Consider the following 144,179-nt stretch of genomic DNA (forward strand, 5'->3'; position numbering starts at 1 on the left):
TCTCTTGGGGGATGAAACCACTACTTGTCCAGCAGCCAAGCCAGAAATCTACAAATCACCCTAGCCTCTTTCTCCAACATCTCTCAAACCAACCCAGTTTGAAGGTCAGTCTACTCTCAAAGTGAGAATTATTAACTGTAACATACAGTGGATTGGAATCAGAGGAAGAAAGCACAACTATATTACCTGCATCTCAGGACAGAATGCCTTTCTGCTATTGTACACTGCCCCTTTTTGAATTATTCCACTTGTAGCAACCGTTCCTATCAAGCAGTCCTACTGTATGTCTAACCTAGATCCATCCTGGGTTTCAGGCAACACTAAAGCCATGAAAACAAAACACACACACACATACACACACACACGGAAATGAGGCACCAGGATGACAGCAGCCAGAGCAGCAAACAGTATATTAAATACTGCAGAGAATTCAGACACTAAAATTTATATAAAGAAGTATAAATGTTTACATATATGCTAAAATAAAATAGAGAATCAAAAGTAGGATTAAAAGATCATAAAATGAACAGGCAGATTTCAAAAACAACAAAATAATTTTTCTAGAAATTAACACTATGATAATTCAAAGCAAGTTGGCCATTGAATTTAAATAAGCTGAAGACTGATCTCAAGTAATTATCCATGATGCAACAGACTGAGAGTCAGCCCTCCCTGAAATTAAGAGCCTAATATTGTTTGGGGGGAAGGTACAGCTATTATTAATAATTAACTTTATGCTGTGCCAATTTAATTATTATAATTTCTAGGCTAATTAATTAGAAGATGTAGACTTTAATTTTCAAATCAGTGGAAAAGATGGAATGAGAAATAATACTTAATCTAGCCAAAAATGTAAGAAATTTTTTTAAAAAGAGAAAAAAATGAGACAAATAGAATGTGGAAAAAAATAGAATTACAAAATAACTTGAAGTTTATTAGTAATAGCATGAAAATATAAAAGTTATTAAAGTATATTTGGAAAAAAAAACGTAAATATGCTTTCAATAAGAGTCCCACCTAAGACACAAAGATATAGAAATAGCTCTAAGTATGTAAGAAATATAGAAAGTCAGGCTGAGCACAGGCTGTGGAGGCCCCTGAAGCTGCTAAGGCTGAGCCTAAACTCTGCAATGTTCCTGCTCAGTAATTCCCCCCCAAAGAGAAATATTGTCATTGCTCAGAGCTCTGAGTTCCTGGTGATCTGTTTTTCTTCACTGACATCTTAGTGTGAGGCCTCCAGTTTTTACTACTATCATAGCTGACCTCACACTGTCTTGAAATGCATTAGATGGCTCATTTCCTTGTAGCAGAAATGTCACAGACTCCCTCGGTCTCTGCCTTCCCCTACGGATGTCAGCAGTCACAGTTTCTTTTATTAATCCCTGGGAGGCAAAAACCGGCTGTGCTGATCAACCGTTTTACCCAGATTCAAATTTGCCGGGGCTGTGCCCAGGGACCACGTTTTAGACTGAGAGTCAGCCCAAGTTCCAGCGGTGACCAAGGCCGTGGCTGCTGTTCTAGGAAGCAGGGTCCGGGAAGGGACTTCGACCAGAAGCCCCCTATTCTGTCTCGACTCCGCCTTTTATTGTGCCAGAACTCTCTGAACTGCAGATTTGGGGGAAAAGACAAATCATCAATAGCTTTGTCCCATCCAACCCCTCAAAAGCCCAGTGAAGTAGGACATTTTTTTAACCCTCTGTTTTCCAGGTGAGGAGCTGAGACTTAGTGAGGTCAGTCGTTCCCCTAAGTCTGCACAGAGAGGGGCCTACCCGGAGCTGAGACGTTAATCTGGACGTGTGAAGCCAAGTCCCGCGCCTGCTCCTGCACCAAGGTGCCCTGTCTGCCCACACTGATGCTGGGAAAACCGAACAAAATGTGTTCAGAAAATGTTCTGAATTCATCAAGCACCAGAGAGATATCCATAACTGGTACTGTCCCCCAGAATCTTGTTTGCTGCTGATACGGATTCTGCCCAGCAAGGTTCATTCATAAGCAAATACATATGCCATGACTCAAGGAAAGTATTCAATAAGCTCCCCCTCCAGCGTTAACATTCTCAAAGGGCTGATGTCAGCAGGGTAACAAGTTCCCTGTCCTGACACTCTGAGATTCTATTCAAATGCGGGGGACAAGGGGTGGGGGGAGTCACCCTTGAAACTTTTTCAGCCATCTAAGTTTAGGAGCTTTGTATGTTCCTAGTTTGATGGGGGAGAGAGAAGAGAATCTGCGTTCTTGAGGCATTTGTATTGGGTGCTGCCACCAGAGAAGGGAACAGACAAGAATGTGGTTCCTGGAAGCGCAAGAAGAGGTCACCTTCATGAGCCGAGCAGGTGACCCCAGTCTGCGGCCACAAGAACGAGGCCCTTATCCGGCATCTTCTCCAGCAACCTGTTCTGGATTGATTAATTACCTCCAGCAACCTGTTCAATTTATTAACTCACTGATCCAGATCTGGTAAGCTTTAGCCCCTGAATGCCAAAAATAAAAGTACAATCACATCCATTTATTTGAAAGAGAATAGAGAATTGATTTATTTGATTGTTATAAGCAGTAATTCATGAATAGTAGCAGGTAACATTTATCAAATGTGTACTTTACTTAAGCCAGGTATTATTTCATTTAATCACTTCTTCATTTAATCTTCACAATAACCTTCAACTAGGTAAATACTATCGTTATGTGACTTTTATAGATAAGAAAACAAAAGCCCAGAGAAGTTATACAACTTTCTCAAAGTCAAGACTTAAACTCTGGGACGCCTCATTCCCAGTTGTCTATACTCTTGACCTTTGTGCCATAACATCAAATGTCACTTGGTGATTACCCAGAGACAAACCCCCATCCTGGTAGGTGGTGTCTTCCCCGGTTTCCAAAAGACTCCTCTGACAGGGTGTGAGGGCACAGGGGAGCTGGTGCCCGCCTGGCCCGCCTGGCCCGCCTGGAGCTCTGAGCTGGACGCCTTCCAGGTCCTCTACCCAGCAGGGCGACTCTGGACTCTACTTCCAGGGCCGTGTGTTGGTTTTCTACGAGGAGTGACACTGACATTGGCTACAGAACTGCAGCGTGTCAAAAGTTAAAGGAAGCCTAAGGGCTTCACTGACAAACTTTTGATGGTTTACAAATGAGGAATAAATAGCAAAAGTGAAGAAAAGGAAGTACAGGAAAAACACCTTCCTTAATTGGCAGACACACATAACAGATGAGTAACAGGAAATGCTGGAAGGAAAGGTTAAATGCTAAAAAGGGAGCATCTCAGGAAAGATCTTTATCACAGAGAACTGCTTCCTTTCATTCTGGGACCTAAATGCTGAAATAAGTAGTCTTGCTCCAAAAAACCTGTTTTCTTAAAGGCCAAAGAGCAAATATATTAAAGTATGGTTAGTGCCTTTGGCAAGTGAGCTAAACGGCAAGTCCTGCCCCTCCTGGATTGATGTGCAGGGACGTACCCATCAGTGTCATCAGAAGAAACATTCCATTGAGTCAAGGGTCAGATTTGACTTCTCAGAGCATTAATTTCCTAACTTAAAAGCAGGGCAATACCTTTATATGGTTGTTGTGGGGAGGAAATAAAATAATATATAGGAAAAAAAACTGTAAAGAGTGCTTGTTATATAAAGAGTCAGTTGTAACGAAAATCCCCCTCCTTCTCTTTGGCTCCTGAATTAAATTCAGCTGCAAGTCTAGAACACAGTTTGGCAGTTACCTATTGATGTGATCTAACTTTTTAAAAGACTGTATCTTAAATATTTCAGTTTGTCAACCTGTTGTGCAGATATCAGTCCAGGTAATCCTAGGTAAATGCTATTTGCTAAAAGATTTCCAACTGGTCTTGTGAAGAGCTAGGAGCCTGAACCAGAGAAGGTGGGCATCTCCCCTGAATATTTTTCTTTAGGAAAAAAAAAAATAATCTGGAAGCATGGGTCTTCTGAAGGTGGCAGTAAAAGCCACAATGTTTGCATCATGCCCAGGGCCAGTTACATAACTTGTGATACCCAGAGCAAAATGTTATTACAGGGCCCCTAGTTTAAAAGTAGCATAAAAAAAGAGTAGGTAAAGGTACTAAAATTTAAAACTTTTTCCTTTAAAAATATTTAATTAACTATGAAGTATGATAGGGATACTAGTGGTAGAGGACTGACATAAACTTACAAATTACAAAAAGTAATATTTCAGTGTCACAATTTTATATAATATAATAAATAATACTTTATTCATGTGATGTCTGCCTTGATCATAATATTTTTATGTCTTGTTTTTCTGCATATTCATTTATTAGGCCATCATGATTTGTACTTTTTGTAACTTTGGTTTCAATCTGTATAATTAAAAGTTGTATCAGTCACTCTTGGAAAATGCAAAATCACAAATGATGTTCGATAAACTTTAATTTTCAGAAGAACCTTTCTGCTGATAAAACTGTTATTGGAGCTATTAAGAGTATTTTATAAGGTTGTAAAGAGAATTTTATAGGCTGTGAAGATTCTGATATATTATTTCAAAAATGTAATTTTTACCTCTAGAGCTGATTCTTACAGAACATTTTTTCTAAAAAGATCTAAATCTTCATACAATCAGTTTCATGGAAGCTTGAATCTAATTTAAAATATAAGATTATGCAATGGCTTTTGAGTGCCTTCTCTGGCATTTCTTACAACTCGTTGAGGTCATACAAGAAACGTAAAGTGGCTTTATGATTTGTATATGATTCAAAGTACCTGTTCATGCATTCTATCATTGTAGTTACAATTGTGATGAAAATTAACTTCAAAATAGTCTTCGTCATCAATAAGTGGTTCATCTGAAGCGTCATATGAAAAAGTGTTCATTTCCACTAAATACAGTAATTATTAAATTTTATCTTTGTTTCTAGGCCTGTAGATATTTGCTGTGCTATGTTGCAGCAGTTTTGAAAACCTGCAAAATCTTTAAAGAGATTCTAAACTCTCTAAGAGTTCTAATAACTGCCTTATATGCTTTATTACAATGCCCATGTATACACTTTTTTTAATTGAGGTGAAAGTCACGTGCCATACAATTAATCATTTGACATTATACAATTCAGTGACATCCGGTGTCTTCACAAAGTGGCATTTGGTTATAAAAGCACCACTTCACTCTAGTTTTCAAATGTTTCAATCACTCCAGAAAAACACAGCAAACCCTTAGGCAGTAACCTCCTACTCCCTGCTCTTATAACCTGGAAACCATCAGTCTGCATTCTGTCTCTGTGGATTTTCCTATTCTGGATATTCCATATAAAAGAAATCATACAATGTATGACTTTTGGTGTCTGGCTTCTTTCACTTAGCATAATGTTTTCAAAGTTCATCCAAGTTGTAGCATGCATCCTACCTGATTCCTTTTTAGGACTGATTAATTGTATGTAGATAACACAATTTGTTTCTCCATTCATCTGTTGGTGGACATTTAGGTTGTTTTTATCTTGTGAATTCAGCCTCTGTGAACACTTGTGGAAAAGTATTTGTTTAACACACGTTTTCAGTTCTTTTGGGTACGTACCCATAGGTAGGATGGCTCATCATATTGTAATCCTATGTTTGATTTTTTGAGGAAACACCAAACTATTTCCACAGTAACTGCACCACTTTATATTCCCACCAGCAAGGTCTGAGGATTCCAATTTCCCCACACCCCTTGCCAACACTTGTTATTTTCCGCTTTTTTTTTTTTTTTATAGCCATCCTAATGGAAGTGAAGTGGTCCTCATTGTGGTTTTGATTTGCATTTCCTTAATAGTCAGTGCTGTTGAATGCATTTTCATGTGCTTGTTGGACATGTGTATATCTTCTTTGGATAAATGTTTATTTTAGTCTTTGCCTATTTGGGAGGTTGCTTGTTCTTTATTGTTGAATTATAAGCATTCTTTTTATATTCTGGATGCTAAACCTTTATCTCAGATATATGATTTTCAAATATTTTCTCCTATTCTGTAGGATGTCTTTTCACTTTCTTGATAACATACTTTGAAGCACAAATGTTTTTAATTTTTATTAATCCAATTTCTCTATTTTTCTTTTGTTGCTCATGTGTTTGATGTAAAATCTACAAAGCCATTGCCAAATCAGAGGTCATGAGAAAGTACCCCTATGTTTTTTCTGTTAACTTTATTATTTTAGCTCTTATACTTAGGGCATTGATTCATTTTGAGATAATTTTTGTACATGGAGTGAAGAAGGTGTCCAACTTTATTCTCTTGCATGTGGTTTTCCAGTTGTCACAGCATCATTTATTTAAGAGACCATTCTTTCCCTGCTGAAAGGTCTTGGCACCATTGCTGAAAATCAATTGGTCATAGGTATTTGGGTTTGTTTCTGGACTCTCAATTCTATTTTGTTGGGTTTATTCTTTTGCCAGCACTATGTTGTTTTGATTACTACAGCTTTGTAGTAAGTTTTGAAATAAAAAAAAATGTGTGAAGCCTGCAACTTTGTTTTGCTTTGTTTTAATATTGTTTTGGCTATCAAGAACCCCTTGAAGTTCCACATGAATTTGAGGATTGCCATTTCAGAAAAATTAAAAAGGCCATTGATAGGGATTACATTGATTCTGTAGATCTCTTTATGGAGTATTTGCTTTACAAAAGTCAGTCGTCTAATCCATCAATACAGGATGTCTTTCCATTTATTTAGGTCTTCTTTAATTTCTTTCAGAAATGTGTTATAATTTTCATTGTACAAGTCTTTCATTTCCTCTCTGCTGGTTATTTTATTCTTTGGATGCTATTGTAAATAGAATTGTTGTTTAATTTTCTTTTTGAACTTTTCATTGTTGGTGTATAGAAACACAACTGAATTTTGTGTGTTAATCTTATATCCCGAAACATTGCTGAATTTGTTTGTTAATTCTAGTAGGGTTTTGTGTGTGTGTGTGTGTGTGGATTCTCTGGGATTTTCTATAGAGAAAGAGTTCATAAATGTAAGTAGTTCATAAATGCAAGTATAGTTTTACTTATATTTTTCTAATTTGGCTTGTTTTCATTTCTTTTTCTTTCTCTTGCCTAATTGTTCTGGCTAAGACTTCCAGTACGGTCTGAATAGCAGGACTGGGCACATCGAGGCTCTATAGTGTTGCAGGATGATGCTGTTCTGTCACTTAACACAGCTTCTCTTTTACATTCCCATTTACCCTCAAATTCTATTCTGACTTTAAGAAATCTTCCTAACGAAGAATTTTAGTGGATTTTGAACTCATTTGTTAAAATATACAAAAAAAAATGCCTCATATTCAGATGAGTTTACAGTCACAATTGGTTGACATCAGGAAAGGCTAACATTTGTAAGCCAGATTTCAAAAGCAAAACAAAACAAAAAAAAATGGGAAAAAGAAAACTTTACATAATTTGACTGAAATATGCTCCTCAAGATTTAAAGAAAATCCAAGAACGCATTGCTTCATTTTGATCTATGTGTCCTTATAAAGATACCTTTCAGCTATAATAACTTAAAAAAAAACTATTAAATATCATGATTCCAAACACCAATTGCAAGTAATTAAAGACTTAAAAAATAAGCATAGTCAATCATACTGTTCTCACTAAAAATGGCATTAATAAATAATTTCAGTTAAACTATTTTATTGAGTTAAAAAATAAATCATTTTAAAATAATGTATCTTAACTTTTAAAATGTGTATTTACAAAGTGAATTAAAATTACTTAAAAATAAATACATAGGCCAGGCGAGGTGCCTCACGCCTGTAATCCTAGCACTCTGGGAGGCTGAGGCGGGTGGATCGTTTAAGCTCAAGAGTTCAAGACCAGCCTGAGCAAGAGTGAGACCCCGTCTCTACTAAAAAATTGAAAGAAATTATATGGACAACTAAAAATATATACAGAAATAATTACCTGGGCATGGTGGTGCATGTCTGTAGTCCCAGCTACTCGAGAGGCTGAGGCAGGAGGATCCCTTGAGCCCAGGAGTTTGAGGTTGCTGTGAGCTGGGCAGATGCCATGGTACTCTAGCCTGGGCAACAGAGTGAGACTCTGTCTCAAAAAATAAATAAATAAATAAATACAATAGTATATCAGGATAAAGGCTCAAATATTTTTTTCCCTAATAGTGCTGAGTGATCAAAAGGCTTTGCAGACTGTTGTCAGAGACATCTATGTGTTTGATATATCTATAATACTACACCACAAAATTGAAGAAACCAGTTCTCATTTCTGATTCTTTCCTTATCCCCACAGCACATGGCATAATATCTTGCACATGGCAAATGATCAGCAATTACTTGTTGAACAAATGAAAGAATAAATACGCATGACTGTGTAGTCACTGATCTACAAGTACTGGTTGACTACCCACCTGCCAATTCTTAGTATAGGAATTGATTTCTTGCTGACAAAACGACTTGGTTACAGTCACCAAGGTCAGGGAACTTACATCACTCCCCCTCCCAACTTCCTTTCTACTCCAGGCCATCCTGTCAACATGCCTGCAGTCCTCCCTCTACCTTGTAGGTATGAACTAAATATATGCAAAATTAATTTACATACACATCCATAATGGGACATATTTAAATATTTCCATCGCAAACACAGACATTTGAAAATTAAATGATATGACAAGAAGAATAATAAATGCTTAAAAGAATAAATGCAATGGACATATTTTCTGCCTTTCAGTTAAAAGCTTTTCAGTAAAAGTCTTTCATCTTTAATCTTTGAGAATTGGGGTAGAATACCCCAAACGGACAGCCCTAGCTATATACATGCTGAGATGCAAACTAAAAAGCCACACATTTGGGACACAGGTGTGTGCTGGGAAATAACTCTTCTGAAGCATTTTTTAGGCAATTGGCTACTGTTGGAGGGAAGGGAAGATTTTTCATTTTCAGTATGAATATGTGAGTAGCTCAGGGTGACGTCTTTCCAACTCCTGTGCTCATGCCTCATTCTTAAGAACAAGATATAATGAAGAATTTTTGCAAAAATTACATATTTCTATTGCTGAATTCTTGGTGACAGGGATTTCTATTTTTAGGAGTGGTGGTATAGGTGATGGGAACCCAGGCCAATTTGCAAATTAGAAAACATCCTTAGCAACATAAAGCCACCCCAAAATGATGAGAGCTATAATAGACAAATTTTAAAAACTTAATATAATAAAGATGCCAACGTGTCACTACTTACCAAAATCATCTACAAATTTGACTCAATATCAGCAGAAATTCCTATTTTCTCTTTTTTTTTTTAATTGAGAAACTGATTCTCAAATCACTTTCAGATGATCTAACATATAAAGCTGAGCAGGTCATTGCCTTGTTTAATACCTTTCAGTGCCTCCCCATTTCCCTCAAGAAAAAGTGCAAACTCCCCAGAGTTACTTCCCTGGGTTGGCTTCTGCCTCCTTCTTCAACCTGGGCTCACCTTCCTGTCACCCGGAGGTGGCACCTCCAAGCTTTTAAAGATACTGTTTCTTCTTTCTGGAGCATCTTCATTGTCCCTAACCCCCTTGCCAAAGCCCTCTTACCTGACCTCTTAGAACTCAGCTCAGGTTTCACCTCCACACAGGACCGTTTAGGAGCCCATCCTCTAGATGTTCACGGCCCCTGTACTTCATTCCACCACAGCAGATACTTTTTGGTGACTGTTCCACCTCCTATGCTGGACAGTGGGCTCTCTGCATTTTCCCAACTGGCACAGGGCTGTCACATAGCAGATGCTAAATAATTACTGGAAGGGTCAATGAATGAACAAGTGAATTAATCCAAGCATTAAAAATATATTGATTTGTTTTTGTTTTCAAAACCAGGAGTCCACTCCAGAAATAAAGAAATGAAGAGGAATGATTTTCGGCCACTGGGTTAACAGTTCCATCCCCTTTTATATTTTGGAAGGCCAAATGCATACCTAGGGGTCTGTCTTTCATCTATTCATCCATGCAGCACACGCTTTTTGTTACTTGCTATGTTCTACATGTTATTAGGTTGAACCGTATGAAATTGCTGATATTAGACCATTTTAATCATGTTCATATGGTTCAACCTCCTTTAACCACGATAGGGGAAAAGTGCCTCTCGTCCTATCCTTGCATGAAATTAGGGAGCAGACACAGACGGTTCTGATACAATGCACCAAGTACAGGTGCTCCTAAAATTTTTCTTATTAAAATCATGTCAAATCAAATGCTATCAGCTCTTTGAATGGCTGAAACATTTGCCTCCCATTCATCTGTAATCAATTAGTTCATAAATGTTGGTTATTGAAGAGCCAACTTCATCCAAGGCAAATAGTGGAAAATAACAATATCTATAAACCAATGGAGAAAACATCTGCCCAGACTCGCCCGCTGAAAAACAGAGTGACGGTGTATTTTAAAACTAAAAGACACTGAGGATAACATTTTATAGAAGACATAATAAGCACTGACAATATGACAGACATTTTATGTCGGTTAAGAGCAGCCCTGTCCCTGCTTAATGAATCTGCAGTGCGAGCTGTGTAGACATTGCAGAAAGAAGACGAAACCACAGCGGAGGGAGGACGGTGCCTGCCGCGAAGCAGCCCCAAATGGCTTCTATCGCAAAAGGGGTTCCAGGAACCTCGGTGCTGCTTTCTGAAAAAAGGCAGCAGAAATGAACTTAAAAAGGTGTTTTTCTTGTTAAAATTATGCCGTAATAGCTCTCTGAATTTCCTTCCAGCCTCCTACCTCATGGACACAGCTGGAAGCCTTGGAAACAGGTCTGCATGCCCCTTTTCATCCCTTTCATCCCCCACCAGAGTGCTATGAAAACTGAATTACAGGCTTAAAAAGGCAGTTTTTCTTGCAGTCCGAGTAGGAGGTGGGGCCAGCCAGATCACTAGATGTACTTACGGGTCCCAGAGGCGCCGTGGGAACAGAGCTTCCTCGTGTATGGAGTGGGGTTCACCGGGCACATGCCCGGGCACAGCCATACACTCAATAAACTGTTTTAAAACCGAAATCGAATTAGAAAGTCATGGGTTCTCATCGCATCGTGGTGTTGTAATAAAGGCATATGGTGTAGAATCAAAGTCCTGGGTTCAAATTCTTCTGCTGCTTAATCATTTTATGGCCTATGCCTTACTGGGCTTAGGTTCTCTTCTGTGAAAGGTAGGGGAGAATGATACCCACCGTAAGTAGCTGTGACTACTAAATAAAATAATTATTTTGGAAACATGTGAACACAGTGCCTATCGTGCAGCAACTCGGTGAACATTCACGGTCAGTAAATGTGAGCTGAATTCAGATTCACTGAAGCCGAATACATCTTCCTCTGGAATAATTATTCTTCTCCTCAATAGCTTTCTTGCATTCACTCCGTGAAGCTCAGTGAGTGAGATGTGACAAGAATGACAATTGCAATTAGAAAACATCATCTGTCTTGGGTGTGAATCCCATACTGACTGTAAAGTGTCTATTAGCTACGATCTTTTGTTGGCAGAAGGATTGCCTGATGATCTGAAAGTGCTTAGAATTGCTTCTCAATTGCATCCTTATTAGAAGGTTCTTATGATGAAATTCTTCAAGATCAAACATCGTAATTGAAGACTGTACTGCCGTAACACCTGGCGCACGAGGAAGACGCACATCTAGCTTTCACTTGCTTTGTACTTTTTCTTTATCACATAAAGTCCTGTCCCTGACATACATGAACAAGTAACAAAACCACTCTAAGCCCTGGTTTTTTAACCTTAAGGTAGGTATGATGATAGAATTATGAGGAATAATTAAAATAACGTATATATAAAATCCTTAGAGTGCGTGGGACATGTTTGATTCTCAGTAAATGACCATTATTGTCGTCATGGTTTGAAAGCAAGTAAATCTAGACACATATTCTGATTTCATAATCAGGCCTGTGACACTAGGTAAGTAAAATGTTTTCTCATCTACAAGAATATGATAAACGATACTAACTCTTTAGGATTGCTGTCAGCATTAGAGAACATGGAGAAAGTCCCTAGGCTTGGGGTTTCCTGGAGTCTTCCTTTTTCCTTTGTAATCCCCTGTCCCCAACCCCCCCGTCACAGGCTCTGAGTTTATCACCCTCAGGATGTCCTTGAGAGAGTGACTCGGCAAAGCGAGCTCCCCAAGAAGGCCCCAACCAACACCCAGGGAGTTCAGATAAGGACACACCATTTCCCACAGCACTAACAGAGTCCCAGGCTTTTTTCTCCCTTATCTTAAGAGCCACATGTGTGTTAAAAGGGGTCAGTTCACGGTGGTGTCTGCCTCTCAGGGATTCCTCAAGCTCCCAAGGTTTGGCTCCGGGTTATAAAATAATATTAAGTTCTGACAGTATAAGACGCGTGCCCGGAAAAATAACCCAGGCAGGAAGGAGCGGAAAAGCATTAGACGGGTGCAGATGGGTTTTGCAGCTGGGGAGAGGAACATTAGCATCAGACGCGGGGAAACGTCAACTACGCAGCTGAGTTTCCCTTCACACAAAGGTCACCATCCCTTCGCTGTGAATAAACTCCTGTTGCAGGTATGATGTCGTTGATGCAGTTTACGGCTCCTCCATCCCGAAAGGTTTTCAGCTTGGCAGCATCTTCCCCTGTAAGAATCCAACTCTCCTTGGAAAATGTCATTCCGCTTGAATTTCCATAGCTCTGCCCTCACGCGGGCACCTGGGATTTCTGGATCAAAGCTGCTGATCCAGCGAAACTAGGTACCAGTGGGTATCGCAGAAGCAATTCATTACTGTGGGTGCCCCAGTGGGTTAATTTCAAAGAAATGTCAAGCCGTTTCTTTTCTGGCTGTTTTCCTTGGCTTACTTTATTTTTCTGCATAGGCAAGGAAGTCTATCTCCGGTGGTCTCTCTTGGTTAAGCAAGACCAGGCGCTGGGAACCTTTTCATGTTGGAAGCCGCATTAATTTAGCTCTAATCAAATAGGCCGAATTCAAGAAACTTTAATTAGATATACTTAAAAATTTACATTATTTTGTAAAAATCTAACTGCTATGTTCTTAATAATTTCAAAAACTGAAAACTATTTGTTAATCTTAAAGTTAACTAACCTTTCAATGACTTTGTTGTGTCTGCTTTTAGTTGGAAAGCATTTGGATATTTGGTTGCAGCATAGAGGTCCACAGTTTCAGTTGATCCTCTACATGGGTATCAGTCATTTGTGGCCTTAAGAGGGTCTTGATTTGGGTTAGGGAGGAGAATGTCGATTCGCAGCAATAAGTGGTTGAAAAGCAAGAATGTGTTTTTCGGGCATGTTGCCAAAGGCGTGGGTCTTCTACTGCATTTTTCCTTATTTCAATTGAATCTTTCTTAGCATTAAACAATGACTTTAAAATGTCATCTACTGAGAGCTCAATAAATTCCATCTGTAGTTTTTTAGGTGCCTTGGTGATATCAACTAGATGAGGCTAAAATGCTAATTTAAGTGTGATATTATGATTCTCAAAGTCAGTGAACCTTTCATTGTATTTTCCAATTAATAGGTCTATAACAGCTGCCTATTCTTCAAATGATTCCTATATATCAACCTGCTTATCAATGATCTTTGCTAACTGGGGAAACATTCATCTGAAATTTTCTTTTGAAGAGGATATTGGATTTTTTGCTATGAGACAAGGAAAAAAACAAAACCAAAAACCTAATATGCAAGTAATTGAAATCCTAGAGAGAAAAAAAAGAGGCAAAACCAATATTTGAAGAGACAATGTAGGACAATTTCCCAAACCAATGGAAGACATTTTAAGAAAGAAAAAAACACAAAGAAAATTCCTTGTAAGTCCATCCTAGTTGAACTTCTGGTAAACAGAAAAAATTTCTGAAATCTGCCAGAGGGGAAAAATGCACACGTTGCCTTAACAATAGGGGCAATGGAGACACAAGACCAGAAAGATAAGTGGTAAAAACGTGACTGTCGACATAGGATTCTATAGCAGTGAAAAAATTCTTCAAAAAACAGGATGGAAGCTTAATATATATTATGACAAACACTACTGAAGTCATTCTAGGTAAACAAAGCTTAGTTAATTTATCAGCAGCAGAAACTCGCTTAAGGAAATACTAGAGGGAATTATGTTGGAAGAAGAAATATTATCCCCAAAGAAAATTCAGAGATGTAAGGTGGAATGATGAGTAGTGGAAAAGAGATAATAAGTAGGTAAATACAGGTAACAATGACTGCAAAAAAAAAAAAAAAGAAAGAAAGAAAGAATGTCTGGGGATATATTGAAATCATAAAATTAAAATATATAACAATAAAAATACAAAAGATGAGAAATCTCTAAACAGATCAAAGTGTTCTTAGGTTCTCAGATTATGATGTACTTAATATATTTAATGTTACTGTGTTAAGAATGAATCATGTAACCATTGGGCAAACATCAAAAGAATGATAAAGGCATAGATAACTAACGAGCTTGGGGTGGGCATTTAGAGGGGGATGCTTAATCCAACAGCTGGAAAAAAAGAACACAGAAGAAAATAGAAAAGATATGAAATACAGAAAATAAATACTGAGATGGAGGCTATAAAACTAACTATAACAGGAATTACATTAAATATGCATATAGCAATTAAAAAGCAAAAGTCAGATTATATTTAAAACAAACTATGCGTTGCTTATAAGATACAAAGAGGAATTACCCTAAAATTAATATTAAGATGAAAACAGGAAACACTAATCTATGCTAACGGGAGTCAGAGTAGTGGGTACCTTGGGAAGGAAGGAAGGAATAAAAGAGAGAATACATTAAGAAAGCTTCTGGATCCTTGCTAATGTTCCATTTCTTGATCTGGGTGGTAGTTACATAAAAGTTTCTATTTTTGAAGTGTTGTTAAGTTATAAATTGGGATTTGTGCACTTTATGTTGGGATTTAAATTTTTATCTTCAAAGATAATAGATGGCATTTTAGCAAAAGGATGCTGTGGTTCAAAGGAAGGAACTTGGTAGGACAGTATGTATTGCTCATTCAAGGATTCTGCAATCGTAAGGCAGCTTTGCAGAAGAATGAAAAATATATAGACTGTTAATGGGTTTCAGGATTATGGAACAGCAATTACACACATGTAAATGTGTAATGGCTTTTGAGTCAAACAGACCCCAAAATTGAATCTTGCTTTTGCCACCTAGAAGCTTTGCAACTATGGGCCAGTCGCTAAACCTCTCTGTTTCATTTTCTTTATCAATAAAATGTAAATGATGAAGTCCACCTCATAAATTTGTTGGAAGAATAAATAATTATGGTACACGATAGGGGCTGAAATAATCACCAGTATGTTCTCTTATTATTGCGATAGCTTTTCAAAACAATGTCCTGAGCTATTAATATTGCAGAATATGCATTTCATCAGTCCTTCCTTATTGGTCTTTCATTTATGCAAACATCCATAGAGTTCTCAAAAACCAAGGCAAAGCAAACCAAATCAAGCAAAAAAGAAATGGGATGAGTAATATTCTCTGGTGGTTTTGTAATGCTCGGCATCAGTGAATTTGTTCATGGAACTAGACTGACAGGAAGAGTGTGTATGCACGGGGAGACAGGTGAATATTGCATTAAAGTATCTCACTGAATTCAAGGCTATTCACTTAGGAAACGAGGCAGAAATGAAGTGGATATCTTTCACAATGCAAATAAGAAACTTTTAAAAATTGCTATTTCATTTGTTGCTCCACATATTAGGAAATAATTTCAAGAATGACTGAGCATCTAATTTTGACATGGTAAAAAAGAAAAAGCATTAAAACCTTTGATTTGAGCCAACTGGTGTTTCTTGTCATTATTTGTGTTTTCCTAACACCTGTGCAGAAGTTTTTTGGTAGCATAATGTGAGTCTCGTGAGGATCACCCATCTTCCTTATGAAGACAAAACTATATTTCCCATGAGGGCTCTAAATAGAAAAGTTGTCAATCCTAAATCTTATTATTTAGGAGACTCTGCTGAAGTTTACTATTGCATTTCTTTCTCTCTTAGAAACTAAATTTGCCTAGGCCATTGAGATAAATAAATTTCTCTCAGTTCCCAAAGACCTGTCTCACATGAGAAACTAGGCTAGTCACATTTCCAGTCTTGGTTTTATTACCTTTGTCTGTAAAAAAATAAAAGTGGTTAGACTTCACTGATAGTATCTGAAGGCTTGGCTAGACCTAAAATCGTACATGCAACTGATTTCCCTGCTATGATCAAGAATCTCTTCCCTACTCACTTCAATTTATGGTTAGCTTCTTAGGTTAGCTTGACAAATGTTTTCTAAACACCTATAATGTGAAAAACATTGTAGACATCCACCCTAACCTAGAGTTAACTGTCAAGTGGGAAGAAAGGCAGGTAAACAGATCCTTATAACAGTGTGCAATGTGTCAGAATGACGGTGTCAGCAGGAACGGTGGTCTACAGACTTCCAGAAATACATCCCTCCATAAAACCAATGTGCACACTCACAAAAATCAAGGTTATTCTTCATTAAAATTAATTTTTTCAGAACTCTGAAGATTATTCAAAGGCTTGCAGCAATCTGGGGAGAATATTTCAGAAAAATGGCTGCATCTCAGTAAAAAGAGTAAATTTTATGGCATTGTAACTGTCCCCTTCTCCAAAGTTTTTTAGTAGTCTTCAAAAGCAATAATTTCACAACTGGATTAGCTATGAAAACCAGCATGCTAGCAATGACTGGAATGAACATACCAGGTTTGGAGCTCCCCAAAAGCCACATTGCCCAGAGAATTGTCACTTTTCAGCCTATCTGTGTATCCTTGAAAAGCTTCATTTTCAGAACTTACATTCATTTGATCTGCCTCAAAGATTGCTCTGAGTAAACAGACTTACACACAATCAGTGGCCATGGTTTAACATAACAACTGTATGAAAATATGATACTTGTTAGAACTAGCAAGAGGAAAACAAAGAAACTTAAAACATTGTAGAATGAGATGTCCATAAAATCTCCATAAAAGATGCCCATAAAAGAGCTTTGACAAGCTCTGAGGATCTAGAAAGCCGCGTGCATCTTCAAGGCTATGTTCTCAGGTAAGAAATGAGAAGGCTCTGATCTCTCAGTTGTGCCTGACCTTGAGCTCCTCGGTGTTTGTTGCATCAGTTACTGAGAAAAGTATCTTGCAATCTCCAACTATGATCGTGCACCTTATTATTTCTCCTTATAGTTTTGTTAATTATCACATTATGTATTTTGATGACATGTTATGTGTATACAGATTTATAATTATTATAACTTGATGGTGAATTGAAACGTTTATTATTAATAAATGTTACCCTTGTTGCTAATAATGCAATAGTGCCAATGCCTTAAAGTCCGTTTTGTCTGATAGCAAAATAGTTAGAATCACTATATTTTGGTTGACTTTTGCATGGTACATCATTTTTATCCTTTCACATTCAATGTTTCTTAATCCTTGCTTTTATAAGCATATTTCAAGTGGTTTTTGGTTTTTTTAATCTAGTTTGAAATTCTTCATTGTTATTTCAAGATTAAAATTACATGTAATTACTGATACATTTGCGTTGAAACTACTATATTTTCAGGCCATAATGAAGGTACTGAAACCAAAATAGCTCTCCCACCATACAAGACTATAAAACTTTATATATTAACCATTTGGGGACAATAGGCAGCTAAAGGCTAAAATTATCTGAGAAGTGTGATTCAGACGGTGAGCTCCACAGTTCCCCACCTCTGTACGTGGTGACAATTTCTTGACTGACATTTAGAAACTGAGATATGAGCAGAGCACACCAGTCCTTCTGAGCTGGGTGTGCGTAGATCATACTTTGGACAGCTGAAGCAGGCGGAATCAGCAGTGAGGAGTGTCAGAGAGGAAGGAGCTAAAAGCCCCAGAAGCATGCGTAAGGGCACCCACGCACCCACGGCTAAGGGCTGGGCTCACGTGCATGAGGTAAGCCCCTGGCTGTTTCACCAGACAGCAGTTGCTCTTGGGAAGAAAGTAGAAGAGAGACTGCTGAGAAAACCTCATGATGGGGCCAGGGATTGCCTGAGTGGGGAGGTGCTTTAATGCAGGCTTTACATCCCAGCATGCAGCCGAGACACCAGAAAGGCTAGGCCTTAATAATTACCTTAGTAATTACCACGCCCCAGAGTTTGACCCACCCTAGTCCCACCTTGATGAGATACACCCAAAGGAAAAGCATAGTTTGGAAGTCGAACCTTATCAAGTCTAAGGGCTTGTCATTTTGTTTTTATTGTTTCTGTTAAAAAGTCAGCTGCCAGACTTATTGCTGCTCCTTTGAGTGTAATTTCCCCCCACCTGGATGCATTTGATATTTTCTCTTAGAATTTGTTTTTAGCAGTTTGTTATGAGGTACCTGGGTGGGATTTTTCAGGGGGAGATTGTTACTCTTCTGTGATTTGTAGCTTCATGTCTTTCTTAATTTTTTAAAAAACTTCAGTTATTTACTCTTTAAATATTGTCTCTGCCTTATCCTCTATATCTTCTCCTACTCAAACTCCACACAGACGTATGTTAAAACTTCGTGTTGCATTCACTCTTCCTCCTAGCCTCTCTTTTGCATTTTCCACTCTTGTCTCTGGGTTTCATTCTAAATGTCTCTCGACCTGTCCTTGAGATCACTAATTCACTCTTCAGCTTTGTCTAATAAGCTCTTGAAACTATCCATCATGTTCTTAATATCATTTATTATATTTTACAGTTTTAGATTTCATATTCAGTTCTCTTTTACAGTTTCTACTTCTCTACTGAAATTTTTAACTTTGCCTTTCATCTCTTTGATCATACTTAATGTTGTTATTCTAAAATCCATGCCTGATGACTTTATTTTCTGTGTCTTTGTTTCTATTGTCTGTTATGTATCCGTGTTGTCTTTTTACGTACTTTGTTATTTCTTATTAAGCACCAAACATTGTATATAAATATTACAGAAATAATTTGAGGCTCAAAGTGACCTTACTTTCCTCTAGGCAAGATCTAGAGGCAAGTACTAAGATCATGAATCATGGGCTGTCTTGTGTCCCCCCAAAATTTATATGTTTATATCCTAACTCCTAGTACCTCAGAATGTGATTGTGTTTGGAGACAGGACTTTTAAGGAATAATTAAGATCACATGAGGTCACATGGTGGGTCTCATCCAGTATGACTGGTGTTCTCCTAACAAGAGGAGATCAAGACACAGACACACACAGAGGGAAAACCATATGAACACTCATGGTGAGTGTGGCCATCAGAAAGCCAAGGAGAGAGAGTTCAGGAGAAAACAACATTGAGACTCTTTGATCTCAGATTTCCAGCCTCTAGAACTGTGAAAAATAAATGTCTATTATTTGAGCCACCCAGTCTGTGGTATTACTACTGTGTTATGGCAGCCCTAATAAACTAAAACAAGCAGCAAGAAGTGAGATTATTCAGAACGAAGCTTCAGTCCCTTTGTGGGCCATTCGAGGTATAGTTCACCCTTTTTCCTAGTGCTGTTCGTTTGGACCCCACCTCAAGTTTGGTGGTTACGAGGGTTCTGTCTCATTTGTAGAGGGTATAATTAACATTTTACAGATAAAGAAATAGGGTTTCAAAACAGATAAGTAAGTTACTCAAGGTCACGGGACTATTAATTCAGGAAATGATAAAGAGAGGAAGGATAGAGAAAAAATTACAGGGAACAGACCATCTTCTTGACTTGTAATTTACATTTTAATTCAAGTTTCTGAAATTTCAGCCACATGAACTCAGTTTACCACAAAGACTTTTGTACAAGCGCCATCTCCACATGTCACAGTTTGCATTAGCAGGGATGACAACTTGTCAGTGACACATCTCATCTCCCTTTCATGTGCCCTCTGCAGAGAAAGGGGATTCACACTGCCATGCCTTTAAGGTCACTGGATAAAAAGGAAGTGATTATATCAAGGCATTTAGAACTTGTTCTTCTTTTTTCAGATTAGGGAGGCAAATTTCTAACCCAAGCAGATTATTTTTCCATAGAACAAAAACATACTTCTCTTGATTATAAATTACATGTAAAATAAGTTTAATTATATTAAATAAACAGCTCAAATAGAAGGACTACATTGATGAAGTGAAGCACATCTCTGGTGTACTGTGTGATATCAGAAAAGTTACTCTACCTCTCTGGGCCTTATTCTCCTCCTCTGAAATATGAGGCAGCAGACAGATATAATCACTAGAAGGCTAGGATGAAGACAAATGTAAGTTCTGTGTTAGCCAGTGGAGGGTGGCCCGACAGAGAAATGTGAGACTCGACAATGCTCAAGGAGGAAGGGAGTGTTGTCCAAGTTTAATGTTGAAGTATGAATAAGTTTAGCCATAAGAAGAAGTGGAGGGAACAATCCCTGGGAAAATGGAAATACCGTGTTAGACGCTGATTGCTCTAAGTGACCAAGATTGCAGGTACCTGCCCAGGAACCCACTGCCACTACAGGTGTTCCTACTGCCCCAGCCCCAGAGCCTCCTGTGCCTCTACCTTGATGGGGACCACAGAGCAGCCAAGTGGACACCTTCTGCCCTCCAGTCTAAGGCCCGGAGGAGAGGCTGGCCTCGTGCCCTGCTCCTTCACTCCTTCTGATGGAGCTAGTGCTCAGTCTTTGACCTCACAAATTTAACATTCCTCTTTCCTTTCTCTAATCTTCATCCTCCAGGAACCCTCTAACAGACCCCTCCCAGACAGTGAGCTGCTGTGTTGGAAACACACGCAATGACCTGCAATGAGGCACACCCTTGTGCAAGCCCTCCCTTGGAGCGGGGAGGAAACCTGTGACTTGCTTCTAACCAGCAGAAGATGGCAAAGGGTATGAAGCGTCACTCCCATGACCACATCACTTGACACAAGACTGCTCCCTAGTAGACTGGAGAGCGCAGTTGTCCCGCTGGCTTTGAAGAGGCCAACAGCAACACTGGGCACTGCCCATGGAGAGGGCTGTGTGGCAGGGAACGGCGGTGGCCACTAAGACATGAGGGCAGCTTCCAGCCGACAGCCAGTAGGAAACTGATGCTCTCTGTTGTACAGCTGCAAGGAAGTGAATTCTGCCCACGATCTGAACGCGTTTGGAAGTAGATCCTTTTCTAGTTGCATGTCCAGATGAGAATGCAGCCTGGATGACACGTTATTTGCAACCTTGTGAGACACTGAGCAGAAGGCCCAGCTAAGCCATTTCTGAACTCCTGATTCCCAAAGAGTGTGAGATAATAAAGCTGTGTTGTTTTAAGCCACTAAATGTGTAACTCAACAACAGAACTCTAACACGGCAACCCAGGCCTCTCTCATCGCACCAGTCACCCAGAGATCTGAAAGAACGAGCAACCCCAAAATGATGAAGATTATCCTCCTCTTCTCAAGGTGCTCTAGCTTTTCCTCAGCTGCCCCACGTTGGTGTTCTTCTTCCCAGGATTAGAGGGACAGCGGTGGACAGGGAGCCCTGTGAGTGTTAGGATGGCCCCTGTATGAAAACACATAGAAAACATTGTAGGAAAAGACGTAAGAAAGTACTGGAGTTGTAGGACAATAAAAAGCATAGCTGACACAGAAGAGATGTGAGGTTCACGACAAAGGCAGAGGACAGCCCTCAAAGGACAGAGTAAGGTTTGCCTCAAACGGGCAGCCATGGAATAAAATTTTATTACTCATCCCAGTTCAGAGTCTTTTTTTGCTTGGGTGGAGTTTTATGTTAGACAAGGAGCAGGAAAGTGAAAAGTAGACACTGGTCTCCAGGCTTCCATGTGACGGGAACATGAGGAAGATGACCCTGTCCCATGGAATGGTTGGGCTCTTCTGCCCTCCACCCCGTTGAGAACTATAATAGAATGAAGTTCCTTTTATGCCAGACCGTAAGCATGTCCTGTCGACCTTTTAGTATATGGTGATGTCTCCTTCAAGTGAAAGAACCTTCGATAGAGTGGCCTGCTGTGGTCACACAGTGCCCATGTGACAGAATGCAGAATGGGGTCTAGATATTCTGACACCAAACCCCCTGCTTTCTCCTTGAGCACAGCAGTTCCCCACCCTGGGGGCTTTGGAAAGCTCCACCCGGGCCCTCCCCACACAATCAGAATCTCGGAGAGTGGGGAACAAGAATTAGCTTCTCCTCCCTTTTTTTTCCCCTACTTTTTAAAACTTTCCAGAAGATTCTAACATCCAACTCAGCTTAAAAACATTTGCTTCACACCTTGTTGTCATGTGAAGGTAACATTGTCAAAAAGCAAATCCCAAGAGATATGTGAGGGAGAAAATAATGGAACTTACAAGTTTCAGCACTCTTTTCTCCTACTACTCACTAATATGCTCCCCTACACGGCTTTACAGCACGCGTGCACGCACACACACACACACACACACAACCACACAAACACACACACACAAACACACACACAAATACACACACATTTTTTACTGGAATCTGGATCATCTAACATTTCTTTTCTCACTTCTTCAGTTTCTCGTCCAAGCTAAGATCACAAAGTCATCCACCATATTACTAAAAAATAAATAAAATGTGAAGTCTCTCAGGGGATCAGGCATATTTTCTTGACCAAAATCTGTTACTAATAATTTGTATCATCCTGGGAAAATCTGCCTAATAAATGTGAATTTCAGAGTTTGAAGCACTAAAAAGTTGACCTTGCTAATCATGAAAGTCTTCCCAAGTCCTGAATCTCTGACAATTCAATATAGAAGAAAAAAAAAAATAAGAATGACACACATATGATGTAGATGTAGCTGATGATACAATAAATGGGAAATGTTTTATAGAATATTTATCACTGATAATTATTATTTGGATATTGCTGTGTGAGTGTGATTATGTGTGTGTTCTTTAGTGTTGTCTACATGTCACATGAAAAGAGAAAAGGACCCTAGGACACTTCCATCTCGGCACAGTGCTTGGAAACTCAGTGCTCACGGGGCCGTACATATGGGGTGTAACGGCGAGGGCTCTGGAGTCACACAGGCGGCACCCACCCTCTGCTTTCCCATACAACAAGAGCATGACCGCCAGGCTTTAACCTCTCCCAAACTCTGGTTGCTCATTACTAAAATTGGCTTAACAATAATTCCTACTTTAGAATGGAGTGAGACTCTGATGAGTTAAACAGAAATTGCTCGATACAATGCCCAATATATACTATAGTCAATACCTTTTCGTTGTCACTATGTGAATGTAGTAAGTTAATGTTCCCCAACATCCCAGGACTGGTAACTAAAATAGAGAGGTGAGAGGTGACAACGTGACAGAGGTAGAAAAAGGTTTGCTAGAAAATGTTCTCTTACTCTGTGTTTTGCCCAGGTCAAAGAATTAATTAGTCCACTTTCCCTGCTAAGAAATATGTCATTGTGTTTGCAATTCCCAAAGCACAGAACACAAGTCAAATAGGAATTATTCTAGAGAAAAAAAAAAAGAATCCTTTAGTTTTTTTTTTTTTTTTTAAAGCATGAGAAAATTTAGCCCAACAGTTCTTAAAATGTGGTCTGCAAGTATCTTGGGATCCAAGGACCTTTACGGGGGTGCACAGGTCAAAGCTGTTGCCATGATAACACTATGAGACCGTTTGCTTGTTTGGCTCTCGTTCTCTGGTGACTTTGCTGCTGGCTTCTCTAAGGGCTCCATGACTGGTGATGACATCGTTACTCAGACGGCCAGTGGAACGTGTGCCTGTGTATTCTTCTGTCTTTTTAAAACAATTTCTCAGCTTCAATTTCTAGTACAGTAACTACCGCTAGAAACAGCACACATAAACAAGAGGACTTTGGAATCTTGACTAGTTTTTAAGGGTGGAAAGGGCTCTAAAACCAAAAGTTTTGATAATTACTATTCTCACTCATCAAATAAAATCCATGTTAGTATATGCTTTGTGATAGCAAAAAAAATCTGTCAGTCAAGCCTCTGTGTGATATCACAGGCCACTCCCAATCATTCCAGGTCAGTGCATGTCCACCTCGATGGTACACCATAACCACCTAGAGAGCTTTAAAAACTGCTGATGCCTGGCTCTCACAGCCCCCTGCCTAGACGTTCGTATTTAATGCATCTAGGGTTTTGCCAGGGGATCTGGAGTTTTAAAATCTCTCCGGATGGTTCTATCATGCAGCAAAATTTGGGAACCACTGTTCTAGGATGGGTGATCCTAGGAACCCGCTCTTTGGAGGGCGGGAGAAAGAAGAGGCTGTCATCGACCCAAGTGGATTCCCAGGGCTGAACTGAAGTGGAGACAGGCTATTTAGACGGGGCAGTAGGAGCTGTTCCAGGGCTCCCTCCCAGGGAATTACTTTAGAACCTGTGCTGTTAGACTGGGACGTGAGCCCAGCAGACTGAAAGTTCGAGTCTGGATTCTAGGATCAAGCACCCCTCAGACGATGGCCTTTATTCATTCCTTCTCAGCCTTCCTTGCTCATGCAGTATTGTAAAAACTTTGCCCATTAGTAATCCTAACCCTCCCCGCTGTGCTGTCTTCTAATCTAAATTGATAAATTAAGGATCCACATGGAACAGAATCTTTTTGTAGTCTGTTAGGTCAGCACCCCTGCCAAGACCAAGCCGGCTGGATCATCCTACAGCGGTTCCTGAGTGCCGCTCCCCAGAAATCACAGCCAGGCCTGCAAACTTGCTGTCTGTGTGTCAGGAGATAGAAGACACCTGGGCCCAATCCCATGGTTGTCATGACAGCCAAGTCTAAAATAGACTTTCAGACACAAGAGCTGTTTGGCTGACTCTGACCTACATGTAAGCATAAATATTATTCATGTTAGAAAGGAAGCGATCTTCTATTTTATTCAGAGAGGTATTTGAAAATGCAGGCTGTGGATTTGCTCCACGGAGATATTATAAAGTTTGAAAAGGCCTCCTAAATTGTGAAGATGATAATAGCTTGTACTTTTTAAAACAAAGTCTTTGTGCACTAATGTTCTTTATTGCCACCTGATTGCATGTTATGTATTCAGTCTGTACATAGAGAAACATGATGTTTTCAAGCCTTGGGGTGCAAAGGTGAATTCTGTTATCCATACTTTCATTCACACACCCTTTGTGGCCTCTCCCCATTCACAAGAAAAGAAGAAAATCGAGAGCCAGGAAGGGGGAGGTGGAGTATTTGGGGTAAGAAATGGGAGGGACTGGAAATAGCTTGGAATTAGGAAACCCAAAAATCTTTCATCTCTGCTATGGTTTGGATATTTGATCCCCTCCAAGCCTCATATTGAAATTTGGTCCCTAATGTTGGAGGTGGGGCCTCATGGGAGGTGTTTGGGTCGTACGTATGGATCCTTCATGAATAGATTAATGCCCTCCCTGGGGGTGAGTGGGTTCTCCCTCTGTTAGCTCACACAAGAGCTGACTGTTAAAAAGAACCTGCACCTCCGGCCTCTCTCTCTTGCATCCTCTCTCGCCCTGGGATCTCTGCACAGGCCGCTTCCCTTCCCCTTCTGCCATGAGTGGAAGCAGCCTGCAGCCCTCACCAGGTCCCCAACAGAACCGTGAGTCAAATAAACCTTTTATTCTTTATGAATTAACCAGTCTCAGGTATCCCTTTATGGGGACACAAAACAGACTATGACAACCTCTCTTCCTCCTATCTCTGCTCTTAATTTCATTACGTCTGCTCTATCCATGAGAGTTCCATAATCATCTATAATATTTCTACAAGCAATAATCCTGGCATTTTCCTCTAGAACTTTCTGCCAAATACTGTACTGGTACAAAGCTCAGTCTCTGACTTGTGCTGTCCAGGACAACGGCTGTGAGCCCCCTGAAGCTGCTGAGCCCTTGAAATGTGGTTGGTGTGAACGACACGTGCTGTAAGTGCATAACATATGCTGGGTATGAGGATTTAGTATTAAAAATAATGTAAAACATTGCATTGATTTTTTTTATATTTATTGTATGTTGAAATAAAAATATTTGGATATATTTGACTAAATAAAATGGTATTTAAATTATTTTCACCTGCTTTCTTATTTTGTAGTGTGGTTACTGTTTCATTTTACTTTCCTAATGTGGTTACTTAAAATTTTTAAATTACATATGTGGTTTATATCATAAATACTAATAGATGGAAGATGGTAGACAGATGCTAGAGGGCAGAGGATGAAATGGAAGAAGAAGACGGGGAAGGAGAATAAGAAGAAGAGAATGAGATGGAGAAAAAAGAGAGATAGAGACAGAGAGAACACTGATCTGGACTTGTACTGCCTGCGTTTTTGCTGTTTTTGTTGTTCTACTGACCTTGACCATATTACTAATTCCCTGTGCCTCTATTCTCTTATCTATAATTTGAGGATAAAAATAGAAATGCTGCTTCAGGATTACTGATTAATCCTAAAAGATTAAATACCCAGGACAAATATTTGTTATTATTTTTATTATAAGGTAAAGGCCAAACTCCTTCTCCTGGCACTCAAGACACTCATTATTTTTGTGCCCAGTTACTTCCTCAACCTTATATTCTTACCTCTCCCCATTCTTTTATTCATTCTACATTCAAATCAAATGAATATCATGGAATTGACTAAAATTGTCACAATGATCCCCCCTACTGTCCCAGCCCCAGACTCTTTTCAACTCCATCTTCCCCATCGTAGGGAATGCCAAGTCACCAGCTGCTGAGACCCAGACCCTGAGTCATTTAGGATCCTTTTCTTGTCCTCTTCCCCCACATCCCAGCCATTGTCTGCAGATTCTAATTCTACAATATGTCCTGAATTTTTCTTCTTGTCTCGGTTCTGCTGCACATAGCCAGAATAATCTTCCTTCTTCTATCCTCTCTTGTCTGGGTTACTGTAACAGCCTCCTCCGTGGGCTCCCTGCCTCCAGCATTCTTCCATCTGCACATACCTGGCAGGGTTGATCATTTAAACACATCAGATCATACTTTTTCCCTTCTCAAAGCTTCCAGTGGCTTCTCACTGTATTTGGAACAAAATTCTAACTCTTTATCATTGCTTCACATTATCTGGCTTTTGCCTACCTTTCCAGTCTCACCTGTGATGAGTTTTTCTGTTGCTCGCTCTCCTGAGGACACAACGATCCTCTCTGATGCTTAAGCAAACGAGGCTCGGTCCAGCCTTGACCCTTGCTGATTTATTGCCTGGAAATCTCTCACACTTGCTCCCTTCCTGACAGCCTCTTCCTCATCATTCAAATCTCTGTTAAATGTCACCTTTTCCAAAAGACCTTACCTGGATGCTCTACCCCTTTAACCACCCCCGTTCACTCACTGTCATATCGCCCTTCATTATTTTCTCCACAAAGCATCATAGCATTAACTATTCTGAGATTATCTTATCGGTTTACATCCCGTTTCTCTTCCCCCCCTAGGGCATAACATGAGGCCACTGACTTTGACTCAGTTACCATTTCATGCCCAGGAATTAATAGATGTTTCATAAAAATACCCGTTGGAGGAATTCATTCACTCATTCATTCTGAGCCTTTGGTCATGCTGATTCCTCTCTCAGACCCTTACTCTTCTCTTCTCTTTGTGGTATGACAAACTCGTAAGTCTCCTTCCAAAACACAACTCAAGCATTAATCTCTGCATCCATTTACAGCGTGCTGACCCATCAGCGATCCCACGGAAGCCTGAGCTCAGCACTGCCACTCCCCTTCTATGTCACTGTCACTGTCTCCCCTCCTCCACTGTGAGTTCTTCCAAGGTAGGAGCCACATCTCTTACCTGTCAACTCCCGTCGCTCACTGGAGAACCTGGCATCCTGCTTGGGAGAAATGTACAATGGTTACTGTCAGGTGACTTGGGTTTAAATTTCTCTCTTTGCTAACTGATTGACTTGGAAGGCAATTCATACCATTGCTGATTTTCTATTTCCTTACCTGTGAAATGGAACCTTCACAGCATAATTTTCTTTTGGAATTGTTTTCATTTTTATAAGCATGTAGGTGAGTGTTCTTTTATTTTTGAACAAATGGAAACATATTATGCATATTAGCTTCCTCCTTGCTACTTTCACTTAGTTTGTTCTCATGTAATCTAGAGATCTTTCCATACCTGCTGAATAAAGCTGCCTCATTCTTTTTGATTACTGCATTATATATTATAGATTATTAAAATTATTAACTGGCTCCTGATTGATAGGCACTTAACTTATTTTCGATCTTCAATTAATATAATTCCCAAATAAAAATGCTGCAATTAATAGCCTTGAATGTATATGTGGTCTATGGCAAACCTATTAGTAAGATAAAATTCCTGAAGCAGAATTACTGAATCAAAAGGTGTATTCCTTTTTGATGTATGCTACCAAATTATTATTAGTAGAGTTGTGCTGTTTAAACTCCCACCAACAATTTATAAGATTGTATGTTGTTGTACATACTCACTAACATGTTATTAAATATTTTTATATTTGCCATTCTGATAGGGAAGAAATGTTATGCTTTAATTTTTATTTGCATTTCTCTTACCATGAGCAAAGTTGAATATGCTTCTATGTGTTTAAGAACCATTCATATATATTATTCTATGAATACTTCCATAATATCATTTTCCCATGAATCTATTGTATTGTTGATATTTTCTTATCAATATATAGAAACTCTTTATATATTAAGGATACTTTGTGATGTCTATGGAAATATTTTTCCTGGTTTTCTGTTTGCTCATATAGCAAAATTTATGACTTGTGGATTTTTTTTAACTTATAAGAGCCTTCCCACTCTAATACTTATTTTTAAATCTTGAACTCTTCTTTTAGTATAGAGTTTCACTTTTTATATCTAAATCTTAGATTCATCTATAATTTATTTTATTATAAGTTGTGAAAGAACTATCATTATTACTTTTTCCAGATGGTTACCCAGTTGTCCCTACACTATTTATGGAATAATTGTGTTCTGTAATCATAATTCTAAAATTTATTATAGTCTTAATTCTACAATTAAATGGATTCATCTGTCTGTGCCAATTTGTTAGAGTTCCCCCCCCCCCCCCGAGTCCCCATTGTCAGAATTGTTTTGAAGGGGAAAGTTAATATCAAGTAGCCTAGCATGGGCTAGGTGTTCAATGAATTTTAATTCTATTGCTATAGAGAGTCTCATTGAGTTATTTAATTTATTTCAATATATGTTTAAGTTCCCCTGTTTATCTAATAAAGAACTATTGTAACAACCCAGGAAAGTAATTACCACAGCACTTATTGGGCAACTACTTAATTATACAAGCTTTGGAGGATTTACCTAAGCAATTATCTGAGCCGGCACATGTAGGATCCTGGAATGAATTGAACAGAAACTCTTCCCGCAAGGAGCTTGCCAGGCGATTCCACTGGCAGCCATTCAACAGCTGACTTCAATGGTAGGAATATTGGAACTGAGCTACAATGGAAGTGGAAGAAGAGCACTGCGTGAGGAAGGAGAGGGCGTATTTATTCTTACTGTAAGAATTGGAGTAAGACTAAAGTAGATGAAGTCCTTCACTCTTTAAGGAGGAGGAAGAGGAACATTCCAGACAGGGCCAACACCTGAGCCAAGGCATAGCTCTTTGACCCTGCAAAGCATGGAAAGAATGGAAAGTAACAGGAACTAATTAAAATACTGATCCCTAAGCTTACATTGCTTGTGAAGGAACTTGTGCCAGGATGACCTTTTCATAGGAGGCCGTTTGTCCAGGCCTGAGCCAGCAGTGCCTCTGACCTGCCTTCCTGACCCATGCTGCCCATTGAGCCCCAAAGGCTTCTGGGCCAACTAAAGCTCTCTAGCTGCCTGAAATTAGATTCTCTAGTACTTTTGTGAGTCTTTCACCTTCTTTAGTTTTGATTTTCTCATGTGTTTTACAGTGTGGTTAAGAGTAGGTTATACCAAGTACCTATCACAGTGCCAGGCTCATAGCTGTTTATGAAAATGAATGAGCACTTAGCCAAATTGTATTCAAAGTGCCTTTTGGATACCCTGATGGAGTTACACCAGGTCTGGAGCTCATGAGTAGTCAGGGGTTGGAAATAAAGATTTTGGAATCAATGCCATGTAGGTAATGTTTGAAGGGATGGATAAAATCTCACAGGAAAAGAATTTTGTGAGAACAGGGAGGTGCAATCTAACATTACAGCCTTAAAGAACACCAATGTGTAAGGTCCATGCATGGCACCACACAAGCATTGACATACAGAGATGGCAAGTGCATTTACCAAAAAAGAAAGAAAGGAAGGAAGGAAGGAAGGAAGGAAGAAAGGAAGGGAGGGAGGCAGGGAGAGAAGGAGGAAGGAGAATACAGGATGCAGAAAATAAAAATGTCTCATAATTTATCATGCAGAGATAATCACTTTTAATATTTTGATCTATTTCTGCTCTGTTTTTTTTTTCTATACATATTGCTACTTTTTCAAACAAAAACTGGGTCATACTCTTCATACATTTTGTGAACTATGATATTCTATAGGAAAATCTTCAACATTTACTCAAGAAACATTCATTGAACACTTACCATGTTTCAGATGTTGGGACAAAGTGGCAAACTAATCAAAAACATGTTTGGCCTCATTGAGTTTACATTCTAGTGGGGAAGAAAGCCAATAAGTAAACAAATAAGGACAGAAATGACATCCTGAGGGATAAGTGCTGTTGAATAAAAGAAAGCAGGGTTGGGGGTAGCAGCTGATGAAAGGGTGACCTTCTTCATAGAGGACGGTCAGAGTAGGAGGAGGTGGTATTTGGGCTTGTTCCTAAAGAAAAATATGCATGAGTAAACAGAAATACAGTATTATTTTTCTGGATTTTGTGTTATCTATATCTGTGCATCTTGTATTAGCTTTTTAGGTTTTTAACTTGTAATTTCTTCTTCCATTTCAAATAAATATTTGCCTTTGTCTCTTAAGGAAAAAGGGCCGTTACCTGGTCATGAAGACAACAAAAGAGAGAGACAAATGAATAGATGATCCTATAGATCTATTACAGGTGAGGAGACAGAGTATCACAGGAGCTGAGCTGAAAGGAGAAATATCTGTTAATAATTTAGTGGGACCTGGGAAATAGATTAGGTTACATTCAAATCAAGCCTTTATCAATCAAATATAACAGGTAAGGAAGGATACTAAAGATGGAGTGAGCATGAAAGTGTACTTGTGTGGGCATGTTTGCTGGTGGTAGGGTATTAAGGTAAGTGAGGGAAAGATCTAGGAAGTCCAACATATAGATAGGTAAGTAGAGAAGAAGGAACACTTGGGTGAGTAGAGAAGTAGGTAAGAGAAATTATCATTAAAATATTTAGTTAAAATAATCAAATGTAATGTTAATGAGTAGAAAAGTTGAGCATAGGTGATGTTCTAGAAACTTTTTATCCTAAAAGATCACTGATTGTTATCCCAATGAATGCAGTTTTAGATGATGCCTTTGGCCCTTAACTATCTCATAAGCAATCACACACTTTTGTTAGAATTGTTTTCCTAACAAACAAATCTTCCTCTTAGTCAGTGGCTTCTTCCCTTTGTCCACAGGGTTTGCTTTGATTTTATATGTGGATCAGTTTCTTAGATAAATCTTTGTCATTCATCAAGTGCTAAAACTTCTATTCAAACCTGTATCCTATGGAAGTTTTCTTATCTACTGAAATAGATCTTATATCTGGAGAGACAATGTGTTATTAATGGAAAATACATAGGATCTTTGGAATCAATTCTGAGCTCCATCCTAGGTCTAGGACTTACTAAGTAGGTAATTTTGGACTAGTCATTTGAAACCTGTGAGTCCCAAAGACTTCACGTGTAAAATAGGGTTTACAATTTTACAGAGTTGTAGGAGGTCTAAGCGAGATTATAAATATGAGAAATACTTTTTGTGAACTGTGAAATATTACATATAGTTCCTTTGATTTTTATAATGTCATCTCTCATCTTGGCTTAAAAAGAGAATTTATATTTCACTGGTAAGACTAAATTGTTAGACCTCCTACATCTAGTTCATGGCATCTCCTAGTCATACCATGTTCATAACCTTCTGTTTTTAAAAACACCAAGGGTAAATCCTATTTCTTGTATTTTGGGGCAGGGTTATTTATGTATGGAAAGTTTCTCAGGTTAATCCATGTGTTGGAGACAAACTTGTATACAGGGAAAATACCAGCCTCTGCCTGGAACAAATCCCTCCTTGTATCCCTCAGAGGGCACCAACCCTGCCAACACCTTGACTTTGGATTATTGGCCTCCAGAAATGTGAAACAATTAATTTCTGTTGCGTAAGCATCCCAGTTTCTAGTGCTTTGTTACGGTAGACCTAGCAAATTAATAGAGTTCCTTAAAAAGTTGCTGATCTATTTTCTACCAATCAGTTTCATGTACAAGACTTAAAGTTCTTTTGAAGACATAATAATCAAATTTGCTTTATTTCTCTGCTTCCTAATTCCCATGCTTATATCTTGCAACTTCATATTAATATTTGATATCAAATAGCCATCTGCAACAAGAGGCTTCAATAAAAAGGTCTTACCCTCAATCTGATCTTTGCCATAGGGCTGATTCTCTTTGCTTAGCTCGGTAGACATAACAGGTCCCCTTTTTTTGTTGACACCGCTTCATAGCATTCTCTTACCATTAAGGATCCAGATGCCCTTGCTCTCCAACTTGGCAAAAACCTAAATTTCTGAACCCTCTCTATTCCTTTATGCTTTTGCTCTCAAACTGGTCAGTCTGAGATTATCTCTTTCTTGTAATACCTTACTATTAATATAAAAAGTAAAGGCCAAAACACACTAACACTCTGGATCTTTCTAACTGCTTTTTCTGGAGATTACGGCTCTGTACGAAAGTAGTCTGTTTCCAGGCAATAGTTTAATCACTTGCACAAAATAATATTCTTGGCTATAACATCTTTCTTTATTACTGGCCAACTGCCAAGTCAATACCACCTATTTTAGGTATTTCCTAAGGCAGCATTTTTATTTCCAGTGGCAATTTTTGTATTAGTTATGGTATTAGTAGCAGCTGTGACAAGTGACCCCCCAAAGTTCAGCAGCACAATACAACAGAAGTTTGAATACAAGTATTCCTGGGTTTTAAGTGTTTTGTTGTTTTGTTTTTCTCATATAGTAAATCAGAGACCCAGGCTCCTTCCATACTAAGGCTCCCCTGATCCCTGAGGCCTCATCACCCTCTGCAACCTGCTGGCCAAGAGAAGAACATTGAGGGTGGAGGAGCCACAGTTGCTGCTTTAAAATCTTGACCCAGATGGCATATATCACCTCTTCTCCTATTCTGCTGTAAAAGTCAACCACATGGTCATTCCTGCAAGAGAGACCAAGAAGTTGGGTCCATTGGTGTCCCCAAAAGAAGAGAATACATACATTTTGGTGAACAGATACTGTCTTTGCCATTGTAGGTGTTACCCATATTTTACAGATGAGAAAATGGAAGTTGAGAGAGATAATGTAACTTGTCTAAGATCATATGGTTTATAAATAATAGAACTGAGACGCAAATCCATGTATACATGTATATTTGACTCTTACATGAAAAAGATAAACCAGAGGAGGCTAGCAGGGTGGCTAATACTCTGGAAGCTTCAAATTTGCCACATTTAACAAATAAAAATATTTGAAATATTTCAACCAATGAAATTTTAATTTCAGAGAAACAATAAAAATGTTAGTATAAGTATGTCCCATGTAATATTTTACCTGGCAAGCCTGCATAAAAGGCATGTTTTAAGAATTAAAAATAGTCAGCAGGTATGAGGAGAACATGGAGATGGTTGTGCAAACCATGTTTAAATATATTCTACGTAATACCTAAGGAAAGATAATGCCTGAATATTACAAGAATGTTCTCTTTGGCTCAATTCCAGAAGGATTTGCCAGTGAATTAGAACTGTTCTTCCAATGAGTTTCTTGTCACTGAAAGTGCAGGGTGAGTCCTCTCTGGGCACCTGGCTGAGGACTCCCATGGTTTGTGTTTTGTTTCTGAGACACTTGTACATAACAACCTTCTATGTAAGGTGATATTCTGAACAATTGCTCTGGGTATTGAAGGTGGCATTGATGAAGTACAAATAGACAACTTTCTACAATACACCAACATTAAAAATAAGCCATTTGTATTATTTAGAATAGAAATTAAATATTTACATTCTCTAAAATACAAATGTTATGATAAAATAACTGAGTAGACTAAAATGAGTCTTTTTGCTCACAGCCTTTCCTAAAATTTGTGTCTCACTGTCTTAGTCTGTTCAGGCTGCTATAATAAAATACCACAGACTGGGTGATTTATAAACAATGGAAATTAATTGCTTATAGTTCTAGAGGTGGGAAAGTCCAAGATCAAGGTGTCAGCAGATCTGATGTCTTGTGAGGCCTCACTCTCTGCTCCAGAGATGGTGCCTTTTTGGTGCATCCTCACATGGAAATTGGTAAAAGGGCCAAACAGGCTCCCTCCAGCCCTTTCATAAAGGCATTAATCCCATTCACGAGGGAAGAACCCTCATGACCACCCAATTGCCCCACTTCTTAATATTATTGCATTGGAGATTAAGTTTCAACATGAATTTTGGAGGGATACAAACGTTCAAACCATTGCACTTGCCATTTCTGGTCCAGATACCATTAGTTTTTCCAGCCACCGTGTCTATTAAATAATACTTAGGGAAATCCAAAATTTGCCACGTGTTATAGATCTGATCAGCAAGATCCATATGTGTTCCAAAGATATATTTCTCATCAGATGGGGCTTTTATAAAGCCTTAAATTGAGGTTTCTTGAGTCCTAAGCTACCTGTCTCTCTATCAAGGTAATTAAAACTGTTCTAGTCTCCTGCCCACCCTGTCAATATTTTCCCAACCCAAGGCACACATAAACAAAAGTAACAGCTGGATATTATATAATTTATGATCAAGGCCATTAGATAAGGAAGATGATGGGCCTACCCACCATCTGCAGGAGGCTTTGTGTCCATGGTGAATGTGCAGCAAACTATGCGAGAAGACCGAGCCCCACTCTTCTTCCTGATCCCCCCAAAGGGCAGTCACTTGAATGTGATACTCATCTGTAAGTTAAAGATCCTTGCTGAATATTTTGTTTTGGCTTTTTTGTTTTTGTTTTTGAATAAAGGCAAGTGATATACTGTTGAATCCCCAGTAGATGCAATCTTTGGCAGTGGCATAAAACAGCCTTCATCTTTCCATTAGTGCTGATTAAGCAACGACTCCCACTCATCAGAAAGTATTCCATTAAGCACTAAAGTTCTCTAAAAATTTACTCAGTATGTTTCCAGTACTTGGAAAATCCACGTGAGTTTTCCACTCCAGTATTACTGGAATTATTCATGCTTTTATTTTAGCACAGTGTGGACACAAGAGGAGAGAAGGTCTATGTCAAGGGAATGTTAGAGGAGGGAGTGTGGACAGGACGAGAGAACATGCCAGAATCATCCCTGACTGCTGAATGGTGAACTTCTGATCAGAAAATATATATTTCAAAACCTAAATGTTAATCTTGGAAAAAAAGAAAGCTGAACTTTCAGTTTGAAAGCACTCTATTCCTATAGTGCTATTGCAATGAAGTTTGAGTTAGTTTCATCAATTTAATCAGATGACTCAGTCAATATTTAAATGAACCTGGCCTCATTAATCAACCATTTTTTATGATTTTATTTTCTTAGCTTTATTGAGATATAACTGAAAACTTTAAATTGTATATATTTATGGTAAATGTGATGTTTTGATGTATGTATACATTGTGAAAAGGTAACCGCAATCAAGCTAATTGACAAATCCATTCCCTCAGGTAGCCATCTTTGTGTGTATGTGTGGTGAGAACATCACAGATCTACTCTCTTCACAATTTTCAAGTACATAGTATGTTATTACCAACTATAGTCACCATACTGTACAATAGATCTTCAGAACTTTTTCAGCCTGATATTTTTGACAAATAGAGAATTGTTTATGTTAGAAACAGTTTAAGAACCACCTCAGACTTTCCTAATCATGACCAAGCCCATTTTTCATTAGGAAATTTGTTTAAAACAGTTACTGCTGTTAACCTCCAGCACCTATGTTTTAAATTTTGCCTCCCTCTCCAATTATTTACTCATGTATGAGCTGGAACTCTACTCTGTAAAAATTAAAACACAAGACTCTGAATTATTCAGTAATGCCTCCCACATATTATTAGCAGGAAGTTAAATTGGTTTGTTAAATGAAAGAATTCTGGGCAAAATCAGAAGCCCGGTTAGATGATTATCTAACTGCCACTATCTAAAATACTGTGGACACTTGGATTGATTCTTTTGCCAAGCACTCAGACAGGAATGTTCCTTGATGATTTCAGTGTTAGGAATCTGCTTCTGGATTAATGGAGTATTCTAAGTGTTTCAAAACACTTTGCAGATCTTTTTGGAGACTCTGAAGTACAGTGGGAAAAGGATATCTTTTGGAGTCTGGTGGATTTGATTTCAAATCCCAGCACAATCACCACATGGCTAGGAGGTGCTGGGAAAATTAGCTTCTTTCCTTCTCTCTTGCAGCACTTGGTGATGAATGAATGTTGTGTGAAGAGTAAAGCTAATGTGTTCAAAGAACCCAGGAAAGTATCTGACATGTAGGAAACTCTTGGTAAACTTGATAAAAGTTTTAGATGGTGTTTCAGAATTTATAAAGCAGTTTTGCATTATTTCTCCTACTTATCATTAATTTGCATAACCATTAGAGTATCACCAAGGCAGACAGCATCAGAAAACTACATTCAAGATATTATTAATAGAATGAAATAATGAAGAAAGAGAAAAAGAAATCGAAATAAAAATGTTAAAAAAGACTTCATTTTTGGCAATATAGAAAACAAAGATTCACAGGGAAAAAAACCCATCAATTCAAACATTAAGAATGAAAAATAAAAGTATTTAAAGCATCCTTTAAATATACCACTGAGTTTGTGAAAAAAAAAATAAGAAAAATTCCAAAAGACCAAAAATAAAAAGGAAGATAGAAATTAGAGTGCTAATTTTTTTGCTGAACTCAAGGCTACTGAAGTAGCATCTGCTGACCTGATTAAACTAGACCCAGGAGATGTAATAATCCCAAAGGGAAAATGAGAAAATTTATTGGATTACTCAAGGGGAAAATGAGAAAATTTATTGGATTAGTAAAAGCTGGGGATCTGGACCAGAGACCTACTATCACAAATCAGTACTCTGGATGGCTGAAACTTGACAGAAATGATGGGCTAGACAATATCCACCCCCCAGCAAAGACAGACAACTAAGCAATATTTTTATCTTTGATTCATGTCTTAAAGGAGAATTAACCATTTTCCATGGTTAATTCATAACCATAGAAAATATTGGGGTGTATGGAAGAGAGATAATGGCCAGAGGTAAAAATATTCTAAAGTCTTTGTATTAGGGAGGATGGTAGAGAGATTAATTAACTATACATTTGTAAAGTAGGTAAAGCATATTACCATTTTAATAGTAACTACCAGAAGAATAAAAATAGAGGTTATAAAGTCAAAACTAGTAGAAAAGTAAAAATAACTTTAAAAATCTTCAATCAATTAAGGAAAAATTATTAGAAAGGATGAGAGAGTAGGACATATAGAAAATAAAATATAGGGTAGCAGATACAAATTTAATTACATAAGTAATCACACAACATAAGTTAACTGAATGTGCACTTACAAGACAGAAATTACAAAACTGGATTGTTAAAAGTCATACCAGAAAGTAATTGATACCATGGTAACAAAATTTTAATGTAGAAGAGGAAGTAAAGGAAGTCTCTCAGAATATAAAATAGAGAGATAAAAAACAAGCAAATAAGGCTGAGACCGGTGGCTCATACCTGTAATCCTAGCACTCTGGGAGGCTGAGGCAGGAGGATCGCTTGAGCTCAGGAGTTTAAGGATATAGTGAGCTATGATGATACCTCTGAACTCCAGTCTGGGTGACAGAGCGAGAGTGACAAACAAAAAAAAAAAAAAAAACACCAAGAAAATAATAGAAGAAAAGTGAGATAACTACAGGATCACTTTGGAAATCCCAACATTCAAATAAGAGAAATTCCACAAAGGGAGAGAATAAAGAAATTAGAGATGAAAATATCAATGTACAGTCTACAACCACATCTTTAAACTACAAATCAACAATGAAAAATTATCTAGAAAATCCCAAATATTTGAAAATTAAAATTCAAAATCATCTATAGGTCAAAGAAGAAATCACAAGAAAAATTCAAAAATGATTTGAACTGAATGATGAAAACACAGCATATCAAAAATTGTGGGATATAATTAAAGCAGTGTTTGCAGGATACTATACAGTGTTAAAAGCTTATATTAAGAAAGAAGTAACAGGTAAATGGACAAAGTTTCTACCTTAAGGGAAGAGGGGAAAGAAGTAAATTAAATCCAAGAAAAAGTAGAAGAATGTAAATAATAAATTCAAGGGCAGAAATAAATGAAATAGAAAACAAAAATCAATAGAGAAAATCAATGTAACAAAACTTATTCTTTGAAGTGACCAATAAAATTGACAGTATTTGCCAAATAGATGATACAAAGAGAGCAAAGACACACATTAGCAATACAAAAGATGAGAAAGGGCACAATGTAGGATTTGTTCTGAAATAGCAAATGGACCAATGGAACAGAGTAGAAAGCTCAGAAACATACCCTACGTATATAATGGACATTGATATATGACAGACTTAGTATAGAAAATCAGGAAGAAAAAGTTGAAATTGTTCGTGGATAATGCTGGGACAATGGGTAGTCAGTGCCAAAGCTTTATCCATAACCTCTCATTCAAAATCATTATGATGCAAACACCCCAACCCCCAAGTGCATAAGGACTGTTTGGGGTGCAGAGACCACTTTCTCTTGCCAACAGCAATCCAGAAAGAGTAGAAATAATTCTCCCTCAACCAATGACTGATATGACTCAGTATGTAAATGCTGCGCCTCCCTCACCACTCAAGTAGATAAATCTGAGGTTCTATTTATTTCTGCACTGACTCTCACAGTTCCCAGTAGGATTAGTTTCTCATTCTTCTTTGTGGTAACTAACTTGATAATGTAATTTTTATTGATTGTTTTTTCTTCCTGCTCTTTTCCCTAATACCTTTTCAGAATGAGCTTCTTAAATAAACTACTTGTTCTTCAATCATTTTCTTGTGGTCTTTTGGGAAAAGGGGCAACCAAGATAGTTATCATATATTTTAAAGATGAAGAAGGGGAGGGAGGAAGGAAGGAAGGAAGGAAGGAAGGAAGGAAGGGTAACGTAATAGAAAAAGATTCTTAACCAAGAATTCTATATATAGCAAAACTGTCCTTCAAAAAAAAAAAAATGAAAAATTAAGACAATCACAGACAAACAACACTGCAATAACTTGTCACTAGAAAAACTAAAGGGAATCCTTCAGGATGAAATAAAAGGACAGTAGAAGCACATAGAATCCCCATGAAGAAAAGAGCACCGGTAAAAGTAAACATATAGACAAATATAAACAACAGTATAAAGGTACCTTTGGGTTTGCAGCTCATTTTTTCTCCTATCTCATTTAAAAGAAAACCATAAAAAGTAGTGATTATAAAATTGTACTGATGGGATAATATACAAAGACGTAAGCTCTGTGGCAGTAATTGTACAAAGGAGAATGTAGGAAGTGGAGCATATTAGAGCAATGCTTTGTATACTAGTGAAATTAGGTTGATATTAACCAGACTAAATTGTTTTAATTTAAGATATTAATAGTATCACCAGGATAATCAATAAGAAAATAATTTTTTAAAAAGAGGAAAATAAATAACAAGTAAATTGAAATGGTATACTAGGCAATATCTATATAACACAAAAGAAAGGAGTAATAGATGAATAAAGAAAGAAAAAGGACAAATGACTTATCAAAACAAATAGTAAAGTGACAGATGTAAATCCTGCCTTAGGAGTACTTCCTTTAAATTTAAATGGACTAAAAACTCCAATCAAAAGGCAGAGATTGACAGAATGGATTTATAAAAATAATAATAATAATTCCACTATCTGCTATCTACAAGAGACATACTTTAAAGAAACAAATAAATTGAAATTAAAAGGATAGAAAAGGATATCCAAACAGTAACTAAAATAGAGCTGGAGTAGCTATACCTATATCAGAAAAAAATAGATTTTGAGTAAAAAAATGTTACTAGAGACAAAGAAGAATATTTGAAAATAATAAAAGGATCAATCCATCAATAAGACACAACAGTTATATACACACCTAATAACAGAACCCAAAATGACACAAAAATGCACAGACTTAAAGGGAGAAATAAGACACTTCAACAATAGCTGGAGATTTCAATACTAAACTTTCAATAGTTGATAGAAAACTAGGATGAATATCAACAAGGAAATAGAAAACTTCAACAGCATTACAAACTGCTGCACTTAAAAGACATCTATAGAACTTTCCACTCAAAGCAGCATAATACACATTCTTCTCAAGTGCACATGGAACATTTTCCATGATAAACTGTATGTTTTGCCACAAAAAACCTTTCTCAATAAATGCATGTTTTTTAAGCATAATGAGAAATTAGAAATAAGTAACAGAAATGAATTTGAGAAATTCACAAATGTGTGGAAATTAAACAACACACTCTTAATAACCAATGAGTCAAAGAAGAAAACATGAGGGAAATTAGAAAATACTTTGAGATGAACAAAAATATAAACACAGAATACTAAAACTTATGCAGAGAAAACAGTATTTAGAGTGAAATTTGTGGTTATAAATGCCATGTTTTGCCACAATATACAGCAAAGAAAACTGTTAAACTTCACTGGTGAGAGTACAAGTTGAAGAGAAAACTGTAATAACTAATACATTTGAATTTGAAGACCTACTACCCTAAAATACGGCACTTCCCTTCTGGGCACATACCCTAGACACAGTACTAGATATATCCACAAAAAAGATGTGTACATGATTGTTTAGATCAGCATTGATTCTAATACCAAAAATTCAAAAATTACATATGTTTATACCCAAAGACAAATAGTTAAAAACTCAGTAATATTGATTTCATAAAATACTATCAAGTAATGAAAATAAAGGAACTAGAGCTGAATATCATCAACATTTATTTACATATACATATACAGTTGACTCTCAAACAACATGGGTTTGAACTACATGGATCCACTTATACACCTGAGACAGCAAGACTACACCTCCTTTTCCTCCTCTTCTTCAGGCTACTCAGTATGAATACAATAAGAATGAAGAACTTCATGATGACCCACTTCCACTTGATGAATAGTAAATATATTTTATCTTCCTTATGATTTTCTCAATAACACTTTCTTTTCTCTAGCTTACTATATTCTAAGAATACAGTAAATAATACCTATAACATATAAAATCTGTGCTAACCAATTATTTATGTTACCAATAAGGCTTCCAGTCAACAGTAGGCTATTGGCAGTTAAATTCTGGGGGAGTCAACAGTTATACTTAAATTTTCGAATGTCTGGTGGGTTGGCACCCCTAACCTCTGCATTGTACAATGGTCAACTGTATATCACACAAAGAATTGTATATGCACACACACATACAGATAAATACATGTACCCCACTAAGATGGAGGAGAATATGTAATAGGCCCCTCCTCCCATAGATACAGAATGGTTACACTAAGAGAAGAAAGTTTTCAAGCAGGGGATGGCCAACTCTGCCACGTACTCTCATTTCCAATGAGGAAAACTTTGAAACTGTCTGTTACATTCAGCAATATGAATATGTCAGGCTATTTTAGGATATGAAGATCTAAGAACCCTAAGTTACCTTTGGTAATGACTTAATTTCCAGAATAAAGGAAAACGAGGAGATACATTGGAAGTAGTCATCTGAACAGCCATATGGTTACCTCGGAGTCAGACGTCTCATAGAAAAAGGTGACTCAGTTTTGCTCAGAAAATGATCTGACTCAAGAAACCCACCTTCTCTTTTTTCCCAACATCTGCACCTCCAAAAAGAGGAGATTTATCATTGCCGTGGGCTTGGTTGCTACTGTACAACATGGATGGGCTGTTAACGGCAGTCAGTGTCAGATCATTTTTGAGACTTTGGACTTCCCTCATTCTGACACTGCTAGCTCTTCACTAACTCCAAGCCAGCTACCCAACACCAAGAAAACGGGGTAGGTTTCACTTGACTCAAGGGTCATAAACCACAGAAATGTATGCAGGACAGAAGTGCTGCTTGGATGGCCAAAGGTAGTAAGAGGTGTCAGATAAGGCTACTTTTTTCTCTATCTTATTTTGCCACCACTAAGTCTTATTGGGGTGACAGTATTTTCAGAGCCTTAGACTTATGCCTCACTCTTCTAGTGGATAAAACACTTTTTCATAAATATACTTCCTTTAAAAATTTCCCTTTAATATCCATGTATGGAAATGTGCTTACTTTAGTCTTTGTAATTATTGCTAATTTAACCTACTTTTAAAACATGAAATGATTTGTATCTATTTTATAACTTGAAGTGAATTTTATTTTCTTAAAAGTTTCTGAGCATAAAAGCAATATTAATATTACTTTTTCAGTTGGTGACCATGAGCCACAGGTGAAGAGTTTTGAATTAATTTCTGTAATTGCCTGAAATTAATAAAAAAAGACAATGAAGACATTTCAAAATTTGACTTGGAAATTACTTTGGCTTAGAAAAACAAATGTATGCACAAAAACTTTTGAAAATGAATAGAAAATGTTTTAAAATCCATTCAACACAATAATTATTCTATTGCACTTTACACCAATAATTAATTTGTTTTTCCTGTTTGGCCATACTGAACGAGGGCCATTGCTATTTAATGTATTTTAATATAACGCAAAATAATTATCTTGATTAACTTTTTATTGATTCAAGCTATTTCTTTTAATGTTTTTCTAATTCAGTAGTAGTTTAGTCATGTGGAGAGATAATGAAATGTTTTTGAGAACTTTCATCACTTCCTTGCAATCAAGTCTGCAGTGTTTATTTTATGTGCAGTGTGTGAAGAAGATTAAAGTGTTTTTTCCCGGATTTCCTTTTGAAAATCATCTCTTGGCTTTGAGCAAATCACAGATCCTCATTTTAAGCCTGCATGGAATGTTACAGGTCTAGTCCAAGTGTGAGCTGAGACCCAGAGAACATAGTCACTCTAATAACCATATAATGTTTGGGGAGATGATTCTTCCCCATTCTGGATGTTTCCTTCCATGTGGAGGCAGTTCAGCAGTTTTGCCAAAGGAAAAAAAAAGTATTCATGACATTTGTTAAAGATGGTAAGGAAGACATTATTCAAGAGGGAACTATCACTATAGTTATAGGGCCCCCTGCAATGGGGTCTTGCAGCAGGGCAGAGAGGTTGATCTCAACTCCCAATACCACAAGGACAAGTGCAGATTTATTCCCAAGGAGCTGAATGGAAAATTACCAAAAGAAAATATCAGGGGTCAGAAGGATTCCGTCTAAAGGGACTTGAGAGGGTTATTGCTGAAGGCAGGCCAGGATGACAGATTACAGGGTGTGGGGACAAATAATCTGATGCACTATCAAGGGCTGCTAGTAACAGATACCAAGGGTGGGGGATATTCACTAAACAGCCCCAGCAGGATTCCTGCTAAAACTGGATTCTACAAGGACAGAGAAAGAAGCCCAACTTCAGCCTCCTGGAACTGAAGGCTCAGAGGAGCCTGATTACATCAGGACAAGGACAGTCTTCCCACCTTATCACTCCTGGTCCCTCCACTCTTCTGCTCATTCTGCCCCAGGAGATGGTAGTGAGTTAGCAGATTGCTGTGTTTGAAAAGTGGAAAAGAGACATTCATATCCTTTCTACTTCCTCTTTGTCTTGGGAACAAGAAGACTGAAAGACACAGACTTCTTTGTTGCTGGAGTCCAGTGCTTGAAAAACTCCTTGGTCTATTGCTGCCTGTCCAAAGGTGGATGAGTCTCACTAATTTTGGCATTTACTATTGGAAAGCACATTTGCCATTCTATGCTATAGTGATGATAATGATGATGTTTTAATCTCCATCTGACAATCCTTTGCCTTATTCATCATCGGATTTAGAACTCTAGAGGAGAGGAGAACTGCTTTTTATTGGGACCCTTCAAAGACACCAACGACATATAGTTGTTATAATATTTATTGAGAATTTTGTTCCTAGGTGGCAGGTATATTATTACACACCCTTTAAAGATGAGTGAGGTAGTGAGATGTTACATGTAAAAAACCAGCTTTTGGCCACACAGTTAAGGAGAAATAAAACTGGCATTCAAAGTGTTATGGTTTAACTCTAAAAACTCTAAAAACCCACACTCTTAACACTATACTGTATTGTTATTTTGCTACAAAAGTAAAAATTTATAAAATGGAAGTTTCCTTACCTTTGCCAGTTTACTTGGTATCAGAAATCTCATGAGTTACTCAAAATGAAATAGCTCTTGATATACATGTTTTCAAGCTAAACACTGTGTGTGTGTGTGTGTGTGTGTGTGTGTACACACACGTGATTAGATTCTGTTCCTTTTAGGTAAGTTAAAAGAATCAGTAGCCCAATACTTTTAATCAAAGTTTTGTTTAAAAATTGAGTGCCAATAAAAAAAATGGGATGTCATCTAGGCTCAATATTTTATTCAACCTCCTAAAATGTTTTAGTCTAAATAAGATTTCCTATGTGATATAACAGCATAGTATACATAAGGCCTATGAGCCAAGACTAAAGATAATACAATATAAAGTATACATTGGGGGCCTTGGGGTTGTGAGAAATGATGTGATTCTCATGAACTAAGAGTTTTACTTCTTAAATCAATGAATATTTGATTACATCAGATATATACTAGAACTTCCAAAGAATGATTTATGGGCTTCAAGTAGATCTTTGAAGTTACTTAAAAAACTGAAACCTTGTTAATAAATAGATGTGATCACCGTGGGACATAGAAAAACTGGGGGCCCTGATGGGCAGATAAAGGGAATTTGGCAGGGCTCCTCCTGTGTCGCCCAGGGACTGGGGTCACATGAAGATCTAATCCTCACAGCAGGTCTGTCTGCAAAGAGGAAATGGCCTTTAAAGTTCCAAAAGACAATCATTTCCATCTTCTCATTCTAAGTCCAACTACGCTAACAGCAAAGTATAATGACATAGTGAGGTTATTTGCAGACAGATTAGACCAAGACTGTTTATTCATCAGGTGCCTTTTCTGCATGAATTGCTTGAGTCCAGGTACCATCGAAATGAAGTGAAAAACAAAAGCAAAGAAAAACATATAACGGAAGAAATGGTGAGATAACTCAGGAGTTGCAGTAAACTAAATCCCAGGAAGTTTAGTTGTACTGTAAGCTTGGAAGACAACCAAAGTCAGAACAGGAAGTGAATGGGCTCCAAGAAGAATGTCTTCAAGATGAGGATGGAACACAGTCCAAGCAATAAACAGAATGACTAAGAAGCTGGATGAGATCAGTGACTTAGCGGCACAGTGAAGAAAGCACACATCCCTTCTCTCATCAAGAAAAAAAAAAGAGCTGATTAGATAGTCTAGAAAAAATAGAACATTAATAAAAATAACAAAAATATAAGCAAGTCACAACTCAAATATGAAACAAACTAAAATTTGGCATGGTTTTAAGCCATCAATTAACTGTAAGTAGAAAGAATTCCTTTGTCTTGAATGGTGGAAACATTAAAGTCACGCAGATCTTAACATTAGACCCGTAGAAAAAGAAATGAGGTCAGCACAACTCATGGCTTTGCAGTGAAACTATTTAACAGTCTTAATTTTGTAAATGGTGCTTGTTCATTTTTCGTTTTTAGAACAAAAGTGGACAAAATCGGAAAGACAAATATTTTCGCAGATCAGAGTGTAAGTGTGATCTGAAGTGGAGAGAGGTTGAGAGGTACAGGAGAGCGAGGAGAGACAGAGGGCAATACAGAGACACAACAGTTTTTTGTGGAAATTCCGTGGAAAGTCAAGAAATGGTTGCCTCCTTTTATTGTTTTATGTCATAAATATTTGTCAATTCTATCTTTATTTTTTATATGTTTGTCATAAAATTTGTCCATTATTTTTGCTTATTTTTAAAATAAAGTACATATTTTTACAAGCATTTGAGTGAATAAAAACGGGCACTTCCACAAACAAGAATTCAAGAGCATTATCTTGAAGAAAAGCACTAGAAACAAATTTGAAAAGGAACTGTAGACAGCGCTGTGCTCCTGATAGTCTCAGCTTTCCCAGCACCAGTTCAGTGAAGCGCGTACAGCTGGTAACTCAAGAATGAGAAACATGAAGGTGACCACCAGGAAAACTGGAAACAGAAATTGCTTTCAAAACTTTGCCCTGGTACATGGAATTTAGGGTAAGTAAAGCAAGAGACTAATGCTTTTCATTATAGGCATATCCACAACTTATATTTAAGAAGTAAAGTTTTATAAATGAAAAAAGAAGGAAGACCTTATCACTATTATCAAATGCTGTAAAGAGCTCAAATAAGAAAAACAGCCTATGGATTTGAGAAATAAGATGTGGAATAGCAAGGCCTAATCCCTGCTTGCCAAGGCTTGAAAGGTGAAGGAATGGAAGCTATGGATTTAGATCCCTCAGATGATTACACCTTTGCATGGGAGATGTGACTTCCAGTCTTTCATCATCCTGCCTTCCTACTTCTGGAATCTCTTCAGTTTGTGACTATCCATACCATCCTTCAACATTTAGACCTGAGATGATATGATATACAGTCTGCCCAGAAAAGAGTGGGAAAGAATATCACATACTTTATTCTGAACTTGTATTGAATAAATCACCTATTGAAGCAACCTAGATTCACCCTAAAATATTGAAGACGTGTATGTTATGGCATACTCATTCTGATCATATTCATACATACATACAAACACGCACACACGTATATTTAAATCACATGAGTATTACTTGCTTATTTTGTCAAATAACAAAATGCAAAAATGTACAAAGTTAATAAACTCCCACTCATTTTCATTCTTACTCTCCTTTACTAACTGCTATTAAACTCCCCAAACTGGGATCACTGGGTCAAAGGCTTTTTGTATGTTTAATTTTAGTAGATTAATTTTTAAATCGCAGATAGAAATTTACACTCCCATGGGTACAAGAATACCCAGAACCATATATCCTTTAGATATATTTTTCAGTCGGAGGGTTAAAAAAATAGCACATTGCTTTTTAAATTTGTATTCTGACTGCTAGTGAAAATGGCTAGCACATTATATGTTTGCAGTCCATTTGTATTTTCTCTCCTATAAATTTCTTAAATATTTTCCCCATTTTTCTATTTATTTGTCTTTTTTAATCAACTTGCAGGAGATCTGTGTCATATAAAAGCAATATCTATCATCTGCATTGCAAATATTTTCCCTGTCATTAGTCTTTGGCTTTTAAATAATAATTTATAAATTTTATACACATTTTTGTTCCTTTTCAAAATACAGATTTTCCCTAATTTTTAGTAAGCATCTGAATGAATATAAACTTGGGCACAGTCATAAAAATTCAAAGGCATCATCTCCAAAGGTACCCAAGATACCCACAGATCCAACTCACAGCAGCAAGTTCACAGGAACAGTGAGGAGTTTACATCATCATCTTGCACAACAGTGGAATCAACCAAGTCTTCTGGTCCCTGACTTCTGTGATTAGGGGAGGCCCAGGGAGTCTCCTGGGCCTATAGAGTACTCATTCAAGATTGTTGAATAACTCACAGTGGAAGTTATAATCACCCAATACAGTCATTCCACAAACTGTATCTTCTTTTTGCACCAAAAAGAAACATGATAAACAGAATGAACATGTCCTTGTCTTTAAACACCACCTTACAAATTGTGAATTATTTTATGGTATGTTGTAGGAAAACAATCTCTGAATGATGGCATACTTTTGTATTACATTTGTAAGTTGCTTCCACAAAAGACTCATTTAATCAATCTTCCAGAAATAGCAATATTTTCCATCATCTCCAATTTTCAGATTTAGAAACAGATTGACAGAGGTGAGAAGTCACACACCCCAAATAAATAAGTGGACAGGCTGCACTAGGACCCAGCCACGGGCTGCCTTGCAGACACTAAAATTATATGAATTAAAAGAAAAGGAATAATTAAGCACCTCTAGTAAGCTCTACATATTTTGAAAATGTACAAATCTAAAAGCTGTGTCTGGTGGGGCATTGGGGTTGGGACATTTCTTCCATGTGGTTTCTTCTTTCTCTATAGATTTCTGTACTTAAAGCTCACTTCACCATGGCTTTTCTTAGTGTTTGATTGCAGATGCCAAAGGTATCAGCAGATCTGGTTAACAGATATTAATACTTTGACTTTGGGTGACATTAGCTTCCAGAATAAACACAGTGACTTTTCCTCCTTTGGTTTGCAGTTTTACCTGGTGCTACTGCTCCCCTTGTCTGAAATATGTTTATTGAAGACACAGCCCTAGTCTCTCAAAACAATAAAAATTTACTTGGGGAGAGAAGAAAATACTCAAAGTAAAATACCGTAATTTATTGTTGAGCTGTTTGTTCAAGTTTGCTTCAACCGAGAGACCCCAAAAAGGATGAAGCCTGAAGTTGAGCAAAGCGCATCTGGGTATGTGCAGGATGAGGGACATATGGGACATGGGGAACCCTGGCTCTGCTGTTGACCAGAGCACATGTACCTTGAAGCCTGGCAAAATCTCTGCCCTTTATTGATTTGTTGCTATGTTCCAGATTCTATGCTTTGTGTGGATTATCATGATTAAATATTCCCATAGCGCTAATGGGCTTCATAGGCCCATTTACAGAGCCATCATGAGGACAAAGAATAGCAAAGCACAAAGGGCCTATCGTGAGGCCATCTGCACTGTGTTGGGCCTTTGCACATAATTAAACTTTGATAAATATTGTAGTGGTGTGAACACTAGGGCAGAACAGAAGAGGTACTAATTGGAGAGTTCATTAGAGCAAAATTCAAAGGAAATTGGAATCTAACACGGAAATGTGATCTTTGCCTAACCATAGTTAAAACTTGGTAGTTGCAGCTGAAAATAATTTTTTAAACAAAAAAAAAATATGAATTTGAGGTAAGAAGCTCATTATACAAGACACAATCATTTTGGAAAGAAAAGTATTATTTAACACATTTCTCCATGTGATATGGCTCCAGATTGTAAGATGACTTTTCTGTATTGGAGTTCACTCAAATCCCATCTTGGGTACAATGTGCTTACAGCTCTAATTCTAAAAATATCTCTTTGTATTTTGGAACTTATAACTAGTCTGCTAAGTGGAGGGAAGAGTTGCGAGTTTCTCATTCTCTTGCTGCTCCTAGGTGAATTGCGACAAAGCATATCATTTTTACCTCTGTCTCTACTCTCCCTATCATGCCAGACACTGTCTATGTCTATTGTGCCAAACATGTAAAAGTTTTGAGAGGATCCAGGAAATTACTTAACTGTGGGATTGTTCAGGGATCATACTCATTGGAACATCCTTTTTCCATGTCTGTTAAAATACTAGATGGTTTCACTTCTGAACAGATATTCTGACAGTCTTGAATATCTTTTTTGGTTTTTGTGGGGTTTCTTGCCATGAGATCCTGAACCCACTGCCAGACTGAGGAAAACTCCACTAGAATCAAAGGGCTACCCTAACATAGCCACGTAACCTGTTGTGACGCCAATCTGTTAGTATGTGGAGGGTTCAGGGAACTCTCTAAGTTTCTTTTTCTTGCAGGATCTTCTTTGTGTATTCCACAAGGATTTAAGTAGAGGTGTAAATCTAGGGCATGGCATGGAGGTGCCATTTAAATAAAACAAAGTTTTCCTGTCTTCAAATGGCTTTATTTTGGAGAAAGTGTAAAAAAAATCAAATCCAACACATTTGGACAAGTGTGTACCAACTCACGCAGTTACAGGAAGTGTTTATATTAGATTGGTTGTCTTTAGTGGACTTGTTTTGTATAGGAAGCACAGATCATCTAGGACGAGAGCAATTTCTTTGAATCTAGTGCTGGCAGCGGGGACAAGGCAGCCCTGTTCACCTGCCCACAACCTCCCTTCTATTAAAAGTTTAAGACAAGTTCTAAAGGAGAAGAGGACTATACATACTCCTGGCATCTGAAAATTTTGGATGATAGTCTATGCTCTTTAACATGTGTGGCTATTTAAATTTAAACTAATGTAAATAAAATAAAATTTGAAAATCAATTCCTTAGTCAGACTAGGCACATTTCAAGTGTTTATAAATTACGTGTGACCAGCAGTTAACATATGACACAATACAGATCTAGAAAATTCCCTTCATTGTGGAAAGTTCTATTGGTGATGTTAGTTATAGATAAGCACTTTGTGAGCACCAAGTAGATCTGGTGGCCTGCCAGATTTCGGGCTGTCTTGATTATCTACTTTTATCACACAAACAAAAATAGAAAGAGCCAAATGCTTAAAATCAAAGATTTTATTCTTCAATTATTCCCTGTTAACCAAAATTTCTATTAATTAAATTATCACTTGAAGTAGTCTTTCAACTAGGATAACCACATTGGACTATGGCACCAGAAAAGACATACATTTCCTTGTGTAAAACCATAGCTCTTGAGGCTTGTTTGTTACGGAAGTTAACCTACCCTGAGTAATAAAGAAATTGGCATTACAACAAAAATTAATGTGGCATTGACTTAACAATTACGTAGTAGGCAGCAAGAAAACCAACATGAGATAACAGAGGCCTAAAGAACCCTTTTATTTGGGAAAAAAATTTTTTTAACTCTTCCATTGATAACTTGGAAGGCAGAACAAGTGCCTCCTGGACTAGATCAGAAAACAGGTCAATGTTGTATATCGGATGTTACTGCCTGCACTTAACAAGGCATTAGAAGAGAAACTTAAGTTTAGCTCAAACTTGTCTGGCTTGAAAGAGGATAGAGTACAATTTAAAAAATTTTGAATTTGAAGGTTGGTAAACATTGAACTTTTAGAGCCCAAAGAGAAACAAATATATGTAGATAGATAGACAGATGATAGATAGATAGATACACACACACACACACACACAAACACACACACCACATTTTCTTTATCCACTCCTGAATTGAAGGGCACTTAGGTTGATTCCACATCTTTGCAATTGTGAATTATGTTTCAATAAACATTGAAGTGCAGGTATCTTTTTGATAAAATGACTTCTTTTCCTTTGGGTAGATACCCACTAGTGGGATTATTAAATCCAATGGTAAGTCTACATTTATTGCTTTGAGGAATCTCCATACTATTTTCAATAGAGGTTGTACTAATTTGCAGTCCCACCAACAGTGTATGAGCATTCCTTTCTCTCTGCATCCACACCGGAATCTATCTATTGTTTATTGACTTTTTAATAATGGCCATTCTAACAGGGCTAAAGTGGTATCTCATTGTGATTTTAATTTGCATTTCCCTGATAATTAGCAATATGGAGCATTTCTTCATGTTTGTTGGCCACTCATCTGTCTGTCCTTTGGGGTATGTTTCTTTTATGCCTAGTTTGTTGAGGGTTTTTATCAAGAAAGGGTACCTAGTTGGGATGGAGCAGATCTGCGGGGCATGCAGGCAGGGCAGGATGTGCATAGGGCACAGTGCCCAGGGTGCCTATGCAGGATGGTACAGGTCCATGGCATGCAGACTGTCCAGATCCAAAGGACATAGTTGTGATGGCTTTTGTCCTGCTTGGGGTCTTTCAGGCAGCAGCAGAAGTGGTCCAACTGCCCCAGCAATGGGCAGTGGGTGCTGAGGGCTAAGGGCACGTGCTTTGCTCAGGTCCTGCAGGAAGTGCAGTTGAGCAGGATCATCCAGCCCACAGCAGTGGGTGCCAGGCCCTTGGTCTCCCGCTGTGCTCAGGGGTCCCAGGGTGCACATCACCTGCCTAGGAGCTAGTACCAAGTTCCTGGTTCCCTGCCCACCTGGCAGGGGCCAAGGGGAAGTTGCAGTCACAGATCTGACCCCTGGGCAGAAGTAGCATTCCATGGCCGGGATGTTAGAATGGCGCCAGCTGCAGCGCCCAGGGCTCACAAGGCGGCCGTCCCTTCTCTCCAGAGCAACGCAGCTGCACAACCTCCACTCAGGTCTCTGCATGAGTCTGGAGCCCGGCTGCAGTGGAGGGGCCCTCCTGTGCTCCGGTTGCAGTATCCTGGGGGGAAGCGTGGAGTCTGGGCTATTCTCCTGTTTCCCTTTCCCACATGTGGGCACCTTCCCTAAGTATCTGGGTCCTGCTGAGCAGCTCATCCCACTTCCATCTTCTTCACTTCACTCCCACCTGTGTCTGTGGTTTCCCAGAGCTCTTGCTCAGATGACCAATCCTAAGGTGGGTATCTCTTCCCCATTTTCCATCCTCTCCATGACAGCAGCATTGTGCAGGCTGCTTCTAGCCCGCCATCTGGCCTCCAACTTCTCCATTAAGTTTAAAAAGAGAGGTTTGTGGGCCAGAAAGCAAAGATATGTAACATATAAGGTGGAAAAATATGTTTAAAAACTACGCTTATTTATTGTTGTAAGGAGATAACTGTAAGAAAAAAAGATGAGCTGCCTACCAAGTCTCTGGGGAAACTGTTTTGCCAAAGAAACTATGAGCCTAAACAATCAATTGACCAATCAATAAATCAACAATAAATAAATGCCCTCGACTGTTAGAGCTGAAACAACTGCAGGCCCTCACATTGCACTATCAGGAAGAGAGCTATGAAGCCCAAGCAGCCTTGAAGGAGAAAATGTTCTATGACACCTCAGATTTGACCATGGGGAAGAAAGAATCAAACAAGAACAGGCAGATCAAAGTGCCGTGGCTATCGGAGGCCAAGGGGTCTTCCCAGGGAACAGAATCAGGGGCTACATAGGGAACTTCCTCTACTTCCTTCTTAGTGCCTGTCCAGTGGGATTTCAGAAATGCTATGGACCACTGATGAATGTGTTTCTCCCTTTTTCCTCTGTAGAAGTAACAGCTGTTACTTCCTGCCTTTGACCCATTATATTTTGGGTACGAGTAGGCAGATGACTTTTCTTTGCTTCACAGTTCGCCAAGCCACAGGATGCCACGGTGAGAGCACTGCATACTGCCCAGAGATTCTGGACTTTGAGTTGGATACAGCTGGATGAGCTGGATGGGATTTATGTTGTCTCACTTTTAAGAGGGATGGAGAAAGACACAATGAATATAGTATCTGGTGACCGAGTTGGTGAACTGTGGCAGAGACTTTTAAAGCTGATCAATATCCATTTCCTCCTCTCCTTTCTGGCCATGTGTATATCATGGCTTTTACTCTCAGAGTCTACAAAAGGGTGCAAAGTGTTCTGGGTCTGTGACTTCTGCCCTTCACCAGTGTGATGTAAGGGAGATACAAACTTTCACTATGCTCAAGTGTGGAGACTTGGAGATTGCTTTTACAGTGGTTAGCCTGCTGTGACAACCGTGATGAAAATCGCTGCTTCCCATCCACTGAGAATAGGATTCTTCTACTATGCAGAGTTGACATGGCTCATTTAGGAATATGGACGGAGGATAGAGGGTGCTTCCTCCCACAGTTCTAGGACCAAATTGCAGGAAATGGGCAAGGGGATGGAAATGCTCCTGCCGCTTCATTAATTCACTCCGGGTAGAAATTGTGGAACCACAGCAAACACGTTTCTTTTTTGGCAGTCTTCCTTGGAATGCATCTGCACACATTTTTAAAACTTTTCTTGAAACAAAGAAAAACTTTTTTCTAATTTTATAAGAACATTAAAATCAAGCTAGCATTAGTTCTAAGTTGGGTGGCTGTAAACAGTGACTTGCAACAATATTTATTACATCTTCACCAAACCTTCTCAAAACGCAACCTCTCAATTGCATATAGTACATACAGACCTTGGGCTTCTTTTATTGAGAACATCGTCGTGGTCCACTAACCTCTATTCCTCCTATAAGAAGGAAAGAGTATTACATGATGGTGTCATGGGTCTCAGGCCCAAGGGATTCTCAGATATAATCACCTATGAACGTTCCGTGGAAGCTCAGTTCAAGTGCTCTGTAGGAAACTAGAGAAATTGTTCAAGTAATTAGAAGACCACAGTATCTACCTCTCTGTTTCCTCATTCCACCACTGATACGACTAGAATCGTAAGGTGCAGGTGAACTCCTGGTCAGGTAACACGTTGGTGAAAAGTATGTGATTTGGAAGTTGCCAGTTGTTTTCCTGGAAAGACATAATCTTTCACCTTGGAAAATAATTTCTTTTTTTTTTTCATTATTCTTAAAAATCAGGTAAAAGAAGGCAAGAAGAATGCGATAATCGGTCATGACAGGGTGTATTGCTGCCACTGCTGCAGCTGACAGAACTGTGTGGGCAACATGTGGCTGAGGTTGTTCACAGAAGCTAGTAATGTCGGACTTCAAGCATGGACTGCCTTTGGCTCTGGGTGACGCTGAGGAAGTGGTTTTTCTTCTCCCTCAAGGATGGGCAGTAGCTACAAGGATGTGGGTCTGGACATAGTAACAACAGACAAGGATGCATTGGACAAAGCAGAAACAGTTTTACACAGTGACACTTCAGCCAAAACAGAAGCCATGGCTGTAGAAAAATTGGGACATGGTCTATTTCATCAGTTTTCTGGCTGCATGGCCATTAGAGGCAAGAGTCACACCTTTGGACTAGGTCCATAAATTTCTTGGAAAATTTAGGGAAGAAAGAATTCCCAAGAGACAAGTGTTTGACTCCCTAGTAATTTGGTATATGAGACCATGAATGGGTTTTAACTCAAAAAAATTAAAAAGATCATATTTAAATCCCACATGAGTGAAGTTGGTCATATCTGGTATGCAGAAGTAACTGGTATAACATGAATTAGAAGGCATTATATCAACAGGTTTTCATGTATACGATCCTTATCCTCTTTGTTAATGAGACACCTGGGGGTCAGAAGTATTAGCAATCTTGGGCAAAATGTCATACACAGTAGGTGGCAGAATATAAACCTGCTTTTCTGACTTTGGAGGCCTGTGACAGTCCTCTGCCCATAAATACACTACCGCTCCATGAACCTCTACCCTGTGTATCAGCTCAGAATGTCAGTAGTCTCTTAATGTCGTGTCACCTGGTTAAATCATCATTTTATCTTGTGATAATTCTATGTTGTGTTCACATGTTTCAAAACAGCTGTTTTGTTTTGCAGCTGAATATGCCCTTGTTCCCTGGACATCCCAAGGACCCAGAGCAGTGCAGTAGCCACAGCTCATGTGAGACAAAGGATAATAATGTAACACGATTTCGAGATTAAATTTTTCATATGATGGCATGACTCAATATATTAGAAGTTCTTCAAAAACCTATTGCATTGCTTATATTTCTGGCAATATGATGAATTAGACACCATGACTGTTCCTCATGCAGAAACAACTCAGACTGATGAAGACAATGTTTAAGACAAAGTTTTCAAAGGAATCACGAAGCTGGCAAGAAAGTAAAGAACCTACAGATGCTAAAAATATTGTGAAAAAAGAAATCTTGGGAAGTAAGCAAGCACTAAAATTTGCTTTTGCATGAAAGCATAGATGCCAAACCATGGTGATTTCAGCCTTTGTTTTGAGGCAGAACGTGCCAAGGACAGGAGATAAAGCTTAGAACTCTCCCAAGGCACAGAGACAAACAGGAGATCTAAAGGCACATATGGAATAGCAGATAACTATACTCTCTCTGAGGATGAATCAAGAATACATACCTCACAGAAGAGGAAAGCAAGGAAACTTTCCTATCCTAACATTGGTGTAGGGCAGAGAAAAATCCTGAGAATCTATAAACACACAACACACTTCCTTCAAAATTGTCTTGTCTGCTGGTAATCACTTTAGTATATTTTTCACTTTAGATATCGTATTTTTCAGTTTTAGAAGTTCCTTCCTTTCTATATTCCATTTCCCTCTTTGTGATGTTCAAACTTTTCATTAAATTCTTGAACATATTTAAAACAACCGTTTTAGTTTCTCTGTGTTAATTCCATCATCTCTGTTATTCCTGGGTTGTTTCTATAGTGAAAATTTTCTCCTGATTGTGTGTTACCCTTTTTTCCTCCTCACATATTTACTAATAATTGATTGCATCCCGGTCATTGTAAATGTTACATTATTGAGAGCTAAATTTTGTTGCCTTGTCTAAATAGTCTTAGTCACTGTTTTGACAAACAGCTAAGTTACTTGCCGTTCATCCTGATACTGTCAAGGCTTGTTGCTAAGCTTTGTTGGGGAATCTGGAGCACTCTATTCCAGGACGAGCTTAGCACTGCCCCTAAGTCATGGCCCTTCTGGACCCCCTACCGAATGCCCCAGGTGTTCAGTGATATCTTTCTACTCTGTCTGGTCAGAACTCTGACTCTCAGCCGTGTGTGGGCTCTGGGAATTGTTCCGCTTATGTGAATGGCTTAATCTTGAGAAACAAACTCATGAAGAGACTTACACAGATTTCTGAAGCTCTTTCTCCATGTAGCTCCCCTTCCTCTAGTACTCTGTCCTAAACATTACAGCTGCCTCCGCATTCTTGAACCCCAGGCTCTGTCTTCTCAATTCAGCAAGATTGCTGTGATCTGCGTGGGCTCCCCATGTCTGCACGATGTTCCCATGTTTCTGAAAGCGCCTCCAGGCAGAAAACGAGAGCAATCATAGGGCTTCTCTCCTGTGATCCCTTCTCTTGGGATCACAGTCCTGGGCTGCTTGTTGTCCAAGTCTAAGAACAACTGTTTTAAAAATGTTACAATGACTGTTAGGTGTATATAGAGGCAAAAGTTATTGAACCATATACTTTAAATGAGTGTATTTTACTTTATGTAAATTATACTTCAATAAAGTTGATTTTTTAAACACTCTGTAAAGATGAAAAGATAATACTCTGATACCTGTCAATCTAGGTGCTGATAATTATCATAAAAATATAGTAATTAAGACATCAAAGTATATAGGCCAATGGAACAGAGAAAAAGAACCTAGAAACACAAGTATACTGAAATTTCAGTTGTGACAGATCTGGCAATTAAAATCAGTGAGGAAAAGATGTAAAAATGAATAGTATTGGAACAATTGCTTATTCACATTGCTTTTTTACTTTACATCATATTAAAAATATATAGGTTAGTTAAACGCTTAAACATAAAAAGTAAAAATAGAAAAGCCTTAAAAGCAACACAAAAAAATGCTTTAAAGTTAGGAAAGAATTTCACATACACAATTTTTAAAAAGGAAAAGATTGATAAATTTGATTATATGTATTAAAATTAAAATTCTTATATTACCAAAGGATACCATAAAGAAAGTGAAATGACAAGCTGAAAACTGTAAAATAATAACTGCAACACATAACTGAAAAAATTAGTATCAAGAATATATTAATAAATTCTGCAAATTGGTAAGAAAAAGGACAAAAATACTTCAGTAAAATGAACAAAATATTTTAATAATAACTTCAAAGAAGAGAATGCATGGATGAAAAATACACATATAAAAATATTCAATGTCATAATGAGGGAAATGCTTAAAACCCAATGAGATATAGTTTTTCCACCTACCAATTTGGTAAAAATGTACAAGCCTGGCAATATCAAGTGTTGGCAGTGATGTAGGTAATAAGAACTATTTTGTGCTACCGATTCTTATTTAGCACAGTGTAAATTGTTACAACCATTTTGAAAAATAATGACATTTTTAAGCCAAACTGAAGACACACAAACCCACTAGCCTATCAATCTCCCAGACTCATTTTCCTAGAGAAACTCTTACACATGTGCACCAGGAAACATATAAAAATATTCATAGCAGTTTCCATATTATCAAATAACTGGAAACAACTCAAATGTTAACTAGGGTAAGTAAATTTTGATATAGTTATACAAAGGAATAATATACACCATGAGAATCAACTACAGCTATTTAGAAACAATTAATCAATTTTAAAAGCCATAAAAACCTGAACAATATATTATTTGAGAATACTCTGAAGGGTCCCCTCAAAATATTTAATAAATGGTACTACGCAGGCACTGGCCTAACAGAATAGATGCTGGCCATAATGCGAGAGAAGGTTCCTGGAGGTGCTTTGATGTGCCAGACAGAAACCCTTTATTTTCTGGATCATGGGAAGGTTCAGAAGATCCCAGGAAATAGGTCTGAATGGCCAGGGCAGGTGGGCCCACAGGGGCTTGGGATGCAACTCTTCTCCAAGTGGTCAGGAAGTATTTCAATAGTTTACAACAGGCATACCAGTGCTTAATAGCTGGATACTGGCCATAGATGAATGCATCCGTGAATAAACCACGGTGGAAAGCGAGGGCATGACAAAGTTCAGGGTGGAGGCTGCTTGGGGTGCGGCCTGCAGAGTCAGAGCTGGATCGGGAGCTGGCACGGGGACCTGCTGAGAGATTGACAATGTGCTCGCTCCTAAGGTGTGATGGGGAAACGCCGAGGTTTGCATTACTGCTGATGTTTATACTCTTTCCACATCATAGAATCAAGGATTTATAATTATTCATTGCCTTAGTCCATTTGGGCTGCTATAACCAACTGGGTAGATTGGTTAGCTCTCATAAGTTTGTTTAATATAGTCGCCTTGGCACCCATTTTTAGGCCTCACGTAAGTTGTCTGAAACCCAGTTGAACCCACCACCTTTGGCGTAGGTAAAGCTTCCCTGTCCCATATCGTTGTTTGTGATACAGCCCACTTGTTCCTCAAGTCCCAAACCTCCCACAGCTGCTGACCACAACAAAGCCTAAGGGTCAATGCCAGAGTCAAGTAAATAAGCTCCTTCTTTTGTGCACCTTTTCTTTAAACTACTGAATGCATAACCCCCAAGAGAAAGCCAAAGGAATAATGCTCATGGACCTTGATAAAGAATGACTCCATGGTCCCACAGGTCGCTCCTTTCTCCTCTCTCTCTCTCTGCCCCCCACTCTCTACCTCCCCACTCCCACCCGTTGGTTGAGCTCCCTGCCCCACCACCTGCAGACCACCCATCCACTCCCGCCAGCACCCCTAACCTCGTGGGGACCTGTAAGCAATCAATGTCCTCATGCACTTTGATTCACACCTTCATTGTGTCTTACCTGACTCACACACCTAAATCTAACTTTCTCCTGGTCAGGGCTCTCCTAGAAAGTGGCTATCTTGGCTTATAGCCACTCAAGAGAGACCTCAAGACCAAATTAGACAGAAAACGTAACTATAGGAATCACAACCGTGGCTTATAAACAGCAGAAAGTTATTTCTCACAGTTCTAGATGCCGGCAAGTCCCAGATCAAAGTGCCAGCAGATTCAGCAGCCCCTTCCTGGTTCATGGGCGGCTGTCTTCTTCTTATAACCTCCCAGGACAGAAGGGGCAAAAAAGCTTTATCAGGCCTCTTGTATAAGGGCGTGAATCCCATTCGTGTGGGCTCCACCCTCATGACCTAATCCCCTCCCCAAATCCCTCCTCCTAACACCATCAAGGTGCGGACTGGGATGTAACATAAGAAAAGTCGGTGGGGAGAGGGGGGCACAAGCATTCAGTCTATAGCATTCATTATTTAACAGAGGCAATAAAAATTTGTGAAAAAAAGATTGGAAATTATAATGATTTTAGATTAAGACATAGAGACTGCAAGCCAGATGGAGCAGTAGAGTTGTGAAAAGAATTGTTGAGAAAAAAATGGTCCCGGTTGTGCAACTTTGTGCAAGTCAGGTAACCAATTCTTCATCAGTTAAGCAGAATCCTAATAGCTAACAAACAGCTTTTGTAGTGAGGATCAAATGAAGTGATTGATGACCCTGACAGTGAGACTTAAACTGTAAGGTTCTCTATGTATTAATATATATACAGAGTAGTAGCACTATGTGTTCTAAATTTTTCTGATACAAGTCTGGCTAAAAAATTAAAAGACAGAAACCTAATAGCATTTCTTGGACCTGCACAGCTAGCGGCACACTGAGATTTAGTTTGGGAACTATGGAACAGCATAAAGTGCTTTTTGGAAATGCAGCCAGGGTTCCTGTCACGGACCCACCTGGTCCCCAATGCACCAACCCTTTGCACCAGTAGTGGCAAAGCTCCGATCACCCAGCCACCAAGACTTCCTTCAGACGCTGTTTCTCTCTTTCTTTTCTGATTTCTACACCACACAGAAGTAGTTGGCCTGCTTTGGAAACATACCATATCAAGAAATAAACTACACCATCGAAAAACTCCATTTTAGGCAAATCTTTGTTTTCAGAAGACTGAGACTTACAATGATGCATCAGCAATTGTTGAAAGTAAATTCTCGGAAAATGTGACACATTTAACAAAGTTGATAGTGGGAAAAGCTGTAAAGCTGTGTTCAAGAGTTTGGCTGCTATTTACATTTTTTTTTTTTTTACATGACTAATTTTTAAGAGAAAAATGCATTTGTGGCCATAAAATTTGCTTTTGCAGGATGCCCATTCTAGAACACTGTCTACTCATCTTTACAACTCTAGAGGTGAAAATTCATTTTTACTTTCTTTCTTAACTGCTTCTTAGAATCTAGCAGTAGTTTCTGAGTGAAGCAAGATGTTTTGACCCTGCCCATTTCAAACATGAGTTCATTTTGACCTGTTGCACTTTCAAGAATCAACAGTCAATATGCCAAATGGCTTTGGCTAATTTTACATGGTTCCAAATATACTCATTTATGACTTCCACGGAATCTTGCAACTTAGCAATTTGCTTGTTTTCCTCCCCATGTCTAGTCAGTATATGAAAGATCAGAACCAAGATTAATAACTGAATAAAACAATTGTCAAAGTTGTGCGTTATCCATGCAAGCAGAATCCAAAGCAGGTATCCTGCAATCTGAAAGCTAATTGGTGAGATCCAGAGACTATCCCAGGGTAAGATCATATGCGGCACCACTTAAAGAGAAGCAGGGCCAGGATAAATAAAATGCCTAAAAATTGAAAACGTGATTTTGATGTAAGCAAAGAATTTTGACAATATAGCAATCCTGGAATTGTTTTCTGTTTTTTCATGGATTATCTATAACATAAATACAAATGATCAGTCTTTTATCCAGTATGTAATAACATTAGTAGCAGGAAAAATAAATCAAAGTAAAAATGACAGGAGAAAGAACTCTAAATGATAAAATTCAGTAGTCACTTAACCTGACAGAAGAATAAAATATGGATAGAACTTAGATTTGTAAAATGTTACCTAAAAGAGTTGAACTTACTTAATAGAAATAGTACTCTCCACATAAAAATGCACATAGCAAAAGTTGTAACATATAAGATCATCTAAAAAGCAAAACTAACAATAAATAAAATTGATAGCTTATTGTAAACTATACAGGGAAAATAATGGATTCCAGTGAAAATGAGAATGGAAAATGTTGGAAACAGCTTGAGTGACCTGTATAGAACACTGATTAAGAATTTAAATGACTTAATGAATTTTGTTTTGGAATATGCCATCTAAATGTAAATGTAATGATTTTGTTACAATGTCAGATAATGGTAGTCAAAATGTTTGTGAAACGTGTTAGGTGCTAAACAACATATTGTATAATTTTCCCTAAGTCAAAGTGACAAGATCAGAGAGGTGGTAAAAAGGCAATTTGTACTGATTTTTCAGATTTCCTTCAACCCAGAGTCATCTCCTCCACCAAACAAACATGGTCTTATTCCTGAATTTCCCCATTTGTACACAAAATTTCATGCTAAAAGTCTTATTGCCATTCTGAATTCCTCCCATTTTTCACTCCCAATTCAATCCATCACTTTAGTCAGATTATTCTGTCCACTCAACATAATTCCAATAAGTGCTCTCTTCTCTGTTTCTCTATGGTATAGTTGCTAATTTTTTAATACAAATTTCATCATGCCATCATCTTACTTAAAAATGTTTGGCTTCAGCTTGTGATTTTAACAGATTAATTGGTACCAGACTAGCCCTCTCACCATAAAAATATAAAGCAAGTTTGAGGTGACTGTTTCCAAGCATTAGTTAGTAGGCAGTGCAAGACTGTGATCCTTTAGAGAATAAAAATACATGAAGTGGGCCCCACATTCACACAGCAATATGTTCAGGGACAATTTCCTAATCATGTCACAGGGAGGTAGAGAACAAGTGAACATCAGGGTCTTGATGAGTTTAGGAATTAGAGATGGGAGTCTAAAGCTGCTGAAATAGTTGGAATGAAATTGCTAGGTAGGGTACCAGAGAGGCGGCAGCTTCTTAGAGGGGAGGCCCAAAAGTGTGCCTGAGCACTTCCTGAAGGTCTGTGACCGAAGCCTGGGGCACACACGCTCAGGCTGAGACCCCGTGAGTACTAGCAGGGAGCAGCTGCTGTAACGTTGAGTGGGTAAAAGACACTGAATGGCACACGAAGCTGAGGGACATTGAGATTCTGGGCCAGCCACAGGGGAGAGATTTTGTCAACACCCTTGGTATTCAGAGGAAACATCAGAAAATTCTTGCCTTAGAAGTAAAGACCACAGTCTAGATTAAAGAATACTCTAGATCTGGGCTAACAATGCCTAAAATCAAGCTTTGACAAGATCAAGGAGAACCACTAATAAGTTAATAATCTGCCAGGGCAAAATGCCACAGTCCCTAAAGGAAGATGACACGACATGACTTCTGACAATATATCAAACATTATGTCCAACATAATATCAAAAATTACTAGACACAAACAGAAGCTGGGCCTTAACTTTTTTAAATCTTTTTTTGAGTACCCATTACTGGCTAGCGACTAAAATAAAATTCTGACTGGTGTGTTAGGCCCTTCATAACATAGCTCTCACTTACGAGGTTACTGACGCTTCTTCCACAAACACAATTTAGAGTAGAGTCTCAGGAAATTTCACAATGTTTCCTGAACACCTGAACAGGCCACCTCATGTGACTTTGCAATGTTATTCCCTAGAATTCTGTGGTTCCATCCTTCCTAAAGTATACTCCCCACTTTCTACCTTTAAAGCTCTCTCACATTCAAAGCATAGATTAATAGTATTTTGTCATTCTTTCTTTCTTTTCTTTTCTTTTTTTTTTTTTTTTTTTTTTTTTGAGACAGAGTCTCACTCTGTTGCCCAGGCTAGAGTGAGTGCCGTGGCGTCAGCCTAGCTCACAGCAACCTCAAACTCCTGAGCTCAAGCGATCCTCCTGTCTCAGCCTCCCGAGTAGCTGGGACTACAGGCATGCGCCACTATGCCCGGCTAATTTTTTCTATATATATTTTTTAGCTATCCATATAATTTCTTTCTATTTTTAGTAGAGGTGGGGTCTCGCTCTTGCTCAGGCTGGTCTCGAACTCCTGAGCTCAAACGATCCGCCCACCTCGGCCTCCCAGAGTGCTAGGATTACAGGCGTGAGCCACCACGCCCGGCCTTTTTTTTTTTTTTGAGACAGAGTCTCACTCTGTTGCCTGGGCTAGAGTACAGTGCCGTGGCATCAGCCTAGCTCACAGCAACCTCAAACTTCAAAACTCCTGGGCTCAAACAATCCTTCTGCCTCAGCCTCCGCAGTAGCTGGGACTACAAGCATGCGCCACCATGCCCAGCTAATTTTTTCTTTATATTTTTAGTTGTCCAGCTAATTTCTTTCTATTTTTTTTTTTTTTTTTTTTTTTTTTTTTTTTTCAGTAGAGACAGGGTCTCGCTCTTGTTCAGGCTGGTCTCGAACTCCTGAGCTCAAATGATCCACCTACCTCGGCCTCCCAGAAGGCTAGGATTATAGGTGTGAGCCACCGCGCCTGACCTATTTTGTCATTATTTCTTTGGCTGCTTTAAGAAGCTTTGCTGTATTCCCTCACACAATTTACACCATTTAGACATACTCCTGCTCCACACATTCACTCATAAATAAATATACTTATATATTCAAGAAATGTCTGCTAAATTTTGAAATGTTGATTAAAGTTCAGAACATTGTCACTTTGATTGTTACAAAAATTAAACCATTTTTAAAATGAATTCAACTTGTAAGTGTGTAATTAGAGTTTACCTAAATTGCACATTCAAATATATGCCTATTATGAAAACTTACAAAGACAGCATGACTTATCATTTATCAAAGGCACTCAAAATAAGAAATGCTTATTTCAAATATCCTACTTTGTATTGTCAGTTTTGAAGGCTTTCCCCTACACACACACACACACACACACACCCCACCACCACCAATAAGAAGCTTCACATTTTCTAGAAACATTTCCAAAATTTCTGGACCACTTTTTGTATCTCCGGTGTCTTTTTCATGAGTTATTTACATCCCAGTAAGGGTGTCCACTTCTACTGCTCAGGGGAACCTACCGTCTAAGCCAAGTTTTTTAGGATTATTGTATTTTTGCTGTTTTTCTATTGTTGCTGTGGCAAATTGGCACATTCTTAGAGGCTTATAACACCATAAATGTATTATCCTTCAGTTCTGTAGGTCGAAGTGCGGACAGTGTTGGCTGGCTCTCTGTTCATGCCTCACAAGGCTGAACTCAAGGTGTCCCCCGTCTGGAGACTATGGGAGAGAATCACTCCCAGGTTCGTTCAGACTGTTGGCAGGATTCAGTCAGGTTATGAAGTCGGGGCCCCATCTCCTTGCAGACTACCTGCTGGGAGCAGCTCTCAGCTCCTGTAGGCTTTTCTTACCTAGTTGCCTCTCCATCTTCAAACCAACAGCAGCAAATGGAGCCTTTCTCCTGTTTGCAAGCTCTTTCATTTCCCCTTCTGCCTTATCTCTCCTGCTGAGAAATTTTCACCTTTTAAGGATGTATATGATTACATTGGGCCCATCCCAATAAGCCAGGGAAATCTGCCCATTCTAAGGTCTATAGCACATTTACATCTGTCAACATCTTCCGTCCATGAAATGTAACATTCACGGTTCCAGAGATTAAGGCATAGGCATCTCTGTGGGGAGTCATTCTACCTGCCACACATAATATTCACACCTGTAGCCTTTATTGTGTCGTTGGAACAAAGATTCCTGAGAAAGTCACCCACTCCTCTGCAAAATAGCCATGGCAGCCTGGCTTTGCTGGAGCTGGTGGCTCATAATTGCACATTTTGCTTGTGGCCATTGGAACATAAACAAGAGAAGAGTATATTTCTCTTGGAGGAAAGCATGAAAAAAAATCAACCTTCTATTTGAAAGAAAATGGGTATTTCAAAAAATATTTATGTATTACTGCCCTACTGCCAATCACACCATAATTTAGCATGATGAATACATTTATGCAGGTGCTTGGGGTGTATTTTTAGCATTGATATTAATTCCTGCTTCTCAAAAAAGATATACTTAATGGTCCATTCTCAAGATTTGCAAGATTTGGATCACTGGAATGTAACAGAAGAAGAATAGAGTTCATCAATTGCTGATACAAATAACTGCACAAATAATTTTATTTTTCTTTTAACCAAGGCACTTCACTTAGGCATTTACTGAGCATCCATCCTGGGGGAGGCACTGACCCTTGCACAGGTCCAGGGATCTATATTCTTACATAGCACCCACCTGTCGATATGTCTCATGTTTCAAAAGTAAACCATCTTGACCCTCTGGAGTTTTAATAACTGTTAAATGATTTGGCATGCTAAAGTAAGAGCCCTTCAGGTGCCTACAGTACCTGCAAGGTAGATAATACACTATGCAATCAAGAAACTAAGGCTTCAGACAATTTACCTGTGGTCACCTGGCTTAGAATTCAATCTGGTTTCACTGACTCCAAAGGCAATGCTTTTTTACTAAATTATATTTGAAAATACACACTGGCCCATTTTGAAAGCATGATAAAATGTCAGGGAAAGTTTCTGGAGTATAATCTTGGACACCTTTATTTCTAAGCCTTGCAAATAATCATAGGGCAACAGGAGTGGGAAGATACAGTCATGCCTCCACCTTAATTTCGCTAGTTCTTTAAAAAATTAGGCTGTTTCAAAGTAAATGAGGCTAATTTGTGGCTTATTGCCTATTTTTCCTGCTCTGCTTTTTTTTCCCTTAGAACTGAAATAGTGCAGAAAAATGCCTGCTGTGTTCTAGTCTAAAGCAGCAAAACACAACTGTTTTTCAGCTAGCATATGTACATATAGTATTTAATTTTGTAGTGGTTGATAAGTAGCATCTATTTATTTGAAGCAAGTACAAGTTCAGTAGTGTGTATACATATCTGAGGTGTATAATGTTGGAATGAATTACTTTACTCATTTACATGAGCATAGGGTTTTCTCTTTGCCTTGGTCTCACAGACTGTCTGAACAGCATTTGGGCAAATAGCCACTAGTCCCGATCTTCCCTCTGAGGAGACCACATTTATTTGCAACCACATGAACAAAGATCTTTCCCACTCTTTTCTTCTCTCCCTCATCCTGTAAATCAAATGAACCACAAAGCCTGGTGGTGATGCCTCAGCATGGTCTTCTGGGCTCTTCCTTTCCAAGCTCAGAGCCCCTTCTGCAATCAGAGGTTGATCAGGCCTAGATCTGAAGAACTGAAAAGGCTGAAGCAGATTCCACAGCTGGTATCTATCTGCTCTGCATATTAGACAGTCTCCCCCAACAATACTGTCATCGTCTCCTTTCCTCTCTAGAAATGTTCTGGCCCTGCTTTGCCTCTCACACCAAATCCAAGTTTCTCAACTTGGCATTCCAGGCTAGGTTCATTGTGTTCTCCTCCTCTTCCCACTCAATGCCAGATCTCAACTCATGGTCGCAGACCTGTGAAACTGACTGACTTGACTCTGAGCAAATACTGAACCTCTCTAAGCTCAATTCCTTACTCGATAAAGTGAGGTTAAATATCATGATCTCACATTCTTGCTGAATCATTAGGATTCCTCTCAGACATCAGCAGCTAAGCTAAGCTAAAGTATAGGTACAATTGGCAGTCTGATCTCAAATAGCACATCTGAATATATTGCTTTGGATGTTTTTACTAACTTTTTTGAAAGTGGTAAATTTTAAATACATACACAAGTAGAGAGAATAGTGTGATGAATCAAACTACACCATTCCTATTTTTCTTTGGTTATTTGAAAGAAAATCCAAGGTGTAATGTCTTGTCACCTCTACATAACTCAGTATGCATATGTAAGAGGTAAGATTTAAAAAAAAAAAAAACATAACCACAGCACGATCATCACACCTAAAACTAATTTCTTAATGTTATCAATTATTCAGCCTTGTCCAACTCTCCTCATGGGGTATTTTTAATAAGACACTGAATGGAAACCTGATTGAACAATAATGTGCCAGCTGTACTGAAAGCAGGTCTATGCCACACCAAAAAACTCAGCTAATTCATCCACTGGAGTGTAAATAAGAAAGCTTTACAGTCTATAGCTTTCCAAGTCTCACTGCTAAAAAACAAAAGTCCTAGAGCTTCAAAGAAATTAGTATGGTTCCAGGGTTAATCCATTAAAAGATGTCCATGCTGTGTTTTTTGTTTGTTTTTGTTGTTGTTGTTGTTGTTATGGCTTGGTTTGTTTTGGTTTGTTTTGGTTTGATTTTGGTTTGTTGGTTTCTTTTTAAGAAAGAAAATATTATCAGAATAAAACCAATAGAAACAAGTGATACTAATTGGAATGAGATAATTCCAAGAGGCCCAATTGGTGCTAAAATTCTGTGATTTTAATGGAGATAGGGCTTTTAGAAGAAAGAAGACAGGCCCCATCTTCAGTCTTCTTAAACAGAATAATGGCCAGCCTAGAATTTTGTATCCTGCAAAACTAAGTTTCTTATATGAGGGAGAAATAAAGACTTTCTCAGACATGCAAACACTGAGGGAATTTGTCAAGCCTAGACCTGCCCTGCAGGAAGTACTCAGAACTGCATTATACATTGATCAGCACAATGGAAACCCACCAGTGTAAAATTACCCAAAAGCTAAAGCTCAGAGCCCATATAAAATAATGGCTCAAGAGGTAAAACAAAGCAGTAAGTTTCTGCCCAACAGGATGAACAGAAATGCATCCCACTTATTAATTCTTTCATGCATCATTTTTGGAAGAACTTTTCTATCCAACGTGCAATGACTGAACCTGTAATCTACACGAGGCACTGGGCCTGAAACCAGTACCACAGAGAGGGCTAAGTCCTGCCCCACGATACCCCGAAGCTCTGGATCTAATGGGGAGACAGACCCCACCCATCTCACTAATGTCATGTGACCACCGCTACATTAGAAGTGCAGAAAGCGACTGAGGGGACGCGAGTTAATTTTTCTGGGTACAGGGAGGAAGAAGGTTGAGGCAACTTACAGAAACTATGAACCTCCCCCAGGGCAGCCAAAGAAATGTATTAAATGTACTGATATTGTATTCATAGGTTTATTATTAGTAATTGAAAAGTTTGCTTGAGAAATGGTGAACTGCCTTTCAGTAGACTTGTTTCCACCACTATAGCAAGTCCTCCATTTTTTCATAAGATAGTGCAAATGTAATTTCTAGATCTACTTTACGTCAGATAATTACCAATTACAAATTAACAGGATTTAAATTTAAGATGTTTGTTCTTCAAGTCATTAATGCTCACTGCTGTAAATGATTATTTCCTCAAAAGGAGAAGGACCATCACAAATATTGTAGGATTATTTGTCTGCTGATAGATTTAGAGTAAAATATAATTTCTCCTCATCAAGATGCTTTGGCTTCACTTTTTAGCACATATAGAAGGATCCTCACGGTGGAACTAATATCACAAAATTTCAGAGCCGAATGGATTCCTGAAGAGATAAGCTCCAGTCCTCTGCTTCCAGAAGAGACAATTCTTGAAGCATCCAAGAGAGCCGGAGACATTTGAGGACATCCCAGGATTTGAGTCTCCATGCCATCTTCCCCCGGTGGGCTCTGCAGGGTTTAATCAAAGTTGATGAGGAGATCCCACCTCCTGTTTGCAAATCACACACACTGGCTCCGATGCAAGGCCATTCACTCCTTTTTCACACTCCCTGGAGAAAGAAAATTGCATAGTATCTTTCCCTGGAAATTCTTTACACATTTGAAGAGAGTTGCTTTCAGTGGCTTTATGACGGCAACATCTAAATGTAGCCAATTGAGCTTGAGTCTTAAACATTCCAATCAGCTGTATTTCAGTCTTTCTGTTGCCTGGACCATTTTCCCCAACATGACCCACCTCTCTAAGGCTTACTGGAAACCTTCAATTCTGCAACTAATGTAGCTCTCTCATTGCTTCTCTACATCTGCTGCAATGCCCAGGTGTTCTGTTTTGAAACAGGAAATGGAATTTGGTCCCTTTATTCTAAGGATGGCATGATGAATATTTGAACAACCCAGTTGTCAACTCACACTAATTAGGAAGGTAGACGATTTGACTAAGAGAAGTATTTGTTCATCCTTTTTACATAGATGATGCTAGTTGCTGGAAATGGCTGCAGACAAGTACGATAAAAACTGGGACTCTCACCCCCTCAATCCACCAGCCCAGTCCAGCCTTAGCTTCTACAGGTCCACTCCTGACATCTCAAATATGTGTCTCTTCCCTCCAAGCTCCACATCACTGACCTAGGATGTGCTTTCCTAGCCTTGCACCTGCACGGTTGCACCAAATATGCCTCTTCTGCTCCCTTCTCTCTACTGAAATGGGAGCAATCTGTCGGAAATCCAAATCTGACTATGCCATTTTCTCATTTAAAATTAGTCCATTGTTCCATATGCAAACTTCTCAGCACGGCCTGGCCCGTGGGATTCTTCAAGATGCGGCCTATTTCCATTTCAGGCTCACCTCCCAACACCTCTCTGTGATTTAAACCCCAGGGATGCCAACCTACTTAAGTCCTCCAAACCCACTCTGGGGTTCACACATGCATTCCTCTCAACACCCTCTGCAGGATCCTCTCCACTCCTTTCTTCTCTCCACCTCCTACTGGTTTGGCCAGCCCTCTCCAACCTGGGATAACAGTAGAAGGTTACACTCCCATTAAATTCTCCCATGACAAAGCAAGAGCCCCACCCTGCAGACCCCAACCCACCCCCAGGTTCCCAGGAACTCTCCTGCTTCCTGTGAGCTCAGGAAAAAATGCTTCATGTTTTTCTACTCTGTTGCATTTCCAGCCACTTCCCTCATGCAAGCAATACAGAACAAAAGAACAGCACAGAGAAACTGTTGCTACCGTTAAAAGATTCAATAATTTTCAATGTCTATAAATTCAGATCCACTATTTTTCTGTCCCAAATAGCGTACCTCTTTGTGATCCTGCAGGCCTCACCATGCTCCTGGCTGCCTCTCTCGGCCTCCACATAGCAGGGAGCAAGCTGCTTTGTTTCCATTAGAGGTTCTCATGCCTAACTCTCATGTGGACTAGAAGAGCTCTCTTTTCTCTGGTTGAACGTTGGCCTCCCTCATCCTAATTTCTTATCCCCAAATTAATGTCATCCTAGGATAATTGATAGTGGGAATATCCACTTGCCCTTTGAGGGAACCCCATTATCACCCACAAGAGTGTGGTCCTAAATTATAGCCCCCAAAAGGAAAATAAAATTGCATCAGAGCATAATGGTTGAACTCCAATACATTTCAGGTTATTCAGTCTTGACTACTGTGAGTAGGAGGTCAACTGTGGGGCAAGAAAAAGTCAGATTCTGTCCTTTTCCGTGGTCTCCAGCTAGAAGTAAATGTAAAGTAACCGCGCGTGCATGCTCTGCCTTTAGCCCTGTGGCACTTCGTTCCCAGTCTCCAATAAGCAAATGCATGAAGGAAAACATGCAGAGGCTCACTGTCTCCAAGAGCACATCAAAATTGACCTGAATTCTGATGCATACACTGAGGAGTTAGGTTTTCAGTTTGCAAATTATTTGTGTTTTTAGGGAAGCATATCTCTGCAAATGTCATTGCAACTTTTGGAACATTTCTTTCTCCTATGTTAGAACTCAATATGACTGGTTTTCTCAGGAACAATAGGTGGCTTTGGTAGAACAGACAGATTCATGGTGCTCAGGACAAAACCTCCCATCCTCCCCATAAGGCCTTTGGCCTCTGAACATTCTCCAGTGTGCCTCCTGCTGCTCTCTGCTCTGCTGCACCCGCCCTTCAGCACCAGGGATCTTCTTCCCATTTTGGAAGAAGGCTAAGAGCTAAGTGACTCCTGACACTAGGCCCTGCACACATGCTGTTCCCTCTGCTTGGGACACCATCCTCCCCCCCAACCACTCACCCTGAGACTCCCAAACTGCTGTCCTTCAAGCACCTCCAGGTGACGTTCTGAGACCTCCCCTTCACCATCCCCAAGCAGGGTCAGGACCACCTGTCAGTGAGTCTGTGCTTCTTCATGACACAGGCCACACTTGTCTTTCCAAACACATTCCTGAGCTCCACGGTGCAGAAGCCACATGTTCTTGTTTGCCTATGTTCAGTGCGTGGCCAAAACATGTTTGCTCAGTTAATATTTTTGAATGAAATGATTTTCCCCAAACAACAAATTATTCTGGCTGGGAGTTAAATTCTTTATTCCTTGGTAAATTAAATATATATATATATACACATATATATATATATAAGTTTTAAGCTATGAAATGGCAGTTTTTCCCTTCTCCTAAGTGTATATATTTTACACATATGTGGGGGTTCTTCCCAGACACAGAGTATTCTGTTACATTTAATTCACAGATGTCTCCTCTCTCAGTCTCCAGCCAAAAGGGACACAGATTCTTCAATAAGTATTTTTGTCATTTAGGCTGCCTCCTCCCCACCACACACACACACACACACACACACACACACACACTGCCTATATTCTACTGTCAAATCTGACCTGCACTGCAAATCCACCCCCACTGTGACCTCCTCTGTGAAGTCCCCTGGTTCCATTCAAATACATATGCCACCACCCTGATTGGACTTAAATTTCCCAACACTTTCTTTAAGGATATCATCATATTCTACTATGCATAATCATCAGCTGGATAATTCTCTTACTTTTCTTTCCTCAGTTCATTAGCTCGTAAATGGTTGTACTATGACACTTGAGACTGAAGGCAATGGATAGCTTAGAAGAGGCATGATGTAATAAAAGGACAACAGATCTGGAGTAAGACCAGTTTCTTTGTCTGAATCAGACTCCTAGGATGACCTTTAAAAAGTTATGAGCCTGCACAGAGCTAGATTTCTCTACCCATAAATTCAGATGGCGATTACCGACCTCATAGCGCAGTGAATGTCAATGCAACCCTGGTCGTAATGTGCCAGGGCTACCCTAGACCCGAACGTGGTTCTCCTCCTCCTCGTGTTGACATTGGTAGGCAGAAGGGAGGGTCAGGAGCATCTCTGCCTTTTCCTGTTACTGCAAGATAATTCTCTAACTTGACTTTTGAGGAATGCCTCTACTTTGAAGATAAAGACATTCTGTTCCCATATTGCAGTTTCTATTTTCAAAAACTAAAATCTTGCTCAATTAGAATGTTATCATCACTCCTTGTACTCAGAAACTTGTCCCTGCTACTAGTATAAAATAATAACTCCTCAAAAAATTTGAACATCAGGCCATAGAACAGGCTGCTGCGAACACTGTGCATTTAAATAAGTGATATTTGGAACAGGCTCCTGAGGGCCAGGCCTTGCTGGGATTTCTCCTGGAAGCCCCTGGCCACAATTCAATAGGTAGGTCCAGGCTGTTGGAAAAGCCGCCCATGTTTGTTTGGGGACGACAATGATTAACTGACAGCTTGTGATTATGAGTTACATATTCTAATCAGAAATTCTCTGCAGGTTTTTTTTTTTTTCTTACAATGTATTTTCTAATCCTAACATGCAGAAAACCTGCCTTTTTATTTCCTGGATGGAGATAACATACAACCCCTTACACCTCTTTGTACAATCTCCCTTCTTCCCTAATCCATTGTGCACCGAAAAGCTGTTTCTGGGACACTTTACTCACCCTTCTCTGTTCGTTCTGCTTGGAATTCCACTCCAGGTGCGACACGAGTGTATCTTGGCAATAAAGAGGTGCTTAATCTTTGTCTTGGCCATTTTAAATATTTTAAACCAATATAATTATAAATAAATGAATAAAAAATTATTCTATCATTGAATAAGTATATATCTATTCTCACAAAATTGCATGGGGGTTTACAAAATTTCCTTCCTATTTTATTTTAAATATATGTGAACTCAGCTTATCTTCTTCGTATCATTAAGAAAACTACATTGAGTACCCATTTTCCCCCAAAAGTTACATATAAAGTAACTTCTAAGAGGTCCCTTAGTAGATATTCAGTAAATATTTTTAAATGAATAAATGTTTAACTATGCCATCCAGTAAGGTAGCCATTAGCCACATATAGCTATTTAAATTTAAATTAATTGAAATTATGTAAAGTAAAAAATTCAGCTCCTAGCCCCATTACAAGTGCTTAATAGTCATATGCGGCTAGCGACTACAGTACCAGAAAATGCAATTTTAGAACACCCGTCATAGCAGAAAGCTCTATTAGACAGTCCTGGATTCAACAAATTAATGAATCGATGCATACATGAATGAATGAGCAATCATGAGAAGGCTCCCAAGCCAGCACCCTACCCCTCTCTGACTTCCAGGATGGATTAGACTGCATAATAGGAACGTTTCACCTAATTTGGAGATCAGTTTGTCAGTGAAAGCATCACAGCTTGGATTATTTAAAAGGGGGTCGGGAGAGCAGTGAAAACATCCCCAGGCGTGGCCAGTGCCTTTCCACAGACCCGTAAGCCACATTGTGACAGGAGTGCTTCCCAGCTCCAATTTGTCTAATTCTCATCTGTTGTATTAACAAAGAATGCCTGGCCAGAACATATCACTCAGCTCCACGAAGAGCTATTTCTGTCTTCTCTCTTCTTCCAGAGTGCAAAGATTGATTTTAGGAGGATAATCTTTTTTGTGTATTTCTGCATACGTGCTGGCTGCAGCTGTTCCCAAATGCAACATCAGTATGTGTTTTATGAGTCAGTTTTTTTGTTGTTGTTGTTTGGTAATGTGTGAAGCTAATCATCTTGAGTATGACACAAAAAGCATTTGCCTTGAAATCTCGAGTGCTGTGTTCCATCACTAAGTCTCGCTGCGAGCTCAGCATTCCTTGAAATGCTCGTTGCTGTGATTGAACGTGTGTGATTCAGTTCCAAACCGCAATACGCCAGGGTGAGGACGTGAGTGGCCTTCACAGTTAGGCCTCTATTTTAGCCTGAGTCATCTAGAAAACAAAACCTAAGACCTTATTTGGGAGGTGCAAACCCAGGATAGACAGAATGAAGAGGAAAAAAAGGCAAAGAAATCTGAGACACCAGGTGAAGTGACACATCACCGTGTCTCCTCCTGAGCCTTGAAGTTGCAGCAGCAGCTCCAGGCTGCGTTCATCAGGCACCCAGGCCTTGTACGGGAAAACTGCAGCGAGTGTCTGTGCTTTGGAGTAGCACATGGGAGGAAGGCAGGAGGGGGATTTATCCTGCTAGCTCCTTTCATCCCCTTTTTCCATTGATCCATTTGCCCCACGGAGAGTTAACAGGCCCAGAATTCCAGGATGCATTGGCCCCCTGTGGAAGCAGCTCGGGCCCCCAGATCTTAGCCTGCACGGAGGCCCCCATCCACTCCCGGAAGTAGACAGGCGTGTCGCTGCAGATGGCCCGTGTGTGGGGCAGGCCAGGCAGGCTGAGCACTTGCAGCCGTCTCACGGCCTATGGAAGGCTGTGCTGGTAAGCGGGTCGGGGAGGTCGGCAGTGCTTTGGCAGGGAGGAGACAGGCAGGTAATCAAGGGAAATCGAACAGACATAGGATTTCTTGGTCCAGTTCAGCTTCTCTGCTCACATGCTTGCAGGATTCAACTTCAGTCGTAGAAATTATTTTCTTTTTTTTAAGGAAATAGTTACTCCTTTCCAGGCTCTTCAGAGTAATGCCATTCTGATAGAAAAGCCTTAAAGATGAGCAAACCCCACTCCACAAATGTTGCATGTAGGAAAATTAATGCGGAATAACTGGTGTTTGACGGACTGGAGTTGAGAAGCAAAATACTTCACTTACTGGAAGAGAGCCTGCCCCCACCGGCCAACCAGGAAAAGCGACATAAATGCTTTAAAGCTTCTATTTTCTCTCTGCATAACAGGGAAATTATATTTAGGCAATAAAGGGTGAAGAAAATGAGTGAAGAGTTCTGGCACCAGACCCCGGAAGGCATCACTGGGTTGGACCCTAAGAAGGGGTCTGACAGCCTCCAGAGCTGGGGCCACTGAAACCTGAGAGCTCCAAGTGCGGGGTGCAGCGAGCTCCAGGTGATGTTCAGGTGGGTGAGGCCCAGGGGCTGCAGGGAGATGAAACTCTGAAGGATCTCGCTTCGTAGAAACCAGGGCCAGGTGCCTCCCACCACTCTGAGGATGAGGACACAGAGGCCCAGCTGTGTGGGCAAAGGAGGGCTGAGTGAAACAACACTGTGCAGTGTGGGAAAGGCACCAGGGCACCCCAAAACTATGGGCGTGAGTAGTTTGGGGACAATTTAACGAAGGGCCGAGAGTACCAGTCAGGTTAAAGTGATGAAAGGGGCACTTTAACAGAACATGGATGTGATCGTATGTGTTTTGTTACTCTGGTTGGGGTGCAGAAAATGGAACTGGAGACGATTTTCTAGAAGGAAACAAACCAGTTTAGAGGAAGTTGCCATGGACCAAGATACGTACCTCAGACTGAGGTAAAAAGATTAATTATCCAATGTCTTTAAAGTTCTCGACACAAGAGTTTTGGTGGCCAGATGCTAAGTCGACGCGCATGCATACTCCTCCTGGAAGTCATGCTCTTGTTCAACCCACCTTGACTGTGGGTGGGACGTCGGACTTGCTTCTCCCCAGTGGAATACTGCCAAGAGGGCGGGAATTGCCTTCCGTGGCCGTGCTATGTAAGGTCGGGATGATTGTCGTGCTGAGAAACTCTCTTTCCTGTTGGCTTTGAGACAAGTCGGCCACGCAGTGAGCTGCCCTACAGGCAGAGATGCAGGGAGGGAAGTTGAGGGCCGCCTCTGGCCCACAGCCAGCAAGAAACCCAGGTCAGTGCTGCAGCCTGCGAGGATGCGGGTGGTTGACCGGTGCCAACAGCCGTCTGAGCTTGGAAGCTGATCCTTCCCCAGCCGAGCCTCAGTTGTGCACTCAGCCCTGGCTGACCCTGGTTTGCAGCCTCACAAAGGGGGCAGCCAACCCCAGGCCAGACTCCTGACCCACCGAAACTGTGGTAATAAACGTGTGTGTGGCTTTCTGCGTCTCAGCTTGTAGGAGTACTGCTGTGTAGCAGTGGAAAACCGATGCAGCAGTTTCTCCCCAAAGCTGGTTCCCGCACCTCGTGCTACCCTGTCACGGCACTGAAATGGTGAGTCTGGAAAATACTATTAAAATCCTTCATTTCCTGTCTCTCTCTTTACACATACCTATGGCAGATCTTTAACTTTAAGCCTCAGAAGAATTTAAAAAGTAGGGGGCAGAGAGCTTGAGGGAGGAATACAAAAATCTCTCAGCTTTATTTATACAATGAACTATGCAAGGTGGCCCAGGTCTTCCCCTGAATTACACCTAGTGACAAGCACCAGTGTCTGCTCCCCAGGCTGCAAATAGCCACTAAGGTATTTAGCCACTAAGAAAGCCACATCTGCTTTCTGTGCCTGTGTCCCAGCTCATCTGCACTAGGGACCTTTGTCACTAGCATTTTAACTCTGGCTAATTCTTAGCCTCACTGATGGCCCAGTTCCTTTCTCAGGGCTCCCATGCAAACCGCTTCAGTTGTGCTGTTGTATTTCCACTGCTGTTCTGAAAGTGCATAAAAATTATTCAAGGGAGCTGGACTTCCTTGTGTATTCTCCTCCAAATGCCCTCGGCTTGCTTTCCGTGGAGGTAAGGACATTGCCACCCTCCTTGCACACTTGGTGAAGACATAGTCTGGGTTCTGTCTGAATGGCTTGTTTTTAGCTCTGCACTTGGTTTTTTCCCTCCTACTTCACTTTCAAATATCTTCTGAGCTATGAGGGCTACAGAGGAATGTTCTCTTTTGCTGGCAACATCTCCCACCTGGGAGTAAGAAACCATTTCATGCTCACTAGACACCGTTTATGCCTATGCTCTGTATAATCAAGATGTGGTGATATTTTCCAGGTTGTTGATTGTTTTCATTTTATACAACACAACCTTTAATTAGCTATAGTTTATCATGTCCACTTAAGAACCGAGTAAGAATCAAAGTTTTAAGTAAAGTCTACAGCTCCCACACTAGCAGTGATAAAGTTCATCATAGTTACAATTAATCAAGGACCTTATGAAGTACCACACATGTGCTAAGTATTTAGCATGTCATATTGCATTTGCATCTTATTAAACTCTGTAAGACGGGTTCTGTACTAATCCCATTTTACAGATACAGAGGATATTTGGGCTTTTGTGAGCCTCAACCGACAAAGGTAGAGCTCCTTCAAGTTGGCTTCAAATCTCAAGCTCCTACCATGCAGAAAGAAGTGACACGGTCTGGGGAAAGGGGCACCAAACCACATACAACCTGCATTCTCAATATTCTCAATAACACCCAGAATTGTTTCTGTTACTCTTTTTTCCAAATGCACCATTTTTTCATCATGTAATTTAACCACAAAAATGGTATCAAAATTGAAAATTGTGCTTTTGCTTCAAGATATTTCAAAATTATAGTGAAAATTGGTTTTGGTAAATCTTTCTAAATTGCTATGCAGGAGTACACAAATGAATGTGGTAACCCATTTCCGCAATTATGAACAATTCCTCTCTTGTCACCACTTGCCTGTATTTCCTGCTCCTTTCTTTATTCTTAGCCTTTCTTTAGGAAATTTGATCAATTTGGACTCTTGAAAGATAAAAATCTGTAATAAAAATGCTTAACATCTACAAAAGTCTGTATTGGAGTTAATTCACTAAATTTTAATGATACTGTACAATTTCTGATTTTATGGAAAATTTCAAAATTTGTATTAAGTTCTTGTCTGACAAGATCCATCCCGCCATTTTCAACTTTTACTATGAAACAAATAACAGGCATGTCCTCCACTCGCTGACTCATCCGATGAGAGCAACAGGGTGCCCAAAGGCCCCCCTGCTGCAGGCTGTCCTCTGCATTCCTGCCGACAGAGCTGTCGCTGAGCTCTGAGAGGCCAAAGGATTGAGAGGAGGTGACTCCTAACTGCAGAAACCTGCTCTAAGTAAACGTAGTGACATCTCCCATCACCTCTTCAACTTCAAGAATAATAACCATGAACCTTAGGGCAAGTCGCCCTTCCAGGGACTAATGGTTTCTCACAGGGCCTTGGAGCCACCACTGCGGAGCACCCAGTGGAGCTCAGCAAGAACAAGGATGGGAAGGAAACAGAAACTTCACCGAGGTTTCCAGTCACTGGGTTATATATATTCCTTTATGGGAAACAGCTCTAATCATGGAAAGTATGCCAAGGTTTGATGCCTGACATCATGTCCTGTTTTCTGCTAGTTTTTGTTGTGCCTCGCTTTAAATCAGTCTGGATTTTGTTTCTCAATGTGCTTTGTCTTGCTTGCCCAACCAGGCAAGCTCGGTAATTAAATGGCCGTAACCACTTGCAGATTTTTAAGCACTTTCACAGGCAGTGTTTTGGTGATTCTTACAGCAATCGTGTGGATTACGCATTTTCTCCATAGTCAGGTTAGGAAACCATCATTCAAAAAGTTTCAGCAACAGGGTCAAGGTCACTTGTTTAATCGGCAACAGGTTGTGCTCCAGGCTGGGACTCTGGCTCCAAAGCCGACCACGTGGCCCTGTGCAGTTGTGCTGCTGATCAGGAGGGGTGCTGAGCCCCACGTCCACGCACAGCTCCAGTGTGTGGGGTAGTTTGTTTCTGGCCCTGCTCCCTGTTCCAAGCTCTTCCATCACTTTGCAATGGGCCAGTTTCCAGTTTTCTCCCTTAGACAGCTGGGCCACGTGTCAAACTTAGCTAATTGTTTGGGTACTTTGACCACACCTAATGGAAAAGTCACAGGGATTCAGCAGGACTGACTGTGGCTCTAGAGAGGAGCCCCCCAGCCTGTGGAGGGAGAGGCTATGAGAAATTTCAATGTAGCGAGCAAGGGAAATAAGGTGTTAACGCCAAGGTGCACAATGGAAGCTCATGATAATATTTTTAGAATTTTTCAAAGCAAAGTACCCCATTGTACTGTGTGTACACAACTGCACTGTGATAATAATGGAATAGTTATATCCATTCGTATTTGATGAAATAAAAAGAATGAACAAATCTCTTCGTTTCCTTTTTTGAAAACGTCTCAGAAAACCTGTCAAAGCTATATATGCCCCACTATTATCCTTCAGTCCCCAAACTGGTCAAACGTGACTCCAGTTGTCTTTGTTTTTCAGCCTTTATTCTTTTGTTTCATTCATCTCCTCAGGGATATTAATATCGGACTGTGTGTGGTTCCAAATACTTTCCTAGTGTGTTGGCGAGGGTTAGATTGGAATATTGCCTGTCTTTGATGACCCTTTGCCATTAAGGATGAATATTTCCAGTGGACAAACCCAAATGTAACACAAATAACAACACAATGATATACAGAGCTTCAATGTAGAAATGAGCCAGACTGGAAGAGCTAGTTCACAGAAAGCTTTTCGTAAAACTCAGAAGATATTGGAAATAGCCTTGACTGTCATTAAGAATATTTATTCAGTTTGGTTTATGCCAGGCATTCTTCTGTGAACTTACAGTAAACAAGACAGAAATCCTGCCCTGGTGCTCACATGGGATCCAGGAAATCTGTGCACCTGAAGGTTTGCTGTGCTCTTTTGTCATCAGTTCTTAGCTACTGCACACAGGCTGCTCGTTTGATAGCTTACAGTGCACTTTCTATCAATTAAAATGTTTTCATTTCACCCTAAGGGAAGAAGGTTTGAGTTTTATGAATGGCATTTGTAGAACCACAATAAAGGGGAATGTGCATACTCCAAGCAAGTACAACACGCTTCATGTCATAAAATATCTGGACAATTTGTGAAATATCACTTGACTGAAAGGCTACACCTATGTAATATCAAACCTTACCTATTCTACAACTAACAGATATAAAAATGTTTAAATGAAATCAACAGGCCGGGCGCGGTGGCTCACGCCTGTAATCCTAGCACTCTGGGAGGCCGAGGTGGGCGGATCGTTTGAGCTCAGGAGTTCGAGACCAGCCTGAGCAAGAGTGAGACCCCGTCTCTACTAAAAATAGAAAGAAATTATATGGACAGCTAAAAATATATATAGAAAAAATTAGCCGGGCATGGTGGTGCATGCCTGTAGTCCCAGCTACTCGGGAGGCTGAGACAGGAGGATCGCTCGAGCTCAGGAGTTTGAGGTTGCTGTGAGCTAGGCTGATGCCACGGCACTCACCCTAGCCTGGGCAACAGAGTGAGACTCTGTCTCAAAAAAAAAAAAAAAAAATGAAATCAACAACTGGAAAAAAACATAGATATAAAAGTTATCCTCATTGCAATGGCCATTTTAGAGCATTGATTTTAATAATGTAGAAATGTATTATTCTTTTTGTGATTTAAATCTGTTTTTCATTCATATGCTTAATTGGTACAGAAAAATTGCTCTTGGGAAAATCATGAAATTATTCATACATTTTTATTCCACTAATTCTAATATAAATAATGATTGAACTTTCTATAGACTAAATGCAAGCATGAGATGAAAAGTGTGAAAAAAAGGATTGAGACAGACTATTTTTCATTAATATTTAAGTGGTTGCAAATTTTGCTGTCTCAAAAAGTTTCTGCTCTCTGCTTCATTAAATAAGTTCTGTCATTGTTCAGTGTAATTATAGCTTTGGGGAAATTTTTCCAATAAAAGCTTAGAAGGAAAAAAGAAGCAGAATAATTAATGATAAAAGCTTAGTTAATAGTTCTCAGCTTCCAGACCTTCTCAGAGTTCTGAGCAGTGCAAGCTTCTATGACCTATATGGGTGGGTTCGATGAATGTTCATAATTGATTTAGACAAGAGAGAGGGTGTCAGGAAAGCAAACAGATTTTTCTCCACTTAACAATTTTCCTATATGTCTGAGCATTTCCTGAATTCTAGGGTTTACTCAGCTGTTTAACATAGACTGTGTATATGGAAAACATCTGCAGATTCTCTGCACTTGCCAGTTCCCCAAATGTTTGTTCAAAGTCCCGATATGAGACATTCTAGATCCATTTGAGAGACACTCACTTCTGATCCATTTAGACTCAATTTTGTTTAAGCATTTGAATTCCTGACATTGTTGCTTCCTGTCTGTGTGGTTCCCAACTGTGGATCAATGATTCGAATTCTTTTATGCTTAAGGCCTTATGTAATTGCAAAGGTCACTTTGCCCTCTCCACCTTTTAGAATGTCTTTCTTCTGTGTTTTCTTATGCATTGACTACAGGGCAGTTGGCCATGACCTAAAGATCTACAAGCTCATTACAAACATCTTCCTACAACTCATACAAAGAGCCCCACGAGATGCTACCAATTATATTAGATTCCCCACTTCAGGAATCAACTCAAATCTATGTAATATCATCTGGCAGATGGGAAGAATTTAATAAATGTTTTTTAAATAAATGTCTCTCACTAGTTTGAGCAAAACAGATGGGTCAGATCATTTATCATTTCTGATTTTAGTGTTGAGAAATAAACCCATGTAATTCCTTTGCAACTTCCATTGAACCACAAGTACACATTAGCTCCTATTCATTACATGGGCACTTTGCATTCTTGATTAAATTTGCCTTAATTCTCACAGCAAAGTTCTCAAGTCAATAGCATTGCCACCATTTTAAAGTGAGGATATTACGACACAGAAAGATTAATTGTTTTTTTCTGCCACTTTGCCACAGCAAAGTTTTAATAAAAAAAAACAATGAGAACTTCTGTCCGTATTTCAGAGTACTTTTCATCATGAACAGATACATCCCATGACCAGATACACCCCAAACACTGAAACATCTTCTTCTTGATATAATAATGTTCTACTAAGAGGAGAGAGAGATCTCTCAAATCAGATTCAGGTCTATTAGTAGAGAGAAAGGCTACAAGACTCAGCCACCTAATGATAAAAAACCTTTCCACTTTTATTGACTGCTAAGCTTCTAGAAACATTCTACCACTAGTCTCTTCTTTTGGTTAAAACATTGAAAGCTCCTATTAGAGATCAAAATTGGAATCTGTCAGTAGGAGTAAATTAGGTGTTTAGCCCCTCAGCACCCAGAGGAGATATACAAGCACAGCTGGAGGACTGGGTTAGCCCATTCACCTGCTCAGATTCAGACGTCAATCAAACCGATATTCTTTTCCTGACACTATGTTACATTCCTGTTCATATAACTGGAAACACACACAGGCACGTACACACACACAATATTGAGGGGCTCATACATAAATCGTCAGTGATAATCCAGTATGACTATCTTCTAAGCAGATCAAATCCAGCCCTCCAGCTGTTCTTTATTTTAAATAAAGTTTTATTGGAACACAGCTATTCCCATTCCATTACACCAATTTCCATTGCTGCTTTCACAACACAATAGCAAAGTTGAGCAATTGCTACAGAGATCTTATGGCCTGCAAAGTCTAATGTATTTATTAGCTGTCCCTTTATGGAAAATGTTTGCTTGCCCCTGCCCTGGGCCACACATCTTATATTACAACAACATGAGATTCTCAACACTTTCAGAACCCCCATGTAATCGCAAGCCAAATATAATTCCGAGTCTTTGCAAGCATTACCATTTGAACCACTTAAGATTAGGTTCAGTTATAATTAACAAATCCCACAGTAACATGTGCTATAAAAAGATTGAAATTTATTTCTTCTTCACAAAAAAATCTGAGGTAAGTAGCCCAAGTCATTCTTCCTGCTCCAAAAACTCTTCCACATCCTCAAGCATTTTTGAATTTTTCACTCCACCAACCTGGATGTGGTCCTCAATGTTAGGGTCCAAGATGGTGGCTACGACTCCAGCTGCCACTTCCAACAGAGCAGAGGGGGATGAAGAGGAAAGGGACAAAGGAGTTGAAACTGATATTAAGATGTTTCTTGGAAGTGCCCCCCCCCATACTTCCATGCTTATCCCACTGGCCAGAGCTTAGTCATGTGGCTATACCCAGCCACACAAGAAGCTGGAAATTGCTACCTCTACCCACACCAAACTCAGGACAGTAGCACAGGAGGTAGCTGTCCACCAACGATTCTTGCTTGTGTTCCATGGTGTAGAGTTCTTGCTGGAAAGTGGCTGCCCAGCCAGGGACTTGATCTCCCAGCTTCCCTAGTAGCTAAAAGTAATTAATGGATTATGAACAGAGACAAAGTGGCTACTTCTAAGCCAAGGTAATTTCGAGGTAGATGCACCTTCTCCACGCTCCCCTCCCCTGTCAGCTGTCTGTTGACACCGCAGATAAACTTGGAAGTCAGATATTAATGATGGTAGAATCACAATATGGGAAGAACCTGGATCTCTGAATTACTGATTAGAGGAAAGTTTCATGATAATTAGAGACTCACATTTTAGACTTTATGTGGGTGAGAAATGAACTTCTATTGTGTTTAACCAATTAGATTTTTAGGGTTTATCACACTTCCCACAGTGTGTTATGGTTATGGATATAATATTATATTCAATACTAATAAGAATGCCATGTCAATTTCTCATTAAATCTCTATACCCTCAATATTTGTTATATTACCTATTATCATAATATGTGCTGGGTGAATTATTGAGTAATAGATGTATGCACAATACCTTGGGATCACAGGAAATAGGATTTAATTCAGCCTGGAAACATAATATCTATTTTTCAATCCACGGCCAAAGGTGTTATAATATTATATTGTCTATGAAGCATAAATGTTCCATTGGATAAATTGTCTAGTAATATTAAAGAGGACTTTTTGTTTTGTTCCATGTTGCTTAGTTAAATGGTGTTGTCCATGCTGCCTTGATAGACACCTCATATATTCAAAAAAGGAGGCCCTGGACTCCAAGAAAATTTATGAAGAGTAACTTCAAGGAGAAAGATCAACTTACAGGCGATGTGGGGCTCTCATTCAGACCCCAAAATGGGGATTGCATGGGAAACAGAGAGGCTTTCTTCAAGCTGTCATTTTAAAATATCCACACCCTATCCCTGTGACAGCCAGAGCGTTTCCTCCCAACATGGAAACCCAGAGTGTTGATAGTTCTTAGTGACAAGGTGAGTTTCCAAACAGAGCTTTTTATTCATAAATGGAGCTGTTAGATGAAAACCTGGTTTGGCCTGCCACAAGCTCACTTTTCTCTATCCCTTCTCTTTTATCAAAATTTTCCTGTCCTTGAACTTTACAACCTACATAGCTCCTAGCATGCTCCTTATAGCAAATGCATTATGTTTATGTGTATTTTTAATGATTGTCTCTCCTAGAATTTATGTCTTGAGGGTTGAAACTTCTTTTTACAATTTTCCCCAAGCTTTTGCACAGGGCCTTGTACATAGTAGCAAATATGTGACTTATTTTGAGTGCAGAATGAACTAGTTAGCCTGGAGTTGACAGGAAAATAGAGGGGGAAATTACACCTAGTAATGGGACAGAAAGAAAAGCAAACCAAAAGTAAAGTCCTTGAGGAAAAAAGAGTGAGTTTTGGAGTTGCACTATCTTGACACAAGTTCTGGGCTGGGAGGCAGGAGGCTTGGACTCTGTCTGGTCCCACCTTGGCCACCAACCGAGGCACCTTTGGAAAGCCAGCTGACCTCTCTGTGTCTTAAGGTCCTCATCCGTGAAATGCTGGTGCCAGAGGAGATGACCTCTGCAGACCTCTCGCAACCCACAACCCTCTTCTAGATAGAAAAGGCCATCATTTAAAATAAGAAAAGGCCACTGACCAATAATGTATCTTCTGTTTTATTTCATTTAATCATTTTCTTTCACTTTAGTAGGAGAGATGAGTGTGACCCTCCTGAAAAGAGTTGAGCCATCATTGAGATGTGAAAGGCCTCCTGGGGAAAGTGGGCAGGCTCTTGCAATTCCAAACCCGAAACTCTCAATGGCCACGATGATACGTAGAGATAGAGCCCATCGGGGCCTCCCTGCCATGGAACGAAGGATGCTTGCCCACCAAGCACAATCGAATCCTTCTTTTTAATTTTTTTAATTCATTTTTTAACTAACAAATAAAAATTGTATATATTTATTGTATACAAAACTGTGTTTTGAATTTTGTGTACATTGCGGAATAGCTAACTTAAACTAATTAACGTATTCATTACTTCACATTGCTTTTTTGTGTGGTGAGAACATTGGGAATCTACTCTCTCGGCAATTTTCATGAATACAATGCATTGTTATTAACTGTAGTCACCACATTGTACAACAGATCTCCTGAACTTATTCCTCCTGTCTAACTGAAATTTTCTATCCTTTGACCAATGTGTTTTTTTTTTTTTTCTGTAATGTTCTGCCTGGTAAATAAAACCTCTTGGCAGTTCATCCCGGCTATCAATTTGAAACTCCTGGCCTAGGCTCGCTGAGGCAACAGAGTTTGTCTGAGAACTGGAGGTGCAGGAATCCTTCATCTTTCACGGGTGGACAAAGGAGAGCTTGCTGACAGTGGTGTGAACGTCCCAGGATGAGGAAAAGCAGTGTGACTGTGGGTTCACAGGGGCAGGAGCCCACATCCTCTCTGGCTTGGCCTCGGGAGACTACTTGAGAGGCTGAGCATGACTTACAGAAGTAGGAATTGTCTGGCTAAAATAGGAAATGGTGAGAGAGACATTGGTGTGGCAGGGACCAGCAACTTCACCTGCGCGGTTGTAGACAGTGTCACCCAATGGCAGAGGGCAGGAAGGGCCTCACGGAGGTGTCAGACGATGGGACTCTGCCCTTTGGTGAAGGCCTTTCTGGACTCCATTAGCCCCCCAGTTTATGAAAAATCCAGAGAAGGAAGAGAGCTCAAGAGCCTGGGGTTGGGTTTTAGAGACTTCCCCTTGGCCACCCACCCCATGCACCATGTGGGTCTCCTTGCTGTCCCTCAAACACGGGAGGCATGCTCCTGCCACGGGGTCTTTGCTCTGCTGTTTCTTCTGCCAAGAACGCTTTCCCCCAGATTGCACTTGGTAATTCCCTCTTCTCCTTCAAGACTTCAGTTCAATTGCACCTTCCACGCAAGGCCCACCCCAAGGATGCTATGAAATGCCCGCACAGCAACCTGCCGCATTCCCCTGCCTTCTGCATTTCATTCCTACTCTTCCTTTCCCAAGTCTACCTTTTCTTTGTGACATGGAACTTACCACTTTCTAACAGATCATATAATTTAATTTCATTATATATGTGATTCAAAGTTCCTGGTCTGACCACTCCTCCCCTCCAGAACACATGCTGGCTGGAAGTGGGAATCTTTGTTTTATCCACTGAAAAATCTCAGGAACCTACCTCCAAAGGATCTGTTGAAGGAATGACACAATGAATGGGCTCATTAAGAACCTCCACTGGTTTTAATTTAGTTTGGGAAAAACAAAAGCAATATGATAGCACTTGCTGCCTGAGCCTGAGAAGTTGGTCGTACAGAACACGTAAGTATCAGGCGAATCCACAGGACTCTTCAGAATTATTTGGGGGAAAAAAAAATACTGTAGCTGGACTGCATTGGATAAGCCTTAAGTTCAAAAGTATAATTTTGCCTATTTTACAGATTGAATAATTGAAGCTCAGAGAGTTTAATCAACCTGCCCACAGTAAGTCTGAGGCACTGTTTTAAATGACTTATATATTTGTATTATCTTATTTAATCCCCACATCGACCATGAAACAGCGTTAGAATCCCCATTTCAGAGATGAGGAAACCGAGTGAGACTGCGCTGCCTGCTCACATGGACAGGAGGCGCTGAGCTGTCACTTCCCCCGCTGTTTCCCTGACCCCACAGGGTCTCTAGCTGTTCTGCCAGGGTCTTCCTGAAGACCTTCTTCGCAAAGTGTCTTGATGGGTGCTATCCTGAAAATTCCAGAAACAGGTTTCCAACATGTTTATTTTTCACATTGTCAATTTTTCTTTATGCTTATTTTTTATAAAAACTTCTACATTTACACAAAATTTTCATTTTGATGTGTAATAATTCAGAGTGTTCTTATTTGCGTATTCATACTGTTTTTGCCATTTCCATTCAGGGAGATCTGCTGGTCTGTGGGGCGCCTCACGGAGTCATCTCCGCATCCCACGAAGGGTGGGCAGGCTTGCCTCCTGCCCTTCCCTGGGAGTTTCATTCCAGGAGCCTGACTTGCAGCCCCAAATTCTCTCAACCATGTGTTTCAATAAACATAGGGTTTCTCATGAAAAAAGAATTCTGCATGACCTCTCCAATAGGCAAGAACTCCAAAGCCAGCAGATAGAGTTTCACAGCACACAAACAACTCAGAATGCAGTTAGCTAAGACAATTGACACCCATGTGACAAGGACTGTTCTCCCAAAGGCGCTGTCCTCAATGCAGTCACCATACCAGATATCTGCATTGTCTATTGCCTATTCATTTGAAAACCTTCTCTCTAAAGTGCTCTGCTTAATAAAAGCTGAGTGTTAATTATTAATACTTGACCAGTGATTGGGAAGTCACATCTCAAGCTCTGTGAACTACAAGGTAGAAAAGAATGAATTAAAAAAGGTTCTAGGACAGTAGTTCTCCACTGAGAGTGGCATCCTCCCCGTCTCTTTCTCAGGGACATTTCTCAATGGCTGGAAACATTTTTTATTTCCACGACTGGAGGTGGGGGTGGTGCTACTGGCATTTGGAGGGTGGAGGCCACAGATGTGCTAAATATTATACCCAACGTGGTCCCACAACATAGCCCCCCACACAGAGACTTATCTAGTCCGTCATGCCTACAGCAAAATTTGAGAAACCCTGGTCTGAAGCCATACCATTAACAAACAAGTAATTAATAATTACAATTTAAATTGATGTGAAACGTTTTTAGTAGGCCAGTTATCTGAGTTTTCCCAAAGATAAATGTGCAGTTAGAGGATTTGCTTTAATAAACAGAGAAATAGCAGTAGCTTGGGAAATCAACTGTTGCGGCAATGGACTTCTCTCTCAGAACAAATGTGTCAAGATTTTATCTTCACGGGCACAGTCATCTCGTTGGCAACTGTTGTTAAACTGGGAACCTCTATATGCTTCTTCCTCATTTGCTTCCCAGCAGAGGCTTTGCCCCATGGTGTGATCCTGGCAAAAGATGACAATTCTAGCACCCTGAGAACTTTTCAGAGTGGCGTGTAGTCTCTTCTTCCTCCAGACAGCTAGCCAAGGACTCCCCACACTTGAGTGTGCGGATGGAACCCCGGGTGGGGGATGTCCTGATAAAATGCACTTTCGGATTCTGTATGTAATGGGTGTGCCCCAAGATCCCACATTGCTAGCAGAAAACTCTCAGATGATGACAATGCTGCTGGCCCAAGGACCACACGTGGAGCAGCAAGGTTCTAGAGCCCACCCGTGTTCTTGCCCATGACCCTGTATTCAGACCCCCGGCTCAGCTCCCTAAGGAAGCCAGGAAGACCACGTGGAGTGCTGGACAAGGCATACATTTTGGAACCTTAAAATCACTGATTTAATGCTGGATCTTCCTGGTGATGGTTTTATGACCCCCGACAAACGGACCAGTCTTTCTGATATCGGTTTTCTCATCTTAATATGGACATAATAAGTATTTCACAAGATGGTTGGCAAGGATTAAATGAGATCACAGATCCTCAGTCCCTTATCCAAAATACTTGCAGCCAGATATATTATGAAATACAGGATATATTTAGATTCCAAAAAAAAAGTAATATGGTGCATACACAACATATTATGTAACAGGCCCAGAGGGGCCTGGGGCAGCAGCCCATAATCAAACACATTAATATTTATGTAGCAAACTATACCAATTACCAAGCAGAAGGAATAAGGACTATAAACAGCTGAAGTTGACATCGGGTTTTGCTGCCAAGTATGTCCATGTCAGATATGAGTGATAAGAAAGCTTTCAGTTTGCAGAGCTTTTTGGATTGTGAAACTATGGAAAAAGGGACTGTGAGCCTGTACTTGGCCTGTGAGTGCATTAGTCTTTCTGTGGAAAGAGTATGATGTGCTCCTTTCCTCCTAGTGTCGCAGGCTAAGAAGGCAAACCTCTGAGACTGGGATTGGACACAGAGCACAACCAAATCAAAAGAGAAGCCCATTCATTGGGGCTGGGCAGGATTCAAGGTCAAAGCCACACCAGCATCTAGAAGAGCTCCAGCTTGAATCCTGTCATCTCTCTTTAAGCCACACACACACACACACACACACACATTTGCACACATGCACTCACACTCCTAAAACCATCAGGACCTGGGGCATGGCTAAGTTCAGAAGTTGGGGTCTGGCAGAAAGTGGAGGCAGGAAGCCAAATAACTTCTGGGAAAAACACACCCTAATTTCCCCTTTAGCTCATAAAATTAGAGGAAAATTTCTCCATGGAGGGCATTCAACTACGTCTCTTGAAAGTGTGTGTAGAAAACTGTGCAGTAGACAGGAGAATAAATCATTTCATAACTCTTCATTTATGAGGACAATTAGATGTTTGCAGGTGTGGCTCCTTTTTTTCTGTATTTTGATGATGAACTTATAATTACAAATTTTTGTGCAAGATTTGGAGATGAAAACTTTGCATGGCATAAAAAAATAAAACTACTTGTCAATACAGGGTATTCCATTCTCTCATTTTTTCAGGACAGTCTTCCTAACCACAGCCACGTCGAAATGTGGGACACTTCCATCCTGCGGCTTTGGAAGCGTGGCATGAATTCCCCGGGAACACGCTATAAGAGGAGAAGTCTGAGGGCGGAGCCTATTAAGTCATGAGAGGTCAATATCTGATATCATGAGTAGCAGCTTCTCACTCTGAAATATAACATGTTCTGCATTGCAAATAAGAGTCGGAGATTCTTTTGGAGATTATTTTAGCAGAGACGGTTTATTGTGGTAGTTACGAGCGTGGTCTCTGGAGTCAGCCTGCCTGAGTTTGATTCCGAACTTCACTGCTTGCTAATTCTATGGACTTTAGCCAGTTGTTTCAGCTCTCTGAGATTCTATTTCCTCACATGTAAAATAAGGACAATAACAGGATCTTCTCCATAGGATTGCTGTGAATACTAAATGAATCAACGTGTGTAAGGTCTGAGAAGAGCACATAATAGGTGCCTCGGTGTTAACTGCTGTTGTTGCACTAATCCAGCTCCCATTTCTAGACTGAACTGAACCGAAAGCCAGTCCCTGCTGACTGCCCTTCCCTGCAGGACAGCAGCTCTTCCACACACACAGGGAGTCGGGGCCCATCTTTCACTCTGCTCCAGGCCTCTGGGCTGTGCCTTGCCATTAGGAATCACCAACCAAGCCCCAGGCTCACAGCGAGGCTCCTGACTACTTCATCTCTCGAGGTAGACATTAGTTAGCCCCATTTCTCACGTGAGAAAACGGATGATCAGTGAATGTCAGTGACTTGCCTGAACCCACACTAGTAAGAGGTGCAGCCACACTTGGAAACCGCATCTACATAGTTTCAAATTCCAGATTCTCTCCACCAGATTCACATCCCCAGAATTTCACACAACCAGTAAGCGAAGGGCACCTAACACGTTGGAGGGCACAGGTAGGCTCATCAGCTTTTTCAGAAGAGGCAAATGAGGATATTAAACTCACTTAAACAAATGAACCAATTGTATCATACAAATAACAAGGGGAAATCACGTGCTGTAGCGTCACATCAAGTCATTCTATCCAAGGCACGTCAACAGCAAAAGTGCGGAGGGGATAGAATATCCTGGAAAATGTAGGACAGATCTTCAAGTCAGACAAATCTAGCTCTCTAAGCAATTCACAACTCTGGCCTCATTTCTCTCGTGGGCAGCCCAGGCTGCAGACTCCCACGGGGGAGCCTCTGCTCCGACCGCAGTGGAAGCAGGAGCCCCAAGCCGCCGTCCAGTTAGACGACCGCACAGACTCCCACGCGGCTCCGGACTCCACAGAACCAGAGAGGAAAACACTCTTCCTGCTGTCAACAGCTGAAAAATTCTGCTTCGGGCCCCAGGGGAGGAGGTATGACTGGGCCTGTGTGGTCTAGCAGGTCTCCTTGGCTGTCTGAGGAAAGAGAGACGCTCAGTCTCCTCTAAGTGATGGAGAGAAACGTGCAATTTCCCCCATGTGGCCACAGCTGCCTCTGCTGCCAGCTGGGCCACGGCACAGGGGCCGCGTCACTCGGCGAAAATGTTTCCAAGCAAGTAACCTATAGCCTGCGCCGGGGCTGGGGCCCAGGAGCAGAAATCTGGCTGAGAATGAATGAGATACCTCTCAGCAGAGCTCCGAGTTGGAAAGAATCATTAAAAATGTGGCCATAATTTCTCTGCAGAAGAAAAGACACATTCAGGGTCATTCTAAAATAGGCCTTGCTGAGACATCTGTTCTGGTCACCGCGTTGCTAAACCAAATAAGTAAGTGATGTTTTCGGTTTCCTGTCAAGCTGATCAAAGGGTGTTTGCATGCAGAATAATACTTTTTGGTAACAAACGCCCGGCATGTCTGCAAATATGAAATTAGAGGTGGGACAGGTGGGGGGTGGGGACAGAGGGCTCGTGGCTGAGCTAATGGCCTTGCTGTGGCTGCCGCAGGCTGGCAGAGCAGGGTGGAGGTGACGGTGGGGACTTCAATGAAACTGATAGCATCTCCAACTCCAGGCTGGAAGATGACTCACCAGCCAGCCTCATTAGCACAGGGTCACCCAGGGACTGAGCAGTTCCTTTCAGAAAAGGGAGGCACAGACATCCAGCACCCTTCTTGCATTTCAATAACTCTGTTTAAACCAGGAGAAACTGGTTCTACAATACAGTGAATCTGCTTTCTCAAAAGAAAGGATTTATTGCAGCTAATTAGCAATGGTTTTTATTGATTTCTAACAAGATTTAGGGAATTTAAAAATTGGGGGCATCAAGTTGACCATAGAGTTCTTTCATTTCATTCACTTTCTTTTGTTCTGAAATGCTAACCGCTGTGCCCCACACATGTTCTCCTGTGGGACCCGACTGTCAACATGCAAGCCTGCAGGTCCTGCTTGTACAGTCTCCGTTCACCCTGGTAACGCTGAATGCCTTACTTGCGTCTGTGAAAAAAATACCATGTTTGGATCAGAAACATCAGAGAATCATGTTAATAATAAAAGACAAACTCTCCTTTTGAGGATGAAAATGGCACGTGTAGCTCATTTTCTCCAATAGAACTGTTGGCCACACCTGTCCGCCCCTCACCATGTGGCACTTCTTTACAGCAACTGACGTTGGAGACCTCCCTCCTTCAAACAACATCTCTCTCGGTTTGGGTGACACATGTCTCGGTTTGGATTCATGTCTTGTCTTAATCCTGCTGCTCAGAACATTCCTTCCAGACTTTTCTTCCAGACTCCACTTTCTCTGCACCTCTTATAAGCTGGTGGCCACCCGGACTCTTTGCTGCGCTTCCCCAGCGTTTTAGGGGACGGTATGCACTGCTGTTGCTTCAGTTCCCATCTCCACACTGATGCATCTCCTATCTACCCTCCAGACCCATCGCTCTCCTGGGCTCAAGTCCCAGAGAGCCCACAGCCCGTGCACAATCTGCCTGTCCCACCATGTGTCCTTCCTGTGCCTCCAGTCCTGCGCTGTCTTGAAATCCCACCACCCTCCAAGTCAGGTCATCCAGAAAACCGGGAATGATTCCGGACCTGCTCTCTCCTTCATCTGCCTCAAACTGAGTCTTGCGTTTTCTGTCTTCTTAACACCAGGCACCTGTTCCTTCCTCCCCACCCTCTTGAGAGGCCAAACGCAGCTCACGCCAAGACCAACGCCATCTTGGCAAATGGCTCCCTGCCTCTAATCCGACTCCCTGCCACACTTCCCTGGACCTTTATGAAATGTAAATCTGAGCACTCTTAATACTCTTACTTAACATTTGGAAATAGGGGATCATTTCCAAACAGGGCAGTTCATCATACAAGACCCTAGTAATCTGGTCCTGGTATTATCTCTTTCTGGATAATTCTCATCTAATGCTAACGTTGAGCTCCAGACAAGCACATTTATTAATACTTAAAATTGCCACATTGTTTCACCCTTCTTTGCTTTTCCTGAAGCTAAAATACCACCACCACCTCCTTCAGTCTTTCTGTCTTGTTCATTTTTCAAGTCTCAGCTCCTCTTCCCTAAATCCTCCCTTCTTTTCTGGGAGCATTATTCTCTTTTATGCCCCTGCTGAGTTCTGTCTCTCACCATAGACTCTAACAGACTACCCTGCACGTGTTTACACATCTGTGACTCTACAACATGCTAGCCATGCCAGCTTGCTTAATTACCTCACCTTGCCTTGCTTTCTTCATCTATAAAATGGGTATATCAGTATCTACCTCAAAGTTCTGTGCTCAAGGTAAAATGAGTTGAGATATTTAAAATCCTTAGAATAGAACCTGCCAGAGTGACTAGCACATAGTAGGTGCTCAGTAAATGTATGACAAAATGGATAGAATAAATGAATAGACACTAGCTACCTTTGTCAGCCCATGTATTAGTGTGCTAGAGCTGCCACAATGAAGTACACAGACTGGCGGGAGCTTAAACAACAGAAGTTTATTTTTCTCACAGTTCTGGAGGCTGGAAGTCCAAGATCAAGGTGTTGGTAGTGTTGGTTTCCTCTGAGGCCTCTTTGCTTAGCTCGTAGATAGCTGACTTCTTCCTGTGTGTGTCTGTGTTGCGATCTCCTCTTCTTATAAGGATGCCCATCCTGTTGGGTTAGGGCCCACCCATATGACCTCATTTCACCTTAATTACTCTTTTTAAGGCCCTATCTCCAAAGACAGTCACACGCCCAGGTACTGGGTGTTAGGGCTTCAAGATATGAATTTGGAGGGCGGCAGAGGGGGCAGACAACTCAGCCCGTAACAGTCCATGTAGCTTCACTTCCACAGATGTTTTGTGTTAACCCTTTAATAAGTAATCAGAAGAGACTTGAAATGCTCCAGGTATTGAAGGAACCAGAGTGGAGTATCTCAATGCTGACATTAATATGTTCTGAGGCCCTGCATGAGTCCTGCTGTCCCTCTGGGCCTTGGTCTTCCCCTCTGTAAAGAGAGGAGGTGGACTCTAGATGATGAGTCAAGTCCCTGCCACCCCGACATTTTGTGATTATATGTATAACAAATGCATACCCGAAAAGCAATTTAGAAACTTCCTTCCTCCCTTGTACATTTAGACCAACGGTCTCCATTTATACGTCTGGGTTATTGTTTTGCTTATGGATTTCCCGTAGGGTGGCTTCTCTATTTGGAGATTTTTTTCACCTCACCAAACACTAAATCTATAACATTTTTATATATTTTTTAATTTTTTCTTTTGTTTGTTACTATACATTTATTTTGGTGCAAATTTTTAACCTTAATTTAAACCTAAGACCCAACCAGAATACAGACATCAGAATAGTACTAGTCTTGAGTGGATAAATACTGACCAGGAAGGGGCCTGGGAAAACCTCCGAGATGAGGGAAATGCTCCCATCTGATTGGGTGGCGGGTCCACAGGCACACACCTAGGTGAAGTTCGTCCAGCTGTGGGCCTGAGAGATTTGTGCCTTTTCCTGCATTATACCCCAGTAAAAACAAATAACTAAATACCATTGAGGGCAGATTGGCTTGGTGTCACCGTGCGGAAATGCTGACATTGAGCCTCTCTCTGCGCAGGTGATCCTATTATGGCCTTCAAATGTGAATTCTGTGCTACCTGCAATCCAGAAGGGAGGCTGGGAGGAGCCCAGAGGGTTCAGTCTTTTCCAGTGTTCTTCCTGCCCGCACGTTATCTCTGAAAAATGGAAGGAAAGAAGAAATTCTCAAAGAGCTTAGAAAGGGCAAGATGTATTGGGCCCGGCATACCCCAGTATCCAGAAACGCTCAAGAGATGAGGTCTCTGAGGAAGGCAGAGGGACACGGGTCGTGAGAGGAGGCTGTGGAGACACAGAAAGAGACCTGCTTGGAATTTCCATGGAGACGAAATTCCACGGACATTTGGGCCTATGTTCTTGCTCAGCATAATCCTTACCCCAGCGATTAGTAGGTACTCGGCTCCTTCAGGCCCTTAAACTGGAAAAGATAGATGATTGATAGGTAGATAGATAGACAGATAATAGATACATAGATGATAGATACATAGATGATAGAGAGAGAGAGACATTCGCTAGTGACCAGAGCTGTGAAGAGACAGTCCCCTCTGGCACCCCCTTCTCCCTGACCACTCAGCGTGGTGGGACCAGCCCAGGCACAGCAGAGAGTACCTCCCTTCAGTGTGTGAGGAACAAATCTTTCTTAATTACCAACCTCGCTCTCTCCAGGAATTTTGGATACACTCCCACCTATATGGACTTGGAAAGTAGCACTAAATGCAAAATAATTTTTCTAAAATTATGCTTACATAGTATTTTTATTGTATGTAATTGGAAAATCACCTTCATCATATTTCCTAAATGGGCAAATAAATGTGCAGCATTAGTCTTAATAAATATCTCACAGAGCGGTATTCTAAATTATTAATACATTATCTGTTGTTTCTCTGAGTACTAAACCTCAGCCGAGGTTGCCCAAGATGTCTGCCTTCCAGAGGGAGCTGGAATGTCTTACAGAAGGGATTCCTCGGTTTATCCCACAGTAACGAAGACTCACATTCACCCAAAAACCTGTACACCGGTGTTTTTAGCAGCTTTCTTGATGAAAACGGAGAATAGATTGATGGTTGCCGGGGGAGGAGGGGGGATGAGAGTGGGGGAGAAGTGGGTGTGGCCGTGGAAGGACACAGAGGGGATCCCTGTGGTGAGGGAAAGCTCCATGTTTTGACTGCATCAGTGTCCATACGTAGGTCGGTGTATCGGCTCTAATTTTCTAAGATGTCACCCCTGGGGGACACTGGGTAAAGCGTGCACCACAGGATCTCTGTATTTTTTTTTTCCTACAATTGCATGTGAATCTACAATTATCTCAAAGTTTAAAAACTGATTTAAAGAACTGAAGAAAGAAACAAGAAGGGATGCTCAGACGGGGAAGGCAGGATCCAGGTCCACCTACAGAGGGGCCACCTCTGCCATTCTACCTCCGACGGCAAAGGCACGAGGCTTGCTGCTCCTGCAAGGAGCGGGGTACGGCATTGGGGGAGCAGAAGTTCACCCTTTGCAACTCCAGGAGACGGCAGGAAGGACATGAGGAGAGAGGATAAAGAGCACAGCGAGCTGAAATGCCCTAGACATTCCCCGCTCTGCACTTTGCAGTAGGGAGAGACAACGAGAGTGACAGCGCAGAGGTCTCTCGCCCTCACTCCCGTTGGGAGTTCTGGAAGGCATCGCCAACCCGAGCAGGGCCACATCAGTTTTGAGGTGCAGTGTGGCCGAGGAGAGGTGAATCCGGAGGTTTTTCTTTCTAAGTCACCGTCTATTCTTCAGTTTAATCAACTCCAGGATTGGAGCAGAGAATCCAGCATGGGAAGCAGCTAACTGGAGCTCAGGGGATGTCGGCAGGGACCGGAGCCCGACTCAAGAGCCCAGCTTTTCTCTGCTAGACACAGACGCGGGTGCCTGGGGAGAAGGGCCTGGGCGGGGAAGGGAGTTTCCTGCTGGTGAGCACATGGGTGTGTTGGGGCGGGTGATGCGTCCCATTCCAAGGACAGAGCACAGAGCTCTGCACTCCCTCCCAGACATTGCTCTGTGTGTATCCTGTATAACAAAACCGTAATCATTAAGTACCGCACTTTCCTGAGTTCCATGAGTTGTTCTAGCAAATTATCAAACCTTGATGGGGCCGTAGGAACCCCTGAATGTATAGCCAGTTAGTGAGAAGTGCAAGTGGCCTGGGGACCCCCACAGTGCAGCTGGCGTCTGTAGTAAGCGCAGCCTTGCAGAGGTCTAAGCCTTCAACACGCAGAGTGGGATGCTAACTCCAGGTGGCGCGCATCAGCACTGAACTGCGATACACCTGTTTGGGCTGGAAACAATAAAACCCCATCCTCGACTCTAGACACACGGACAGTCTTCTCAGCAAGTCAGGGGTTCCCTGCTCTGTGTGCCACTGTCACCCACCTGACTTCTCCCCTCGCGCCTCTGACGGGCTTGGGAATTCATTTGTTTACATGAATGTCTCTCCCACGGGACCGAGGTACTCCTGGGGAAGGACCAGGGGACAGATTCAGGTTTCTTGGAAGCTGAAGCCTTTACAATGGGGAGGGAGGTCTTTACAGATGAGAACTTCACAAAAACATATGACCATGTGCCACATCGCCAGGGCCCGTCCTGACCTTGGAAGAGGCCAGGAGTGCGGTGAGGTGCCCTGAGGCAAAGCCGCTCCAGCCAGGACCGCGTCCGACTCCTCCCTGGCATCTGGCACACGGTGGACACTTGGAGCCCGTTTAGCCATGAATGAAAGATTAAGTGATTCAGCCACAAACACAGATCCGAGCAGGAGCAAGGCGTTTCCTAACCTTACATTTAAAAGATGATTTGGTTCCTACTATTTAGATGACAAGGGCTCTTTTATCCTTTTGAGGACTGACCTCACTTACTATTTTTGCCCGAGTCCCTGAAGTGGGACTTGCAGGGATTTACAGGCTGTGATTACCAGGTCTAAACACACAGCAGCAGGGAAGCTGGTCATCTGCTATTTGCAACCAGATTAGAAAAATCCCCCAAGGAACTCATGTTTTCATTTCTGTGTGAAATCACAAAAGAACCAAAGAAATAGAGCTAAAATGCAAATGCAGGTCCCATTTTAAGTATGGGGGATTTAAGGTCTTTGTCTCGGAGCCAGAAGCTTTCTCTCCATGGAGAATCCAAGTCATTAGGTTGCCCTGGCATTTGCTGGAGTTTATAATAAAATAGAGGCTTTTTCACAGTCACTCAGCTTTAGAAGACGTGTCGCATAGCACGCCATGCTTCTCGTGCCACAATACATTCTAGAACCATGAATATGTCTTAAATTCACTCCGCCTTTTCCTTCCCACCGTCACTGCCCTGGTTAGGCCCCAATGCAGGTCTGAGATGGACAAAGGAGCCCATCGGTGGAGTCACACGGACCTGAATCCCGCTCCTGACGGCCCCTGTGGCACCGGCTGTGTCATTTAACCTTCTCTGAGCCTCCGTTTATCCCAAGGTCCCAGGACTCAATAGCTTCCGCCATCTTGGCATTTTTCCACACTCTGGGCACCATTTCAAGCTTATTTTGTATTAATATAAAATAGAAATCCCAAATTTTCATCTCAGGTAGCTCAAGAATGACATCTGAGATGTTATTTGGAATCACTAGCCTGGCTTCTATTGCTGGCTGCAGATGAGACTTTGCTGCCAAGGGGATAAATATAAGAGGGTCTCTCTCTCCAGCCTGGGAAACTGACGCATTCGTGGGCACCTGGCAACAACTGGAATGTTCAGTGACGTGCTTGCCACGAAGGGCCCAGGGCCCGATGGTGGCGGGTGGGTATTGCCAGGGTGTGCAATTTGGAGTTGGAAATCATACACAGAGAAACCGGAAAAGGTCAGACAGTAAAATAAAGAGATGATGTGCAAGAGAGAGGACTGTCTCACTGGGGAAGTATGAGACCCATTCTGCCTCTAGGGTACCAGGAACTCATTACTGAATAACTAAAATATTGTTGACCAAATCGTCAAGCCCCAGAAGCAAACAAGCCTATGTCCTTGCCCATGTCTCCCTTTCATGCCTCTGAACCTCCTCCCCAGGCAGTTGATGAAACGGTCATTTGTACAAGGGTCACTGGGAGTTCAAGCCGCTTGCAGCTCTCCGGCTCACAGCAATCAGAGCTGGCCGGGTTTCAGTTAGGTTCACAAGACTATGAAGTCATCCTGGATCCCAATCAGCTGATTAAAAATAATCGCATTCCATTTTCAGAAAACTTGAGTATTTGGAGGGTAGGAAAAATTCTAATTATTTTTTTACATGATTGCCTCATTCTAACCACTCAGCAGTGGCAAAGGAAGCTAATGTTCTTCCAGCACCTACCACTGACTAGGAACCAAGCTGGTTACTTTTCCTATGTTACTTCCTCTGCGCCCGACATCAAGTCTGGAAGGCAGAATCATTCTCCCCATTTTAGAGATAAGGGGCCTGCAGCTTAAGGTGCAGAAGCTTAAAGTGACTCACTGACACCTGTACCTGGTTGAGACAATCTGTTTCTAACCTTGGTTCTCTCCAACTCCAAATCCAATCCAGCCAGGGCCCAAAGTCCACTTCCTTCCCCCCGTGCCTCCTGTGGCCTTCTTCCCTCTGGATCAGATTTTCCTGGGCCCTGTGAGAAGGGATGGGCAGAGCTGGCAACACGGTCAGCTCTTGCAGCTCCCACCCAGGTGAGAGGACGGGAGGCTGAGTGGGGGGGCGTCACTCAGGGCCAGGGCGTCACCCGGGGCCAGGCTGGCTCTGCTTGACCGATGCCAACAGGACTTCCAAAGTCACAGCGCCATGGCTGTCCACCAGGTGAGTTGACATCACTCAGTGCTTCAGAAGATAGCTTTGCTCTTGTTTCCTTTGGGGCAACACACTGTTATTCATGCATTAATTTACTGCTGGCTGTATTTTTCCTCTCACCTCTTATTTATGGAATATGTTCTTCAAAGGAAATAGATAAAAGTGTTCCCCTATTCTTTATAAAATCTCACTTTGGGGTTCAGTTTCCCACCACGGTGCTGCTCATGTTGTTCCTCCTGCCTGGAACACCTGCCCAGCCACTTTCCCTCCACCTGCCACAATCTCGTTCTGCAAGGCTCAGGTTCATGCTCCTTCCTCCTCAAACCTGACCTATGTCTCAGCTGAATGCAGCCCCTGCTCCTCCAACCTCGGACATCTGCCCCTCCAGCGGCACTTACCGCACTGCCTCGGGTCCTTGGTTCCCTCCTGGGGGCTGAGAGCTCCCTCCTGCCTCCCCATCCTCCTGTATCTCTCCCAGCTCCCTGCAGATCCTGCCTGTGATAACATCAAAAGCAAAAGCTAAGACTCCAGTTAGACTCTTACTTATTCCACCTCGTGCAAGTCACTTACCCTTTCGGATTCTCTCACTCAATATCTGCCAGTGCCTGTGTCACAGAGTATGGCGAGGATCAATTCTGTTACGTGTGTGTCCACACGTGTGCGCAGGGAGCTCTCCCTGTGGTCAGTCGCAGTGCCTGGAATACAGTCGGCCACGGGATTCTAATCCTCCCTGTGCACAATGCGGCATTGTCTGCTCAGACGAGGACCGTGCTTCAGCCTTGCCAGTGGTCTCTGCTGCCCCCTGGGGCAGCCCACGGAGGGAGTAAGGAGTTGCTGTCCAGCCAGCCAGCCCAGGCAGGACCACAGCAGGCAGTCCACCTCGGCTTTGGGTATTTGAGAGATTGATTTTCTCCTGAAATCAGAAGGCCCTGGAGGACTGAAGCACGCTCATCAAACTCCTGGGCAACTGAAAGAAAAAAGATACCTCATGCAAATTTCTCTCTCACTTTCTACGGAAGAACAAAACTTCCAGCCTGCAATTCTCCATGGAGACTCTGCCTTTCCACTCCCTGCAGGAACATCTCAGGGGAAATGCACTAAGCCCCGAGAGCATTCTTAGGGCACCCAGAGTTGCAGCAAAGGGCTCTGGGGGACCCCATGGGTCAGTACTGTCCAGAGAGAGCACATGACTAAGAAAGACGACTTCTGTGGCTGCACAGGCCACCCTCCCTGTGGACATCCGGACCTCAGGCCAGTGCTGGCCACTTTTCTAACATGTTATCAACCACCAGCACTGCTGTCCTCTGAGTAATGGTTGATTTCAGACATATTTTAATTCCCCAGACAAGAGATTTCCCTACATTTCATTTTAAATGAATAATAATTAACAAATGACTGATACTCACCTACTGTTTTCCTACTCACAAAATGCCTTCACCGACATTGTTGCAAGCAACTGTCCTGTCATGCTGTGAAGAGAAGAATGTCACTCCGTTTAACAGGTGAGGAAATGAAAGCTTGGGACATGCGTTCACTCCAAAGCCACTAGCTTGGGCAGTACAGAACCAGGATTCAAACTCAATTCCTTTGATTCTAAATACCATGTTCTTTCTGTTAATTTTATTTGTAAAACACTTCTTTGTTTTCAGAGTGCTTCACCTGGTTCTCCAAGCAGCCCTGAGGAGCGGCTTCCTCTCTGTTCCAATGTGACAGCTCCGGAAGGCAGGGCTGTCTGTCCGTCACTCTATGGGTCTTGAAAATAGGAGATGCTTAGTAAATATTTTAGGAATGAAGGAGTGAAAAGTGCAGAAAGATTAAATTACTTGTCCCAAATTACACAGATAATAGGTGCTAAATCTAGGCATTGAGCCCTGGTTTCTTGGAGTAAGTCTAATTATTTTCCCAGTCAACATTCCAAGGTATACACTGACTACCAGACCATTTCCCCCATTGTTGGAAGTAGCACTCACCTTTACAAATTCCCTCACGGGAAGAAAGTCAGGAAACTAAACTGAGGCTTTCTTGGGCACCATATCTAGTTGTGCTCAGATCACTCCAAGGGAGACAGTGTCCTTTCTGTACAAACAAATAAATGAAATCTTATAGAAATGATATAACTTTCTAAGAACACAATGAAGGAACACACATCAGCCAGGATACTGGATTGAAATAACATTCATTGCACATATGATGATGTGCACATATGCACATATGATGATGAACATGGAGAAAGGAGAATTTGAAAGGCTCTAGAACCCTGCTGAGTTTTGTAACAGTGCTAATCTGTGGGTGACTTTGCTTCTTTCATTTCAAAAAAAGTATGAACAGATTGAGTAGTGGGACTAGTCACTATTAAGCAATCAGAGAAGCATGACTAATGTGCAATGATTGAGGGCTAGTGTGTAGCAAAAGTTTCAGGGCGTCATGAAAATTCAAGGAAAGGAGAATTCCCAAAGACGTGTGATAGTTAGGGAAGGATTTGCAGAGACCATGGGATTCAAGGGCTTCAAATTGGAATAATGAAAATCTTCAGCTTCTACTGCTTAAACTACCTGTGACATGCACAAATAGCCTCACTTATCCCCAGCCAAATGGGGAGGATGAGTCTGCCTTGTACAGCAGTGTGAGGAGTAATGAGATGATCTTAGAAAGCAGTTAGCTTGGTACCTAGCATATCAGAAGTGCTCAATAAATGCTATCTTGAAGAGTAATAATAGCACCATATCATCAGCATACACGATCAGAGCTGAGGAACAAGCTCAAGGGTCTCCTGCGAATCCTTTCTTAACCACCCCAGAGAGGAACAGCCTCCTCCTGCCCTCGCACACACCTGTGTCGGTATTAGTCCCTCTTCTGACACCTGCATACGGGCCTCTCTGCCCATTTGAAGTCTTCCTTCATGGCAGAGGGCGTGTCTCATACATCTCTCTATCCTCAGAGCAGTGTAGGGCCTGGCACATTTCCAATACTCAGTGAATGGCTGGCACATATGCTAGGGATTCAGAGATGAGTAAGAAAGTGGACCTTAATTTTATGGAGTTCACATTGTAAATTTTATAATATGCAAATTGCGATTTAGTCGACAAATATTCATTGAGTGCCTATCAATGTGCTAGGCAGGGTGCTCAGATTCTGGAGCTAAAAGTCTATTTGCTTCCTTGGAAATGATTTCCTAGTCTAGTGGTGGGGCCCCACAAATAAACCAATCATTCCATCACACTCCAGAGCTTCAGACCCCCCTCTAGGTACTCCAGTCTCCTGACGAACAGAAGAATCCAAGTTGAACCAACCCATTAGGTCATTGTTACGTGAAACATTTCATCTGTTTTCTAAAGTTCCCACCAGTCTGCACAAGGAGAGCAAAATGCTATTGAACATGACCATGGATAAGTCTCGGTCTGGGACAAAGGAAGACCCAGAAGAGAGGAAATGACCCAGCCTCTAGCGGGGAGGTGGACAGCGATGTCGCAGGCCTGAGTTAAGATGTGTGGGCACAGCATGTGGGTGGCTAAGCTGAGATCCAGGAGCCAGAGAAGGGCGTCCCCAGGCAGGTGTCCAGGAGGGGCTGGGCTGGCGAGAACAAGTGTGCAAGCATCAGCGTGGCAAGGAGTTAGGGCCCCTTAGAGAAGAGGTAGAAATGACATAAACATGCTTTCTGCCCCATGTCTTTGGCCTGGCCAGCTCAGTCAGTGCCCACGGCCACCTCTCCGGCAGCAGGCTGGTTTGGGGCAGAGCGTCATGAATGAGGCACAGTCTAAAGAACTTCTTTCTGCATCTCTGAGCTCCTTCAGTGACAAGCAGTTCTGATACCAAGCAGGTCACTGACAGTGGAAGGCTGGCAGCAGAATAGAAGGGGAGATGTGCCATAAGAGTCCCATGGTGGGCCGCGAGCAGGGACCTTGGGGACTCCAGGACAGGAGGTGGCCGAGGGCAGAGCAGGAGATGCAGTGGAGGAGACATTGGAACTGAGAGGCAAAGGAACAAAGAGGGAAAGACCCTTATCCAGAAAAGGGAATCAGACCACCAAAGGCTGGGGCGCTCGTGAACTTGGGCTCTTGACAGCAGGGGAACACCCCCAGCCGCTGTGTGCCCCAAACCTGTGTGAGAGCAGGGGAGCACCCCCGGTTGCTGTGCACCCCAAGCCTTTGTGAGAGCAGGGGAGCACCCCCGGCTGCTGTGTGCCCGAAACCTGTGTGGTTCTCAGACACTCTGCCAAGACTGGACTTCGTCCTGTGAGCATCACAGCAGTCGTCATAACATAATATAGAGCTTCCTTTTTCACCATGTCTATTGTCCTTCTTCCCTTGCCCCAATAATGTAAGTGCAGTGAGAGTTTTAGTCACTGGTAAAGCCCAAGTGCCTGTGGCCAAACCGGACACATAATACATGTTTAATAAATATGCTGAGTGAATGGGTGCTACATGCTTAGCAATGTGCCCAGTGTATAAATGTCAGCTATTACAAGTATTCTTTCAAATATAGTAACCTGTTATTTATGCTCTTCAATGCATGATTGGTCTGTTTTTGGAAGAGCAAGAACAATTAAATGTGAAGACATGACTATTAAGTTTTCATTCTGCCTCTGATTTACCTTTCAGTAATTTTCTTGAATGCTCTTCCCTTCTTCCCTCTCCCCTGCCCCATGCCACCCCCCCATTAATTTATTTGGAGCAAGAAGCAACCCTTTCACCAAGTTCACACCAGCAGGAGAACCCCTGTACCAGGGCATGTGAGGATAATGAATCCATGGAAAGTCAACAGAAATATTTATCCCAAGTTTCCTGCATGTCAGGCTATGACAGCTTGCCTTCTGTCTCAAACACTATGTTCATGTCAATAAATCTGCTAAACTCCTCCACCAACCTGCTCTCTCTTCCCAAGGCGGAGAAGCTGTGAAGAATGGGTGTTCTGTCTTAAAGAAAAAAATTGTACTACACCCCAGGGCACATTGAAGTACACCTTGGTAGAAAGCCATGCCTTTGAGAACATTGTCTAATTATACCTAAGTTAACAAAATTAGGGCTGACCCCAAAATGCTGCAATAGCTGCAATTGTATAAAAGGTGGAGATGTCTGCATGTATGTGTACGTGTGTGTGATGTGTGTGGTGTGTGTATATATGTGTATATGTTTGTGTGGGGTACATGGTGTGGTATGTGCTTGGTATGCAATATGTGTATGTGTGTGTTGTGGTATATACATGCATGTTCATGTGTGTGGTGTGTGTATGTGGGTGAGGATGGTATGTGTGGGAGTGTGTGTATGGTATATGTGGTGTATGTGGTATGTTTGTGTTTTGTGTGTGCAGTGTGTATGTCAGTGTGTGTGGTGTGTTTGTGTGTGTGTGTGCAGTGTGCATGTTGAAGTATGTAGTGGGGTGTGTGTGGTATGTGATATGTGTGGTGAGGGTGGTATGTGTGGTAGTATGTACATGGTGTGTGTGGTGTTTTTGTGTTGCGTGTGTGTGGTGTGGTATATGTGATGGAGTGTATGTCTGGTATGTGGTGTGTGTATGTAGGGGGTGGTATGTGTAGTGGGACGTGTTTGTGGTGGTGTAGTGTGTGTGTGCATGGTGTGGTACCTCTCCTCTGCACAGGGCACAGAGTTCTGAAGGACCCAGCTGTCTTCCTAACTTTTGGCTCAGGTTGGAGGTCCAGCCATCTTCTCGGGACTTCCATATTTTCAGGATGTGCTGTGGGGTAGGGGAATAAAGCACAGGCCTTGAAAAGCATAAACTCCAAGTCAGATTCCATCTTCATCCACAGCTGTGTCAGAACAGAGCACATTATTTAATGCTCTGAGTCTCCTTTATACATCTGCAGGCCAGAGGCAATACAAGTGAGAAGATACGGTGAGGGTTAGATGAGAAAATGCACTCAGTGTCCGGCACGTGGAAGTGCTTCACACAGCAGGCTGAGGACTTGGCCCTATCTCACCCAACACAAGCAGGTGCTCAGTGTGCAGCCATGCACTGAGGCAGCAATGGGCACGCTGCTCTTACCCTCACGGTGGTGATCATAGCCTTGAGGAAGGATGCCATTGCAAGAGGAGAGGAAAGGAAGAAGGCCAAGAATTCTTAGGTGCTGTTTACTGTCTCCCAGGGTAAACATTCCACGGGTAGCTTCTGCTGAGGGCATCCACCATAATGAGACAAGTCCCACCCTCTCCCAACAAAGTCTGAAGGTTCAGGCCCCTCACAGCACGGGGAGGTGCCTATTCCAATTGCAGCTGACACGGGCCCACGTCCTGACATCCCCTCCTCAGCCACTCTGCAACTGAACCTGAGGCTATCACCTCCCTTTTGGGGCCTCAAAAGCAATAATAAGGTTGGACAAACCTGCCTCAAACAGCCATTTCAATACTCCAGAAATCAATCCAAGCTACACAACAAACTGAGAAACATTTTTTCAGAAAACTACTGAATTTCTTTTAAGAACAGCAGGAACCTGTGATGTTCTTGCCCAGAGCTGCTCCCATCTCTACCCCCACCTCTATCAATGGTTCAACCACATGAGCAGAGCCTGTGAAAACAATAAGCTCTGGTTACCACTGCCAGGGAACTAACTTGATTTGGGGCATTATTAGTCCAAGTGGCAAGACAACAGCAAGCACAGGTAGCTTCACTATCCTGAGGCTGAGGTCCTTTTGAGGCAAGTAATGGGTCAATGGACAAGGCAAAGAACAAACTAGTCAGGGATTTTACAGGGGCTTGTGGAGCAAGGGGTGAGGCAGCTCTCATGGGCCTTGACAAGCTCCTACGCACCCTGGGTAGACCACAGGCCATGCACATGCACAGCAGAGATGGGTGCAGACCACATTTCTGGTCTTCAGAGCCTGTGTGCTCATTTATGCAGAGTAGATGTGAGAGCTGAGTGAGCCCAGTCAAAGAAAAGCCAGACCAGATGTGAAAATGGCATGAAGTTTGAGTGCAGTCTCCAACCCACACACAATGCACACAAGACTTTCTCTAGAACAGACCGTATGCTGGACCACAAAACAGGTGTCAGTTAATCTAAAAAGATGGAAATCATACACAGTCTATCCTCTGACAACAGTGAAATTAAATTAGAGATTGACAAAAGAAAAATATCTGGAGAAACCCCAATATTTGGAAATTAAACAAACAAAACTAAAAAAAAAAACCCTATGGGTCAAAAGAAATAACAAAGGAAATTTTTAAGAAATTAGCATAACATATTAAAATGTATGGGATGCAGCTAAAGCATTGCTTAGAGGTAAATTTATAGCTTTAAATGCCTATATCAGAAAAACTCCTATATCAATTTAAGCTTCCATTTTAAGAAAGATAAAGAAGAACAAGTTAAACACAAAGCAAACAGAGGAAGAAAAGAATAAAGAATAAATGGAAATCAGGAAATAGAAATAGAAAAACAACAGAAAAAATCAACGAAAATAAAAGTTTTATTTTTGACAAGATCAACAAAATTGATAGGCCCTTAGCTTGAATGACACAGGAAATAAAAGAAAAGATACCAATTACCAAAACCAGGAATAAAAGAGAGTACATCTTTGATTATAAGGATTATAAGGGAAAATTATTAATAATTTTCTACCAACAAATTAAGCAATTGAAATGAAATGGACACTTTCCTAGAAAGTCATAAATTATCCTAACACAGACTCAAGATGAAATAGAAAAATCTGAATATATCTATAAGTAAATAAATTGAAATAAAAATTATAAATTTTTCTAAAAAGAAAATCCCAGACACTATTGACTTCACTGATGAATCATATATTTAAAGAACAAGTTAATATCAAGCCTTCACAAACCTTTCTAAAAAACAGAAGAGGAGGAAATATTCCCCAGCTCATTCAGAAGACTGGTATTACCCTGATATCAAAGTCAGACAAAGACATTTCAAGAAAAGAACGTTATAAACCAATACCCGTTATAAACATAGATGCAAAATCCTTAACAAAATGTTAGAAAACTGAAGCTGGCAACTTATAATAAGTGTTAAATACCATGACTAAGTGTGGTTTATCCCAGGAATACAAAGTTTTTCGTAGCATAGCCTTTGACAAAAATCTAACACCCCTTCATGATAAGAACAAACAAACAAACAAACACCACAAAAACCCCAAACAAAAAACTCTAAACCAAGCAGATATTGAGGTAAAAGTTCATCAACCTGAGAAAGGAAATTTATGAGAAACCTACCATTAACATGGTATTTAAAAGTGAAAGACTTTATTCATTTCTTCTAAGATCAATAACTGAACAAGGATATACACTTTTGCCACTTTTTTTTAACATGGTACTAAAAGTAAGAAAAAAAACCAAGGAAGGAAAAAATGGAGGACAAAAGGAAGGAAGGGAGGGAGAAAAGAGGGAGAGAAGAAAGGAAAGCAGGCAGGAAGGAAGGAAGAAAGGGAGGGAGAAACCTGGGAAAAAGGAAAAATTGGGGAAAAAAAAAGATTGGAAAGAAGGAAGTAAAAGTGTCTTTATTCACACATGACACAACCTTATATGTAAAAAATCCTACAGCATGCAAAACAAAACTAACTACCAGAACTAATAAATGAATTTAGCAAGGTTGGATTACATATTAGCTATAAGAAATACAAAAATGAAATTTAAAAAATAATGCAATTCGTAATAGCATCAAAAAGAATAAAATACTTACAAAAAAATTTTAACAAAAGAAGTACATTATTTATACTCTGAAAACTACAAAACATTGCTAGGAGAAAATGGAAAAGCATCCCATGCTCATGGGTTTGTATACATCATATTAAAGGAATGGCACTTTTCCGTAAATTTATCTATAGATTCAACACAATCCCTGTCAACATCCTAGCAGAAATCTTGGTAGATATTGGCAAGTCAACCTATATTTATACAAAAATGCAAAGGACCTAGAAGAGCCAAAACAATTTTGAAAACAAAAAACAAAGCTGGAGCACACCACTTAATTTCAAAACTTACCATAATCCTAATGAAATAATCAAGACAGTATGAAAGAATAGGCATATTGATTAATGAAATGGAATTGAAAGTTCAGGAAAAAACACTTGCATTTATGGTTAATTGACTTTCACCAAGGATTTTAAAGCAACTCAGTGGGGTGATCTTTTTAATAAATGGCAAATGGTGCTGGGAAAATGGAAGATTAATATGCAAAAAATAATAATAAAAACAAAAACCAAAAAATCACTTAGACTTCTATCTCACATCATACACAAATTAAAAATGGATCATATATTAAATGTAACAGGACTTGTAGAAGAATACATACAAGAAAATCTTTAATATGTTGGTTAGATAAAGAGTTCTTAGACACAATGCCAAATACATGAGCCATAAAGGGAAAAAATGATAAACTAGACTCCATTAAAATTAAAAACATTTGTGTTTCAAATCCATTAATAAAATTAAAAAACAAGCCACACATTGGAAGAAAGTATTTGTAAGGCATGCATTTGATGAAGGGCATGCTCCCAGAATACGTAGAATCTCTTATAACTCAAGAATAAGATGCCAAACAAGCAAAGTAAAAAGTAGGCAAAAGATTTGAACAGGTATTTCACCAAAGAAGATATATAAATGACTAACAAGAATACAGAAAGGTTCTAATCATTAATAATTAGGCAAATTACACAACCATTGCAATGGCAATAATTCTTAAAAGCCAAACAATGTTAAGTGTTGACAAGGTTGTGGAGTAACTAGAACCCCCATACCCCCACATTGCAGGTGGGAACATAAAACGGTACAGCCACTTTGGAAAACAGTCTGGAAGTTTCTTAAAATGTTAAAAGAAACTTACCATGAAACCCAGCAACTCTACTTTTAGGAATCTATGCAAGAGAAATGAAACTATATATCTACAAAAAGAATAGCATGTGAACATATATGGCATCATTATTCATAATAGCCAAGACTGAAAACAACCTAATTGTCCATCACACAGTGAATGGATAAACAAAACGTATTATAGCCATACATTAGAATACTACCCAGCAATAAAAAGGAACAAAATACTGATAACCTTCAGCAACACAGAGAAATCTCAAAAAAAAAAAATGCCAAGTGTACAGAAGCCAGAACAAAAGACTACATACTACATTATTCCATTTATATAACATATCCAGAAAAGACCAATTTATAGGGTCAAAAGCCAATCAGTTTTTGCCAGAAGCTGAGAGTGGGAGCCGGGATTGACTCATCTGAATACAAACAGTCTGGAGGAAATTTCAGGGGGTGATGGAAATGTTCTAAAACTGGATTTTGGTTGATAGATGCACAACTCTATACATTTTCTAAAACTCATTGAATTGTACACTTACAATAGGTGAATTTTATGGAATATGAATTATAAATGAAGCTATTAAAAAAGTTTGGAAGTTCTAAAATAAAAAAAAGAACAAACCCTCTGAAATCCCACAAAGCTGAATGTCCTGGGTGTCCCTAATGCTACCCGTAGCTGAGACTCTAGATCTCCAGCTCATGTCTGTCCACCCCTTGAGATACGAAGCTCCTGGGTCTCAGAAGGTCCCATGCTTAGGTTCCCTGACATTGTTGGCTCCATTTGCTAGGCAATGCTCACTTCTTTTTGCAACCCATAATTCACACATATCAGAGACAATTCCTTGCATGTGCTTCTTTCTTCCTACCAGGTACAAGCTGAATGAATCCTGAGATTACTGACAATAACTATCTTACAGTATAATAATGCTTTCAGCTTTACTTTTAAGCAAGAAGCCCTGTTTGCAGAAGAATTAACACTTTTTGTTGTAAAATTTACCAATTAGATTAAATACATTTGACCCAATTTAAAAGAGAAAAAAAATGCCTTGGTATTTTCAGATAAGACACATTTTTTTTCTTGGCAATAACAGAGCTATTTTCTCCATTTCCAAAACCCTCCAGGGAAGGACATCTACCTTAGAACTGTGTTTGAATTCCAGCTGACAACGGCTCCCGAATGCAGGTTCTGCAAGAATCTGCAATTTTGTGGAGCATCATGATCTTCTTCTCCACTTCTTGCTACAATCTGCTGGACAGTTCTACTTTCTGGAGGGTAATCTCTAAGAATGGATTCTGTCCTCAAGGCACGTGGGGATTTTAAGTCCAGGGCTGGCACATCTGATACATGAAGCACACAACAAAAGGCCACAAGGAGATGCCTGCCCGAAGCTTATTTGTAGAGATCTTCATGTAATTAGACAGTCACTTAGACATGAAAAGGACATTGTCTTCTTTTCATTGTCCTCAGCCTGCACAGTGCCCAAGAGCAGATCGTGTGCTCCAACGCAAGTCAAAAAAAATAGAGTTGAAAAATAAAAACGACTCCCTTTAAATCATCATTGACATGTAACATCTGTCCCCATCCACATTCTCCTGTCAAGGACACAAGTCTCCAGGAGGACCCACCTGGCCTCAGCTCTCTGAAAACCCATGTCTAGTCTTGCTCATCTGTCCCTTCTCACCGTTGCCAGAATGATGGTTCACAAAACAGGAGCCCTTTTCTGCTCATTATTCTCTGCAGGCTTTCCCTGCCTCTGGCACAAAGTCTAGACAGCCAAGCCTGGCACCCGCCCTATCAGTCACATTTGAACCGAAGCCTTTCTGCTGGGCTCATGTCTCCTCCTGCAACTGATGTTCTAGGGTCCAGGGACTTGCTCCTAAATGAGCCGCTCGTGCCCATGGGTCAGTGCCCAGCGCTCAGCTGCATCCTGTGCCGGCTCCTGCTTCTGAAAATGTTTACTCTTGCTGCAAGCCTCAGCTGCAATGTAATCTCCTCTCTGAAAAATTTCCAAATTGCTCTCCACCCAGAAGTTAGTCACTTCCTTCTCTTTGTGCTGTGGAACCTCAGGCATACATCATTCAAAACATGTCTTTTCCAACCAGATATAATTGTTCACAAGTCAGTGGCCTGGAAAGACCACACACTTTTCCAGGCCTGGCACTTTTTTGTATTGATTTGGTGTCATCCTTTGGAAAAAATGGGAAAAATAGGAAAGAATTAATAATTAATAACAAATTATGAGGGATGGAGGTATAATGACTCAAAGCCTTGTAGCTTGGAGGTGGTAAGACAAGGAACTGAGATGAAGGATGCAGAGACAGAGAGGGCTGTAGAAAGGGGAAAAGAGTAAGTTTGTGACATGTGGTGTACCAAGGACCTGCCGGGCACCGGGTTGGGGGTGTCAAGGGAACAGTTGTATATGTGAGTCTGAATGTCCCTAAAACATTTGAGGCTCAGGAGAAAGGTCAGGTTTGGCAGTGAAAACTCTGGAAAATCAGCAGCCTTTGGAGGGAGCAGCAGCCATGGATGTTGATAAGATCAAAGTCTGGGAAATCGTGGAGAGCAGAAGACTCAAACCCTGAGTGATCAGATACTCTACAAGTGCATGTAAACAGAGTGAGAAGACAAGCTACAGACTGAAAGAAAATATTTGAAAAAGACACATCTGATAAAGGACTGCTATCTAAAATATATAAAAAACTCTTAAAACTCAGCAATGAGAACATGATTTTTAAAATGAGCAAAAAACCCAAACCGACACCCCAGGAAGAAGATATGTAGATGGCAAACAAGCATCAGGAACTGCAAATTAGAACAACGATGAGATACCACTCCACGTCCGTTAGAACAGCCAACGGACAAAACACTGACAACACCAAATGCTGGCAAAGATGTGGAGCAACAGGAATTCTCATGCATTGCTGGTGGGAATGCAAAATGGTACAGACCCTTGGGGAGAGAGTTTGCAGTTTCCTACAAAACTAAACAGTGTTACCATATGAACCAGCAATTGTGCTCCTTGGTACTCCTCCCAATGAGTCGAAAACTACGTCCACCCAAAAAGCCTGCACACAAGTGTTTACAGCAGCTTCATTCATAATTGACAGAACTTGGAAATAACGAAGATCTCTTTAGTAAGTGAATGGGTAAATAAACTGTGGTACATCCAGACTATTAATCAGTGCTAAAAAGAAATGAGCTACCAGCCATAAAAATACATGGAGGAACCTGAAACGCATATTACTAAGTGAGAGAAACCAGTCTGAAAACACTACATACTGTGTGACTCCAACATATGACATTCTAGAAAAGGCAAAACTATGGAGACTAAAAAAAAAAAAAAATTAGTGTTGCCGGAAATTAGCAGAGAGAGAGGGATGAATAGGTGGAGCACAGAAGGACAGTTAGAGCAGTAAAACTATTCTGGAAGATACTATGATAACAGGATCATGTTATTATACATTTGTTAAAACCGATAGAATGTACAGCACCAAGAGTGAGCCCCGATGTAAACTGTGGACCTCAGGTGATGATGATGCACCAACGTAGGTTCCTGGATTGTAACAAAGGTACCTCTGGTTGGAGACGTTGATGATAAACGATGTCGTGCAACTCTCTGTACTTTCCACTTCATTTTGCTGTGAATCTAAAACTGCTCTAAAAAATAAAGTTCATTAAATCTTTAAGAGTAAACAGAAAAATAAAAGTCAAAGAAGGACCAAAAAAGAAATTTCAGAGTGGTACTTCTGAAAGCACTAAAGGGGAACGTCTTCCTCTGGTTTATCCTTTCCAGAAAATACTCCCATCGAGTTCTGCTGCATGAGGGAAGGGCAGCCACGTGTCTGTGTTGTGGGATCAGGAGTCTCACTGCTATTAATTTTCATACAGACTTTCAACCTATCTGTCAGTTTTCACCCCATCTTTACCCCACGTTTAGAAAGTACCCAGTGTCTGAGCCTCCCTCGGGTCCTGAAGTGCAAACTACTTTTGCTTTATATTTTTTCCCATTTCTTCCCTAGGATTAAGTCTGTTAAATTCTATTATCACTTGTCCGTAAGCTTTCCCAATTCCAAAACGCATTTGCTGTATTCTCCTTTCCATTCTGTCACTTTTTGTGATTAATGACATTTTAATAGTGCTATAGGAGAGAGCAGAGGTGTCTGTATTCGAAATGCCATCTCTAGTGGGAACGTGGTTTTTTCTTCCATTTTTCACAAGACCAGAAGGACCTGTCTCAAACACTGAGTTTTTCCCTTTAAAATCTTAGAAATTCTAATTTTGAAATGACTATAGATACTCCTGAAGTTAGAGTTTGGTCATACCATCTAGATAAGTTATCTCCATGCAAGCACCTTACTAATGCTGCAGATACACAGTCAACACTTAGTGATTGATATTACTTTATTTCTGCCAATAATCAAAACGTTCTTGCCAAATCCTCAGCATACACACAAATCTGTACCCAGATGGTGAGAAGAGACCTCGGCTGCTGCTGACAATGGAGCTATGGTTTTTGAACAACTTTGCCAGCTCTGATTTGGTTACTTCCATGGCCATCTCACTTGGTGCTAAGAGCAATTCTATTAGATAACTATTAACCTCCCTAACAGATGAGAAAAAAATAAATAATTGTTCAAAGATGACACAGCTAATAGGTGATTTAAAAAAAAAAAAAAAAGGCACCTGAAGCCTGTATTTTTCTCAGCTAAAACATCAGGTGATAAATTAGCAACCGGGTAGGACAGGCTTCCTCTTGCTGTGAGTGTCACTGTTGCTGGGACTGCTCCGCGGGTGCTCTCCAGGTCGTGCTCTGTGGCCTGCCAGCGACTGCGCGGAGGAGGTCACTCCCCTAGGGAAGCTCCAACCCAGCAACAGGTCACGGTTTATGTCGGTCACTTCAGTGTGGCCACTACGAAGAGCACCAAGTGGGAGGGCCTCGTGGGGGCGACGTTTCGGAAAGCAAACTTTGTCACTTGTAACCCTGGGGTCAGGTGTCTGCAAAGCGGATCCGAGGAGCGAGGCCGGCAGCCTGCCACGCGCGCTTTCCAGGCAGTGGGCGGACACCGGCAACCGGGAAGCCAGACGAGACTCACTCTTTTTCCGTTTTCTTTATTCAGTTCATTTTTATTTCCCCCTGGACGTGGGTGTCTCGGTGGTTCCCACAGGAACACTCCAGTCACAGCTGGATTCTGGCGGGGGGGCGGGGGGAGGCACGGCGTGGGCCTGGGTCCCAGCACGGCAGTGGGGCAGGGGCAGACGGGGACAGCTGACAGAGACTTTGGGGGGCAGAGTCAGGGCTGCCCAGTCCTTAGCTCCTCTGGAGCCAGACCGTGTCCTTCTAGAATGTGGTTCTGTGTTTCTAGAGGGTCCCATGTTTTGCTGAGATGTGTGGCCCTCTCCTTACATGGTGGTTCTTCAGCTGAGTTCCCCATATTCCCCGCACACTGGAGGTGCCCCAGTGACAATGGAACCTGGAAAATTCATGTGGCCCGTCTTCCTGGGGTGTTGATTTTATTGATTGGTAAATACTTTTAAGAATTATTCTTATATTAAAACAAATAGGGTTGTATCATAGGATAGAAAGCAAATTTGCTGCAACATTTTTAAAGGTGAAAGAAATAATTCCAAAGGCCATTTTCATAAGCAGGGAAAGCTTGGAGCTCTGACCCGCAGACATCCACTTTCTCCTGCCTTTAAGGTGATGTTTTATTTATTCACGTTTCCATCATCAAGTATTGACTTACGGGGCTCCTGATGTATGTCCGGCACTGCTGGTGGTGACAAAGAGAGATGAGACCCCTGTCCCCATGGAGGTTACAGTCTAGTTGAGTAAGAAGACATACCGTGCTGACTCCGGAGGAGGAAATGAAGTGGGGAACGAGCTAGAGAGTGAGTTGGGGGTGGGGGGTGCTACCTTACCAAAGTGATTCTGGAAGTCTTCGGTGAGGAGGTGGCATTTGAGGCAAAACCTGAATGTTGACAAGGAGCCAGCTGCGTGAAGATCTGGGCATGAGCATCCTAAGCAAAATCTTGCAGGACAAGAAGCTAGTGTGTCCCAGAGCAGAGAGCAGCGCGCTACACCTGAAGCTTAGCAGGTGAGGGGCAGCCAGGTGCAAAGGGAGTCGCAGTCTACTCGTTAGACACCGGGGTGGAGCACCTGGTGAGCACAGGAGAAAATGCAGGTTCCCCAGCTGCACCCAGACCTGCTCATGTTCAGAATCTAAGAGGCAGGGCCAGGATTCTGCATTCTGAGACTTTCCAAGCACCCCGCCCCCCACCCCCCATACACACACTAAAGTTTAAAAACGTAGCTTTAAATAAACTTAAGTTGGAACATTTTTGAAACACAGTAATGTGAGCTAAGATGATTGCTTGGGAATTTCTTCCCAGATAAACCTTTGATGCTGTCCAAAAGAGTGAGAGGGCCGTCTTCCAAAACTCTATCACATACCCTTTCCTGGTGAGCTCAAACCTTCTCAGACTTTCTTTATCTAGTGGAACTTTCCAGGTGATTCACTGCAAGAAACAAAGGCTGTTATTTCAGAAGAGCAGGCTCTGTTGTACTTCCGGCTTTGGTGGCAGCCTGTTCTTAGTTTGGTTTCTCATATGAAATAAAGAAGCCCTGGGACTTGATTGGGCAACAGCTGTTCTTGTGAATTATCTCTGAATTTAGAAAATTGCTGTGTTCCACCAGATTATCTTCCCAGCTGGTTAAATGAAGACAAACAGAGACAATTATTATAATTTTGTGCAGTTGTGGGGTGTTTTCTGCAAAAGTTACAGTATTTCTATATTTTTTACATTAGAGATAAAAAGAGATGAATGACTTCAATTTTCTTCAATTTCAATTACAGGGCTTGAATTGTCCCCAAGATAAGGGAGAGGTTGGAAATTCCAAATACTGAGCCATCTTATTAAAGACGATCTCTCTGGATCAGCGACACAAACAGAACTGTGGAATGTACCAGGAAACTCAGATTTGCCCTTATTTGCAATTATTGTACCAGTTACTTTTTGATATTTACCAACTCCTCAGTAAGGGGAGCGTCCATGAGATCAACCAGAATACACGGTGTTGACAGTGGCTGTGATTTACAAAGGGAACCAGAGGCTGCTCGTGGTTTTAGCTTCATGCATCTCCCTCTACAAAAAGAATAGGCAGAGGAGAATCAGGATTTTCAACCCGGAAGCAGAGGAAGGCAGTTTAACCCAGGCTCAAGATTAAATCTTGCAGTAGAATAACTAATGTTTGCACAGCGCTTTCGAAGTTTATGTATCATTTGCACTGAGTTCATCCCCATGACCCTCACAATGACCCTGGGTGGCTGGACTCTCATTGATAAAGAAATTGAACTTCAGAGAGATTCAAGTTCATCACAGAGGATCCACTTGAGAGCGACCATGTATTCTCAATCTATATACCAGATTCTAACACACATTGCACTTCTCGTGAGCGTACTAAACTGCCAGGCTTGCCCTCCTCCACACTTGAAAGAAAATATTTAACTTCACATAGGTAGCCAGGAGGTGGGAAGGAAGATGTAGTCTCATTACAGGTCTCCTGCTAAGTTGGTGTTTCCCTGGTCCTAGTTTAGAATAAGCAGACTCAGATGGGATGATTTTGTCTAAAAGCAATTGATTCTGTGTGAAAGGACATTATAGAATATGTGCACAATGGAATAGGTATACATTTTGTATATATTTGTGTATACAGTTTGAAGTCTCATCCACTGCCTTGGAGGATGTCCGTAACAGTTGGATCCAAGTCTCTGGGTTGCCCAGGTACATGGATACCTAGTTTGAGTCCACCAGCTCTTCCAGTAGTTGGGACTTGATATATCCCCAAAGATATTTTGCTCAGCACTTTCCTCCTTTTTATTTATATATGTTTTAAAAAATTTTGTACTAGCTTGATTTATACAAAGTAGACTCAGGAAAATGGAAAGTTCCATTTTTGTTTCACAGCTAAGTTACTACTGTGAGTCAAGTGCAGGGAAATGCCCATTTGATGTATGTTTCCCAGAGATGCTTTATGCCTATTGGCTTTGCCAGCGTGTCTGCTGGCACCAACAGGCACCACGCGAGACATTGCCAAACAGGACGCCGGATGCTGAGAGGCTTTGGGATGTGGCAACAAGCACTCCTCTCAAGTAAGCATCACGTCGTACTGGTGACATACATGTGTCCCCTTCCAACTTTGGCATGTGTATATTCCCTCTCAGAGTCAGAGGAATTCTAGCTCTGAGAACTACAATAAAAAACATTTTTACAACCTAATGAGTAAAATAGAGTTGGGGAATAGTAGTTGGAAATGAATCTATAAAAGCCTTTGGAAATACTGCTGTGGTCATTAAAATGAATAAAAACATAGACAGCGAAGATAATATGAATGGCATCTTGTACTTAGTTAAGTAAAAATTAACTCAGAATAACTACGTTACATTCTTGCCTATATCTTCATCTGTATGTGCTATTTAATTTGTGTGATTTTCTTTTGGTGTCTAGTATTTCATCTGAACAGTCAGTGCTTTTCTAAAAAGAGAGAGATTTCTTATCAGACTTTCTGAAAATATTTCAAATTCAAACACTGAGTAATTTTATTCGGAACCATTTAACCCATAGTCTCATAGTTTAGAAAGACAATATAAAAAGATTTACATTAAGGTAAATCATGAATCTTTAAGATTAGAGAAGAAGTGGTATGCACTATATGTGTGTGTGTGTGTGTGTGTGCGTGCGCGCGCACACAATAAGCACTTCTGGGCTTCATAAGGGATACAGAGAGTTTCTGGTTGCAATGATCAAAACATTGCTTATTACTTCACAATGTCATTAATCCAAGGCTGAGGTGACACTTGAGCTCCCCTTGAAGACTTGATAGTATTTCTTAAAAGCTAGTGTGGAGAAAGGGAAGGATTTGAGCACAGGGAGTCCTCCAGGCAGAGCTGTACGGGGGTGGGGCACTGAGGCTGCAAGGTGTGTGCAAGCTCACGGAAGAGGAGGTTCTGCAGGCAGTGGTGGGATGTAGACGAGAGATTGTTGCAGAAGCTCCAGCAAAAGTACTGTTTTGCTTTCCAAGACAAGCACTGGGGAGACTTTGAACAAGAGTCTGAACTGTTGAACAGTTCCCCTCAGAATGTTCCAGAGCCCCTCATTCATGTACCAGATGGCATTCTGGACTGTTTGTTATGAACTTGGCATTGTCATGACCCTTGCTGTGGTGTAATATGAAATCTATTTGATCTTTGACCCTGGTTCCTGTACAGAGCTCCGTAAACACTTGGAGTTTCCTGAGTCATGGGGTTGGACTTTGCTACTCACACTGAGCGCTTTGGATCACACCTGAGTTTATGCTAATGGAGGACTTTGGGCGGGGCCTCCACATAGCCCTGGATGGGACTGCTCACCAGAAAGAGCAAGTTATGAGAGGGTTGGGACTTTCTGCCCCACCCGCTGACCTCTGGGGGCAGGGTGGGCTGGAGATTAAGCTCTATGAAAACTCTCGCACAGTGAGATTTGGTGCATCTCCAGGTTGCTGAACACATGGAGGCGCCAGAAAGGCATGGAGCATCTCCACATTCCGCTCCTGCATCTCTTCCACGAGCTGTTCCTCTGTGTCCTTTGCAATGTCCTTCATAATAAACCCATAGACATAAGTGTTTCCCTGAATTCTATGTGCCATTCTAGCAAACTGTCAAAGCTCAGGAGGGGGTCCTGGGAATGTCCCACGTACTGCCAGGCAGTCAACAGCCCAGGAGGCTCTAAGCTGCCATCAGCATCTAAAGGGGAGGGGCGGTCTTGTGGGACTGAGCCCTTAACCTGCAGGATCTGATGCCAAGTCCAGGTGAGTAGAGTCAGAATTGAATTAGGACACTGGCTGTAGGAAAACCAGCCAGTGTCGGGAAATTGGAAAAAACCCACACAACTAGAGCCAGCAGTGTCCTGTGAGAGTGCGGAGACCCCGCCTGTGCTTCTTCTACAGATCTTCCAGGGCTTCCGCGTGGCAGGGCAGGAGCCAGAGCTGCATTTCCCAGATCCCTTTCTCCTCCTGGTCCTGGGTTCCGGAGGCCAGGAAGACGCACTCCGGAGAGACGTGGCAGGGGGAGAGATGGGACACCAGGACTGCTCAGAGATGGCGCCAGCTAGTACCTGTGTGGAAGGAACAGTCCGCGCAGGGGCCAGCATGCACCTCACTGCTGCAGACGGCCGGTCTCCGTGTGGCCTCCCTGACTTCCAGTGCCAGGATACCAGTGACGTTCGAGAGACAGTTCAATTAGCCTAGTGGATACGAACCTCTCATAAAACGAAATCTGTTAGAGCTCTCCTCAAATGCATCCTTCCATTCCCACTAACTTAGAACACAATGACAAGTTCCCAGACCAAAAGAGAGAGGCAGGAAAGGGGCAGAACCAAAGAATGTGAGGTGGGGACAACAGAAGGCATTTCATGATTAATGCAATTCTGAGGCTGGTGTGCCAGACGTCCTCCCTCTTTCTCTCCCCCTCACACCATGGACGTTTGCATAATAGCCCCAGTTTGCTCAGAACTCTGGCTCAGAGAGATGAAACACCTGGCCCAAGGGCACACAGCTGGCTGGGAAGTGACAGAACAGTTTTTCTCCTTCCATAGACCCCCGAGGATCTTATTTTCTCCATTCACCAAGCTGCCCTGGGACCCTGAGTCTAAGCTAGGGTCCCACACAGAGCCTGCGTGACAGGGTGATGTTCGCAGGTGTGCGGATCATATGTGTGGCAACAAGTGGAGAACAGGTGTGTCCACCCACTTTTAGGGAGGACATATTTTAACCAAAAGCCTTGTGTACTTCTAAAAACAAGATGGGGAATTGGAAGTAAATCCTGAGTAAAGAGGTCCCTAATGAGTTCACTTTGCTGTCCTGAATCCAATACTGAAGGGTTCTGCTGAAAGAAATTCACCAGGAAAGGGCAGAAACAGGCTCATTATTTTTATTACCCTTTTAAAGGCTTCATTTTAATTCCACAGCTGTAAAATATGCACTGTTTCCTGAAATTATAAATTGAATAGAAACTGAGAAACTTGCCCAGAAAACCCACCTGTGGAGGGTGACCTGCAGAGGAGGGTGATACTTACGGAGGTGACTTCTACGTGCCCATAACGCTCCTACCTAAATGGCCAAGTCTCCTCTGCTACTGTTCTTCTCACGGTACAGACGGTCACCAGCCACATCCCCCAGTGTCCTGCAGGGGACAGAGCAGGGTTGGGAGGGGCCTGAGCAGCCACCTGCACACTGTGCCCTCATCGGGGGTGAGGACAGGTTCACGTGGGGTCCTCCACAGTGCAGCAAACCCCAGGGACCTCTCTCCCAGTCTACAGGAGTTTCTTGCTTTGTCTTTATTTTCCACGAGGGCTTCCCTTCACCTTCAGAATGAAGCCCACACTTGGCAGCCGTGTCCTCTGTGTGTGGCCCCTGCCTTCTTCTCCAGCCACATCTCCCGACCCCCACGTCTCCTCCCTGCATCCCCCACAAACCCCACAATCTCTCCACTGCCCACCACTTCCCAGTTCTCAAGCCTGAAAAGCTTGCTGGCCCCCACCTCTTGACATATGACCTTCTCAACCCCACCAAACCACATCCTCATTTAAAACTCACCTCCACAGTGAAAGTTTCTGAAACTCCCCAGAAAGAATGAAGTTTCCCTCTCTGTATTTCCCTTGCAGCCCATGAATACCTCACATGCATGGGCTTTACTTTATAATCATTAAAGTAAAGTGCTTTACTTTATAATCATTTCTTCCCATGTGATCCTCTGGATCAAGATCACGCACAACTCATTTTTATGTTTGCTGGCCAAGTATGTCTGACACATCTTAGGTGCACAGTATGTGATTTTTGAATAAAGTTGTCATTAATCATGAGCCTAAAATGAGGATTTTAGCACTTTAAAGATATTCCCCAGACGTAGGTTTCCAGGGCAGGATGAGGGAGTCTTCTCTTCATCTTCCTCCTCAGCCAATCCTCTTGGCCCAGGAAGAAGGAAGCTCAGCAGGTCTTATCACCTTTGACGGCAAACGCTTCCCACCAGACCCCAGCACAGCCAATGCCAAGTGCCACCGTTACTGAACTGGTTTGTAAGCCTCCTAGAGTCGGGAGGTCTTTGGAGTTTGTGATGGAAGTTCCCCGTGTCACTGATTCGACAAAGGATCTAGAAACTCACCCCTGGAATCTCAGAACCTGCCCCCAGACATTGGCCAGCACATAGAAGCCCTGATACCAGAATATGAAGTTTAAAGAAGAGACACGGAAAGTCTAGGGTGAGGATTGAAAAATCAAAGAAATGATTTCCAGGGGGACAGCTGTAGCTTGGCAGAAGCCCAGCAGAAAATGGCCCTGGGATATGGCTGAACTTAAAAAAAGAGAGAGAGAGAGAGAGAAAAGCAGTGCAAATCCCACGTCTGCACAAGGAAGATATTTCTCTTTGCTGGAGTGTCTCAAAAGGATCAAACATATAATTAGGAATAAAAAAAATTCTCCTGTCTTTGCCACTTCCTACTTAATTACTAATTAGCTGGACTGTGTGCTGTTAGAAGAAAGATATGAATAATGTTTAGGGGCCTTCAGATGAGGGTAATACTTATAGCAACAGAGGAAACCGAGTCCATTGAGGTACAGAAAATAATGCTTGATTTTTTATAGGTATATTTATGTGAACGTGCATTATAACTATTCATTGTATGTCATATAAGAACAGCCAGAATTGAAGCACTTGGCCATGGTAATTTGCTTCTGTACTTCAGTGTCCTCATATGTAAATTGGAACCAAGAATACCTGCCTTCTGACACGGCAGGTCGTGTCGACACTGTGAGGCAGCTGTGCCCTGAAAGGGTTAATGCAGGCTCTGAGAGGGCTTGGTGGGTCCGCTGAGTTAATTGCTAAGTGAGCATTTCCTGAGAGAATCAGGAGCGGCACCAGGTCAACCTAACAGTTATCCACGAGCCCGGGGCGTGGCAACCCAGATGCCCAGGAGAGCACAAACGTGTTTCACAACCGAGAGCTTCGGAAGCAAGTGCATGAAGCAGCCACCAGAATTAATATGTTACTATCTCAGCTAATACTAAGTATGCAGTTACGTCAAACCACAACACATCTGGTCACCTAGCCAAAGATTATGGCAAGAATTCAGAGACATCTCCACCTGACACCCTAGGGTATATTTTTAGATCAGTGAACTCCAACCTGAAAAGAGGGGAAAATAGCCATTTAATCCAGTTGTTGGTTTTTTAACACAGTGCTAGGCATGTGCACAGCACTTTAGAGTTTATAAACTACTTTCTCTATGTGATTTTTTTTTCTTCTTCCTTCCAGTAAACCCATGAGGGAGGCAGTAACGATTTGAGGACAAACTGACAATCAGAAATCAAATGAATTTCAAAGTCATTGGTGAGAGAAAAATATCTTTGGGGACTTGAGCCTGAGACTCACATCCAGGGCACATTTCATTGCACCACACCGCAGCCGGACACAGCGAATCTTTGGCTTTAACAACCACTCCTCCCTCCCCTCGTCTCTTCCTTTTCTCCTCTTCCTCTCCCTCCTCTTCCTCCTTTCACTGGATTATCTGGTTTAAACACACATGGGGAGAGTTCAGCTATGGCTTAAAAGGCATTGGCAATTTTATACACACACACACGTATTCTCACATGCAGCGGTACACAGGCATTTATATATGTTCACTATATCTGCTGATTGACATCAATTATTTCAATAAACTCTTTGCATAATCAGTGGAAAGGACTGGAAAATAATTAACATGACATACACGCACTTTATTCTTGTAGCCCTATCTATTTTCTGTGTGCCAGAGAGACCTAGATGAAATCATTAGGATTTGTTCTGAGAGTCTATGGTTGTACGTGAGTAGTTTGAAGGCAGCTCCTAAAAGCCTGCACATTTCTGCTGCCTCCAAACAATGGTCTCAATCAGTACACACCAATTTTTTAAAAAATCCATCCTATAGGGACAAAAAAAAAAAAAACACTTGATCACAAACTCTTCAATGTATGAAAATCTACTTATTTATAAATTTGGTCTGTATATTTGTAAATCTGTGCCGATTACCATTATAAAGGTTTTATAAGCAGTCAAAACTAGAACATTTTTAAAGTGAGTGAATGATGAAATAAGAAATATTGAATTTTTATTTTCTTTATTTCATTTATTAATAGAACCAAAGGCTTAATACATAAACATGTTAGAGACTATATGATCAATAAGCTTTATTATTTTTTTTCAATCTCGGTTTTAGTTTTTCATACAGAAATTTAAAGAGCTGGTTTTCATTTCAATTTATTTCAATCGTTGGTTTTAATGGTTGCCATAGATGAAAAAGACGGCTCAAAAGAAAAATATATGCAAAGCAGTACATTGTCATATGTTCTTAATAAATCATGTTAATTATTTTCCAGTCCTTTCCACTGATTATGCAAGGACATTATTGAAACAACTACTGATGTCAATCAGCAGGTATAGTGAACATATATAAATGCCTGTGTACCACTGCATGTGAGAGAGTGTGTGTGTGTGTGTGTGTGTGTGAAACAAATGAATTCAAATCCCACTTCTAAACTCTTTGACTGGGAAAGTTTTAACTTGGTGGTTAATTCTTGGTAGTTTTCCACCACAAATTTAAGTAAGCAGGCATGAACCTAGTTTTAAGAATTGAAATTCATTAATTTTTGCAACAGAACCACAAAACAGTTGAAACATATCCAGTCTCTCACGTTCAAGATGTTCTGTTCTCACCAAAACTTTCTTTCAAAAATCAGCTGTTTAACTCACTTTTTAAACATCCTATTATCTCAAAGGGACAGATTAAATATATGCATGAGCTGGGTAGTACACTACCATGACTTGTCATCTCAGGAGAAGGTCAGGACATTTGGAATACATGTTTTGTTGTTGTAATTAAGGAAAAATACATCTTTAAATTCTAAAAACCTATAAGTTATTTACCAGGAGAAAAATCGTAAGTCTTCCATACAATACAAAAAACATAAAATGGCCACTCACATCACAGTGCAAAATGCTGTAGATGTTCTATGAAGGCACTGTCTTCCTAACATGCCCCGCGTGGATCGCGACACTCTAGCACGCATGAACTGCACACGCTACAAGTCTCTGGCAGGGAATGAACCAGCCGAGAGCTGGCCCCTGCACTTCCCTCAGGCTGGCTCACATGCCCCGTGGGACACATCGGACGCTGAAAACACATGGCTTGTTTGACATCCTCCATGTGATCTTATGCCCTAGATATTTATAGGGCTTAATTTCTTTCTCATCCTTCCCAAATATAGAATAAATCATACTGGAAGTCCTAAAATGTTCTTGCCATACCCCAGTGGATCAGCTCATGCACCCTCTGGGGTACAGGCCTTCCCTTCGGAGATTGCATTTCTGGATAACTCATGCCTTAAAATAATTTTCCACACCCATCTGTGAGCACATGTTTCAAACACAGTCTCTTGTCCTAAGTGGGATTCTAGGAGCCCATACACCCTCACGCATCACATGTAAAATGTGTTGTGTGTGTCTATAAGAGCACATACTTGTTGATTTTCTTGCAGAGGCCATAGTGTCATTACATTCAAAAAAGGGCTCCTGAACCCAAAAAGGTTTAAGGGCCACTAACCCAGATAATTAGTACAAAATGTGTTTTTATTCCTACTGAATTATTTAGATAATTGCACTTGTTCTCAAAATAATAGATCCAGTCAGGAACAAACTTTGGTCACTTAAACACCAAGAAGGAAAATTTTCCCAGTGGATAAAGGGATGTCTTGGGTCCTGCTGTTCACACCCTCGTTATCCTGTTTGGCGATACGGGGCCTCCTGCAGCCCCTCATCCACAGGCGGGGACAGTAGCCTGACCCCAGGCGAGGAGAAGTGATTTGTCAAACTTGAGGGAACTGCAAAGCGAGGTTTCAGCCTAGCAGACTGGCACTCCTTCCCAGTCTCTGATATTTAGCCACCAAAAATGAGTCTGCACTGAAGCCACCTCACTTCTAAACACATTTATCCCACAAGACATACAATCTCCCTTTAGAAAATCTACTTGCCTAGATTCTACTTTTAAACTGGATTCACATTTTTCTTTGTGGGGACATTGAAGCTCTCAGGGCTGAAAGGAAACCTTGAGCCTCTGGAGACACAATTTGGTCTTGGTTTGACAACTGTCCTGCTTCGAATCCTCCCATATGCTGTTGAATGTCCCTTGGCGTTTAGTGCACGGACTATGATGAAAGGTTCTTTGTGCAGCTCTCCTCCCTGGACTGTCCCCCTTTAGGGCAGAAACTGTGTCCCCAACACCCAGCCCTCAGTCTAACACGGGGTCAGTAAGTGAATGACTGCGTGCACTGACCTTGCTTCCAAAAGGAAGCTGCCCCGGGGAATGCTGGGGGAATTCTCACCCGCCCTGAGAATTACACAGGAAGTGGATCTTTCAATTAGCAATAATCGCACCTCGGCTAAACCTCATTGGCTACGATACTGCCACTGCGCAAAGCTAGGAAGTGGATCTTTTAGTAACTCTATATTTACTGGTTCCGCAAAAATTCAATAGCACCTCATTTTTTTTCATATTTACACTGTAAAAAAAAAAAAAAAAAAAAAAACCAGAACATTGTCTCTGCTTCACTGAATCAGAGCATTAGCTTATGCAGGCTTGTGTCATCGGTTTTCATTTGGTGATCACAGGGCAAAGTCCCTGAGAAATGATTCTTGGTTTTTGTAGATAATTTTAGATTTTTAATTCATTGTTTCTCTCCAGTACACAAAGTGCTAGTGCACTTAGCCATAAATGACCTAAGGATGTCAAATTACAAACCAGTGTCTTGAAAAAGGGCACCCCCTATGCCACGATGCAGGCATAAAGACTTCAAAACAATTGCAGTGAATCAAAGAGACGGGAACTCTGGAAACAGAATGTATGTTAAGAGACAGTATCTTGCCTGCTTCATCAGTTTTTCCACACTTTAAAAAAAAAAAAAAAAGATGAAATCACTATATCTACTTTTTCACATCCAATGTATTATGTTATAAGATTAAAAATTGCATATTAAATATTACTGATCAGATGGAAGTTTGAGCACATTACTGATGCTTCAGTTTATTTCTCAAAAGACATGAACAGTGTTTCCAGGACTTACAGAGATACACAGGGGATGAACGAACGCAGGGGTGCGTAGGGACACAACATTGTGTGAATGCATCTTTACAGGCAGTTCCATTTTGTGGGGGGTGCTTTTTAAAGGGCAAAATTCTGGCAGTGATCACAAATTCTGGATCATCGTCCTCCATCTGGTTTATTTTGAGAGCTAGGAGAACCAAGGCCCCTGTGGGCTGTGGCAAATGTAAGAATGCCAGTGGCCATGGTTGCTCTCCTCTAGGTTATAGTCTTTCAACACACTTTCCCCAACCCCCTATACACACACACACACACACACACACGAACCCACAGACATGCATGCACACACATGCACACACGCAGACATGCACACACACGCCCAGTCTAACCCTGCTTTGTCCCCGGGCTACAAGAGAGCTTGGCTGATGATTTGGTCTCACTTGACTGTACCTGCACAACTGAGGTGGTTGGACAAAAACGAATCCCCAAAAAGTTCTTTCAAACTAAACAGGTTAGACCTAGAAAGGTAAGATGAAGTCATGGATCCAGGGATTCAGAGAATACTTTGGAAAATACGTGTGGCTCCTTGGAATCAGTAGCAAAAATGAAAACACCAAAGCCAGACGTCCGCCCACTGCACCCCAGCTCTGCGCAGGTGGCATGGTGACAGCCAGGGTGGCAGGCCAAGGGCCCAAACTGAGGCTCCCCTGGGGAAAGGGAAGCAACGGCCCTCATAGCTCCCCAGCTCCTAGGAAAGTCGTCCATAAGGAGGCCAGGTGCTTCCGACATATAAACCCCCTCTGTGTCTTGGTATCCATCCATATACGTGAATAAATAAAGGTGAGTTTGGTCAAATACTGAGCCACGTATAAGGAATTCAGACATAAATCACGCGCTGCTTTGCTCTTTGGAGAGAATGCAGTACAAATAATATAGATAGCCACTTCATTAAAGCACCCATACTATGCTGGGCTCCTAAAATTCATTCCCTCTAAAGCTCAAAACTATACTGCAAAGAAGGTGTTATTTTTCCCCATTTTTCTGCTGAAGAAACTAAAGTTTGGAAGAGTTAAGAAACTCAAATTCACACTTTCAAATGGTTGGGGAGGATTTGAACGCAGATCTGTCTGGCCCTCGCCTAAGCTTACTAACCTGTTTCACTGGTGTCTTGTTTCTGCAGGCCTTAACAGCAGTATCTGCAATTCCCAGGCCTTTGCCCCCACCTCTTAGAGGACCAGGCCCAGCTGCCTGTAGCACCTTGTGTTAATTCTGGGGATCCCCAGAGAGTGTCTGGGAAATGCTCCACGACGTGCTCTGGCGCCTGTTTCATGGTGTCTGTCACCTTCCTCCTCCCTCCCAGGGCCATCTTTTCCAAGCACCACTGTGAGGGTGGCCCACATGCCACATCCCACAGGGGACAAGGGAGAGCCATCCAGCCCTCTGTGCAGCTGAGCGCTCCAGCCATGTTCCGGACTCGAGTGGAAGCAGCCTCCCCCATGCCATCAGCCTCATGCTCTGCAGTAGCGGCACCGACGCAGCGCCCTTGTGCCTTAAACCGTGGTGGTGCAGTCAGCTGTTTCTGTTACATAACAATCTACACGCCTTATTATACTCAGACTATCTCTTACCTCAGGCTCTGTTAATTAACTGAACCTTTGTCCCTAACTTCCTCTTCCCATAGGTTTTCTCCAGGAGGCAGGGGCCCCACGATGTGCCAGACAGGCCAGGTGGAGCCCAGTGGTGGACAGATGCCCAGGACACTGAGGCTGGACTCCCCCAGCAGACACACACACACACACAACACCCCATTCTCAAAGCGAGTGTCTCTTCTCTGCAAAGCAGTACGTGTATCTGTCTTGGCCAGGACAGAAGCTGTAGTTTGTGTGCTACCCAGGCTGGAGCCACGCAGGCGTCTGTACCCTGAGACTGAGCCTGCACACTGAGGCCGCCTGTGCCAGGATGGGCTGCACATCCTAAGCTCCACCTGAACGCTCCAGCCGTGGGAAAGGCAGGGGAGGAGGGACAAGAGGAGAGACAGAACGCAGGGCTGGGGCCACGTAACGACCCTGACGCAATCTCCCGGTAACTGCAGGCTGGACTGCGCAGTGCCGAGGGAGGTGGAGTGAGGGGCAGAGGATGGGCTCCGTCCACCATGAGCCACGGCCCCCCGGGAGCCAGTTTACTTCCTCATTTCTGCCACGCCAGGCAGCCCGAGGACGCTGGTGCTGTGGGGTTTGCAGAGAGCAGGAAACTTCCAAGCACGAAGGACAGGTCCAGCCGCGGGAGAGAGGGCGGCAGCATGGCAAGGCACATCTGTGGTGCCCTGAGAGCCCGAGCCCCTCTGGCTCCGCAGAGCCCACACCACCAGCGGCAGCCTGACCTTTCTCTCTCCTGCCAGACCGTATCACCTTCCCCTTCCCCGTCTTCCGCTGTTCACATCACTGCAGGAACTTAGCCCTTCAGTCAACATTCTGCACACACGGGCTGAACATTTGCCCTGCGCCAGGCGTTCTTCCGGCCGCTTGGGGCACAGCACTGAATGAGCCGGGCGAACATCTCCACCTCTTCGAGTGACTGTTCTCCTGGAGAGAGACAGGCAGTGACATAACGAGGTGGCAAGCTACTTGCTAAGATAGAAGGCGGGTCGTGCTCTGGAAGAAAGTAACACAGGAAGGCGTGTGGGGAATGTGGGGGCCTGGGGCAGCATCCCACCCCAGCGTTCCAGGAAAGGCCTCCCTGAGAAGGGGGCGGGGGGAGAGACTGCAGGGGTGATGGCAGGTCAGGTGCTGGAGCAGGAGGGAGCTGAGGAGAGCCAGGAACTGGCAAGAAGGCCGGGTAGCCACGAGGGGCTGGTGAGAGCTGGGGGACAGTCTGTGTCTACGGGGGCGTGGGCGCCATTGGCAGTGCTCTGGGCTTGGCCTTGGTGCGGAGGCAGCACAAGGCCTGAGCAGGGAAGAGGCCTGAGCTATTTTTGATCACCATGGCAACTGTGTGTCGAGCAGATGAAAAGGCACCAGGGCAGGAGCAGGGCCGTCAGTTCCGTGCAGTGATGGAGGTGAGAGGTAGCTCGGCCTGGTTGTCACCATGGTGCACAGAGACCTGCCCAGATCCTGGGAACTGGCCTGTGGGCTGCATGAGGACCAGGAGCTGTACCCTGGAGAAAGGTTGGCTACAAGCACATTAACCTGAGACTCTCAAAGGATGGAACAGCTATTTCCCGAGGGAGGGAAAACCACGGAAAGAGCCTCTAGGGGACAAGACCAGGCATTCAGTTGTGCACACAGTAGGTCCGAGAAGACTAACACAAGTGGCAATGACAAGGAGGTGATTGGATAGAAGAATCCAAAGGCCACCAGAGAGAGCTACGCTAGACACAGGAACCCGGGAAGTGCGGGTGCCTAGGTGGTATTTAATTCCAGGGGACTTAGTGAGGTCATCTGGGGACTGAGTGTAGAGAGACCAAGAGGAGGCCCAAGGCCTGGTCCCCGGGTCCCCAACACGGAAAGATCAGGCAGGAGGAGAAGCTGGAAAGGAAGACTGAGTCTAGCAGACAGAAGTGAGCAGAGAATGAATCTGAGTGCAGAAATTAGTTCAAAGAACAGGGAGTGATCAACTGTGCCTAAGGCTACTGAGAAGTGGGGCGGGAAGAGGGCTGAGAACTGGCCATTTGACTTAGCAGCACAGGTGTCCTCTTGCTGGTGACCTCGACAGGAGCCGTCTCAGTGGAGTGTGAGGGCGAAAGCCCGGGTACAGAGTGCGCCAGAGCTGAGATACTCCGTCTTATTTCTTCTTCCTGGGCACAAAGGAGGACCACATCTACTTTCCGGGCAGTTTCCTATATCAGAAACACCCCCAAAGTGTATTCCTGGGAACACAGTTCCGGCACGACCTCTTTGCTTTCCCAGTGCAATTCTTAGTCTCTCTCTCTCTCTCGCCACCCCTCCTTCCCTCCCTCCTTCCCTCCCTCCTTCCCTCTCTCCTCTTCCTCTCCCCTTAACTACAGATACAGTCAGGTCACCAGCCTTGAATGGAAAGGTTGGACCCTTAGGTGATCTTTGCTCTGAGTCACTTTATTCAGCCAAGAAGGGTTCTGTGAATTTTGCACTCAAGTCCTTAATAAATCCTGTATCTTGTTTAGAGATTGGAGCTGTAGGCTTTTCCAACCCTGTAAGACCCCTGCATTTCTGGACTTTACTTGCTTTTCTTTTTGTTGACAAATTGTCCAGTTCCTATCGAGCACACCTTTTGTTATCTAACACCTTGCACATGTGACAAAAGAGGCCTCCACACACCACAGGCCACACATTTTGTTTTCCAGCTTTACCTTTGAGCTATGATCTCGGTAAACCTGGGCTTTTTCCAAATATATTGCTGCTGCATAACACAGATCTCTAGCTCTCCAGAGTGTTGTATCTACTTTTTCTCACCTCTCACACTCCCCAATGTTGTGTATTTTAGCTTTTTATTATAGCAGAAATTGATACCAATTTCTGTATTAGTCAAGATAAGTAATGCTAGCCTGCTAGCTGCTGTAACAAAGAACTTTCAAATCGCAATGATTTAGCCTAAAAAAGGTCTATCCATCCCATTTCCTTTTCCTGGGCACACTGGAACATGGCATTTTTCAGGCTCCCTTGTAGTTAAGTTGGAGCCCCTAGGCCTGGATTTCAGACGTAAGAATATGAGCAGAAACGCCATGTGCCAACTCCAGGTGGGAATCACGCAAACCCTCGTGTGTCCTGCTCATGCCCATCACCTGTGTGGTCTCTGTGGGGGAGGCCAGGTGTGGAGGATGGAGGTGTCAGAGCAGAGAGGACTGATGGCCTGGGTCGACCCCTGGAGGAGGACAGGAGGGAGAGCTGGTCAGCCCACCGCAGACTGGGGTATGGGAGGAAAGAAATGTCTATTGTTTATCCCACTGGAGTCATTCACTGCAGAAATCATCCTGCAAGAGCATATATATTCAAAAACAATAAAGGAGAACAATGGAGGCAGTGAGTGAGGACAGTTTTTTGAGGATTTTTGGAGTAAATGAAGGAGACAAATGGGACAATAGAGGGGAAAGAAAAGAGAAAGGAGCCTGGCTCCTTTTTTAAGGCTTAAAAAGAGAAAACACCCAATCCTTATTGTGGAAATTTGAACAGAATTTAATTTATTCTTTATCATTAATGATCCCATTAAAAGTGGGAAATAAACTCTGATATCAAAAATGTAAATCAAACCTCAATGCATGAATTAAGTCTTCATTTTTCTCTCTTTTATCAAACCGCCATTTCTCTTGTTCGACATATACAGTTGGCTACATCCACCTGTTTTCAGACACAGCCTCTATCTTAGTTCAGGCTGCTGTAGCCAAGTCCCAGAGATGGGTACTTAGGAACAGCAGAAATTTATCTCTCACAGTTCTGGAGGCTGGAAGTACTAGATCAGGTGCCAGCATGGTGGGGTTCTGGTGCAGGCCCTCTTTTGAGTTGCAGACTTCCAATTTTTCACCGTGTCTCTATGTGACAGAAAGAGTGGAGCCAGCTCTTGGGCTCCTTCTCCTAAGGGCACTAATGCCACTCATGGGGCTCCATCCTCATGACTGCATCACTCCCCAAAGGCCCCACCTCCTACCATCACATAGGGGATGAGGTTTCAGACATGAATCTTGGGAGGGACACAAACATTCAGCCCATAACAGCCCCTGTCCTTGGCCCGGGGCCCCCAGCCGTCACAATCTCTGCACACCCTGCACATGTGTGTTATGAGGCAACTCTCTCTCTCAGCTAGAGTAAGTCAAGTCACTATTCTAAAACAAACTGTATCTTTTCATGCCAGCTTATAACTGACCAAAAAAAAAAAAAAAAGGAAGGGGGGGCTAAAAGAAAAGAAAGATCTTATATGATTACCCTGAGTTTTGTTACCCAGACGTGTCTTCAAAGACATGACATTTTTTTTCTGAATGTTCTAAAAATGGATGTTATGTATCAGCTAAAAATATGATAATTAACAAGTATGCTTTGAATCGCAAAATAGCAAATGTCATTTTCCTGTAAGATAGGAGTATTAATCATGAGCACGTAGTTCATCGGCAGCCAGTCGGGCCTAACAGCAGCCCACGGGCACTGCCGACGTGGCACGTAGACCACAGTGTCCTTGGGCTAACAGGTCTTCAAGGTGCCCGAGAGCACCCGCCGCCTGGGCCCCTGCGTCGTGGGTGAAGGGATTTCTAGAACCTGGCTCTCTGAGCTGGGATTCCAGCACAGCCTTCCAGCTGCTAGGAGGCAAACTGCCACCTTCCTGGCTCAGGTCAGACGCTGATAAACGACAGAAAACACCACTGGGCTGCGTTACTTCTGCTCACAGCTTTGGATTGCAGAGGAAACTAGGACCACCAGTACTCTGGGTATCACAGTGGCATCCAACAGTAATCTGCTCCATGCTGTCTTGAATAATTATTACTTTATGGATGAAATCAGAAAGCATGAAGAAGGGAAGTTTATGGTAAATAATGTTTCTGTGTTCACTCATCCATTCATTCATTCATTCATTTTGTGTCATTGAACAAAAGTTCACTAAATTTCTATGCCAGGCCAGGCGACACGCTGAGTGCTGCCCACGTGGAGACAGGTAGACAGGAACAAGTGAGAGAACAGAGCCTGTGACGGAAGGTGCTCCAGCGTCGTGGTGGCACAAAGGTAGGGCAGGCGTGGGCAGAGGAAAGGAGAGGGTGAGCTAAGTTCCACACAAGAAGGTTTCCTGCATTGAGTCTTGAAAGGTGAGCGCCTGTCCCTCCGGTGAGGGCTGGGCACCCACTGCAGTCGTGCAGGGATGCCGGACCCTGCTGCAGCATCAGGGGACCCTCAAGAGCTTCAGCAGCACTGCCAGGTGTCATGGCACTAATTTTTCCCTGCGAAACACCCTCTGAAATGACTCACTGTCACACATCTCACTGTAACAATGTTTATCACTTTCGTTTTTCCCTCGCAGAAGGAGGTGCCTGTTCTCCATCCATTCACTCATTTAACACACATGATTCGGGTACTGAAGACAGAAAGGTGAATATGCCTCAAGGTGCTCCTAATAGAGTCAGTGGCAGAGTATGCCTGGCTTCATGGTCCCCCTGGAACTCTGGGCCTCACACCGGACTTAACTTTGCCAACAGCTCAGTGAGGCCGAGCACAGATCACAGCTCCACTTGTTTCTGCAGTGGTCCCTCTCCCCTGGGCTCCAGCTGGCGTGAATCAGGCCCCCTTCCTTCTCCACCTTACTCACCAAATAGGTGCCTTTGCCTCCCTACTCAGAGTGGGATTCAGGAACCAACAACATCAAATCACCTGGGAGTTTTTTAGAAATGCAGACTCTCAGGCCTCTCCCCAGACCTACTGAATCCTAATCTACATTTAAAAGACCCACAGGTGATTCAAAGGAACAGTAAAATCTGCAAAGCACAGGGTCTCCAATGTGGCTGTGCTTTGGAGTCGCCTGGAGAGCTTTAACAATTAAAGGTGTCTGGGTCCCACTTCAGAGACTGATTTATTTGGTAAAGGATGCAGCTGGGACATGACAATGTTTTAAAGCTCCCCGGGATCACTCTACTAGGTAGTTGTATGAGATCTCCCACTGCAGACAGGACTCGCATGGAGGAGGGGTGCTTGGGGCTCTTTCAGAACAGGCAGAGGTGGGAGCGAGGAGAAGGGAGCAGGGAAACAGAGGACCTGGGGAGGAGGGTCGTCATCCAGACCCCGTCTGAGATGGCCTCTACTTAGCCTCTAATTAGACAGCCTCTAATGTCAGCTCTCACTTTTCAATGACCCGAGGCCCAGAAAGGGTTGGTGACTTGCCACGGTCATAAAAGAGGTGAGAATCAAAACAGAAAGTGGTTCAGGCAGGGGTCGTGGAATGTAAACAGCAAGAACTCAGACTTCCTAAGTTGTTGGCCTCTCTGCTGTTCTCATCCCCTTCCCCTCTCTTTGGTCCACCACTGCCTCCACTCTGCTACCCGTGCCCATCCCCTTTGTGCAAACCATTGAGGTCTTCACGGCGGCCACGATTCACCTGTGTACTTGGCTCTGAGCTTCCTGATGGTCGATCCAGAGAGGAAGATACAGTCAGTCTTGTTACCAAAAAGGAAAAAGTGTGTCAGTTCCACAGAGGAAGCAAAGCTTTTTCTGGCTCTCACCTTTACAGAAGGGTTTCATCTAGAAGGAACTGAATGACCTAAGGCACACTACCTCAAAGACAGCTCTACAGTCATAGTTTTCATAAAGCCGTCGTGTATAATATCCCTGGATGTAAGCCAAGGAAATAACATTAAAATGCATGAAAATTCTGCTGGGGACTAAGAACATATGGTCTAAGTGCACAGCTTGATGCAGGAATAAAAAATTAGCACAACTAGAGGAAGGGATAAATAGCATGCCCTTCAAATAAGGCCTCATAAATACCATTGCCATTATCCAGGCTTTGGTAAGGTGGTAGAGGATTAAGCTGTAATTCGCTGCCTGAAATGCCATTGCCTTGTGTTATGGGCTGAAGAAAAAGCCCAAACCAGCAAATAGTAGGGTTTCCATCCATTTATGAAAGCTCATAACTCTATCCACACTTTTGGGGTAGTAGAGGATCATCCATTTGGGGGTCAAAGGTGTATCCAAAACACAATCCAAGAGTTTTCTCGAGAAGGAGTTTGTCTCCATCACAGCACACAAGCATGAATGATTGATGAAGTGTTGAAATTCCGTACACCATGCACAGAATATACCATGCATCTATACCTCTCCGTGGCCCCCATTTCTAAATGTCACAGGAGTCCCAGGACAAGACATTGTCTAAGGGCTTGGGCACAAGGGAATTCTTGTAGCTAAGACGGAACTTGAAACAAACCTCGAAAGATGAGGCAGCTGGCAGCAAGTCAAAATGGGTACGAATGGTTTAGACCAAAGAAAACAATGGAAGAGCACCCTGAGCTTCAGAGGTGGCCACTGCTGGACTGCTGGAGGGAGAGTGGGAGCTGGCCACGGAGCCTGCTGGCTGAGGGGAACGGGGGAGTCATGGAACACACAGGTCAGTCCTGGCCACTCCAGTCACACTCCTCCCACATTCAAGAGCTCAGCATATAGAAGGATCACCAGTGAGTGCCCAAGCTAGGAAATTGGGCATCATCTACCTTGACTTCCTTCTCTTCATCCTTCATATCCTATTGGCACCATGTCAATTCTCCCTGCAGAATGTCCTTTGAATCTCTTCCTTCCAGCCACCTCTAATTTTCTTAGCTCAGACCTTGTCACTTCTCACCTGGTCATTTGCAAAAGGTACCTAGTGCATCTGCTGTCCACAGCTCTCTGCTCCAGATGCCCCTTTGCACTGGGCTGCAGTGGTCTCCTGAAATGTCTCCAGCATCTTTTAAGAAACATAAATCCACTCCAGCTGGCTGGAATAAAAAGGTATTACTGCTGCTTTTTCCTGTCCTCACTATCCTCACTCTCAACTAATTTCCTCTGCTTCCAATATTCCTAAATGGTTCCCACCCCAAGTCTACAATGTATTGGAGATTCAACATTCACTATCAACCAAGTACAGCCTCAATATCTCTTAGTTCAAATTCTTGCAAGAAAGAAACTGATTAGTGGGTAATAAGCCAGAGGACCATTCCTAATTCAGAGGGCAAGGCTGCACACCATGAGCCATGGCCACCAAAGTCTGGTCTTCAGCAAGGTATATGAGCAACTTACACATTACACAAATAACTATTGAGCACCTACTATGTGTCAAGCATTGCCCTAGGAATTGAAAATAAACTTTAAAAATCACTAGTGCACAATATGGTAAGTGCTGTCAAGGAAAAGAAACAGGCACTGTGAAATAGATGGGTAGGACAGAAGGGTGGAGTCAGGATGGTCTCTCTGAGAAGGGACATACACACCATAGTCTGAGAAGTGGAAGGAGTGGCCCACGCAAGAGCATGAGAAGCCCAGGGTGGCAGAGAGAAGAATGCATGTAACTGTGCTAAGAAGAAACATGTCAGAGGGAGGGATGGGAGGAAGACATGTGTCAGGTGGTGGGACGAGCTCTGTGGATGCAACAAGCCCGGAGCAGTCAGCCAGGCAAGACCCTGCAGACTATGGGAAGGTATTTGAACTATTTATTAAGAAGCCTCTAAGGTAGTTTAATAAGGGGGGGGGCCTGGGGACCTAATCAGATCTGCTTTTTTAAAGCTATCTCTGGCTTCCGTGCAAGCAGAGAAAACCAAGAGGCATAAGCAGCATCAGGAAAATCCATGGGGGGACCGTGAGGAGATAGTGGTGCCTGGGAGAGGTGGGTAAATGTGGGGAGACTAGGGTGTTAGGATGGACAGGGCTAGGGGAGGAGGCAAGAATCACAAGGATGCCCAGCTGCCTGGAGGAACAGCTGGATGGTAACGCCCAGCGAGGAAGACTGGGGGCAGGGTAGGGAGGCCAACACGGCCACACCGGTAGAACACAACACAGGGGACCATCCTTTGCTGAGCCGGTGTTGTCGATGCCTCCCCATGAGTTCATGACAACGTCCAGCGCCTAAGTCCCTGTGCCATCTGGTCCCAGCATAACCCCTTAGCACCAACCACTCCCGCCACACCGCTGCTGTCTACACTCCAGGGATGTGCTGGACCATGTCACTCTCCATGCCCTTGGACAGCCTGTCCTTGTCCTGAACTGCCCTTTCCCTCCCTGAGCATCTGGTAAACTCCACTCATCCTTCAGAACCTGGATCTAACGTCACCTGCTGTGGTGTCCCCAGACCATGACCGACCAGGGCAGCATCCCTCCCCTGCCTCCACAGCCCTCACACCGAACTCCACTGAAAGATGGTCACTCTGTCCTGTGATCACTCGGTCACCTGTGAGCCCCTCGAGACTGCAACTACATGGATTATACGTGATTCCCTTCATACCCTGCACAGTGCCTGACAGTTTTGGATATCAAAAAATATATTGTTGAAGTAAATTGAATATGAAAAGAGCACGGCAATATGACAGTGGAGTCTCTTCCCAGTCTTCTCCCTACACTCTGGTCCTTTGCAGAGCCTGGGCCTGCCCCTCCCTCCTCACCCTGAGCCCTTCAGGTCGATCTGATTAAGGTCCGATGCCTCCTACGTGACTGAGGGACAAGACCAGTTCTTGCTCTCTCTCATCTCTGCAGCGTGGCTGGCAATTCAGTACGCACTGAGGTGACTTTACTGACGCCACATATAACAGTCTGTGGTTAGCTCTTCCAGGGAGAGGTCTAGAGGTAATGTGCTGTGTGTTTCTAAAACCCGGTGCCCTTCGTAACTGCTGTTGATGAGGTGTGTGGCCTCGGTCCCCCCAAGTGTAAATAAGGGGTCACATTTGGTGATCCCAGTGGGCTTCCCAACTCTGGCTTTTATGACTCTTTGATGACTAATGAAATTGAAGAAGATGAGGTGACATATCTGCGTGCTTACTAGAGTGAAAAGTGGGCATTGGTCATAGCCTTGGGGGATTAGTCATATCGTAGGCAGGATTTATGCACATTTTTAAATCCCCAAAGAGTTCATGCAGGGAGGAAAAAAACATATTTACTGAATGCACTTACATGCCAGAGGCTATCCCAAGCATTTGAAAGAGAAGCTTGGGAGGAAATTGCCCCCAAATGCAGCACACTCGTTTGGATGTGGGGAGTGCAGCGCGGGAACTAGTGTCTGCGTCTGTGGGGATGCCCCACCCCGAGGGGAGGCTTGGGGGGCCTGACCCCTGCATGTCACGTTTATTTGTGCAGCTTTGCTGATTTTACTGCACAAATGACTCAGACTCAAATAGCACTAGGAGTTGGTGATTTTTTTTTTAATTAGAGGAAGAGGATTCCAAAATAGAATCATAGCTGAAGATGGAAGAGGTAATTATCCTTTTTGAAATCATCTGTGAATCCAGGGAAGAGACACAATTTTTTTAAACTTTTTGAAAGTCTTTTATTGGAAAAATAATAAGCAGTCCCCAGTAGAAAGATCGATCCATGTTCTAAGAGGCCAGATGAAAGCACCATGTCTGTCTTTAATTGGGAAAAAACAGTTCGGAAGTGGCACCTGCAAGACCTGGGGAGCAATTAGATGTGACTAGTGAGGGAAGCGAAGGGCGTAGAATGACTGTCATGTTTCTGTCTCATTTCCTGAGACGGGGAATGGGGAGAAGAATATCAGAAGCAGAGAACGAGTTCCATTTTGGCATTTGAGGGCCCTGGTGAAAGTGCAAGGGAAAGTATGCTGTGGGCGTGGGAGCAAGGACGGGGCTAGGTCTTTGAAAGCAGCAGGCCTGGGTGCAGGGAGGAAGCTGAAGGCCTGGGGGCGGACAGAAGTGAGCTGTGCCCACGACATCCTGGGCTCAGCCCTCACCGTGCTCCTGTGGTCGTGAGTTTCATTGCAGGAGGACGCTGGATGGCACAGAAGAGAACTAGACTGAGAACGAGGAAAACTGCCACCGTCCCTCTTTCTCATTCCATCCACGCATCCTTGAAGAACCATGTCTGTTTGCCCATCTGTGAGAGGGCACAAAGCCCTCCACGCCAGAACATCCCAGGACTGAGTGGCTCATAACATAAGTGATTGAAGTATGAAAAAATATATTTAAAAATTGATTCAACTTCAGTTCTGGGTTGTGAGCTGCAGCTATGTTGCTTGCATTCATTCATTTGACATGCATTTATTAAGCACCTACTCTGGGCTAGGCCACAGGGCAGCTGAGACTAAGATACTGAGTCTAGGTGGATGCAGTCCAGACAGGGACCGTCTCTGGCAGGGACACAAACCAGCTACGGGGAGAGTTGCTCAGAGAGGGGGGGGACACTGGCCTGAGGTTTTGGGGTGGGGGTTACTTGTAGATTGACAATTTATAATTGTATAAATTTATGAGGAATACAGCAATGTCATGATTTATCAATACAATATGGAATAATTAAATCAAGCTAGTTAACATATCCATCACCTCAGACACTTAACATTTTTTTGTGGTCACAACATTTGAAATTTCCTCTCCTAGCAATTTAGCCTTCTGGGATTGTTGACATAGGTCTCAAGGGACTAACGAGTGCTGACCTTGCAAAGCTGGACAGAAGTCTTAGGTAAGGAGCAGAGAGTTGATGTGAGAAAGTGCAGGTCATGTTTCGGGTGCATCGAATACTCCTGTGTAATTGAATCATAACAGGTAGGGGTGACTGGGGGGGAGGGAGTCTAAACAGGTGATAACCAGGCTGTGAGGGCTTTGAATGCCACACCAAGAGCTTGACTTTGTTCCGACTGGAAGGAAGCAAAGTCTCACGACCCTGCTCAGACATCACTCAATTCCTAATTCCAGCCAAAGGCTGGGAGGATACTATTTTCTTCTTCTAAACAGCATCTCCTCCAGGGCATCCCTTTGCCTTGCGTCTAGTTTATTATTTGTCACAGGGCATGGTTCTTAATGCCAAATGCACATTATAAGCCCCTGGGAAGCTTGAGGAAAAAAATAATAACGATGGCTAGTTCCCACCCCAGACCAGTTATATCCAAATATGTTCCATAAGGCCCAGGCACCAGGGTTTGTTTCTTTTAAAGCTCTCCAGGTAATTCTGAGAGGCAGCAGCGTTGAGAAATAAAGCTTTAGATTCAAACCTTCTCATATCAAGACTGGAAATGGCCATCAGCTTGTCCCCAACCACGAGGCTGTCTCTGTGAGCTTCTTAAAGGTCAAAGAGCCAAAGCAATTGTATTATTCAAGAAGCATATTTGAAAAACATTAGGATAAACCTAAAATACTTTACTTTAATAGATTCCTCCTCAGTTTGATTAAGATTCCCACTCCCCTTAGCTTCTGTTCAAAGAAAACCCAGGAAGCAGTCTACGTAGCTGAGACCCTCCCACCCTCTGTCTGGGGTGCCTGGACCACTCATCTGTGTCCCTGGCCATCCCAGGAAGCCCACCTGAACCATTCCCCAAAAAGGAGGCCAGCTGGGACCTTGGCTTCTACCTACCATTTAGCGATCTAAAAATGAAATGTTTTAGAGGATAGAATTTTTCTGATATTTTTACTTATGACATTTATTAAAACTGCAACCAGATGAACAAGTATCTTGTGAAAAGCTTCAATATGTGTTGGAGCTTTTGCTTTTCCTGCCCCAGATGTAACCTGCAACAACTTTGAGATGTACTCTTTAAATGCTATAAATAACTCATTGCTGTTGTTACAGGATAGACATGTCCATGGAAGATGCTGCTTACCTATCTAATAAACGTGACTTTTTTGGTTTGGATGAGGACTTCAGTAACAACCCAGAAGAAAAACTTATGACTAAAAGCATCCCAAAGGGCAGAAGCCCATATCTTTGATGAGAAGACTGGGGACGGAGTTAGGAGACTAAGATTCTAGCCTCTGTCCTACATTGACACACGTGTGGCCTTGTCACTCCCTTTCCTGGGACTCAGTTGCCCTATTGGGTTGGATTGGATGTGGTCAAAAACCTTTTCCAATTCTAAACCACATTTTTACCAATGAGCAACTTTTGATTATGGAGGAAAAGTACTTTACTTGGTACAAATCACAGCTGTTACTCACTGGCTGGGTAGAGTTGGGTAAGCCACAGCCTCTTTTTCGCTTGTTAAATGGGGATGTGATCATTAACTGAGCAGAGCTCCTATGTAGCAGAGTGTCAGAAACTTCTAGGGAATCGATAAAGCCCAAAGTAAAACCAGCCTTCATTTATTGAATGCTACTATGCACTAGATGCTTTACATGCATTATCTAATTAATCAAAAATTTAAATTTCTCTGGAAACAGTTGAGATCAGAAATGAATTGACACATTGTTTTCAGTTCTCATAATGCAGCAATTTTACAGATGAGGAGAGATGATGGGGGAGGACCCGAATCCCAAGCAATACAGGAATGGGCAAAGACGGGCAGAGCTCTCGAACTAAAGACTCCCTGATACCAAAGCACCAGCTTATGCCAGAGCTGAGTGCTTCTTCCCGCTGGCACCTACAGGAGCTCTTTAGTCCTCACAAGTCTTCCCCACCCCACCCTCTCCCATCTGTTTTTATCACAGAGTTACCATAAAGGATAAATTAATTGAGAACTACCCTTGAAACTGCAGAGCACACACACAAGAGTGAACAGTTATTGATACTGAAATGACTCCTCATGCAATTAAAAAAGAAATTATCGTGAAGAATCCTCATCAAGCCTCCCATACATAAGGATCCCTTTCTGAACCCAGAGTTTCAATGCAACTTCATTCCAGATCTGCTTGGCGGAGTGACAGAGGGAAGGGGACAGAGAAAGGAGGCAGAACGCCACACCCTCCCCCTGATGCTTTGCGTAGCATCTCGCGGAGGCCTCACCCCGCCTGCTGCAGAAGCCACTCTTATATCCGCCCTACAGATCAGAAAGCACAGGCATTGTCCCAAGTTCCACAACCACTAAGTGACAGAGTTGGGTCCTAAACCAAATTCTGTTTGAAGCTTGCCATTATGTGATGGGGTCTCTAGAGTCCCCCTGAAGAATCTAATGGATTCATTCTGTGCAAGATTTTGTAAAGCACTGTCTTCTTGTGGCATTCTTTTGAAAGAGTGAAATCTTAATATATCCAGATGTGTGACCAATGCATCAATTGGAACGTGACTTCAGCACTTAATCCCAGCAAGAAAACAGAAAACTGTTGTCTCATTCAGTCCGGAGTAGGGTCTTCTCTGAAATACAAGCCCCTCTGAACTCCTAGTCTTTGATTTTAAGAACTTTTCTTTCAAGGAGCTTGTGAGCAACACGCCATTATGGGGATGGCTTAGACAGCCGGGCTCTCGGCACCACGACTGCAGTGAATGGCAGCGGTTATCCTCCCCATTAGAGAAAAGGCCAAGTGCTACTAAGTGGCCCCAGGTCCATTAAGAAGAAATGTAGGTCATCTCTGATTTCAACAGACCGTGTGAGCCTCAGTCGTGAAGGAGCAAAATTAACCTCTTCAGAGAAATGCATCCCCTTCCACAGCCCTACTCGTCACTAAACGACAAACTGAGCTCCATCCTTGCACCTTGCTGAGCTTCAGTAGGAAAGCATTTGTGATGCCCGTGCTGCTCATCGCTGCCCTAGGTGCTGTGTATGCAGGTGTGAGGCATGAACCTGCTCCCGGCCCTGAAGGAGCTCCTCCTTAGTGGACCTAGCAGAGGTGGGTGCGAGGCAGAGCATAAAGGGTAGAAATGCAGGGAAACGGGTGGGGGCAGAGAAGCAGGAGCTAATCGAGAGAAACCTTCTGATCGATAGCAAAGGCCCAGGCTTCATCCTGAAGGCAAGTTAAAGAGCTACTGAAGGGCTTTATGCCAAGACCTCAATTAAATGTGTCTCTGTTCCATGCTCATTGTAGTCTCATATGCATACGAATGATATGGGTGAGTCCTGTGGCTTCTAGCTGGGTTCATGCTTTACCAGATCCTGAAAGGATTCCGTGTACCAATGGGTGCATCTGACCCACGCATGAAGGTCCTTATGGGGCAAAGCTGTCTAGCAAATCCCTCAGTAGGGCTGTAAGGAACTGCCCATCTTTCATTTAAGGGTTATCCAACCTCATCTTCTGAACTTCAAGAAGTTCCTTTCTTGCCCAAACCAAGGTTTGGTCTAGGCTTGACTGAGCTTGAAGGTGACACTTGTCTAGCATAGCAGCTAGTCAGATTAGAAGTCTTCGAGTCCGAGAATCACAGGCCTCCAAGGCCAGTAGCCACTAGTCTTCCTTTCATATGCTGCCGACTGGTTCCTCCTGTAGTGTCCACAACAGGGTCCAGCTACGGCATGAACTGACATTTGGTTTGTGCTTGCTGTCTTGGGAGAAGGGAGGCTCTGTCGGGGGGAGGAGCATTCTGCCTATTCTTCACCAACTCAAGGGTTGGAAGATTGTTCTTAATATTGAGCTGAAATCCATCTGCTGGCAACTTAGATTTCTTGGTTTTATGCTTAGGGGTCATACAAAACATGCCAGCTTCCTCTCCAACGTGGCATATTTATTTATCTGATTCTCCCTGGAACCATGAGGTCCTTTAGGGTGGACATGGTATCTGATTTATGTTAGAATCCCCAGAATCTAGTACAATGCCTAACATATCACAAGTGTTCAATAAATGTTCGCTGAATTAATGGATATGCAAATGATACAGATGATAAATGTATTCCTGATAAATTATGCTACATGAAGGTGTAAGCATTATCTGTAGGCAGTCTCGTGTCTTATAACTTCTCACATTCCTCTCCTCTCATGACTATTAATTGGCTGCAGGTCGAAAATTCTCAAAAGTAAAAATTTCAGTCTCTCAGCTAAGACTTTCCCTGAGTAGCCCCAATTCAGACTGAAAGATTCCATTTGAGAGGGAGAAGACGTGATGCTCTCAGAGCCCATTTTCCTTTATAACATGGGCCAGTGTTTCAGATTAGCACTTTCTCACCTGGGCAGAAAACTAGACTCTGAGGGAATGGAACAGATCCGTTTGCCCAGATAGATGAAGGTGAGAGACATCCAGGGAAGGTGACCTTCCTTCACTACTATTTTTATCACGCCTTTCCTGTGCTCCCCAGGGAGCTGAATCCTCCCTTCTCTGAGCCAGCACAGTGTCTCTCAGCCTCTTCCCTCCATGCTTGCACCTTGATGCCATACACAGATGGTCCACCAGAAGTCAGCCTCCTGCAGCACCGGAGTGAGTTCCTAAGTGCAGGCAACTCTGTGTGTCTGGTTATCTTATGTCCTTAGCCCAGCACAGGGCCTGGCATATAAAACAGCAAACTAGATTCTCCCAGTGCATGCACTTAGAATTAATTCATGCCCTGTCAAAAGCAACCAACCAGGGATGTGTGTCTGCCC

General features: G+C 41.8%; 1 pseudogene; it reads right to left on the minus strand.

The window, feature by feature from the left end:
- Nucleotides 1–125,593: 125,593 nt before the first annotated feature.
- LOC138400347 (U4 spliceosomal RNA) lies at nucleotides 125,594–125,718 on the minus strand (annotated as a pseudogene).
- Between the last annotated feature and the right edge of the window lie 18,461 nt (nucleotides 125,719–144,179).

Source organism: Eulemur rufifrons, chromosome 19, assembly GCF_041146395.1.
Source record: "Eulemur rufifrons isolate Redbay chromosome 19, OSU_ERuf_1, whole genome shotgun sequence".
In the NCBI taxonomy this organism is placed as follows: Eukaryota; Metazoa; Chordata; class Mammalia; order Primates; family Lemuridae; genus Eulemur; species Eulemur rufifrons.